Source organism: Pelmatolapia mariae, linkage group LG17, assembly GCF_036321145.2.
Source record: "Pelmatolapia mariae isolate MD_Pm_ZW linkage group LG17, Pm_UMD_F_2, whole genome shotgun sequence".
NCBI classification, from domain to species: domain Eukaryota; kingdom Metazoa; phylum Chordata; class Actinopteri; order Cichliformes; family Cichlidae; genus Pelmatolapia; species Pelmatolapia mariae.
Window position 1 is genome coordinate 23,914,660 of NC_086242.1, and position 125,341 is coordinate 24,040,000.

A 125,341-nucleotide genomic window follows, 5' to 3' on the forward strand; every position below is an offset into this window, starting at 1 on the left:
CACCACATTAATTACACATTTTCTTCTTCTACACACAAAACTTTGGTTTACATTAAAGGAGTCAGGCTGAGAGCTGATTGGCTCTCTGACAGGAAATACTGACTAAAAACAGCGTCTCCGAGGATGTGGATGTTTTACTTCTGTGTGTTTGAAATAAGCTCTGAGAGCAGCAGCAGGTGGAACCAACAGGATCTGCTGCTTCAAAGTCCTGCAGCATGTTGGCCTACTTATCCTGCTCATTAATGCTGGGTAAGCCTCTAATGCTCACACACACACACACAGACACACACACACAGTGACGAGGCGCTCTGTTCTCTGGGGACAAAGCAGAACAACAGATCAAGGCTGAAACACAAAAACATGAATGTATGATGACATGAGGATGAAATCAGCAGCAAGGTCGAGAGACATCGGCCGATTGTAGGCCAGCAGAAGAAAGCGAGGTGAGTCTGTGTGAGGATGAAGAGTTGGTAAGAGAAAAAAGTGAAGTGGCAGCTGAAGGGTTAACACAGGCCAACACGCAGCGATCTGAACCAACGACTGTGAAAACTCTTCAGTCTGTTCGTGTGTGTGTGTGGTTGTGTTGTTTTACTGCTTGTGATTTGTGTCATTTTATTGCTCTTACACTTTCGATCAGAGATGTTAAACTCTTTCACATCCTGGGCTTCGTATGGGGGGGGGGGGGGGGGGGGGGGTCAGACTGGTGAAACTGGCATTCCTGTCAGCGTAAAGATGTTTAACTGCACATTTAATCCCGGAGTCATCTGAATATAAGATGAAGAACTCCATCGGCACATTTCAATTTCTCTACATGACAAAGAAATGCTGCTCCAGGTTTCGGTAGCACTGCCCTGTAACAGAAAGTTTTTTTTCATTTACAGAAAATGTTTGTTCTTTCTTTTCTTTTAGACTGGGAACCCATCATGATAAAAAAGACATTTCTATAGCAGATCGCAAAATAACAGGAACTTTTCTATCACTTTATCTGTTACTTAATTACTGTGGTGTACCATGATTGTGCGTGTGTGAGTGTGCGTGAGTGTGTGCGTGCATGGCGAACATTAAACACTTTGTTCCATCAGGTTTGATCAGGCTTTTCCAGCCTGTGATGGGACCTTGAATCAAACCGAGGTATGAGGGTTATGTTTGAGCAGACAGGGACTGAAGAGAAGGAAGCTGAGCTCGTGGTTGAGGAGACCAATGCAGGAAACTGATTTCAAAGTTCACCAGCAGGAAACCTTCGAGAAGCAGGTTTCATTCATAGTCCTTCATCCTCAGTCTGTTTTTTATGAGACTCTACACATCCTCGTGGCTGCAGGAGCATCCCTGATGTAGATGGAGAGAACACAGCAGAGCCTTTCAAAATAAAACCTGGATAAGGTGCAGTGATGATTTTCAGCTGAACACGTATGAAGTGGTGATGACCTGATAAAGACATATGAGCAGCGGTGTCAGCCTCTGATCATCCACTCACTGATCTGAATTTTAAAAATACCACAGCTTGAGTTTCATCCAGTTTTGACTCCACAGCTGCAGCTGAAGGTCATAAAAAAACATGATCATGTGACATTTTAGTGGACCGAGGCAGAGCTCAGGGCTCATATTTTCAGTTTGGTCACGTCTTGTTTGTTCACCGCTCTGAGGTCAGCTCTGTTTGACCACTGCAGAGTTCCACCTCAGGACCTTTTTGTCACATGTGAACACAGCAGACTACACTGTGACCTCTGAGTTCGTATTTCCAGTTCATAAATAAAATCTGCTCAGATGTTACGTTCACACAGTGGATATGAAAGAAGTGAAATGAATCTGAGAACTCACACAAACAGGCTAACAAATCACCTCACTGGAGCTGAGCCAGATGTTTTATACTATAAGGTGATGAACAACAATATTAGAGAGAAATCCCCAGCAGTTAGACGATGGTGTAGAAACTGAGGTCATTCCATCTCAGTCATAACTTCATATATCAAATATATTTCAAGATATATAGATTTTTTTACATATTCCACGGAGCCACACTTGTTGCCTGACAGCAAGAAGATCCTAAGTTCAATTCTACCAACTGGGGCCTTTCTGTGTGGAGTTTGCATGTACTCTGACTTCCTCCCACAATCCCCGGGTGTACCCTCAGACAGCTGGGATAGGCTCCAGCCCTCCCTACCTGAGAAACTTGGCTGGTTGTGTTGATCATTGGTTGGTTGGTTGGTTGACTTTGTTGATGCTCTTTACCTATACTGCTCACTGACTTTGTGTCACCAGGTGGAGGAGGTCAAAGATGAAGATGTTGAGGTCCTGCAGGCTGCTGCTGTGGCAGGTGGCTCTCAGACTTTCTTATAATGTTGTTATAGGTAAGACAATTTAAAACCTGCTTTTCTCTCATATCAGGCACTTTGCCATCGTCAGTGCCTTTTTGTCCACGGTGGTGCAGCGGTTACTAAGAAGGTTCCCGGTTTGAATCTCAATGTTGGATTAGGGTTTTTTGAGCATGATCTACCAGTGTCTGTGTGGGCTCTGTCGGATATCCTGGCTTCCTTCCAAGTCCTAAGACTCGTTTGGGTAACTGGCAACTGTAAAATAATGGGAATGCGAGATAAATACGGTGCAGCATGATTTGGTTAAATGTGGCTAGTAATCTAAGGTTGGTTTAGGGTTTAAGGTGATGTGATAAAAAGATCCTGAAGTCCTAATCAGCACTAAAAAAGTAACTCTCTACCTTCAGACACTCCTGAGAAGTTTGTCTTTAAATATATCTTTAGATAACAACAGAACTGGATGAATAAAATCGTAATCAGTTATTGATCGTCCTCACTGCCACGGACACATCAGATATCCTCTGCTCCATCCTCAGCGAGCCTATGTCGGGAGGGCTCTGACATCTTCACCTCAGTCAGAGAGAATAGTCCAACAGGTGAATTCATCTCCAGCATCAACATCACTGCAGGTCCACGAGCTAACACCATCCGCCTGTGTCTGTCCGGACGCAACGCCAACTGGTTCTACTTAGAGGGCCGGACCATCAGACTCAACTCCTCAGTGTTCAGAGTCCTCGACCGAGAGGTACACTTGAACACCTCTCACCTGCAGCAGAAATATATCTTAAAACGTCTCACCTCATGCTGGATCTCTGTCTGTCAGGTGGAGGGATCAGTGCTCATCGCAGAGCTAATTTGTTATGAAAATGACATCATACAGGTAGGTCATCTGAGGTCCTGTGCTGAGCGGTAAATACATTTGATGACTCAGAGTCGCTCAGGTGAGTCTGCACCTGTTTCAGGGTAACTACAGGATTTTGGTGGAGATTCTGAATGAAAATGACAACAAACCAAACTTCCTGTTGGAGACAATTCAGCCGTTCACCATCAGTGAGGTACAACCAGAAAAATTACCTTCATCTTAACCAGCCAATGAGCATCCATCACATGTACATCGTTTTAACAGGTGCCTCAGATGTTTCCTCACCTGTGTAAACAGGATTTTTTGTTGTTTTGTGTGTAGCTGACAGCAGTGAACTCGGTGGTTTTCACTGTGAAGGCCGTTGATGCAGATGGGGACGTGATCAGCTACATCATCGACCCGTCATCGGTAAGAATAACGCCCACCACTTGCTGCTTGACCATGAGCTGCAGCTCTTTATTATCTCACCTGTCATCTGTCTGCCTGCAGCAAGATGCCCAGTTCTTCAGGATCGACCTGCCCAATAGTGGAAAGGTAGTTCTGAACAAACCTCTGGACTATGAGACGAGAACTCACCTGCAGCTCATCATGTGGGCCCAGGTAACATTCAGACAGGTGATACATCCAGGTAATCAGGGTGAGGTCAGAGGTTTTATTTTACTGCGAAGTCATCTCAAGCCATTACACTCTAACCAGCAGGAATGAAAAACTATTCAACAAAAAACAAACCCTGTGATATCTGATCGTCAAATTATCACAGAAAAGTGAAAATAATGTCACACCTCTACACACCTGACAGGAATCAAACACTGTGGACAAGTTCAACACATCTGCTGTTCTCACCATCAACATCGAGGATGGTGATGACCAGTATCCTCACTTCTTGCCCTGCACACCTGTGTCTCCAGGTGTGCCTGTCTGCATGAATCCCACCTACACAGCCAACATCACACAGAAACACCAGGTAAATACCCGTGGAACCAGGTGGATGCAATTACTTACAAACTAGCTTCTGAAAACATTACCAGACCGTAAAATGTCAATAAAAACAGCCAGATGTTTCTGGAGATGTTTTTCAGTATCACAAAACGTTTCCAGTCATTTAGATTTTAGCGTCCCAGCATTTAGGGAACAAGTTTTATACCTGTCCACATACCTGCAGGTATTTTTTTGTTTGTTTGTTTGTTTGTTTCAGGACGTGGGTCTGGACTTTTCTCCTGGCCCAATCACAGCAGAGGATGGAGACAAAGGGATCAATGCTCCTCTCACCTACACCATCCTCTCAGGTCAGGCTCACTCACACCCACCATTAGACTCATGTACAAACATGTGTGTACAGGTGTGTTTGCTTCACCCACAGGTGATGATCAGGGCAGGTTCACGATCAACAACACAACAGGTGAGATCAGGTTAACCAGAGCAGCAGATGACCGACGACTGACAACAAACTACATGCTCACAATCATGGTAACGACATACATTCCTGTTTTCTGCTTCATTCACAACAATTGGCCACAGTATGTCTTTTATAATGTCTTCCTTCTCTCACCCCAACGGGTCACGGCTGATGGCTGCCCCTCCCTGAGCCGGGTTCTGCCAGAGGTTTCTTCCTGTTAAAAGGAAGTTTTTCCTTCCCACTGTTGCCAAACTCATATCACTTATCATATGATTGTTGGGTTTTTCTCTCTATGCGTTAGTGTAGGGTCTACCTTACAATATAAAGTGCCTTGAGGCGACTGATGTTGTGATTTGGCGCTGTATTAATAAAATTGAATTGAATTGCATTGAACTGCATTGAATTGAATTGAACTGAATTGAATTGAATTGAATTGAAAACTGTGAGGCATCTACTTTCCCTCTCACCTGTACAGGTGTGCCAGGTGGATGACAGGTTGAAGTACAGTATGGCATCAGTTCTGGTCAGAGTTCTCTATGAGAACGCATTCCCTCCGGCCTTCAACAGAACCACTTACAAAGGTTTCATCATCCAGAGCTCTAGCCCTGCCTCCATCGTCTCCACCTATGGGAACCAGGTGTTGCAGATCCAGGTGTCAGACCGTGACTTCCCTGATGTAAGAACACATGCTACACTACCTGTGTTACTTCCTACATCATATCAGTGAGTCATCTCTACTGTCAAATCACAGGGCAGGAACCCAAATATTCACTATTTGCTCCATCCTCCATCTGGATTGTATCAAGTCACCAAGGAGGGGGTTCTGATCGCCAAGACAAACCAACTGCGCGCCTTTGACAGACAAATCCTACAGGTGAGTTAGACATAGATCAAACCAACTCACCTGTTAAACACCTGTCACCACCGGTATCACGATTAGCTGCCGCTGCTAGCACCAACTCAATGTCTCATTGAGAGAATGGACCCATGGTCTTATAGGTGGAATTTTTCCACCTTGAAATAATATCAGAAGTCTGAATAAGCATTAATGAGGGGTAGAGGCTTGAAGGGCCTGACCTTCACCTGTAAGATGGGAATCAGGTGATTTTCAGTTTGTTAACTTTAGTCCCAGGTTGGTTGGATGTGGTTTGAATAAGCTGAACCTGAGGTTATTTTAAAGGGTGGATCTATCCAGGATGGTTTCTTTGTGTGTATCAGAGTCTGCAGGAGGTCAGTGACCATTACCAGGTCCAGTTTCCTTCACCTCCAATAAAATGATCAGTGTGCTTGGTACAATAATGTTTAACATCAGGAAATTAGATAGTTTCCATCTAACAATGATACATCATATTCTGACTGAAGAAAACAGCTGAGCCTCAAATATGGAGTAAGCAGGAAACTAACAGCCATGTTTGGAAGGTCAGTGACAGTGTAGTGATGTGCTAGCTGATGGTTAACTGCAGAGATGTAGTTACACTAATATAAACTCATGAGCACAGAAAGATGGAGGAGCAAGGTTAAAGTGCTAACAGTAAAGTTCATGTTGAGAGACATCAAATGACAGGAAGAAGATGCTGAAAACAGACCAAGGTCAGCCCAGAGGTCTGAGGTGATCCTCAGCAGGTCAGTCTGTAACTACTACTGCTACCTGGTTTAGATTACTCTGAAAAAGTCCTGAACCTCAGCTTTATATCCACACTGATTCTTCTCAGAGGCCTGCAGCACATTAACTTGTAAAATATGGGTTTAAGAACTTTTAGGTCAAATTACAATAACTCTTGAACATTTGGCGCGATCGAAAATTGCAACAGGTCCAAAAAGCATTAACTCTGTGCTTTTGCAGTGATATTAGAGTATTTATGGTAATCCCAGGCAGGGTGCCACATCCAAATCTCAGCAAATAAAACTGAAAACAACACAGCAAACAGCAAAAGCGTCTCTGCGGAGCTGCTGTGACACCATGCTTAGCAGATTACAGTAATGACCCTAATATCAGTGAAAATCACAGACTCACTGCTTTCAGGAACTATTGGAATTCTTTCAACTGAGCAAATGGTTTGGGGGTTACGGGAGTTGCAGATGTTAAAAAAAGGGTGCAAAACCCCTGTCTGATGGCAGTGACAGGTGTGGCTTTAGATGGTTAAAAAGCAGAGCCTCAACCGATGAGGAGACAATAGGAAGACAGCAAAGTAGTTTTTTTTCACCGCAGTACAATTTTTCAGTTTTAGTATGATTCTACAGAAACAAACTAAGCTGAAGGAAGAAAAGTCTCCCTGTATTCAAAGAATGCTAAAATAAGTTTGTTTGGATTTGTGGGATAACATCTCTGTGAAATAACAAGGCCTCGGGCTGCAGGTGAGACGTCTTTCAGGTGGAAGTGATCCCAACACCAGAATCAGCAGGAGGAGAGAATGAAGATCAGGACTAAAAGCTTCACAGTGTGAATCCCCTTCAGCTCTTTGAACACTTTAATGTTGGTCTAGAAAAACAAACAAACACACCAGTTTTTATTCATTACTCTGGATGATTTTAGGTTTTAACCTTAAGGCTGACCCGTGAACACTGCTCTAATGTCCGCTCTGCAGGTTGTCGCCAGAGATGAAGAGTCAGGAGAAGAAGTGTCAGCTTCAGTGGACATCGAAGTCCTGCAGAGAGGCCAAGCAGGTGAGCATGAAACCTGAGAACACGCGTTAATATGAACATACAAACACACATATTACAAACATGAAGCTGTGACATCACACAAGAGGGGACTGAAGGCGAGCGGTCAAAGGTAACTGATCACTAATTCTTTGATGAGTAGGAAGGACATTAATCTGTTTCCTTTATTAGATAAACACGCACACACATTCACAGCTCACATGATGCTTTCACTGAAATAACTTCTGTGTTTCAGTGCCAAGTGGTGCGTTCAAGGAGCAACAGTTGTTTGGAGACGTGGACAGCACGCTGGCAGGAGGAATCGCTGTGCTTATCCTCATCGTGCTCCTCTCTGCAATTCTGTTTCTGCTACTTTGGACCGTCCGTAGGAGACGCGTGCAGAACCCTGAGGATCACCCCGCCATCGCCTTCGGAAAACATCCCAATGTGGTACGAAGTGAAACCTTTAACATACCTGAGGCAATGTTCCCTCTAAGCTGCGCGCGTGCGCAATTGCGCACTGCTGGCACGGTCTCTGCGCACAGAAAATCTGCGTTGCGCACAAAAAAAAAATCTACCTCATTTGAAATTAAAATTAATACTTTAACAATTCTGTTTTGCAGTGTTAGTCAGTAAGTGACTGGCTGCTCCAGTATGGGATTAGAACGATGCCACCTTATCCCATAGTCCAGCCAATAATGCGATTCACATTCGTATATACGCAGCTAATCAACGTCGTTGACAGGCTATGACAGCGTTCTTATGTGCCGACACCGGTGTTTTAGCTAGCACAGCGGCGTGGCTGATGTGGAGTGAAGCCACGTTAATGACAACGTGTACAACCATTGGAGATGTGAGCAGGACAGACGGAACAATTGATGGAAAAAGTGTGGACTTTATACCAGTTTTTAAATTGTGTTGATAGGCCACGTAAAACCAGAGTTATGATAAAAATATTTGCAATGTTTGGTTTTCTTCCTGAATACTATCGTTGTTTATATTTACTGCGGGAAGAAACATAAGGAAAACGCTCGAAAACACTCTCCGCCTGTGAGCGCTGTCTACACCGGCTCTCTATTACCCTTTACCCGCCCCTGTTGCTTGTCTTGTGTTTCTATGGTGTATTGATAGTCATGTGCTTTTTGTATGCGCTGAGGTGTTTTTTTCCTGTTCTCAAACTGATCTCCCTGTTGGAGCTCAGTCTGGGGGGAGTTCTTTTTTCTCCTCGTCTTTCCTCATGTTGTGTATTTTCCATTGTTATACCTCTCTGACCTGTCTTCCCCATGTGATGTTTGTGTAATGTATGTATGGTCGGAAGAGTAAGATGGCGCTGGCACGGCTGGCAGCCTTAACCCAATTTCCCTCGGGATGAATGAAGTATGATCAATCAATCAATCAATCAATCAATCAATCAATCAAAAACAAAACCAAAAAACCCCACCCTTTCCTATTGGTCGAAAAATGTACCATGGACCAATCAAAAAATGATATGGCAACATGGCATTTAGTTGTTTAGGAAGGGGGAAGTTTTAGGAGTGACGGCGGTTTTAAGATGTGAGAGATTTGCAACGTTTAGCGCAAATCTTGTGTAGTTAGTGTGTAGTGTAGTCAATAGATTTGTTGTGTGTGTCAGAACAATGAGGCGACTGTTGAATGTTACAGGTGTTACAGGAGTGATACATCTCCTGCTGTCAGGCCTGCAGGTATCAGGCTGTTGTTCTCCTTTATCTCATAGTGGACAGAAATTATTTTTTTTGGAGTGGCACAAATAAATTGTGTGGCATCAAATCTGATGCAGAACACCTGATTGTTCTGTAAATAGTTTGAAATGTTTATTAAAAAAAAACAAAACGCCTTGGCTGCATTTTTAGGTAAACAGCTGCAAAAAACTTTGTTTGCATAACTCAGTTACTTTTTTGAAGAAGTAACTATATAATTCAATTGCCCAACATTGGTCATTATATACTGTATTTTGCAGACAGAGAGTTACAGGACTCTCTCCCAGACCACAGACTCATACAAGTCAGAGCTTTATATGTATATATATATATATATATATATATATATATATATATATATACATATATATATATATATATATATACCAAATATACTACACAGGTCATGAACAAGATTTTTTAAAATTTTCATTGTAAGTGGGCTAAAGCAGTTAATTAAAAGTAGTGTAACATAAATGTAAACGCTGTATTTTGATTATTTTAATAAACCATGTAACTTGGATGGATTAGATGCTGGCGTGACCACAGTGCACACGTCTGCTGTTGCTCACAGTGGTCCAAGGGATTGCTCAGGGAGTTTGTGCGTTTGCTCAGACACATGAAAAATTAGTTGGAACATTGCTGAGGAGGTGTTTGAATTTCACACACCAGACAGAGACCATAAAGGTTTAATGTGATGTAATAAAGCCTTATGTGGGAATAATTCATCATCCACCTTTCATGGTTGTGGTGGTGTTAGAGCCTATGACAGCTGGCTCTTTGACCCGTTTTATTAAACCACAGGTTAGAAATCTTTGAATAGTCTTTTATTTGAAATTTCATAAGGAAATAAATGCTGTGTTCATTCTGCTGAACCGCCTGAAACGTGAAGCTATGAGTCAGACTGAGATGTTAAACTGTTGTCTACAGCGTTTCTGCAGCTTCACATTTTCAGACTGCTGTTTCTGAGGTTTGTTCAGCTCACAGGTTCAGATGATAAAATCTGTGGTGTCTCAGATGTTAAACTGAGTCATGTGTGTCATCTCTCTGCAGAGGTTACTGTGGTTTCACACGGTGAGTTTATTCTGAATGTGATGTCACTTCCTGTGGTTTCAGTACTCGTGTCATGTGGTGAACACTAGATCCCGAAGTCCTCGAACACAGCTTTCACTGATGTCATGATTTAACTATTTAACATCTTGGTTCCTCTTTAGCTCCTGTTTATAACAGAACTTTATGCCCAGTCTGACTCAGGTGAGAGACTCTGACCTGTGCTGTGTGATTCTCAGGTGAGCAGCCCACCTGTCTTTGTGGACGAGTCGTCACACGGCAGCAGAGCTTTTACTCGTCAGTCTGGCAGTTTTCATGGCAGACAAGGAGTTTACACCAGGAGGCCATCTCTGCTTCCTCCTCCATCATCATCACAGCTCAGCGAGCCTGGAGAGAGCAGGACCAGACCCCCTCTTCCTCCTCCATCATCATCATCATCACACCTGTTTACTGTTGCAGAGAAACATGAAGGTGGAGCTCACACCTGGGAGGCTCTGAGGTCGCCAGTTGAGTCCACAGGTATTCATGGTGAAGACATACCAGCAGTCAACACTGGGATGCCTCAGAGAGACGAAAACATGAAGACCGATTGATCAGAGGAGATGCCACTGGAGTCCAAACCCTACCAATCAGAAACCAGGAAGAAACGAGTCACATATTCAGCCAATTAGAGAGCAGGAATCCAAACTGTACTTTAGTCATACTCGTGATTCACTTTTTTTTTTCTTCTGGCGGCCTTATTGGGGGGGTTTTGTGTGTTTTTGTGGAGAAAAAAGTTCAAAAATAAAAAACTTTTAATGATGTCAGCCTTTTTATTGTTTCCAGAAGATTAATTAATTTTGTTCCGATAATCAGATCCCGACTTTGATAAATCAGGATTTTACAGACACATTTGTAACTTTGACCACAACCCAGCCATCTGTCCGTCCATCCAGCCATCATCAATCCAGGCATCCATTTGTCTGTCCATCCATCCTTTACCTTACCCTAACCTGTCGCCTGAGGAGTCAGTCTTGTGTTCATGTTTATCAATCAGGACTATTAATCAGTTACTTCTTTTTTTGGTTGTAAAAAAAAAAACACGTGTCATCAGCCCCTACTGCAGCTCTGGAGGTGAAAGCTCAAGCTCTTCACCTTCCTCACTTCTCCCTGGCTCTTCTTCACACTAAAAACAGCTATCATGTTTCCAGTGAGAGATCACGTGACCAGTAGTCCTTGTGACATCATCTTGTTGCAGAAAAAGCATATTAAACACACAAAGAGAAATTTATAAAAACGGATCAGTATTGATTACCTGCACTGATAATGTCTGATAATAGAACACATTTTATTTAATACTTTTTATTGGTATCTGTCATATTTCTGTTGTGTTCTTTATTGTTTTATTTCTGATTACTTCTTTCTGAATGGATATTGATTGTTTGTGATAAACAGGTCAACAAAAACTAAACACTTGTTTTAAGTTTCCGGAAGGAGGAAGGGAGGATCCTGGAGACTACTAAAGAAAACAAAGTCTGTAAAGTTACCTGAAGAGAGGCGTAACTCGCCGGATGCCGCCTGACACACCTTCACAATAAAACATTCAGCGTTTAGAACTGTCAGGATGTGTGTTTGTTGCGGTGTGGTTCTGTCCGGGTTCCTCTCAAACAGATGCATGGTTAGGGTTCCTCGGGGATGGCTATTTAAGTAACTGTGCATCAGTTTGACTCTTTCTGTTTTTTAAATAACTTCTGCGATATGGAGGACCACAAGAGCCACGCGCATCGAAATTTTTATTTCGATGCGCGTGGCTCTTGTGGTCCTCCATACTGCGAAGCCTCTCAAACACTTTTAAAAACTTCATCTTTAAACTAAATAAAAGAGTAAAATAAAAGTGGCTCAATAATTAACTGAAAGGGTTACTAATTAATTATTGATCACTGCATGTTTTAATCACGTTTTGTTAGAAGCTTTTATTTTGTCGACGGCTGATCTGCCACCGGAAGCAGTTTTCCTTCAAGTTAACTTGACGTCATGTGACCGGACTGAGGACGAGTTTGTCTCGGGACTTTTCTCTGGCCCTTCATCGCTCCGCCGCCCTCTGTTTGTTTGTTTTTGTATCTTTGTTTGTTTGTTTGCTGACGTCACCGTCACGCCGCAGAAGAGGAACACAGCGCGCAGACTCTGAACCAGGACGGGACCCGGCCAGGTGAGTCCGTCCGCCCAGCGCGCACACGCAGTCAGGTATCTGTGCTCGTGAAGCCGCGCGGAGTGAAACATTTCAATTAGAAACCAATTCCTCGATAATTATTCACTTATTACAGTTATCAATTCAAAGCTCCGAAGCGTCAGAAGCAGCTCGTGCTCAGGGACCGTTTCCGTGCTCTGAGTGAATCCTCTCCCGCTCCCACAGCTCCCAGTCCTCCCAGCATGAGCGTCCAGCCCCGGCGTGTCCGCCTGAAGCCCTGGCTGCTGGCGCAGGTGAACAGCGGCAGGTACCCCGGCCTGCAGTGGCTCAGCGCAGACCACCGCCTCTTCCAGATCCCCTGGAAACACGCCACGCGCCACACGCCCGTGTCAGACGAGGAGAACACCATCTTCAAGGTCAGGTTAACCCTTCACACCTGACCTCTAACCTCTGATATAGCATCTGCTGTGATCATGTGACACTCAGCTAACAGCTTAAAAGTTTCAAAAAACTTTTTTTTTTACAGAAAATAGTAACGCACACTCGTTTTCATATCTTGGTGAGGACATCTCATTTCATAATGCTTTCCCTAACCCAACCATCAAAAATGAATGCTGAATCCTAACCCACAGCCTAATCCTAAGTATAAGCTAATTGTAACCCTGTCACTAATACCACATGGGGACAGGGATTTTGTCCTCATAGGTAATTGTTGGTCCCCACAAGTATAGTAGCATACCATTTTTTTCTGTCCTCACAAAAATGTCTAAACATGTACACAAATACAAACATACGCAGACGGACACATGCACACAAACACACATACGCACACACACACAGATACAAGGACACACACATACACGGGCACACACACACAAACAAACCAAAGTAAAAACTACAAGCAGGTTCCTGAGCGATACATGTGAAGAGGAAGTAGGCGTTTGACTTCCTCCTTCCAGCGGAGTTTCGTTTCACAGTTTTTGAATAACTTCAGTTTGAACAGAGGTGATGATGTCACTTCCTCCTTCTCTGCTGACTGCTTCCTCTTTTGTGTTTATTGACTTTGAGTAGCCTTGCCTATGATAAACACTGGAAACAAAGGGAAACTGCTGGCACGGCAAAACATCTCTCAGCTTGAGCACAGGTGAGTCCTATCTGTTCACATGTGAGTTTTGCCCTGGTCTGTGTCTCCTAGGCATGGGCTCTGGAGACGGGGAAGTACCAGGAGGGAGTAGATGAACCCGACCCTGCCAAGTGGAAGGCAAATCTGCGCTGTGCTCTGAACAAAAGCCGCGAGTTTCAGCTGAAGTACGACGGCACCAAAGAGACGCCGGTCCAGCCGTACAAGATCTACGAAGTGTGTGAGCACCCCGGGAGCACAGGTGAGCTTTACCATCGCACGACTGTAACCTTCTGATGTCGTGCGATGGTGACAGGAAGTGATGATCCCCGTTTTGTGTTTCAGACGGTGCTGAGGACGATGACGAGGAGGTGAGAATGATCACATGATGTAAACAGTCTGACATGTTTTCACCTGACTGACCGAAACACTTTGATACTTTCAGATGCCCAACCTGATGGACCTCTCCATCAGTAAGTACACCTTCGACTCAGTGTCACCATGGAAACACTGTGGCTGTTGATGTAATGTGATGACGACATGTCTCCTTAGACCCCAGGCTGGGTGACTCCGCCCCCTTTGCCTCCTTCCCGGCTCCCTCAGAGATGAACCAGTTCAGCCTACCCCCTAACGGGACATTTGGACCGCCGCATATCCCAGTGCCTCTGCTTCCTGACATCACCATGACCTCTGACCTCCAGGGTCAGACACACTTCCTCCATAACGGACTTCAGGATCTGAACGCAGCCGCCGCGCAACCAGAGCCGGACCTAATGGAGGCCAGCGGCATGGTGGGCGTCCAGAACCAGGCAGAGCCTCAGAACCACCAGCCCTGCAAGTATGACCTGCTGAGCAGCGTCCCACGTGAGTCCTGACCTCTAACGCAGTTTCCTGTCACAGATTCAGGGCTAAAATGCTACCATACGCGGCGCCGCTCAGACAGTTTACCGTCAAACCAACTCTGATGTCACACTTTAACAATACAGCACCACAAAGCAGAGCTCAGGGTTACCTTCACAGACCCATGAGGGCTGTGCTTTATGACCAAAATCTCATACCCTAATGTACGTCATTTCTTATCCCGATAACGATTTGTTTTGGTGACCTTTACCGTGGTGACTGTTGCTAACCGTCATCTAAGGCAATGAAACAACATTGCAGTAAACATTGTGTTTTGTGACAGCACGAAATAAACGAGTATAACATGATCATCCCATATATTTGGTCAAATCGCACAGCCCTAGTGAACGTTAACAGGTGAGCACTGCAAACTGAAGGTGAATATCACGGCAAATCCTCTGATGGTTCATCTGCACGTCACCTGCCTGCAGAGAAGCAGGTGAGGGCGTGGCAGGGTCTGTGACACCCTTCAGTGTAACCATCAGTGCAGCGTCCTGTTTGCATGTCAGGAGCGGTGCCCCAAATAATCTCATTAATCTTGTTACCATAATAACACATACAAAAAAGTCCCCCCTCTATTGGCACAGTAATGGTCCTGTATCTTGTGTTGCTATAGTAACAGATCTGGACCTGAAGTTCCAGTACCGGGGCCGTACAATGGGCTCCCTGACCGTCAGTAACCCCCAGGGCTGCCGGCTGTACTACGGACACCTGGAACCGACCCCAGAGCAGGTGGACCTGTTCGGACCCGTCAACCTCCAGCAGGTGCTGTTCCCGGGAACGTCAGAGATCCAGAACGAGAAACAGCGATTTTACACCGAGGCCTTGCTGGATGTGATGGACCGCGGCCTGATCCTGGAGATCTGGGAGCAGGACATCTACGCCGTCCGCCTTTGCCAGTGTAAGGTGTTCTGGTCTGGACCGGGCATGCCCGAACACGGCCCGCCCAACCCCATGGAGAGAGAGAAGAAGATCAAGGTCTTCAGCCTCAATGACTTCCTGCAGGGTGAGTTTTGTCTGCGGGTTTGTTGACATGCTGCCTGACATGTTCTAACCGACATGCTTCTGTCCACAGGGCTGATCCTGTTCCAGAAAGGCGAAGCCCCGAACCCGCCGCCCTTTGAGATCTACTTCTGCTTCGGGGAGGACTGGCCTGACAAAAAGCCCAAAGAGAAGAAGCTCATCATGGTGCAGGTGAGGGGGCAGAGCTTAAACTGAGCGGCAGTGCTGACAGTTTTATAACAAGTGCGAAGAAATGAAGAAGCCCTCAGTCCAAACACGTCAGAACCAGAATCTTCATGAGCTCCACCCCTCTACCAATGCTCTCACCTGAAACGGATGGTTAGCTAATTGATGAGTCATTCAGCTCCAAGTTAACCTTCACTACATCACTTACCTCCTCCTGAGCAGCATCAGTACTTCCTATTGGCTGATGTTGCTGTGAAGAACCTGTCTTATTGTATATTAGTACATTACAGCAGATGTGGTAAAAGTACATTCTGTACTTAAGTAGAAGGGCAGATACTTAAAAATACTGCAGTAAACGTTGAAGAACTGATTCAACTTCTTTACTCAAGTAAAAGTAAAAAAGTACATGCTGTAACGTGTACTCAGTAGGTAGGTTAGGATTAGGACATCTCTATCAGCTATTATTATGCAAAGGTAAAAGGACCCTGTGTTATATTAATACACTAATAACATAGTATTAGTAAATGAGAATAAAAACGCTATTCAAATCTAAATTTTAATTCTCATGAATGCACTCAGCTTGAATCTGTGATGTAAACAAAGAATTAAAAAAAGGTATTTTATGTTGCCTACATGGTAGAGGCTGAGTTTGCCTCCACACCTGAACAGGAAAACGTGTTACAGGTAAAGGGGGCTTAGCGTGGGGTGAGTCCCAGCTCACAGTGCAGGCTGTGATCAGCTGACCTGAACGCGGTGTCGGCAGATGTTTCACAGCTGTATCAGTTAGTACAAAGGTGGAATTCAGTGAGTTGATCTCAGCACCACCAGCTTAACTTCATATTAATCTCTGCTGGGCTTTATGTAATCTACATTACATCAACACGCTAACCTGTTTATCTGCACTTCATGCAATGTTTGAATAACACACAGTTAATTTACTTGGTTTGTTATGCAGCACATTTCACAATATGAAAACTCATCATATACAGATGTGATTAAAATGATGACATCACATGTAATCATTAAATCTCCCTGAGCAGGCCTTACCTTTAAATCTACCCTCTGTTCTTCCTCTTCTTTCTTCTTCCTCTACCTCTGACTGAAGTTACCTTTCATTCTTTTCTCTCCCTGAGAAGTCCAGCAGCTAGGCTGTTAGCAAGGAGACTCACAAACAATCTTGCATTTGAAATTAGCTGCCACTTAAAAAGCGTCACTGCCTTCATGCTTCCCCACGCTTGCACCAGCCCACAGACACCACAGATGAAACTGAAGTAACGAGCCTGCAGGTAGTAAAAGTAAAAAAGTGGTCTGAAAAATAAATACTCAAGTAAGGATACCTGGAAATTCTACTTAAGTACAGTAACAAAGTATTTGTACTTTGTTACTTTCCACCTTTGTACTTCAGTATATTTCTTGCTACCTCAGCAGCTCTTTCTGTTTCTGTGCACTTTGTTAAAGAGGTAACAGATACATAAATGCAGATGTGAACATAAATGTGAGGTCGGAGGTCAAATATGACATGATAGTTTTGCTTTCTACATGCTGTTGACACATGGCGCACATGTAAGAATCAAATTTATTCTCCACAGAGCACAGACACGATTCTTTAGTAAAATGTTGAATATCTGTTCTGTAGCCTCTCCTGGTCACCTGTCTGTAGGTGTGCAACTAAACACATGTATGAATAATTCCCTTGAAGCGTGTAGTTTTCCCTCCACACCTGTTCCTCTGTGCATTTCCTGTTTTTAACCCAGTGTTAGGAATAAAGTTTCACTGTGTGGGATGCAGACACACAAGCCAGGTCACCTTTCAACCTCCTGACTGCCTCATGTTCATGGAGCTCCACACACCTGTGGATGTCTCACAGTGGGTTTTTTGTCCTCAGGTGATTCCTGTGGTGGCCCGGATCCTGACAGAGATGTTCTCCGGAGAGCTGAGCTGGTCCACGGACAGCATCCGGCTGCAGATCTCAAACCCCGACGTGAAGGATCAGACGGTGGCACAGTTCAAAGAGTTGCAGAGGCTCCTGCAGAGCCAAAACATCCAGGGGCCCTGGAACCCCACCGGCCCCTGAACCAGGGGCCCTGGACCCGACACAAACACTGCTTACTGCACCTTCCCCGCACAGCAGGAAACCCTGACTGGAGGGAAGGTGCAGCTGTACAGAAACTGAACATTTGAGACAAACGGGTGCAGGTCTGCAGGTGTATTTCCTGTTCTGTTGTCATGCCGACACCTTTCTGGGAGGTTTCTGTGTTCAGATTTCAATAAAGGCCGTTGCAGTATTCTCACACCAGGTGTGTTTTTGTTTTTAGACCAGGTAACAGGTCTAATAGCAGACCTGAGAGGGTCAGACTCTACTTCAGTGTTTACCTGTTCAGGTAAAACCTGAAGCATCAATTTAAATGCACTATATGAGTGAGCCAGTGTTTGATGCCTGAGTGAACCTGCAGGTGTCGGCTTTTGGGCTGCGAGTAAATAAGAATAATAAGTAGTTTCAGTCTTGGAAAAATACACCATATACCTGAACCTTCCTGCTCACCTGACCTGCAGCTCCGGAATCAGTATGACCTGTGTCTGTTTACATCAGTGATAATAACGTTTTTTGTATTTTGAATAAAGACGATGGTTTGAATGACCTCTGATCTCTTTATCTTACACATCTCACCAAACGATGGAAAACATCATCAAGCAAAGGAGATAAGGACTTAGGAAAAGAGATGCTTGGCAATGCAGAGGATCTGACAGATTGGTGAACATCACACCTGATTTGCTGCTGTGTCTGAATTACAAGGTCCTCGCCTCCCCAGGGTTCATGGCTCTGCGTTCAAGCTGGGGATAAATGAAGCACTGGGGCTCCTTTCCTCGGGGCTTGGAGACTTCAGCTCCTGACAGTCAGTTTGAGAATTTCCTGCAAGAAGCCACTCAGACGCTCCCCTGAGGTCTAAGGACAGGAAGAGCACTTCAGTGAGCTCCAGGATGTGGTCCTGAGCAGGTTGAGGTCTGACTCACAGATTTGTTTCTGCGTGACGGTTTAACCGCACTTACATCACACATGTGACGCATTTAAACCGAGCCTTCTGCAGACCAACAGCTCCACATACAGAGAAATTTTTTCCATCTTTTCTGTGCAGTAGCATGAGGCCTGGAACGATGCAAACCACCAGCTCACTCACGCCCTCCGATGACCAATAAAGCTGCTGCACTGCCTTCACGAGTCTGTAACCAACCTTGGAGTGTCTGTGATGGAGGAGCAAAAAGATTTGCTCTGTTTGACTTTGAAGATTTCTGTGATGAAGGTTTCTATTATTTTAGAAAGCCTCCGCGCCCTTCAGAGCCAATTCATCAGGTCACCATGATGATGGAGGAAACATTAACCTCATTCCTTCTAACACCTGCTAACCAGAGCGAGAACCCAAACACCTGGCTACCATGCAGCTGTCTGACCAACTGGCACAGGTAAGTGAGGTGACAGTAATAACAGAGACACTGGATGAGCAGTTTTTTTTTTTTATTTGTTTACAACAAGGCTACATCACCGATGATGTCATGGTGTCAGTCTCTCCGCCTCATTACCCAGAGTTCACTCTGTTTCACTTTGTGGAAGAACAACTAAAATTCAACCAAAGTTAAAAAGGTCAAAGGTGACGCCAAATCCTCCCGCAGCACGCTGCAGCCAAGAGCATCATGGAAAATCTTTTGGCTCCTTTTATGGCACGGACAAAAAAACCAAAAAAAAAAAACCACCACGACCAAAGTCCAAAAATAAATCTCTAAAAACTGTTGACCAGGCACATCCTCCGATTCACGACCGCAGCTTCCTGACCCCGCCCACCTGCCGGACCCAGCCCCGCCCACTCACCACCTGCTGCAGGTGAGGTCAGGTGAGTTCAGGTGAGCTGGGGTGGACTCATTCTGTCCAATCAGTCTTCAATCTGTCAGTCCTTCAGAGTGAGCCGCCCTGTTCACATTCGAAGTCCTTCATCATCTTCATCCCTTTGGATCCTCGTCTGCAGACGCAGATTATTGCCGTCACCTCTGAATGCTCGTCAACAAAAAGATTTACCTGTGGGAAAAAAAAGAAGTCTTAAAACATATCAGAGACGCAAACAAACTGAACACACACCTGAGTGTACTTGAGAACAGGCTCACCTGGCGGTGCGAGAAGGCTGCAGCTATCGGAACAGTCTGGTGAACTCTCTGATGGCCCAGCACACCTGTTTACACTCCTCAGCGCTGCAGAACAACAAATGTGAGGTTATCCACTTGTCACCTATGCAGGTGTTCCACACACTGAACGTTTATCAAAAACATTTAACCAGATCATGAGATCAATTTTCCAGGAAAAAAACTCCTCAGTTGGAAGAGTTTTTTTTACCAGTGCATAGTGTTTTTCATTCACCTGAAACCTCCATATCAGGTCAGGACAAGTCCAGACTCGCTCAATCCGGACTCCAGTTTGTCTGCGTTCCACCGTCAGACGAGCGAGTCTCGACAAAACCTGCCACTCACCTCAGGCACTTTTACCTGAACGCCTCACAGTCAGCCACGCCTGTCCCTGAACACCTCACAGTCAGTAACGCCTGTCCCTGAATGCCTCACAGACAGCAACGCCTGTCCCTGAACACCTCACAGACAGCAACGCCTGTCCCTGAACGCCTCACAGACATAATTGACTCGCCTGAACACAACATGAGCAGTGATGGGAATAAGGGCATTACAAGTAACAGCGTTACAAGTAACAGCGTTACTAACGGCGTTACTAACTGCGCTACTTTTTTCAGTAACGAGTAATCTAACTAATTACTATTTCTATCGTTACAACGCTGTTACTAACAAGAAAATACGGTGCGGTCGCGTTACTATTTTTTAACAAACAGACGTTGAAGCTGTGTTCAGTTTAATCCATCTTATATCAGTTGCACGGAAGTACCTGTCTACGTAAGTAATCTGGGCGCTATGGCTTTAAACAGCGGCACGCGCTCCCGCGGACCGCAATCACAGACGATCACTTTTTGGCACAACACCTGGAGCTAAGGGGGCAAAACAATCGCATGAGTGCTGCGAATAAAGTAGTCGTGGTAAGCCAATCACATGACCACTTCAAGATGACAAAGCAACAAGGTGATATATATACCAGTTTTTAAATTGTGTTGACAGGCCACGTAAAACCAAAGTCATGATAAACAGTATATACGCGGCGTTTTTTCCTCAATAGTTTTGTCACGTTTACTGTCTAAGGACAGCACTAGCAAGCACTCTCTGCTTATGAGCAAAAAATAAAAAAAACAAAACAAAAAACACCCCTGGTGGAAAAATGCACCATGTCGACCAATCAAAAAAAACGATATGGCAACATGACATTTGGTTGTTTTGGAAGAGGGAGAAGTTTTAGGAGTGAGGGCGAGAGAGAGAGAAAGACAGCAGAAAAAGAGAGAGAGCGAGTTTTGAGATGCGAGAGATTTGTGACGTTTAGCGTGTTTGGAGTGTGTAGTTAATGTGCTGTCTTGTGTAGTTAGTGTGTAGTGTTGTGGATAGTTTTGTGCTGTGTGTCAGAACAATGAGGCGACTGCTGTCTCCAGGTAAAAAAAGGAGTGATACACCTGCTGGTGTCAGACCTGCAGGTATCAGGCTGTGTTGTTCTCCTTTATAGTGGACAGAAATTATTTTTTTTGGAGTGGCACAAATAATTTGTGTGGCATCTTATTGAATGCAGAACAGCTGATTGTTCTGTAAATAGTTTGAAATGGTTAAAAAAAAGGGTAAAAAGTAAATGGCTGCAAATAACTTTGCTGTTTGCAAAACTTGTGCATATGATTTTAAAATTGAAAATTTATATTTGCATTTAAAGTTATGAAATATGATTCATTAAAGATGTTTGTGGTTGTTACAGTAAAAAATATCAATTTTTCTACTCAGATTTTATGTTTTTTGTCTGATTTTAGATCAGTGGTGTTAATACAGTATGTCAAAATGAAAACATAACTAAGTTCAGGCACGTGAGGTTGTGCTGCAAAGAATGATACCAAACAAGGCAAAGTAAATAGTTTTTAAAGGTGAAATGTGGAGGGAAAATCAAAAGTAGTTAAAATGGCCAGTTATACCCTGGACCCCAGAGGGTTAAACTTCTTTTTTTTTTTTTAAAGTAAGGCAATAGTTACTTTTCAAGTAATTAATTACTTTTAGAATCTTGTAACTCAGTTACTAACTCCGTTACTTTTTTGAAGAAGTAACTAGTAACTATAATTAATTACTTTTTCAAAGTAACTTGCCCAACACTGAATATGAGTTTCTTTAAGTTGCTTTCAGAGACACATGCTTCACTTACTACCTGACTATTACTTGCCCCTGAGAGACAGACAGTAGAACAGCTTGTGTTATCTCACCTGGTGACCTGTTTATGGAAGTCAGTCAGCTGTTTGTGGGTGACTGTCACGGCGCCGCCTGACGTCTCCTTCGGTAAACCTTTCAGGGCGCTCTCTAACCAGCGGCAGAACGTCTGCAATACAAGGACGCCATCATCAGCACCTAGAGTCACCTGACACCCCGAGCATGCACACAGGTTCGAGATGCCTGACCACGTACTCACCGGCCGGTCGAACACCATGATCTCCCACAGCACCTCGGCGACGTCGGGTAGCGTGTACGGCGGCAGACAGAAGCAGCATGAGTGCATTAGCTGAGTGACGAGCTGCTGGCCGTGCTGCTCCATAGCCTGACCAATCAGACGCTTTCTCACCTCGAAGTCCTCCTCGTGCTGCAGACCCACAGGTGTTAAGGTGAAGCAGACTCCTGTGACATTACTGGCGTTTACAGCACGTTTCCATTGGACTTACATCGTTGGCGACTCCTGTGTGGATGAGGTCTCGGACAAACTTCATCACGCTGCAGTTGGCGTCTCGGTGGTCCAATGAGGTGGCGGCAATGGCGCACTGGATGATGTGAATGATGATGCTGCTGCTGAGCAGTGTGACAGGACTTCGCTGGACGAACCTGAGCAGACGAGGACGGCGGGTGAAAACGGGCAGAGCTACGGAGCATGGCACCACCTGGCTCAAATGGGCGGCGCTTCAGACTCACCTGGTGGCCAGCCTGAAAAGGTCGTCCACAGTGTCGGGGTGATTCCTTAGACCGTTCGGCTGCTCCAACAGCTGGAAGGTCGGCATGCAGAGAGCCTGAGGAGGAGGAAGCCACACCACCATCATTATCACTGACCAGCTCAGTGAGCACATAACAGAAAGGTGGAGCCTCAGTGCCCAGGTGTGCTCACCTGTAGCATGTCGAGTAATCCCTGTCTGCAGCCCTCCTCCATACCGTACTCATCCACCAGGATGCTGCCCAGGTACAGGAAGCAGGAGTGTGGATACACTTGATACACGCCCACCATCTGACAACAACACACACGTGATTGTTTCATTGGAAACAAAACAACACTGCATCATCAGGGATCACAGATTCTCTCCAAACCAATCAGAATTGCTGACACTTTAGTCACAGCGCCCCCTGGAGTCTGGCAAACTGCTTTGTATCGGTTCACAGATGATTATTTTGTGTGACAAGTTTCTACAACACTTGCTTCACTCAAACTTCATTTAATTGATTGCTGATTGACTACATCATGGTGCACATACTCAAAGCTGATTGGAAAAGCTCTAATCAGCTTTTCTGGAAGCTCAGAGTTTATTTTTAAACTCAGAGTTTGTTGAACCTGCTTCCTGCTCCCTGTCGGATATGAGGTCTCACCTGTGTGACAAGCGGCTGCAGTAGGGAGGCGGAGCCTTTCCCGACACAGCGCACAGCGAACCTGAGGCAGCGACAGCAGCGCTCCACGATGCGGTTATCAGCCTGGTGAGTGTTCAGAGTCTCCGACAACACGGGCCAGATCTGCAAGTCACATGACCAAAGGTATCTCTATCACATCTATTCAAATCATTCTATTCAAATCAGACTTCCAGGTAAGCGCAGGTGTGTTACCTCCTGGATGACTTTCTGACATGGGTGAGTCTGTCCATTCTCAACGATCGGGTTTGTGTGTCTGCAGAGAAATGATGCGTCCACCGTCAGCTGTTTCATTAAAGTTATACTGGACGTAAACAAACAGGTGAACTCACCTGAAAATCACGGCCAACCTGTCGAGCCACACCGTCGGATCAGCTGATTTACCGTTCGTGGACTGCTCAGTCAGAAGCTAAAACACAAAGAAGTAAATACATAGGTAAACAAACACACACACACACACACACACACACACACACACACACACACACACACACACACACACACACACACACACACACCCCTCTGACCTTCTTTAGAGCTATGACCTGAACAGCACACAGGTCGCTCAGACACTCTGCGATCTTCTCCAGAGGAAGTCGAGCCAGGACCAGAGCCGTACCTGTACAGGTAATAGTACACTGATGTGATTACACATGAGCATGCTGCATCTACACCACTCATGAGGATAAACCTGGGTCAGAGATTTAAGCCTTGTACCTTCTAAATGTGACCACAAGTATCTGATAATGTCAAGGCAGGTACAGTACAAGTATGTGATGATGTCAGTGCAGGTACCTTTAAGCAGGCCGACGGCAGCCTCTGTGGAAAGGGCAAAGGAGTCCAGTGAGCGAGCGATGTCCAGCAGCCCGTGGAAGTGCTGAGCCATGTGATCTCTGCACACGGAGCAGATGTTGTGGATCGCCTTCGCTGCCGCAGATGCCAGCGGTTTCTCTCGCAGACCTTTCATCAGGTAGTTCAACACAGAGTCTGACAGGAAGTACAAAAGATTAATCAGTATGCCCAGATGCAACTGTGAAGCTACGACATCCTGAAAGGCAAGGAAGTTAAAACATGGCTGACTGCATCATCAGGACACTGCCATTGTTCAGGATCATTCCTCCGTACCAAGGAATCTGGGATTCCTGTCCACGACCTCGCTCATCTCGCCAACCAGCTCGATACTCGTGTATCTCACCGCCATGTGGACACTCTCAGGAAGTAACACAATCTGCTGCAGCACCTCTGTCAGCGTCGGGTTGTTCTCCCTGAAATCCGACATGGAGAACATGTTTACCTGATGAACGTGTCTGAGAGAACTTCCTGTGGCAGTGACGCAGATACTCACGGGTCGACGCTCTTTGCGATGGAAGCCATGATGAAGAGGACGGCCTCTGTGACCTCCCAGGGAGGATTCCCATCTTTCAGCGTGGAGTACAGCTGAGGACAGAAAGTGATGTTAATGAAAGAATAAAGGTGAAACAGATGCCACCTGCCAGCCTGAAAGCACCTGAGGATTAGTTACCTGAGCGAAGCACTCCATGGAGCCAACCAGGAAGATGACATCTTTAACGAGGTCAGACACCCTCATCCGGAACTCGCCAAAGTCGTCCGTGTCCTCCGGGATTCCCTCCTGTGGACGGAGAAAGATTCAGACTAAGATTTCATGACCTGAACACCTGAAGCCAACACAGGTGATGCTACCTGTGGGTGGAGCCAGAGCTGGAAGTCTGACAGATGCTGACATTTTAGTTTGTTTGTGTTCCTGACTTCACATTCAAACTGATTCACTGATTACTGATCACTCACAGTGAACACACCTGTGAGCATTATTCTGGAACATCACCATGGAGACAACGAGGACAGGTAATACAGTCAGGGTTCAACTTACATTAGTGTGTTCAAACTCAGCATCATAAAAACTTTACACAGAAGGATCTGGAGCCAGACTGCAGCATGAAAAGGTTCAGGTTCAGGTTCTTACATGATCTGGATCGAGCTGGCAGTGCCGGGCCAAACAGTGCAGAAGCCTCTGGATGTACGGTCTGAAGATGGCGTGCAAAGTCGGGTCATTGATTTTGTACAGGTGTTCCCCAAGACGGTACCAGAAGTTAAAGGAGATCTCCACCACCTGGACCACAGAGAACAGAATCACACACAGAACCATAATGCAGACCAGACAGGCCGACATCCAAATTAGAACACACAGGAGCTTCATATGCCATGTCATATGCAATGCCATGGGGTGTGTTCGTACCTCGTACTGGGGGTGTCCTGCACAGATCAGCAGCAGCTCCAGGGACCTCAGGTCTCCCATGCCCTGTCCTGGACTCCTGACCGTGGTCTCCAGGAAGGTTTCGCAGAGCTCTGTGAAGATCCTGCAGTAGTTCAGCACTCTGAGGATGAGAATTGAACACACGTGTTACTGACAATATGTAAACAACACATGAATGCCACAATCAGAACTAGAGCTGTCCTCACTTGTCCAGATCTTCTCGGGCTACTGCCATGTGATAGGCCGTCTCTAGCGTCAGGACGCCCTGGAAGAGCTGCAGCGCCAATGCGACGTTGGTGTCCACGTTTTCTATGGCGTAGAGCGCAGAGCACACACAGTCGGAGGACGCCTCGTGGAGGTTGGTAGAGGTTTCATCCCTCTGCTGTGGAGACAGTTTGGGGTAACATAGAAATATTCACATGATTCCAGATAGACGCTCATGTGATCATCAGATCATTGACTTTGACGGCACTCTCACACTTACCAGGACCTGGAAAAGCACCATGAGCAACTGGTTGCTCGCCATGAAGTTGCTGTCGAGGACGCCCAGGTTGAACCAGCTGCCCAGACAGCGAAACACCTTAATAAGCATCTTCTCGTCATTCCCCGCTTTCTCCACGCAGGTTGTCTGAGGACAAATAAAGTCAGAGTCCTGTTTAAATAAAGATTAGTGACATCATCAGTGACATCTCCATTTTTAGAGTGATAACAGTTTCCGCCACATTATCATTATGGTTTTATTACTAGCCACACCCCTACCTTAATGACAACATGCAGCTAATGTGGCTATCATGTGACAGTTAAACAGCCACTGGCCCGGTGAACAGATACGATCAACATTCAGTGGTGTTCAGACAGAAATATTACTGAGCTGTCTGACAGGTGTCTCACCAGCAAGGTAACCACGGTGCTTGAGTAGTACGCCAGGTCCTCGATGATCTCCGTCCTCCGATTCGCTCCGATCCTAAGCGAGCGACTGTGAACTTCCTCTGGGAGCACGGTGAGGATCTCTATGAGGAAGGGCATCGAGCTGATGTCATTGTTGTACCTGAGCAGGGGTGGAGACAGAGGAGCAGGTTAGTCACTGACCAGCTTCAGAGAAAACATTGTGTTAGCCGATTTTGTGAATTCTTACTTTTCTATCAGTGTATGAACACATCCTTTCCAGGACGCCATCTGCAGGGCAAGGTCAGCGATCGCCAAAGCCAGCTAAGGGAAAGGGTGATGAAGGTCTGAGTTACTCAAGTAAGAACTCTCACAAACAAATTTCCTGTTTTTAAACCCTGATGATGTCACTGCAAGTTCAGCTTACTTTTTACAGTTAAACCCCCGCCCTCCGACAAGGTGTGATAACAACCACACAGATGTATTAAAGCAGGTGTTAACCAGCTCAAGCCAACATTAAACATCACAGGTAAGAAATATTTCTCAGGCTGATTCTGTGACAGCACTCATTCCTCTTAACTAAAGCAATAATCAGCTGTCTCCAGGGAAACCCCACTGAGACAACTTTACAGCTGACTCAAGCCGAGTACAAAAGGTGAGGATCAGTCAAGAGTCAATGAAGTCCTATTGACTCCAATCAGATGCTGATACCGGTGGAACAGGTGTAGTTACCTGGGTTACAATGATGGGCGACAGGTCCTTGAGGTTTTGGATGTGCGTCAGCAGCGAGTCTCGCAGTGCATTGTGGGTCTCTGGCGGGAGCTCGTAGAAGCTCGTTTGGATCTTCATCTTCATTGTCTGTGCGGCGAAGTAACACGACTCCACGTCCTGTTTGAGCTGCAGCAGCTGGTCTGACACCTCCCAAGCATACATCTGAGGAGGAAATGATGTCATAGCGAGGAATGGGAGAAGAAAAAAATCGACACTGCATAACATTATGATATTTTATCTATACAGGGACACCAAACAAAAATAAATAAACTAATTAAAATATGAACAAGAGGACTTCAGACTAAATTGAAGGAGGCAACTTTATCAGGTAACTGCTGTATTATCTCAAACAGATTGCACATAATTGCCAACTTGACTCCATTCAGTTGCAGACTGACCCATATTACGGCAACATTTATGGAGGTCTTAGTGAAATGTTGGTGAGCTTAGTAAGAAAATAAATGAAGAGATGATGTTACATTGTTGTATAAAACAGGTACTAACAAAGTTTAACTTTGACAACATAATCTACAGTTTAAAGGTGGTGATTGCGAACATTACTGTAATACTCGCACATTGTAAAATGTTAAAAAAAACAAATCTTCAGTGAATTATTTTCATAAGATTGAATCGTGGGCTGTCTGCTGATTCTGCTCCTTATCATTAACATCTGACCAGAACAACAGCCTCACGTTTCCAGCTAGGTGACACTGCAATGAACCGTTTGATCTGTTGTCCCCAAAAGATCAACCACCTTCTGACTGAACCTGAAGCTCTTCAGGTGTTCTCCTCAGGTGTTCTCCTCAGGTCCACCTGAGAGGCTCGAATTAGTTCTCACGTGACTGAAGCTGGGGCTCCACAAACACCCGACTGAGCATGCTCACTGATCAGCTGACTGCTACAGGGGGAAACTTTCACCTGCATAACTTCAGCCCTCACGCACAGTGGCTGACCTTTTACCCCAGGTCACCTGACTGTGACCATGCTAACATGCTAACAGCTGAATAAAAACAAACAAGCCGGAACCGCAAACAGGAAGTCCAAACACAGGCGGGGAGCGCTTCATTTATTCACCTGCAGCAAGGTGACTCACTCACTCATTCACACACACACTCTCTCACACAAACACACACACACACACACACACAGAGAAAGAAACAAACAGACACACACACGTGCGCAGGCAGGCAAAGTAACATACAGACAGCTAGCAGTTAGCATAGCAGCTAGCTCGGCATGTTTTCCTCCATTCATTTTCTTTAGCTTAGCTGTTATGCTAACGGAAGCGGTGGCTCCTCTGAGACTGCGCACTACACTTCACCTGTGCGTTTTCACACAGGTAAACCCCTGAGATCCGCTTCACACAGATCCCCGAAAACACGAAGCGACCTCCGCCCGCCCGGGCCTCTCCCCCCCGCCCTCTCACCGATCTCTGCAGCTCTCCCAGCCACAGCGAGGCGCGCTCCTTCCCGGCCGGGTCCGGGTCGTGGTACAGGGCCTGGACCGCCTGGTACACCAGCGCCAGGCTCGGTTTGCCGCCCTCCATAGCTCGGGTCAGACACAGGGACGCGGTGAGGCAGACAGCTCGGGGTCCGGGTGCTCGGATCCGGGTTCAGGGTCCTAAACGCTCCGAGAGCCGACCGCCATCTCACAGGCTTTCCGCTGCAACGGCAATCCCGGTCCCACCGGAAACACGGGCACCAAAAGAAGTTCCGCGTTGTCCTCCCGGAAGAAGACTTCTGTGAGAGGGTAATTAAAAAATAAAATGATGAAATAAAATGCAGTATATTATTTATTATAATAAAACAAAACAAGGGACACGATAATAATACGATACAATAAATTACAATGCAGTACAATAAAAAAATGAATTTAAATTTAATGACAACTTATCATAACCATCCATCTTCTGCTTCACACCTGGGTTTGGGTGGTGAGGGCAGTAGCCTGAGCCAAAAAGACCAGACCTCCTTGACCCCAGTCACCTTCACCAGCTCATCCAGGGGGAACATCGAGATGATCCCATTTCAGCTGAGAGATTTTATCTCTGCAGTGAGAGTGGGTCTGCCCTGGGGCATCCCTAAAAACAACCCAGGAGGCATCCTAGTCAGGTGCCCAAACTACCTCAACCGGCTCCTTTTAATGTGGAGGAGTAGCAGCTCTACTCTGAGCCCCTCTCAAAAGACTAAACTCCTCACCCTGTCTGTGACAGAGAGGCCAACCACACTTCAGAAGAATCAGCATCAGAAAAGGGTTTATTGCCAAATGTTGAGCAGATTGAGCAGCCCTACCACCGGGCTCCCCAAGCCAACAGAGCTCCATGGATACTTGGGACACAAAAGTCCTCCACTACAGCAAGGCGATTTACAGAGGGGATCATACACAGAGGAGTACAAATAAAAATAAATCTGTTCACAAACACTTACACTTACAATGTTTGTAATTACTGAATTAACATGCTGAACCTGGATATCGAAGAATCTACACACATTTAAAATCATCACATTTAACCCTGAGTGTGTGTGTGCGTGTGCAGTCACACTGTTTCAGATCAAACAAACCTTAATATCAAAGATAATCTGAGTGAATACAAATACACTTTTGATCATTTCGTTTATTAGCGGAACATGAACAAGTAGCAGGTACAGGGTTATTTTCATCACTGACATCAATGTTAAAGAGTTTTACCAGTGGCAACATCTGCTCAGCTTCATATCTGATATTAATGAAGCTGTTCAGGCTTGCAAGTTACAGACAGATCAACAACAGCTGATGATGTGAGCTAAAGTTCTTATGACTGACATGTTTCTGATGCTTCCAGATTTATTTTTTTTGTAACTAAACCAAACCTGATGCAGGCTGTGGCGACTACTCTCAGGTAGACTGACAAACCTTGGGTTCATTTCTCGCATTCATCTCCCACTTCCTGTGACCTCTGACCCTGACTAATGATGTTAGTATAAATGAAGCCCTATAAGGAAAAGAGGTCCTGGATAAAGAGACGTTCAGGGACCTGATGACGTGCTCTGAGCTCTGATGATCGAGTCGAATTTAACTGCTCTAAAACCCAAAGAAACACGGCTTTAAGTCATCTGTGAACAAAATTTAGGGCATTGATTGATCAATAAGTCATTTTAGTGGGGCATTTTTATTCACAGAAAAAAACTGAGCTGCTTGGAGTTTGATTCAGTTTCAATAATCAGAAGTTTGGAAGTTAAAAACATTTCTGAAGTTATAATTGTAATAACAGGATAATAAATCTGATGAGTAATAGTGTGCCTCAATGCTCCAAAAAGGAATTTTATTAAAAATAATAATTAAACCAAAACAGCTTCTGAGTTTTATTTAAATGTTTATAGTAAAGTAATGATTCACACAATCAAATTACTTCATTGATCAGCAGGTTCTTTTTTATTTAACAGACATTAAGGATGAAAATAAATAATACAGGATACATGAACACCTGAGGCCACTGTGACCTTTAGTGTTACAGCACAGACTCACAACAAACAGAAACCTAACATTAAACAGTGAAAGCAGCAGACATAATCTCCGGTCTTCATACCTGAACCACCAGGAACTTAATCAATAATCCATAGTAGCAAGTAATCAATAGTCAATACATCAATGATTAATCAGTCTGTTAAGGCTGCAAGTCACCTCCAAACTGAGGTCGTATCATACCCATGCTCCATGCAGCTCACAGCCTGGTTATGATACAGCCCCCGCTCTAAAGGTCAGCAATCATTACAGCCACTGATCAATCGATCAGTCAATAAATGTGTCTCCTCGTCAGTCTGGTCCAGGATGAAAATGGGCAACAGAAGTGGAGACGGAGCAGTTTCTTCTTGTCTGCGACGCTCTCCAGACTCTGAGCAGGAGAAGTGATGAAGGTTGGAGGACAGCTCCTTCTTAAAGGCTCGGTGTTCTTCCTCCTCCTCTTCCTCACAGTCTTCCTCACGCTGAACCCCTTTAACCATTTCAGTGGTCGTGAGTCTTCTAATCTGACTGTGTGACGATGTTTTAAGGATTTGGAGGATTGAGGAGGATCATCTGGTCAGGTAAATCTGAAATATCCGGATTACATCGGAAGTCGGGCACACGGAAAAACAAAAGACTCTTATTGGATTTAGATCCGTCAGCCACCTGCTGCTGCTCTTCATCATCAGGCGTCTTCATCGCCCTGCAGTGGGCCTGACAACAGCTTGTGTTTATTACACTAAAAACTTTATAAACCCATCACGAACCATATCACACAGCAGGGACTTACCTCTTCATCTGTAAGAAGGATTTTTAGAGTTGGCAGCAGAGCAACAGTCAGCTCTGTTGCCTCACTAAAAGAGATCCTTGTTTGAATCTGTGACCTGTCCAAGTGTACCTCGCTTCTCACCCACCAACCTCTCCACAACAGTGAGCTGGTTGGCGGGATGCTGATGTTTCTAGTTATTACGTGTAACCAAACTTAAAGAGTACAGATAAATCATTTAGCATAATTAAAGTTTTACTGTCATGTTATTGGCTGTTAATATGATTGCTGTTTTAAGTATGTGTTGAACACTAATAATTTAATTAATGAAATCAATCATTAAATTAAGTTTGTTTGGAAACAGAGGGAAAACTCATCCACTGACCACATGGTTCTAGGTTCAATTCCTTGGAGTTAAAGGGCTAATCCCAGAGCCATTTACCAAAATAATAAATAAATATTTAAATAAGACGTGCATGCGACTGCGGTCACCGTTAAAGCACAAAGTTTTTTTTGAGCAGTGAAGTGAACTTGGGTGGATCCGTGTGTTCACAGAGAAAACCTTCTGTAAGCAGATTAAGGAGTCAGAAGTTCTTAATCCTGAAAGTTTAGAAAAATCCCAGCAGCATAATCTTTGCTGTAAGTGGTTTATGAGCGTACATAAGAGGCTGACACAGCGGCGGCGGCAAAGAGCTCAGGGTCACAATGGGAAAATACTTCCACCTGTACGAGAACATCTCCAAAGTCAGTCCTTTTGAGGGGCCCCAGTATTACCTGGCCCCTGTCTGGGCCTTTTACCTGCAGGCCGCCTTTATGGGTTTTGTCCTTTTTGCTGGCACACCTTTAAACTTCATTGTTCTCGTGGCAACAATGAAGTACAAGAAGCTCAGAGTCCCACTCAACTTCATTCTTGTCAACATCTCCTTCTCCGGCTTCATCTTCGTCACCTTCTCCGTCAGTCAGGTGTTCTTAGCCTCCATGCGAGGTTACTACTTCCTGGGTCACACGCTGTGTGCTCTGGAGTCTGCTGTGGGCTCCGTGGCAGGTAAACCACCCGATCCATCGGCAGGATGTGTACAGTTGTGTGCAGGTGCAATGGTGTGTTTCTCCCTCCTCCTCAGGTCTGGTGACCGCCTGGTCTTTGGCAGTGCTTTCCTTTGAGAGGTACCTGGTCATTTGTAAACCGTTCGGAGCCTTTAAGTTTGGCTCAAATCACGCTCTGGCTGCAGTGGCCTTCACCTGGTTCATGGGCGTCGGCTGCGCCTGCCCACCTTTCTTTGGCTGGAGCAGGTACTGTAGGAACCAGGTGATTCTGGCCGTGTGTGTCCTGCACAGGTGAGCTGACTGTCTGTGTTGGTAGGTACATCCCTGAAGGTCTGGGCTGCTCCTGTGGACCCGACTGGTATACTCACAATGAGGAGTACAACACGACCAGCTACACACACTTCCTCATGGTCACCTGCTTCATCATTCCTCTCACCATCATCATCTTCTGCTACTCCCAGCTGCTGGGTGCTCTGAGAGCGGTGAGTCAATCAATCAATCAATCAATCACTCACTCACTCACTCACTCACTCACTCACCCAATCAATCAGCCAGCACTAAGTGATTAACTGAGTCTCTGCTGGTTGTGTGTTTGGAGCTTGAGAACTTCACTCCATTAAAGCTTAGACTTGCTGTTTCCTCTGCAGGTTGCAGCCCAGCAGGCTGAGTCGGCCTCCACCCAGAAGGCGGAGAAGGAGGTGTCAAGAATGATCATCGTTATGGTGGGGTCCTTCGTCACCTGCTACGGCCCGTACGCCCTGGCAGCTCTTTACTTTGCCTACTCCACAGATGAAAACAAAGACTATCGACTTGTCACCATCCCGGCGTTTTTCTCTAAGAGCTCCTGCGTCTACAACCCGCTCATCTACGTCTTCATGAACAAACAGGTGAGCACACTCAGATAACACAGTGCAGAATGCAGTGTTTAGTTTTTCGCAGCTTTTCTCTGACAGTTTGAGTTGTCCCTGCCGCTGAAGTGATGATGAGTTCTTCTGTTCTGTTCTCAGTTTAATGGCTGCATCATGGAGATGGTGTTTGGAAAGAAAATGGACGAATCCTCCGAAGTTTCCACAAAGACTGAAGTGTCCACAGCTTCTTAATGCTTACACCAAAGTGACACAAAGGACTTTTAAGAGGGCGTGACTGAGCTGAAGAGGACTTTCACAGGTCAGAGTTTGGAGGACGAATGTTTCCTGTATACTCATCGTTATGTAAATACAGTTTATACGTACACACAATCAGCTGATATCTATGTTCCTGTAGAACATACGTGTTTAGATAAAAGGCAAAAATAAACATTAAAAACAGTGAAGTGTCTTTCTTTAGACTTTCTGAATAAAACGTTCACGAAACCAAACTCTGAGTTTCACTTTTTTTTTTTATTGATAAACAGGTAAAAATGTGACATAAAACTCAGACTTTGTCTGTAGATTTTTTTAAGCTTTAAGGCATCTTTAAATCTTTATAAAAACATTTGTTATTTGCTCCAAAGTGGCAACGCTCTGAAGTACGAAGCGTAAAACGTTTACGTGAGATTTTTTTCCGAATGACCAACACAGCTACGACAGTAAGGCGCTCTCACCTGAACTCACATGAGCACTCCTTTTAGTCCACCTGTGTCCCAATGACATAATTTTCTTCAACGCTAAATGAAATAAAAGTGGATTTTAGTGAAATGGCGGGTCAGTGTTTTACGCTTCTGTACTGCAGAAACTCGTGAGGAGCAAAAACACATACGAAAAATAAAAAAGTCTGACCTAACAACCTGGCAGTAACTGTTGAACATCAAAACTGTTTTTTCTTCTTTGGCTCTAAAAATAAATTATCTCCATAAAGTTTCCACCAAAATCCAGAAGCAGTTTGTTCCAGCGACGCTTCAATCATGTGACCTTCTAGAACTCGTCGTGTCGCAGTAGCGCCTCTCCAAAGTCTGTCACCTGACTTCCGACAAACACCTCATGCTTGTCCAGAATCTCTTTCTTGCTCAGTTTTCCATCCTGAAGACACAAACATCAGCTGTTACACATGCAAGCAGGTAAACAGAAAGCTGCGAGGGGCGCTTTTGGTTCAGCCTCACCTGGTTGGCATCAGACTCATGCAGCAGATGTCGGGCTTCGGCCTCGGCATGGTCATAGTCAGAGGGAAGGATCCAGTCCATCGTCTCCTCTTTGTCCATCTTCCCATCCTTGTTTTTGTCTCTGAACTCCGAGAACTGCTGACGCTCTGTCGCCACCCACTCAGGCTCCTCCTCGCCGTCCTCAGACATGTACATGTCACCTACGACAATTCAATTCAGTTTGTTTATATAGCACAAATCACAACAACATTTTCCTCAAGGCAATACAATAATACAGAGAAACTCCAACAATCATACGATGCCCTATGAGCAAGCACTTTGGTGACAGTGGGAAGGAAAAACTCCCTTTTAAAAGGAAGAAACCTGCGGCAGAACCAGGCTCAGGGTAGGGCAATTGGACGTGACAGGAAGTGACCAAACTTAGAAGAGGAACTTAAATCTGTTATCTGTTTGGTTACAGTCTGTTCACACACGCACACACACACACACTTCCACGTAACAAGCACTCTGATTGGCTAATCATAAAAAGGAAAGCTGCAGCGCACAGAATAAATTCAGCTGCAGGTAAATTTTGTGGTATTCAGCAGCGAGCTCGTCACAGTGCTGCCCCCTGCTGCCTGACATCACAAAAAGCATGCATAGGCTCCAAGGTCCATTTTCATCATGAGACCATCACTGCCTAGTCCGTCTGTCAGGAGAAGGTAAAGGCCTGACCTCCTGATCAGCTGCTCCCTGTTTCCTCTAATGCTCCACCTGATCGATAAAACCTCACCGATATACTCCTTCAGGTCAATAAACCCGTCTCCATTCTTGTCGATGTCTTCGATCGTTTCCTGTGACAAAAAAAGAAAGTTAAATATTTGAAACGAAACAGTGGGTCACATAACCCCACGACATCAGTCTCACCTGCACCACGACGTCCTTCATGTACTCGTGTTCTTCGGGATGAAGAAAAGCGGTAAACTCCTGTTTGTCTGCGATGAGGTCTCCATTCCTGTCTGCGACCCGGAACCTCCGCTCGTCCCTCGACATCATGTGGGTGTAGTTGTACTCTGGTTCCTTTGGAGGGTCATCTGGAGCCAAGCAATGAGAGACCTGATCAGATTGGTTACAGCACAATAACATTTATCAAAGAAGACCTAATAACCTCAGACGGAGTCCTGACCCAGATAACTGCCGTATGTCACGTTCCTGTACTCGTCCCAGCTGATGCGGCCGTCGCCGTTCAAGTCGAAGTCTTTCCACTGATGCTCCACGCTGTCATAGATGTGCTTCCTCTGAGCATTTTTGATCCAGGCCTTCAGCTCCTCCTCAGAGACGAAACCATCGCGGTTAGTGTCAATTTTATCCACGATGATGCTGCAGAGACACGAATTACCAGAGCGCAAAGCCAAAAACAACATCTTAATGAGAGGCAACAAAAATAAAGACTGGACTTGAGAAATATCTAACCTAACTGAACCCAAACTGAGCTCACAGGTCCAGGAAATACACTGGACTTTATTTTAATTGTATTGAGTTTTCTGTGAACACAGCCGAGCTGAGTATGTGAGTTGAAAATGTAAAGTTTCTCCTGCGTCTGCAGCAGCTGGAGGTGGAGACGATTCGACCAGTGAGGACGTCTATTTCCTCACGGTCAGCATGACGCAGCTACAGGAAGTGATTATCTGAATTTCTCATTATGCTCTGTGGTCCCTGCACAGCGCTCAGCCACAGTCTGCTCGGGCTGTACTTCAATGTGGAGAGCCGAGGCCGGCCTGCTTCTCTTCATCACTCAGAAAAACCAGGCGAAGCTTCAGATGACCTGAACTCACCCGAGTCTGCGTCGGCTCTCCTCTGGAGGAAGTTGCTCGAAGGTTTTGGCCTCCTTTTGTCCCAAAAACGCTTCGTGGTCGTAGTCGAAGTTTTTCTGGTCGTCATGCTCAAGCGCGCTCAGAGGCTCCTCGTGATGGACCCGACTTTTCCTCTCTGTGGGCTTACTGCTGCTGCTAACCACCACAGCAAGGATGAGGAACACAAGCACTGGACGCACCATCCTGACACACACTGTGACACACATACAAAGACACAGACACACACACGCACGCACGCGTTTTAAGCTTTAAATTCCTCTTTGAATATTTTCACTCACAGTCAGCTTCTCTCGCAAACGTCAGTCACATGATAATAAACTCTGGTTTTACAAACATCACAGTTTCTGTTTAACGTTGATATTCATAAAACTGCAAATTGCCTCAAACTTGCTACAGCTGTTGGAGCATCAGCTCACCTGCTCTCCTCTCACCTGTGCGCGTGCCCTTACACCTGGCGACCGCTGCTCTGCTCGTTCCTCACACCGAGCCCCGCTGTCTGCGACCCCGCGGAGCCGCCTCTGGTCCTCCGCAGCCAATCAGAGCCCGCCTCAGACTTTTCCCTCGACCTGATTGGTCCACCTCAGTTATATGTCATGCTCCCCTCGATGATGTCAGAGGGTTGCTGTCCGCGGACTCTTTTCTCATTGGTTCTTCTTCACGAGAGTAAAGAAGGAAGCACGCATGCCACGTCCACAGACCCGCGCGCTGACATGCAGGGTGAGGTTTAAAAAAGATAACTTCATTTCCTGCAGATTCTTAACTGCAACTTTAACACGTGACCCCCACTGTGGTCATCCCCAATAAAACTTTATCTATAATCTCACCTACAAACAGCAACATTTAAATAAAGTACTAATAGTAAAAATGTCTTATGACCTGTTTGTCGCTGACTTTTTAATTTATGTGATTTTTTTTATTTGGCTCATTAAAATCAAACATTTGTTCTTTGACCACAGTCCATTTCTGACATAGCATCCTTTTTTTCCAAGTTTAGTATGAAAATGATGAGCTGTGATCTGATATTGTAAGTTGTTTTAAACTTAAGCAAAGTGCAGCAGTAATAGGTGAGCAGGCCCTCTGTGAGAGACTGTAATCAAAAGGTGGTGCTGTGTTGCGTTTAAAAACGCCCTCCATTGGAGTTCACAGTGAATGGTAAAATCCAATGGCAGACTCAGAGCTTCAGGGTGGAGCTGAAGCATGCAAACATCATCCCACGAATCTCTGGAGAGAAACACGATTCGCTTCTGCACAAAGATTTTCTTAAGTCTGGCACCCACATGGAGTCGTCTCGTTATTTAGTGTTTGCAGTGGGTCTGGGGTCTGCTTGTTCTTGCTTTTCTGTACTGCAGATTCTTCTATAATCAGCAGACTGCAGCCAGGTCTGAGGAGAGGCACACACCACCAACTGGACTGAAGGTCACCCATCAAAGCCCTCATTAAGACCCTAACCCTGACCCATCTCAACTTCTATCACCACCTCGTGGCCGTGCCCAGGCACTGCACTCTGGATGAACCCCATGTCTGAAATTTCTTCCAGCCTGCAGTAAACTGCTCGCTATTGTCAAACCACCTTGGAGCAACACAATCATTATACTTCCCCTTTCACTGTCATTTCACAACATTACAACAGTGTTGCAGAATTAGCCACTAACCCTTCATCTTATCAGCCCTGCAACAAGGAGACACACAGCTCTGTGCTGATTCTGCGCTGGATCAGAGAGCTGGTTTTCCTGGAATGCCAAACTTTATCCACACATCTTAAAACAATGTCAGTGTCTTGGAATAAAGCACTCCACAGCAAAAGTAAATTGTGATGGCTTTACTGATCCATCACCATGCCCTCAACACTGCCATCTTCCGCACTGCTCAGAGGATAAATGGTAAATGGCCTGTATTTGTATAGCGCTTTACTAGTCCCTAAGGACCCCCAAAGTGCTTTACACATCCAGTCATCCACCCATTCACACACTGGTGATGCTACATTGTACAATGTAGCTGTGGCTACATTGTAGCCACAGCCACCCTGGGGCACACTGACAGAGGCAAAGCTGCCGTACACTGGGCCCTCTGACCACCACCAGTAGGCAACGGGTGAAGTGTCTTGCCCAAGGACACAACGACCGAGACTGTCCGAGCTGGGGCTCGAACCGGCAACCTTCCGATTACAAGGCGAACTCCCAACTCTTGAGCCACGATCGCCCAAATCTCTCGAATCGAGAAAGAGCTATCAATCTGTCAATCCTTTCCGTGTCCGGGCCGGCTGAGGTTTCCCGTGTTGTGTCAAATTAAACCACAGGCTCCACTCCTCTAAATCCACTAAATCAATAGAACCACCCCATGTTTTCAGCTGTGGGATTGTTCCCAAGCTTCACTGTTGAGTAACTTGGAAGGGGAACTAACTCATCTTACCTCACCTTTTACCTCCATATACATCACAATTAGACCTTTGGCATATACTTAAACAAAATCAAAAGCTCAACAATGATTAGAATGAGTCCAAATAATTTAAAGTAAAAAGTCATTTCTGGAAACCTGAGATTCTGAACTTTATGTACATGAAGATTACATCACATTTTTTTCTCTTTCATAGGTAATTATTATTTTTTAACTACCCAACAGCAAGGAGACGCTGGAGTTATTATATGTTAATAATGGAGCAGAGATCTAAACCCTTATTGATGCTGCTGAGACAGGTGTAGTGGTGTTCTTTAGGTGATGCTGCTAAATGACTCTCTACACATGTAGTCCAACCAATGTTCTAAATCCAAAACATGCTACATTTTACATTTTAGAAACATGCTACATTTTAGAAATTGATTTTTTTTAAAGGAATTTGACACAAACAATCATTTTTTTAATTGTGATATCAAAATAAAACAATAACAATCACTAATACTTCCCGTCGTTTTTCAGAGTGCATGGCAAGAACGGGACCAAAATGGAGGATTTTGTAAATTCTCACTGTTATTTACAGTGGGAATGTGAACAATACTGAAAGACTTTCCACAGACGTGGCTTCTGTAAATGTGCTCCTGACTCCCGCTCAGTTTTTGTGGTCAGTGGTGTGACAGGTAAACAACTCCAACACTCAATATTTACAAACGCTCCACTGTAAAAACGCTCAGTCACTGGGTTAATAATTAACAGCACCTCAAATGTGCCAATGAACCAAGTTTCCTACTTCTTAGATTTGGTCCTCAGAGGTACATTTTTGGTGGAGAGCCAGACCTTCTGATCAGCCTGATATGTGGGAGTTGAAACATGACAATCTGCCAAATGTTTATTTTGTTCCACTGACCTGAGGATCTGGATCTCCAGAGGTGGCGACAACGACGCATGTGATGCTGGATTGAAGGGAAGGGAGTTCCCCTTCCGAGACAGACAGCAACGGGGATTGGTATCCCAGGGAGGCCTCGAAGGGAGACACTCCAGTGGCTGAAGATGTCATTGAGTTGTGGGCGTTCTCCACCCACACCAGCTGTGAACTCCAGGTGGAGTAATTTGAAGAAGCCACACGGCGAAGACCTATCCAAGAACCTCCAGTTCTTGGAACCGCAGCCTTCCACAATCACAGCCACCTGGGACTAGGGATGGTGAGGGGGACGAGGGTTCAGATGGGTGCATTTTGAACAAAATCATCTCCAAATTGCAGTAACCAAGAATGTGAGTAGAGGAGGAATGTTGTCCCATGCTCAGGGACTTTGCTGACATCTATAATCATGTCTTAGCACTGGAAAAGAACTGCCAAGGTAAAATTGAAAATCTTGCGAGATTATTACAAAATTTGTGAGGAACAAAGTTCAGGAATATCTGCTGAAGCTCACCAAGGCCAAGCTAACAACAAAGGCATAGCTGAAGAATGTGTGTGTGTCTTTAAATACATGTCATCAAAATTCAATATCCTTTCAGTGCCAGCCGTCTTTAATACTGGTAAGCTGTAAGCTCAGTGAAGTTTGTATAATGCTGGTTATTAGTTTTAGGGGGCAAACACTTTTTCACCCTCTGCCATGTAGGTTTGGATTTTTTTCCCGTTAATCATAAACACCTTCATTTAAAAACTGCATTTTGTGTTTACTTATGTTGTGTTTGTCTTATATTTAGAATTCTTTGATGATCTGAAATAGTTAAGTTTGACAAACATGCAAAAAATAGGAAATCAGGAAGGGGGCAAAAACTTTCATACCACTGTAGTGATGTGTCATGAGCTATACAGGGTGGGCCATTTATATGGATACACCGTAATAACATGGGAATGGTTGGTGATATTAAAGTCCTGTTTGTGGCACATTAGTATATGTGAGGGGGCAAACTCCTCAAGATGGGTGGTGACCATGGTGGCTGTTTAGAAGTCAGCCATCTTGGATACAACTTTTGTTTTTTCAATAGGAAGAGGGCCATGTGACACATCAAACTTATTGGTAATGTCACAAGAAAAACAATGGTGTGCTTGGTTTCAACGTAACTTTATTCTTTCATGAGTTATTTACAAGTTTCTGACCACTTATAAAATGTGTTCAATGTGCTGCCCATTGTGTTGGATTGTCAATGCAACCCTCTTCTCCCACTCTTCACACACTGATAGCAACACCGCAGGAGAAATGCCAGCACAGGCATCCAGTATCCGTAGTTTCAGGTGCTGCACATCTCGTATCTTCACACCATAGACAATTGCCTTCAGATGACCCCAAAGATAAAAGTCTAAGGGGGTCAGATCGGGAGACCTTGGGGGCCATTCAACTGGCCCACGACGACCAATCCACTTTCCAGGAAACTGTTCATCTAGTAATGCTCGGACCTGGCACCCATAATGTGGTGGTGCACCATCTTGCTGGAAAAACTCAGGGAACGTGCCAGCTTCAGTGCACAAAGAGGGAAACACATCATCATGTAGCAATTTCAAATATCCAGTGGCCTTGAGGTTTCCATTGATGAAGAATGGACCCACTATCGTTGTACCCCATATACCACACCAAACCATCACTTTTGTTGTTCCAACAGTCTTGGAGGGATCCATCCAATGTGGGTTAGTGTCAGACCAATAGCGGTGGTTTTGTTTGTTAACTTCACCATTCACATAGAAGTTTGCCTCATCACTGAACAAAATCTTCTGCGTGAACTGAGGGTCCTGTTCCAATTTTTGTTTTGCCCATTCTGCAAATTCTGTGCGCCGATCTGGGTCATCCTCGTTGAGATGCTGCAGTAGCTGGAGCTTGTAAGGGTGCCATTTGTGAGTAGCTAATATCCGCCGAAGGGATGTTCGACTAATGCCACTCTCCAGTGACATGCGGCGAGTGCTACGCTGTGGGATCTTGCTGAATGAAGCTAGGACAGCCACTGATGTTTCTTCATTAGTGACAGTTTTCTTGCGTCCACATTTTGGCAAATCCAACACTGAACCAGTTTCACGAAACTTAGCAAGCAGTTTGCTAACTGTAGCATGGGAGATGGGTGGTCTCGTAGGGTGTCTTGCATTGAAATCTGCTGCAATGACCCGGTTACTGCGTTCACCAGATATCAACACAATTTTGATCCGCTCCTCACGTGTTAACCTCTTCGACATGTAAATGGCTGTGAACAAAGAGAAACTTGTAAATAACTCATGAAAGAATAAAGTTACGTTGAAACCAAGCACACCATTGTTTTTCTTGTGACATTACCAATAAGTTTGATGTGTCACATGGCCCTCTTCCTATTGAAAAAACAAAAGTTGTATCCAAGATGGCCGACTTCTAAATGGCCACCATGGTCACCGCCCATCTTGAGGAGTTTGCCCCCTCACATATACTAATGTGCCACAAACAGGACTTTAATATCACCAACCATTCCCATGTTATTACGGTGTATCCATATAAATGGCCCACCCTGTAATGACAATAATGTAACATCTGCAGCCACAGCTGCGTGAAGAGGTGAATGTTTTTCTGTCAGGACCCTTCATGATCATACTGGATAATCAAAGAGTTCAATGTCTCATCATGAGAAAACAACGATCTCATCAGAGGCTCAGACACAGCTCAACAGCGCCAGTGACAACATACCTGTGATGAACTGATTGTTGAACAACTGGAGGTTTTCTCGGGTTCAAAGCAGAACCAGCTCCAGCCTCCAGAAGTCCAACATGGAGTTGCTGTCTCCAGTATGGATGTTATCCAGTCATGTAGTTCAGCAGGAAGTTCACACTGGATGCAGTTGTGCATACCTTCATCTATGATGACATAACATAAGGTAATCTTTATCATAGGAGCCTGAACTGGAAAATTGATGAATCAACATAACAAATTGAATGTGATAGGAATGTGATTCTGCTTTCTCTGACTTGTATGGTGTTTAATCCCTGTATCATTAGGATGTTACAAAAATGTACACAATCCATTAATTTTACACATTTTATTGGTGCAATTTGTCTCACTGTGCCTACTTCCTGTGGAAAATAAGGAAAGGTCTTGTGAGATGCCCAAATTGCAATATCCTGTACAATATGTTGTAAGTGGAAAAAAATGGATGAAAATGGATTTAAAACACATCTTAAAACCCATATTTAGTTCTTGGCGTATGACACAGTATGACCCTGATTTTATTGTTTTAAATTTAATTCTAATTATCATTTTATATTTTATTTTTTATTTCAATTTTTATTCAATGTATCATTTTGGGGCATGTCAAGTGTACAGCACTTTGTTTTCAGCTCGGAGTTGTTCTGAAAGTGCTATGTAAATAAATTGTTTGCTTGCTTGCTCGTATGTAAATAGGACTGTGTAGGGCCATTTCTCAGGGCAATTTTCAATTATGTTTCTGAATCACATCTGATATTGTAAATTTGTGTTCATGAGGTCCCTGAATGCAGCAGACAGGGGAGTGACCAATCAGGTCCCTCTTAATACAAAGATCGTTGACCCATGTAATTTCCATGACTGTAGAAAATAGTGATGGTAAATTTGATTCTTTTTACTGAATCGAGTTTGAATGAGTCACTCACCAAAGTGAATAGGGTTTTTTGAGTCATTTGAGTCACTGAGTCAGTTGACCAGAGAGTGCAAAAAATGTACATTTTCACTCAAACTTAATTTGTTTCTCTTTTCATGTATATCCTACTGCTAAGATGAGTGATTCTAAAAGAAAACTATTTTATAGAGCAAAAAAGAGAGCCTACGCTCTATCTGCTATTCCCGAACAGAGATACGCAAGTTTCTCCGTGACTGCAGCTGCCAGTCAAAGCTCTTATGATGACGTTACACCCCAATTTAACATCACCGCGGTAGGAATTAGAATCAAACATGGGAAAGGAGACCCCTTGGACATAAATCAGCGTGATGAGAACTATTGATAACAAAAGAAAGAATCTTTGGAAAAAATTTATCTGAGGAGAATTAATTTATTTTAGTCTGACCCCAGTCCCATCCGCTAACATGGAGGAGGCGGGTTTATGACCTATGACCTATACTGCTGCCAGACACCGGGGGGCGATAGAGTCGTTTTGGCTTCATTTTTGGGCTGTCGTCTGTGTTTTCTACAGTCATTGTGTAATTTTCTCTGATTGGCTGTGGAGACTGAAAAGCCTAAGCATGTGATCAAACACACATGTGTGATCTTCAACAAATCTGCACCTGTCACATACAGACTGAAATCAAGCCAGCCTGATGACGGTTTGATTACAAACCGAAACATTGCACCTTTGGCTTGCATATAAATGGTTTTGTAATTAATTGAGTCAGTTAAGATTAAAAGTGCTTATTTCTCACATAAAAAAATAAGTGCGTATGATTTGCTAGCATATAGCCATTTAGCATTAACTAGCAAAGTTAATAGTGTTTACACTACAAAGTTAAGGCTACAGGCTGGGCCTCAAACATGCCTGCGTGATCTGAAGACGAGCTCTGGACCGTGATGGAGCAAAGTAGAGGCCAGAAGAGAGACTGTGATCGGACGGACAGAGCATACAGACGGAAACCGTCCGCCAAAACAGCTTCCCGTCCCGGGATGGGCGGCAAACCCACACCTTAGAGGGGGAAGATATGAAAGTGAGAGGGACTTTCACTAACAATGGAAGCGGAACCGTGGTAGAACCACCAGTTGCTGACCGCCACACTGCCCAGCACTGCTGCGGCAGGACCGGGGATTTGAACGAAGGTCAGGCCGAAAAGGATGGTATGTAAAGCCAGACCTTTGATGCAAATTCAGTCAGATGATCCTGACTTTTCTGCTAAAGTCTGCATCATTCATAAACTAAGTAAATCAGTGCATAAACTGAAAAATGTCTCACTATCCTCCTCCTTTGAGCAAAATTTAGTGACGGTTATTAAGCCAGCTATGAAAACACAAGCTCTGATCGAGGAGAATTTGACCCACACAGCCATATTAATCCTTTATACTCAGAATATAGTGGATGGAGTATAAAAAATTTGTAGTTTTCCATACAGGGCTTGAGGGCTCCCTTTGAGATAGCATTGTCCTGGGCCAAAAAGAATCTGGGCCGCCGTCTCAAGCCGGAGTCCCTGGACCAGGCCCAAGCAGTCATCATAGCCAAGCTGGCAGACCTGATGCCAGCCACCAGGCCATCTGAACAACAGGGCACAACCAGTGAACTTGAGCAACATCCACAGATGAGTGGGGAAATGTAGAACTCCTCACTGAAGCAAACTTCCCTTCATATGTGATCCACCACACCACAGGGCAACGCCAACTAGATAATAACCACCACTGCACATGTTCACGCCCCGCCTGCAATGTGTACGTCATCCAAAAACACACCCTCAACTATGACTGATCCCATCGTGGGGGACTGGTCACCCTTTGTAGACAGAGAGGAGGGGAGTGAGAACAGTCTGATGAACACCCCTCCTACTAACTTACAGGAGACAGACCCCGGCCAATCAGCGCCAAGGGACCAGAGGATGAAAAGAACTCCCGTCTGGGAGCGGAAGGCCCCTGGCGGAGAGGGATCACCTCCCCCTGCCCAGCCACCCCAACCTCTTGTGGAGCTGAGTAGCAATGTGGTGGATCTCGCAAAGACAGAATCGAACCCCTCAGAAACCAGTGGAGGCAAAACAACCAAAGTATCCATACCACACTGTAGCACACTACAGACTGACCCCCATAAACCTAAACATACTGAGGTCCAGTGTGCAGACCCGCCTCCAAACAAAAACAGCAGAGGATTCTCCTCCTGCTTCACCACCCTCACCAAAACCTTCATCTGAGACTCCAATGTTGCCAGACTCCCACCTTTTGCAAAAAAGGGAGTGCAGATTGACAGCTTTGCAGGAGCAAAATGGTGCCACGCAGAAGCCGTGCTGGAGAAAGCAACCTGCGACATGATGGTGGATAAATTTGTCTTTGGCCAGAACAACAGGTCACAGAAGGATAAAAAAAATGCCTGAGCTGAAAGGGGCACTGAAGACAGCCCACAAAGGGCTACAATAAAAATCTATGGTTCCAATGTAAATATGATCCAACAATACCATAGAAGGGTCAAATTGGCTATTTATTATGGGAATAAAAACGATTCGGAACTTCAGCCTTTTACCCTAAAATCTGACTGGTCTCGCCACATAAGTCAGCACCCGCCCCAGGTATTCACCCTGGATTATTTCCAAAACTATTTGTGAATAAGTTGCATCAAACCTAACGTAACTACAGCAGAAACAAATGCTTTAAAAGAATCAAGGAAAACAAATTATTCTAAAACCAGCAGACAAGGCGAGTGCTGTAGTGATTTTGGACAAAGAGGAGGAGGGAGGCTACAGGCAGCTGAATGACAAAACATACTACTTCAAGTTAAAGAAACCAGTTTATTTAGACACAATACCAATAGTTGAAAAGGTAATTAATAACTTGTATCAGAAGAAGCACAAGAAGTATTTATTGAGCCAAGGACAGGGCTCTTCTATAACTAGAAGCCCCCATTGAATCCTTTCTGTTTACAGTTGACATTGATAGCCTCTATACAAATATAGACATTAAAGAAGGGATAAATGCAGTAAGGAGAATTTTTCAGAAATTCTCACCATAGAAGACAAATTATTACTGGAACTGCTAGAAGTCATCCTAATGAAAAATGATTGTGAATTCAACAGGGACTTCTATTTGCAAATAAAAGGGGTGGTGATGGTGAAAAGTTTGCCCCTGCATACGCCATACATCATGGCAGAGTGGGAGACCTCTGTCTTAGAAAAATATGAGAAAAAACCGTTACATTATTATCGGTTTCCTGATGATATTTGGGGAATATGGCAACATTCTGAACAAGATTTTGATGTGTTTCTAAGGACTCTGAACAACCATAATGCCTCGATTAAGCTTAAATCCACTATTAAAAAAACCTCAATTGATTTCTTGTATACAACCACATTTAAGGGGCCAAATTTTCTAAATAACCATGGACTGGATGTAAAAGTATTTTTCAAACCCACAGATACACATGCCCTCTTGTTTAAGACAAGCTTTCATCCAAAGCATACATTTGCTGGACTAATTACGTCCCAATTATTGAGATTTCATAGGATCTGAACTCAGCAGACTGATTTCAGGAAAGCTACTAAAATTCGATTCTCGGCATTGTCCACAAGAGGGTACTGTCACTTTTTCTTAAGGAAGTGTTTCAAATCCTTTTTACAGACCAGGCCCATTGATGTCTCTCCTCTTCTCCCAGTGGTTACCACGTTTGCCCCATCCCCACAAGATGAATTAGGAACCACTTTCAGAAACTTGTTCAGGACACCCAAATGTTTTGAGATTATAAATTAATTGCAGCCTTTAGGAGAAATAAAAACCTGAGGGATTATCTTATAAAGGCCAAAATCACATCACTCTCCGAGGCTAGACCCAGACCTCAGAGGCAAATTTTTCAGCACCGTAAACGGTTGCACAGTTTTTAAAATGACAGTGTTTTCCTCTCACAATGTAAGTGTAATCAGCGTTCTAAGAACTATGTATATTCAATAACTTGTAAGAAGTGTGGAACACAATATGTAGGAGTGTCATGGTACTGGGTTTTATTGAAGTTTAAGTTTTATTCTTGGATTGGTTGTTCTTCGTGGTTTTGGTTCTCTTTATTGTTTTTGCCTTTGCCTTCCCCGAGTTCCATGTTTCATGTCTAGTCACCCTTGTCTCCATGTTCCCTCTGTCTCCCCAGTCAGTCATGTCTCCACGTCCCAGTGTCTAGTGTGCGTCTTTGTGAATGTCTCTTGGCTGTTTTACTTTGGCACTCTTGCGTCCCCTGCTGAATGTTTTCAGTTTTGCTATGTTTTGTTTGTTATTATGTTTTGTTCCTCGTATCTAGTATTTGAGTTTTCACAGCACAATTAAGGCTGCCTCTTTCAGTTAAACTTGTGATTAGGCAACTTCTCTCGGGGTTTCATATTCCCGGTTCACTGATATGATCTTTAGCATAATCCAGTCTCTTTTTTTCTGTACTTCTTGCTTGTTTTGCAGGGAGGAGAGAATAGACTTTACTGCATTATTTGTGTAATTTTTGCCCCACACAAAAATTAAGTAAAATGAATACAAATGGGTTCATACTTACCTGAGTATTCTTACCTTCTGCTTTTTATTGCTCCATTTTAAGTACTTGATCCATAAGTAATAGAGGTGAATTCAGTTTGAGAACTGTTCATTATCATTATGGGAGAGGGAGGGGTAGTGTGTTGCATGCAAACACGTCTTTATTTGTAAATAGAGATAAGTTCACTATCATATGTACAGAAATAACAGTAAATAATTTGTCTGGAGGAAGAACAGTGAATATCTGAGGGGGGTTCCCTTTAATTACACATTTATACAAGGCGTGTGATACGCGACAGCACACGGACCCCTGTATGCCAGTGGAACCTGTCAAAAATTGGTCAAATGCAACAATGAAGGAAGATGCACCTTTAGTGGATTTTATTTTTATTTTATCTGTGGTAAGTTTATCAAAGATTCACACATTTTCTCTCTGAGATTACTTACATTAAATAAATGCATTTTGAAGTTTTATTCTTCCTGCAGTGCTAGCACAAGTCCTGATGACATCTAACTTTTCCATAGCTCTTTATCTAATCAGATAAATACGTGTTTTACAACAGGATTTCATTTGCATTCAATATGAAAATATACAAGAACTTTTCTTATTACTTTTTTCGTAAAAGGAATAAAATATTCAGACACTCGAGTGTAGAAAAACATCTTTTTCTCAGACGCTGTAAACCAGATGACAGGGAGAGCTCACTCTCACTCCCACTCACAAAAACCACAATCAAAAACTAATTTCTTCTAGATTTCTTTCCTCCCCTCCATCACATTGTCTTATGCTACACACTGACTGAACTCGACAAAGAAATCAAATCTATTACTTACCAACCAACAAGAGACCATTGCAATGCATGTAAAACAACAACAACAAACAGTTACAAACATCAGACAGATCACTTCTCAATTCTACCAATAAATTCATAAACAGAAAGATGGGAAAAAAATAAAATACAAATTTAAAAAACAACGTGTTGTTGATACAGACATTAGCGTCTACATCCTCTTGTTTTGTTAGTTCTTCATTGGAGTACAAGTGGTTTGTCATCAGAATCTATCTCAGTGTGTTCATTGGATATACTGCATTTCTCAACAAGTCCCTGCTTATTTACTTCCAAGGACACACTGTCCAGCCATCAGGAAAAAAAGGGGGATGGTATGGAGAGATGGGAAGAACAAAAAAGAGGCTACATCTAAAACCACACTGTGTCGCTGTTTATCAGTCATGAAAAATCCAGCACCAGTGAGGTAAAAGGCCATTTTTCTATTTCTTCATTTGTGTTTTGCACAGGACATTTTTTAAACAACAAAACATCACAGTTCAGAAAATAATAAAACACACTCCTCCCCTTTAACTGACCATGACCCTAAAGATTTATCCATTAGACATATTGAACAAGAGTCTTTGGCAGAAACAAAAGGCCATTGACTAGAAAAGTTAGAACTATAGATCGGCTTCCCTATCATTTTCTTCTTAACACTGATAATGTGAGACAGAAATCAGCCACTTTATTCCACTTTACTCTTTTCTATACAACTGATATCTTGATGCATGCTCAATCATCCAGGTAAAGAAATCTCAAAAAGTTGATTCTGTTCATCTGGACGTAGCGTTTTCAGTGAGAGAGAGAAATTTTTCGTCACTCATCAAGTGACTTCTTCAGTCTCAGCTCACTGCAGGTTTTCCCAACCTTATAAACAGTACATTTGCATAATGACTGAAACTAGCACCACTGGTGAAGAATGGGCTGTGAGGTCAGCTTTTGATAATTAATATGATCAAAGACCATCCATCATTGGCCGTGAGACCATGACTGAAGGAAGCATTTCTCCCTCTGAAAACGCTACATCCAGATGAACAAAATCAAGTTCTTGGGGTTTATAACTGAGAGCGTGATTACAGAGAACTTTTATTACATTATTGAAAAAGTATGAATTTCTGAACTAATTATGTTGTTAATTCAGATTAACACTTTTACAAAAGTGACTACTTACTATGAAATACAATAGTTAACACAATTTCACACCTGTGAAGGTATATTGTCTTGTAGATACATGTAATAGTTTGATTTGTTAGTTAGTGAAGCTACTTTAAATTACTTTACCTGTGACACAATGTTAGCTTGTTCTGTGAGTTTATGAAACTTCATAGAGTATATAAAAGGAGTACATATACTGTCAAGTCAAGTGTTGGTTTAAGTAATTATCATCTTGGTTTGTGAAACCAAAGTTATCAATTTGAATGAGAGATTGAGCTGAAGAGCACACAATAGTTCTAAATGAGATCCTGTTTTAACTGGTAGTGACAAAGCATAACATGCTTTTTCTTTTGACTCTAAATTGGACTACAGTTTATTTGACAAACATAATGTGTTACTGAAGGCAACTTAAAGGTAGTGACTGACTAATAACCTAATTGGGAAAATATTTATTGAGACCATATACACATCTCATTTCTTTCGGTTAATGGTGTTACACCGTGCTAGCCATGAAAAAGAATGAAGGTTCAAGGCACTTCCACATTGGCCTATGTTTTCATACATGGGAGCTTTGTAAACTTTTAATAAAGTCTACGCTTACCTCACGTTGTCTGCTTGCTTTCAGCAGCCATAGACCAAGGTCATGCTAAGTCAAACATACATTCAAGTGACCTCAAGATTATAAGAATCAGAAACTGTACAGACAAAGGTCTAAACCCAACCCCAACAAAATCCTAACAGTGTATGTCAGCATTTGTCTGTGTAAGTGTGTAAGATGCTGTAGTAAAAACAACACAAGTATTCTAACAAGATATAATTCCTTAGGTCCTATTGATCTCACTATTCAAACTTTGTTGCTGAAAAAAATACTTTAAAGGCTTTTGTGGGATAATCATCTACTTGTACAATATCTCGTGCAACTTTATGCAAAATATATAAGATATACAAGACAAGAAAAAACAAAAATATAACGTACATAAGTATTTGGTGAATACTTTGTTGAATCACTTTTGGCAGCAATTACAGCCTCAGGGTTTTTTTAGTATGATGCTCCAAGCTTGACATACCTACTTACAATTTCTCCCATTCTTCTTTGCTGAACCTTTCAAGCTCCATCAGGTTGGATGTGGAGAACTGGTGAACAGCCATTTTCAGATCCTTTCAGATATTCAGTCAGCTTCAAGTCTAGCCTCTGGTTCAGGACATTCACAAATTGGTCCCAAAGCCACTCCCACTCCTTTGTTATCTGGGCTGTGTGCTTAGAGTCTTGATCCTTTAGGTTCAAAGTGCTCTAAAGCAGGTTATCATCAAAGATTTCCATTTAGATTCCTGTATTAATCTTTCCCTTAACCCTAAACTAGGCCTTACAGTTTTCCACCCTGACTCCTGCTGGCAAAAAACATCCTGACAGTATGATGCTGCCACCACCATGCTTCACTGTAGTAATTATATTGGCCAGGCGATGAGCAGTTCCAGGTTTACATAAGACATGACACTTTGCATTCAAGCCAAAGATTTCAATCTTTGTTTCATCAGAGCAGAGAATTTTGTTTCTCATGCTCTGAGAGTCACCTGGATAGTGCCTTTTGGCAATAATACTGTTCAGATTGGCTGAGCAGCCAGCTCTGGGAAGAGTCCTGGTGACCTTCAATGCTGCAGAAGTTTTTCTGTACCCTTCCCTGATCTGTTTGTCAATACAATCCTGTCTCGGAGATCTACAGACAATTCTTTGGACCTCATGGCTTAGCCTGGTTTGTCTATTAGTTCACAGTGCATGTCAGTTTACATTCACTGAAAACTATGGGACTATATACAAGTATGTATGTAAATAAACTACCAGTCAAACGTTTAGACACATCTTCACATTTAATGTTTTTTCTTTATTATCATGTTTATTTACTTTGTAGATTCTCATTGAAGGCATCAAAACTTATCAGTGAACACATATGAAATTATGTAGTAAACAAAAAAGTGTGAAATAACTCAAAACATGTTTTATATTTTAGATTCTTAAAAATAACCACTCTTCATGAGGAAGTCACCTGAAATGGTTTTCCAACAGTCTTGAAGGAGTTCACAGAGATGCTGAGCACTTGTTGGCCCCTTTGCCTTCACTCTGTGGTCCATCTCATCACAAACCATCTCAACTGCGTTTAGGTCAGGTGACTGCGGAGGCCAGGCCATCCGGCGCAGCACTCCATCACTCTCCTTCTTGGTCAGATAGCCCTTACACAGCCTGGAGGTGTGTTTGGGGTCATTGTCATGTTGAAAAATAAATGATGGTCCAACTAAGCGAAAACTGGATGGGATGGTATGTCACTGGAGGATGCTGTGGTAGCCATACTGGTTCAGTGTGCCTTCAATTTTGAATAAATCCTCAACCAGCAAAGCACTCCTACACCACTACACCTCCCCCTCCATGCTTCACGGTGGGAACCATGCATGTAGAGACCATCTGTTCACCTTTTCTGCATTGCACAAAGACAGGGAGAGTGGAACCAAACATCTCAAATTAGGACTCATCAGACCAAAGCAGAGATTTCCACTGGTCTAATGTCCATTCCTTGTATTGGCCCAAACAAATCTCTTTTGCTTGGTGCTTTTCCTTAGTAGCGATTTCTTAGCAGCTATTTGACCATAAAGGCCAGATTCATGCAGTCTCCTCTGAACAGTTGATGTAGAGATGTGTCTGGTACTCGAACTCTGTGTGGCATTTATCTGGGCGCTAATCTGAGGTGCTGTTAACTTGTGATTTTTGAAGCTGGTGACTCGGATATATTTATCCTCAGCAGCAGAGCTGACTCTTGGTCTTCCTTTCCTGAGGCGGTCCTCATGTGAGCCAGTTTCATCATAATGCTTGATGGTTTTTGTGACTGCACTTGGGAACACATTCAAAGTTTACATAATTTTCCAGACTGACGGACTGTCAGTTCTTAAAGTAATGATGAACTGTTGTTTCTCTTTACTTATTTGATGGGTCCTTGCCATAATATGAATTCTAACAGTTGTCAAATTAGGGCTGTCAGCTCTGTGCCAACCTGACTTCTGCACAACACAACTGATGGTCCATTTCATTTCAACCATTTCAGGTCATTGCAGCCCTGTCAGCAAAGCAAATGGTAGCTACTTTCAAAATTCTAAAACATAAGATATGTATAAAGTTATTTATCCTTTTTTCGTTGCTGCATAATTCCATATATCTTGACTCATATAATAGATGTCTTCAGCATGTATTTGCAAAAATAAAGAAAAACCATTAAATGACAAGGTGTGTCCAAACTTTTGACTGGTAGTGTATATATGTCTTTAATAGATTTGTTGTAATATATTGTAAGGTAAAGACCCTAGAATAACAATAACCAACTCCAGAATAAACCCAACAATCAGTCAACTGCCTATGAGCAAGCACCTGGGAACTACAAATAAGCCCACAGTCTGAGAGTGAAGTGCTTTGCTGGGGTGATACAGTCCTGTAAAGATCTTTAAAATAAGATGGGGCCTAATTATACAAGACCTTGTATGTGATGAGAAGGATTTTAAATTTGATTCTGGATTTAACAGGGAGCCAATGAAGAGCAGCCAGTATGGGCGAAATATCCTCTCTTTCTAGTCCCTGTCAGTACTCTTGCTGTAGCATTTTGGATCAACTAAAAGCTCCTCAGGGAGTTTTTAGGAAAGCACTTCTGTGCTGATAATAACGAATTACAGTAGTCCAACACAGAAGTGATAAACGTGACTTTCAGCATCACTCTGAGAAAGGATGTTTCTAATTTTAGATATGTACCACTAGTCTAGTAATTTCTTGAGCATTTTATTTTGGAAATGTGCCATACTGTACCTGCAGTTGTACATTTTAACACAGAAATTAAAATGTGTAAATCTGTTACATAATATGTTTAATTTTGTTACCAACAAGTGCAGAAACCAACAGCTGCCCAGAACAGTAGAAAAAAAAAATACAATGACATTTTGGTTGATTTTAAGGTAACTGTTATTTTGCTCATATACGTTCCTGAAAATGAGTCCCTATCTAATGTTACTTCACAGTAAGTTTTCATAATAAATGTCCACTTTTTTTGAAAGATAAAACTAAGTTACAGTTACAGTAAAGTTATGGCAGAAAGCTGCCCCTCCCTATATCTAGCTTTTGCAAGATTGATCTTCTGCTTTAAAGGGATTCTGTCTTCCCTGCTGTCACATAGTGCTGCTCACAGGGAAGGTAAAATTGCGTACTGTCCCAACAAAAAAATGTAATTGCATTAAATATAACAAGCCAATACTTCATAGTGTAGTTATCAACACTTAAACAATTTCTTTTACAGTTTGTAGTTAGTAATTGTCTGGGTCATTGTTGCAAATACACTAATAATTTACAGCTAAGTTAATAGCTTGGTTTTTGGGAGTTTACTGGGAAAATAAGGGGCCTGTCTGTAACCTGTATAATCCCTAAATACCAGTTACCAGAGTTTAATTACAGGTGAAAGTATTCATTTAAATAATTGTCACATTGTTTCGCAGCTATCGCAAAAGAAAGTTACCTATATTGCCAAGATTTTTATCCAGTGACTTGTCTAAAATCCTTCAATTATCAATTTTAGCTTGAAACCACTTGCACAGCAAGATATTAAGATATTTAGTGCCAGGAACTTTATTCTTTTGATCTTTACACATGGGTTTCAGTGGAAGAAACCTTGCAACACAAGTGACTTCTCCAGTCTGAGCTAACTGTAGGCTTCCCCAACCTTTAAACAGTGCAGTTACATGGCAAAAACAAGTACCACCATTAATATGCAAACTGCCATTACCACTGATCAAAGCAGATGAGTACTACCACAGAGTTGGGAAATTGCTGCAATCACAGCGTTTTAATATGGTGAAAGACATACTCTTATATCCCCTCCTTGGTTCAGCAATGGTTGTTTCGTTTTTGGTGTATTATGTTTTAGAGTTTGATTTCACAGTGGTGAAAAAAAATAAAGAAAGAAAGAAAGAAGAAGAAAAGCTGTCCAATCCTAACAAACACCAGTTCATCAGTGGTTTTTGTTTGGTCGGCATGTTGCCAGCTTTGACAAATGCTCCACTGGGACAACCACATTTAATTCAATTCAGTTATATTTTATTCCATAGCACCAAATCACAAAAAACAAATCTATGCAGGGTCTCTTTGTTATGATGTTCTTCAGCTTCCCTGGCCACTGTGTGTATGGGAAAATGTTTGCTCTGTTGTACTGTCCTGATGACACCCACATTGTGGTCATGCGGATAGACAAAGTCAAATTTGTACTACTGATCGGTATGCATGGGTATGAATTAGTACTTTCACAGTCTGACAATGATTGCCTGTAATATTTTTATATCTAGACTGATGAACTTGATGTGTTTGTCCACCAGATTGTCATTTATATCTGGACCAAAGGCTCAGTGATGTTCCAGGATAGGATACCAGAGATTTTCTCCATTTCATTCATATAAAAGTTAGGCACAATAGGCAAAACCCAGGAACCGATAGCTTCTAGATGAGAACAGCATGAATAGTCACAGATGAGACAGCAGAAGTCTGAGCTACTTGCTACGCGGCGGAAACGGACAGATGTATGCTAAATTCACACCAAGCACTTTGACTAGTGGGTGAAGAATGTATCTGACAGACAACTCTCTCAAGCAGGGAAAGCCATTCTTAAGAAAGAGTTGAGCTTTCATGGCAAGACAAATCCAGCTAGTGAAACTAATAACTGGGATAAAATATGCATCGTGAAACAATTTTTGTGGTTGGCAACTTCAGATGAAAGTTGCAGCCTGCCTCAGAAGTGCAAAGCCCCCAACATCCAATACAAGCATGAAGAAGAGGAAGACACACGTGTTATTCCGTAAAGACAGAATCACCATTGTGGCAACAAGGGTAGGTGCACAGTTTCATTAAACTAGACAGACTAGGATGAGCACATCCTGGACAAAGAGGAAGACTTGAGCAGGTAGTCAAGGACATTGAAAAGTGAAAAGTGAGCGACCATTGCTCAACTGAGGAAGAGACCTAAGAGTACATCTTTCACCATCTTGTATTGCTCTCTTTGCAGCCTTTTCCTAGCTAGCTGTGATTGATACTTATGCCACTGATCAATGGTTGATTATGAAACTGAGGTCATGGCTCATTGTAAGGCAATATTGCTAGTTTTGGTCATTATGACCTTGTATTTACTTGGACTATTGACCATGCACCAGGACAAGATCTCTAGTGTCTTAAGCAGGATATAAATCTCAGTCAATGTCTAAAACTCAGGAAGCGGCTGTTGGATGTAAATACAATAAATCATCCTCACAGTTTTAAAAATAAAGCATTATGCACCAATATTCAGAGATTGAACCTGGAAATGTTAACACGAGATCCTTTAAAGTCTTGACTTGAGGATCTGTAACACAATTTTATATGACAGCTTGACAGAAACAAAAGAAGAGCAGGGATGATCCCAGAAATTCCACACAGAGTTGATATGCAGCCTCAAGCTCCCCCCACCACTGTTCTTGCCTCCTCTGATTGTTGGAGCCTTTGAGTATTATTGAGGTAAAGGCCAAAGTTCAGTAAGAGGAAGCTACATTAGTTTCCTTCATCAAGTTTTCTTCAGAGTGGTAGTGGTGGTGGGGCGGTGCTTGGTCTGACTCAGAGAGCTGCTATGAGTAGGAGATGAGGAGTATGAGAAGGAGGATGAGCAACATGGCAGACGGCAAAGCAAGGCTGCAGCCACCGGTGGTATCATCAGTCAGGAAGGGCTCCGCAGAGTCGTACACTGAATCATCTGAAAATGAGTTAACATCAGAACAACATTAATTAATATGAGCTGCAAGTAAACATATCACAAAATTTTTTAATTTATTCACAGACCTCCATCCATCCAATTTTTGTACATCAGGGTGGGGATGGGGCTTGTCCAGTCTAGCTGTTTTACAATTACTCTTTCAATCATTTTTAGATAAAAGAAATGTTAGAGATTAGCCTATAATTAGCTTAGAGAAGCTAGGTGAAGTGATAGCTTTTTAAGTAAGGGGTTAATTACTGCCACATTAAAGGCCTGTCATGTTCAGCCCATTGATAGCAAAAGACTGATTATATTTAAGATCAAAGCCTTAATTAGGACGTCTTTCAGTGGTTTTGTAGGGCTGGAGTGTAACAGACACACTGATGGTTTGGATAAAGTAAATACTGAAAAAAATAAATCAGTAGTTTTGAAAGTTACTGTATATAATAATATATATATGAGATGGCCCTGATTTTTTTCTCTAATAATTACATTTTTGTGAAGAAATTCATAAAGTCATTACTAGTTCAGATCAAAGGAATGTTTGGCTCATCAGAGCTCTCACTGTGAAGAGAAACCCGGGGCTCTTATTTTTTTTCCACTGATGAATGGTAAGATGTCGTAGTTTTATGGAGGGCATTTTCAAAAACAGAGAAATAAATGCTTTTTCCAAATCAAGATTTTCCTAATTAGTGAGATGGCCTTTCCTCTCCACCTTTCAGATTATTTGCTTTAAGATGCACATTTGAGTTATACCAGGTAGTTAAGCACTTCCTTGTTTGGTTTCGGCTCTATCTGCCTTGGTGTTGGTAGAGTATCACTTTCTGTTCCTGTTACAAGGCACAGTGGTGTTTTTGTGTAGCTTATCTGTGTGGCTACACAGATAAGTTTGATTAAAAACTTATACATAAGGTCTTATTTCATAGTGTAATCTTCATGTGCAATATCCAAAGTGCTCACTCTATTGATTCACTCACTAATTATATTCACAGTATTTACTCAGTGTGCCTCTTCACCTGTCCCTCCTGCACTTTCCTGCTCATTGTGTCAGATATTTCGTTACTTCTCTGCCCCCTTTAGTTACAATGATACTTGTAATAAATGTAGCCTGTTTGCAGCTCTGGAGGCCAGGATCAATAAGTTGGAGAGCAGGCTTTGCACCCTTGAAAAACCCGTAGCTAGCCAGGCCCCTGTAGCTGGTCCAGTCCGACGTAGCGTAGCCCCTGTTACACCCCTCCCCCCCCCCACAATTTCAAGCACTTTAAATTGTTTCACATCTTGAGCTTTAGAGGAAAGAATAGCAGCTTAGTGAGTTTGTGTACACGTTGCATTTTAAATATGAAACTTGAGTTCGGTTAATATTCCACTGAGTTCAAGTAGTACTTCAGTAATATTTTCTAATAACTCACAAAGGTGTGTTGTGATTGTAATTGAGAAATCTCTTTACTTTCATAGTCAAATCAGGGAGAAGAGGTGTAAAATTATACAAAAATATGAAATAGAAAAAAGGAAAGAAACTTACTTGTTGGCTTGACGTAGATTTTTAGCTTCAGACAAGGCTTCCTACCCAAGTTTGGATGCGGTGATGCTACAAAGGAAACACAGGCCATAGAAAATCATGGACAATTTATGGTCATGAGGTAAACTACAAACATTTTACCCCAGATTTGGTTAGTAAGAAGACTGCTCCAAATCCCCCAAGGGCTTCTCCAGTCATAGGTCATGAAAAAGTTTTTGGTCAATCTCGTTGGCATGTGCAGATTCTAAATACTTTTCATATTTTAACTTTGAAGTACTTGTTTCCAAAAGGAACCTGCTTTGTTTAGATGTTTATTTGCAAACTTCTCATGCTGAATTCTTCAATGACAATAGAGAAAAGGTTTTCTTAAGATGACCTTTCCATGATATTCTGGTCACATTTGTAAGTGTTGCAGCACTGCAGAGCAGAGCACCACCATTCCAGAGTATATTAATTCATTTTTAATGCTTTTCTGTTGTCATTCTGGGTTTTATTTGGCTTTTGAGCAATCCCATAAGCAGAAGCAATAGATGACATGTAAACATTGTTCTGAGATTGTTGAACTATTTTTCAAAGTGCTTGTGTGGATTATTTATTTGCATTGTTGTAACGCTGGCCAGTGGTGGAAATTGGATCCGCTGAGTTTTCCTAATGTTGAATATAGAGAAGTCATAGACCTAATGGTACCCCAATGCACAAGGTATGGGATCATGACAGAAGTTATATGACCTCAAATCTATTAGTGTGACAACAACCGCATGGAGGGATTTTGCTTTTTTCAATCTGAAAACGAAACTTTTTTTTTTTTTTTTTTTCCTGGTATGTCGGCTGGTTATCGAGCAAAATGAAACACAAACGTAAGGCTCCAGTTAGCTAATGTTAGCTAACATCAAATGCTGTAATAATCAAATTAGTTATAATCAAATATAATGTCAGTTAAGATTGTTTGTATAGTTTTAAACCTAAATTAACAGACCATTACAAACTTTCACCAATGTCTGTAGTAAGTGGTGGCGCAATTACACAAGTTAATGTAACATGGGGGAAAAAACTAGCTTATTGAAATTTGTCTGCTGCCACAACATAAAGGAAATTTATTTTTTTCCCCCAAAAAATGTATTTTTATTACTATTAGTGTGGCTGCACTGTTGGAAGTGTGTCAGCAGTAGCATTACTAGCATGTTGCCTCAGCCACTACAAAGTAGAGGTGGGCAGATCAATCCAAACATTGATAGTATCGACACCAGCACTGGCAATTAAGAATAACCCCACTGTATCTCTAGACTCTGAGACATCCATCTTATCCAGCTAAAGGAAATGTTGGCCTAGATTGTTACATGTTCCTGAGCTTTTGTTTAATGAAGAGCTAAAATGCAGACTTTGCTTGGGCCGAGTCTCACTTTACTACTTTGACATGAAACATTTTAGTAATTTTACTATTGTAAATTCACTGTTGCACCTTATCTTGCTTGAGATCAGTAGTATGTTTTTAGTACTGTTATCTTACAGTTCAATTAATTGTGTCATATGCTTACTGTGTTAAATGTAATTCCAGTTTTTAATTGTGCAATACTGAGAAAATACAGATAATTGGTTAAAGAAGTATGTTTTTGTTTATTTCGTGTTTAGAACTGATAATTTAGATATGTTTAGTTAAAGTATAAGGATGTACAAAATGCATTTATCATTGGCAGATGTCTGTTTGTAGACCAACAAATATTTAGTGTATAAATAAGTGTAATTTGAGATTACCAAGACAAATTCATATATTTCAATCATGTTCAAACAGCGGTTTAACAGATAATACATTTAATAGATATTAAAATGAAATAATTATAACTAAAAACACTCAACATAAAATGCACTGTTGTGCTATATTAACATGAGATAACTGTAAAGATTTCACAATAATGAAAAATAAAAATAACATAAAAATCATGTTATGTTATCAGTTGTAAAGTTATAAAACAGAAAGTTAATGTTGACTAAACATAATTTCATTTTGTGCAACTGATCTACATATTTCTTTCATTTTAATACAACAGGTTATTTTTTTAGTATACAGCCTAGAAGTTTATGCTGTTGTTTAAATTTCTATTGCTTCATTAATCTGCCCCAATACTATAGGGTTCTATAGTATTAAAAATGGTCTTAAGTCACTTTTTGAAATATGAATTTTCTATTAATAAAACAAATGATTTCAGCCAGTAAGTGAGCATTGCACACATATGAATGCAAGTTTCCAAGTTAGCAGTAGCAGTTAAATGACCACTCCTCAATCTTGTTCCAGATATAGCTTCTGGCTTAAACTAATATGGCAGTTAGTCATCTGCACTTGAGCTTCAGGGTATAAACTGATAGCTGGTCAGTCTCCTTCAGCATTTTTGTATATTTAGCAGCATAAGTGAGTTTAGACTTTTTTGGGGCTGCTCAAGCACTCCTGAATTTTATCACAGAACCCTTACAAATAACTGCAGTAGCTGCAGTAGTACTAATGCATTTTAGTAAAATTTTCTAACATTGTCTTCTAATCGCCTAAATAAAAACCATAAAGAGGAATCAAGAGGTAATTTTATGACACAAATCAGTAATCCCGATTTAAAACACTTTAACTTAAACATAGAAAACATGCAGACTGCTCTGATAACGCAGGGACGTGGCTGTGACTTGCAAAATGTCTCCTTATTTTTATTTGTTCTTTAAATAGTGTCAACAATGTAAGCAAATGTAGCCTAAATCACTAGAGATTATTAGCTAAGTTTAGTTTTCTGAGCCGTTAGTCTGCTGGCATATCTCTAATTGCCAGCAAAGGAGCTACTTTATTATTTCAGTTTGTTAAACATTTTAATTTTTTATTCCGGTCAAATTGGGCTTCAGTGTTTATTAAACAATTCAAAAATAGGACAAGATGGTAATAATACCATAAACTCTGAAGTTCTTCTGCACAAGATTACTGTTCAGTGAGTTGCCTGCAGGTATTAGGGACACATCATCTGTTTTGATCTTTAGCATCACCGTTCCAGTACAGCTCCAGTTCCAAGTAACAAGTCGAAAGGATGTTACCTGTCAATGTCCAGCAAAAGTCTGTATTCATTTCAAATATTGCTATAAATTGATGTGAATTAGTTTGCCTTCTATAGGTTTGTAAATTCTGTATCACTGGTACATTTAACATTTGCGTCTAAGCACAAAGTCTGAAAGAGGAGGACAGAGAATGAGAGAGCAGGATGAAGACAGCACGTAGTAAAGGTCAGCAAAAAATTATAACACTGGAGCTTCTGTTTTGCCCATTTCCAGAGCGATCGTACAAGAGCAGGAAGAACCAGGTGAATAAATGGGCAGGTAGTGAAGTTAGCTGGAAAACAATAGTTATTTTTTACCAAATAAGTTAACATGCACTTGTGTGCTTTCCAGCAGCACACTTAAAAATATCAGTGGATGTTCTAAAGACCATATACATTGATATGAATAGTAGCCTTTGACAGGATTCAGATCACTCTAAACATGACGTAAACAGGATAGTTGCAACTGCGTTGATGTCACAGACTACAAATCTATTCTCCATTCGTGAAGTTTGGGATACATGGTGATGCTCTGTACAGAGTTTGCACATTAAAATGTTATTTGTATGAATTAAAAGCAGCTCTCTTACCAGTTTGCTTCATGTCAAGGTGTATGGAGTGGCAGTGTGATTTTTCACTATTGTAACTGAATAATGCTAATTTAAGTGCTTAATGATTTGTTCGACTGCTTCCAAATGATTAAGAGACTGAAAAAGTGCTGTGCAAGTTGTTCTTTAGTTTGAAAAATTCTGGTCAACATGATTGAGCCTTTTATCAGGATTGAAAGCTAAAGTGTCCACCATAAAACTCGTGCATTATATTGACGTCTGTGATTATTCATTATGAATTATTCTTAGACACTGCAATAGGTCAGTAAGTCTAGTATCCAACTTTATTTTAAATAACAAAAAATGCTTCTGTTGTTTAAGTTTTTGGCTTAGTTTTAATTCACTTTAATAATATTGCACAATCTTTGTGCTCCTTTGGGGTTGGTTAAAATCTCAAAGGTTCCTCTATGGAGGGCAAACTCAGATATCAAAACATTTTGTAAGAATTGGGCCGACATTCTACTCAATGTAGCAACCAGTCTGTTACATGACTGAGAGTGGATGTATGATTCTTTGTGTGACAGTAAGGAAAGTCTGTTGATTCTTCCTGTCACTGATAGTAAATCATTCCAGCTGATCTGACCTGCAAAAATAATAATTCAGACTCCAAAATAGTTTCAAATTGGCAAGTTCAAGCAGGAATCAATCTACCTTGCACAGCGAACCTGACCCTAATAACACAGTAAGTAGTAATATTCAGTTTAGCAATATAAAACAGACAGTATGTACACTGCTATGTACTCACAGATATAGTAGTACTCATGTCCTGGCCTGAACTCGAAGCCCAGGCTAAAGGGTGTAAAGAGCTGAAACTTCTCAGAGAACTTGAGTGGCCCATTGGGGCTCTGTGGTCTGTTACATTCCCAGCGTTTAAAACCTTTTCTGTGGTGGTCGCAGGACATGTATCCGTCATAGTTCACCATGTACAACACATAATGCTCCATGTGCACGGCTGACTCCGCCGCCTCGTAGTGAGGACAGTAGATATCCAGGTAGTCATTGATTGCCACCTCCACTGTGTAATCACCCTGAAAAAACCTGAGGAAGAGAATACATTTGGTCATTTCTTTTTTATTTAAGAAGATAAGAACACAGAATCCAGAATACATGTTTATGTGACATGAATAATACATGACTTATAGAGCTGTAACGGTGAAACTACAACCTGCAAGCCTCATTTAAGCGTTCAGTTAGAAGTTAGCAAACTTTATTTGTTTATTTACTGATTTAATCAACTTTTGGAGATTGTAAAATGCAAGCCCACAAAACAATCTGAACATTCTTTTAGATGTTCAGTATTAAATAGTTACAAATTTTTGTTCCATACACACATAAAAAACATTGAAATGGTTGTCTAAATCAGGCTCAGTAAACTGTGAGTTATAGTTAAGTGATTTTTTTTGGTAAAATTTGCCATAAACAAGCCAACAAACAAAACAGACCACTCTTTTTAAGTCTTTACGTTTTCAAACTTTAATCTGTAACACAATGGGGACAGTCTGAACATTTCAAAATCAGCGTATTTAGGGACAGTATTTTGAATACTCAAAATACTTTTACTGAGGATTTAAAAGTAAAGTTTTAATAAATGTATCAAAACATTTTGTTATTAAACAGTGAGTAAACAAGTTTTTTTAATTAATAAATTTTTTACAAAAAACTGTAATATTTCATTTTTAAATGAAACATTTTGTTAAACAAATAACAAACCAATTAATTTGCTAATCATTCACGCTTCATTATTTCAGTATCCAATATAAAAACTTGAAAAAAACCCCAAAAAACATCCAGGTTTAGGTCCCTATCCGTGTCCTGGGAGACACCCAAGGCACTCTCAACCACGCCGAGAGATAAGAATGAGACAGAACTCCTAGGATATGTGGACTGCATGTTGCTTGAAAGTGAGGAGACAAAGTTTTTATTTAAATTTGGGCCAACATTACAAAAAAACTGAAGTGGGAGAACTTCATCAGAAAGAACAAGAGTGACATTGAATGTCAAAGAATAAAGGTAACTTTATCCATATTGTGCTTAGGGACGGAAATTTTTAAAAAAGTTATTTCAATCCTTATTTGAGAACACTTGTGTAGATTATTTTGGAGGAGAAATGATGTTGTTGACTGTATCAAAGAGAGCCTTAGGATTCATTTTCCCTACTGCAAGTAGTTTAGAGAAGTACAAGGCTCAATGCATTTTTTGCCATGCCATTAAAGATAGACAAGAGACAAGCGAAGTGTGTGTGTGGTTTTTTTTCGTGGTTTTTCAAAGGTGATCAGTTTTATGGCAAATCCACCAAAAACTGTTGCTGGATTCAGTGATGCAAGGAGGAGATTTAATTCTTCCGCCTTGTCTATTCTGTCTACATTATACATGCTCCCCTAGGGCATATGATACATTTTCACTGCTATGCAGATGACTCCTAAATTTATCTATCCATGAGGCCAGATAAAAACAGCAACTAGTTAAACTGCAGGAATGTCTTAAAGACATAAAGACCTGGATAACCTCTAACTTTCTGCTTTTAAATTATGATAAAACTGAGACTATTGTACTCTGCCCCAAAAATCTTAGAAATGTAGTTTCTGGCCAGATGCTTACCGTGGATAGCATTACCCTGGCCTCCAGTAACACTGTGAGGAATCTTGGACTTGTTTTTGACCAGGATATGTCCTTTATATACACATATTAAACAAATATGTAAGACTGCTTTCTTGAATTTGTCAACATCTCAAAAATGAGAGACATCCTGTCTTAAAGTGACACTGAAAAACTAGCTCATGCATTTATTACTTCTAGGCTGGACTACTGTAGTTCATTATTATCAGGATGTCCTAAAAACTTCCTGAAAAGCCTTCAGTTGATCTTAGTTTTGCATTTCAGGCTACAGGCTTTTCTTGCTTTTAGTGAATGGGATCTATGCAGACTGAAGGAAAGTCTAGAGACACTGCTTCTTCTTTATCACTAAAAGAAACTAATGATTCAATGTAGAGCTACTGTGCTGCAACCCCCCCCCCCCCCAAGCCGTCACAAATCACGTATTGATGATCACAGAGCACGATATCTTGTATTATTGTGGAGCTTGCAATATAAAGTGCGTTGAGGGAACTGTTGCTGTGATTTAGTGCTATATAAAAAATTGAACTGAACTGAAATGATTCATTACCACAAACACAACTGCTTTTTTAATCTTTTACTTGTGTGGTTTATTTAAATGCAGACACACAATGGAGACAGAACAAAAGTAAATAGCAGAATAAGCTGTTTGGCATTGGCAAAGAAGATTTGGCAATTTTTTCAAAGGTGCAATCCACACACTCAACTCTGCTGTTCAACCCCAAAATGCATTTTCTTAACAAATGTGCCACCATTTAAGGTGAAATACGCAGACTTTTCAATGGCAAAAATCTCTTACCTAGGGACTACATTTCACAAACCTGTAACACATGGCATTATAATTATTTAAGGCACTTTAGGGGGCCACTTCAGAGTTCAATGACTTAAGTTGAATCATAGCACTGATTATTCCAATATCACCTGAAAGTAGCAACAAAATGTAATCCTGATTAAATTTGGGAGGCGCATAAAAGCAGCTATTGTTGCAGAGAGGAAGGCAACTTTCCTCTGCCTCACCCTCTTTGTCTTTTCTAACACTATTAGCAAAGTGCAGCTTAACTCATTTAGCTGAAGGATCAGGTGACGCTAACAGCTCACAGAGCAGGAAATTCATTCGCCGAACTGTGCCCCTGCAGCTCTCACATCATCACTTATCTCTCTAATGGAGTAAGGTTCTTGGTCTGTCCCAGTGTGATCACTGGGGTCACTACCACAATCATCAGCATTATCTTAAAAGCCACAATGATTAGTGGATTAATTGGTTCGAAAACCAATAGAAAAATCATCAGAAATTATTGGGAAAAAAAAAACATTACAGCAACTTTAAGAATAGTGGGGGAAAATGGCTGGTTTTCTTGCCAGATGTCTTTGTAAAGTCAACCTTTACAACTTGATATTTCTAACTCTGACAGTTTTGTTTTATAAGTTCCATAATTACAAAATGAACAAGAGCAGGCAGTCTGAGACTGCTTAACTCTCAAATCAGGATCCAGAATATTTTGTGATGAGAGATGTGATGTGATTTTTTTCTTCAAGATGATGATTTTTTAGAAATTACTTCATCTCAATATGCAAGACAAAAGAATATAGAAATTGTCACGTAAATGAATCCAAAACCTTTTATCCCAACTAATCCCACTAGAATTTAACTAAACAGCAATTCTGTTTGGTTGGATCCCTAATTATTACCAAAGCTGTAAAGATTAATCAGTCGTTCCCAGCAGATCCTAGCATAGATTGCTGTCATTACTTTGTCATTACAGGGAAACGTGTGTGCAATTGTGAGGAATTGTTGAAATCCTTTTTCTCTTATTTATTAGTTAGGAGCATAGGTTAGAGATTTGTCTCTTTTTTTGCCTTTTATTTTAGGTTAGGTGAGAATAAGGAACACAAGACGTTTGTTTGTTGTTTTGGCACTGGTCAATGCTGAAGCCAATAAACTGCTTCATAGCATCTTTATTTGTTTGGTGTTGCTGGCCTCATGTCTGTTTTATATCGAGGTTATGTAATAATGAATTACTGTGCAGTAAATATGTGTGTAATGACCATCAGGAAGGGAATTTGTAAAGTAGTCCACCTGGATAGAGAAAGAAACGTCTCTTGTGTCGTGAGGTATTCAACCAGCTTCTTTCCCCAGATGAACTAATTTCAGGTCATAATAAATAATAATGTACTGATGTTTATATAGCAGTTTTCAATTTTTACTGACCACATAAAGCACTTTAGAGCAATATTTTTTAATTAAAAGTTGGAACAACGTTGTCGACCGGTAAAGGACTTGAGCATGTCTCTGGTCGAGATTCTAAACCGTGAATTCCAATCCCTGAGGGAATCTTTAGAATTCAGCCAGCAGCAGGTGGAAATGTCGCTGAAAACGCCTTGCTACAGACTCGGTCAAGTGTCTAAGGGAGAAAGTCACCCAGCTCAGTTAAGAAAATAAAAAATTAAAAAGAGACTGCCATCGATCTTCAGACCGGTAGCATGAGAGATAACCTGGTGTTTTCAGGTATCCCAGAGTCTGCTGGAGAGGACGCAGAAGTTACTGTAAGACCCACCCGAAACTACCGGAGGACACCGTGAAGAACATGGGCCTGGTGCCTGGAAGCCGCGTCCTTTTGTGGCCAAATTCGGTAACATTTCAGCAGAAGGAGCCGTTGGCGAGTTACAGCAGGGAGCTACAAGGAATGGACTTTAGTGTAAACGACCAGTTTCCCAGAGAGATCATGGAGCGACACAAAGTCCTGTTCCCAGCAGCTCCATTCAGAAGGGCTCCCATGCTCTCGTTGCCATGGACCTGCTCTGCATGAACGGACAGCTCTACCGTGACCCCAGAACCACTCCCTGGTGGTATTAACGCCACTCCAGATCTCTCCTCCTCTTCCATTAACATCTATGTAGCTTATCCATGTCATTTCGCTAATTTAACGCAATGTCATAACAGATAAAACACAGTCAATCTCAGCAGTGTAACAGTATAGATTACTATGTTCTTGTTTGCTTTCAAGTTTTCCCTTCCATCCCTCCTGCATGCGCTTTTGCATGTTTTTCTTTCTTCTCCCTTCTCTTACTGCACCGATTGGCTGTTTTCCTAGTCAGTTACACACAGAACACCCTTGACCTTTACACGTCTGCACGGCATGATCAGGTACATTTGCACTCAGTGTCAGCACATCCACTACGGCCTCACGGCACACATAGACATGCGGGAGACCTCAAGTTTGGGCTAAATTAAGAAATGGACAGGCTCAATACAGCAGGAACTCAGTGCAATTGGCAGTCCGCAAATATAGTTAAACAATACATGAGCGAATGGCGCATGCCGTTCTCTTCACCCCAACCATAGGCAATATACTTTCTTCTCACATATCCATCACTCTTACTCGTCTGGATTTTTTCGTAGTCAGCAGCTCACTGTTGAGTGACATTTCAGACACTGAGATACACTCAATAGCTGTCAGCGATCATGTGTCTTTAACTTTAGTAAATAAGAAGGTCACTCCGCCAAGTAAAAACTGGAAATTTAATAGATCATTGCTTAAAAATGAAGATTTTATTAAATATTTTAAAAAATAGTGGGCTTTATATTTAGACTGTAATGACCTGCCTGGAGCATCAGCATCTGTTCTCTGGGAAGCAGGAAAAGCTGTGATAAGATGGAAAAATAATTTCATTCACATCACAGAAGAAGAAAAGAGAAAACAAACATATTCAGGAATTAGAAGAAATAATCAAATCATAGAAGAAGACGATGTGTCCTCCCGGGAACAGGAAATGCTGAACAAAATACATAAAATAAAACTAGAATTAAATGACATTATCAATAAATAAATAAAAAAAAACCTCAATCTTAGTACAAAGACTTCAGTTGTAAAAGTTTGAACATGGTAACAAATCAGGTCAATATCTAGCCAACCAGTTAAAAATAAATAAAGAAAAAATGACTTTAGGCGCTGTTAAAGACTTATCTGGGACACATTATATGACCCTGAAAGAATAAACATCACCTTCAGGGACTTTTAAAAAACTTTATATTTACTACAGATGAACCCATCTAAAGACAAAATTGATCTGTTTCTTGATAACAGACAAATAAATAAATTATCAGAAAGTCAAGCAATAGCACTGGCCACACCGCTGACATCAGGTGAAATCCACGAAGTCCTGAAAAGTATGCCCAATCATAAGGCTCCAGGTCCAGATGGATTCTAGCAGGATCCTACAAAGAATTCTGGACAATTCTGGCACCAGTATTCCACAGAATGCTGCAGGAAATCAAGGAAAATGGCACCACATTTGAATTCTAACATTAGTCTCCTTCTAAAATCATGCAAAGACCCCATATTTCACCACCAGCTACTGTCCAATATTCATTATAAGAACCCTGACCAGACTGGTTTCATAAAAAGGAGGCACTAATCAACAAATACACACAGATTTCTTAATCTGATAAACTATTCATGTTCAAAAACACTGAAGCTACAATATTGTTTCTAGATGCAGAAAAAGCATTTGATAGAGGGAACTGGAAATTTTTATTTGCTACTTTACACAAATTTGGTTTTGGAAACGCTTCCATAAACTGGTTAAAAATATTAAATAATATTATAAGTTGTTTGCTTTCCTGGTAGATGGACCTGGTCTGTCTGAGTGTACCGTAGACTTTTACCAACAAAAATAGAGGCTCGCTTTTCATTTATTTATCCTGCCTCCATGTGCCTGTATTTGTCTACTCATCTTAGAATTTATGATGCCGGCATTTGTAACATAATAATAGGAGTGTGGAGGTGTGAATGAAGCAATGCTATGGTGTCATTATTATAGTTGATTAAAATAAAATTCTTACAGTTAATTTACATGTGAAAAAAAGTTGCTGATGAAACAAAATTGAAAGCTGGATACAAATGTCTGAGATTTATTGGCTACTTGTATTCATGAAATAAAAAAAGTCTTGAAGTTATTAAATGTTATATATTTAATAACATAATTCAATAAACCAAGCATGCATGTGTGTGCAATAGTTTTTTCATTTGAGAATCAAATTTTGTGATGTTTTCATGTGATTAAATTGAAGAAAGTGGAAACAGACCCAAAGCAGGTGATGCAGAAAGTGATCCAGGGTTAAATCACAGATTCAGGCATATTTAGTCAGTTTAACTTTCCTGGTATTTTCTTTGATATATATTGCCAAAAATATTCACCCATCCAAATAATTCAGGTGTTCTAATCATTTCTGTGGCCACAGGTGTATAACATCAAGCACCTAGGCATGCAGACTGCTTCCATAAACATTTATGAAAGAATGGGTTTGAATGGAATGAGTGGTCCTGTGATAGGATGCCACCAGTCATGAAATTTCCTCACTACTAAATATTCCACAGTCAGCTGTTAGCAGAATTATTACATAGTGGATGTGACTGGGAATGACAATAACTTTCTGCAGAATCAATTGCTATAAATCTCCAAACCATATATATATATATATATATATATATATATATATATATATATATATATATATATATATATATATATAAAACCTGACATGTTTATGGCTCTGTTTAGCTTCTGGTTTAATTACTTTTTACAAACATATTAAACATATTAATAATCTGAATAATTAATGATCAAAATTTTCAGTAACTTTGACATTAGACAACAGCTTCAAGATTTTCTCCTTTTTATTACCAATATTTGTGAGATCATATTTCAAATCCAAAATATATTAAGAGTTACAAAATTAATTTTTAAGTTTGAAAGCTGACTAGATAGTATTTAGAATAATTTGAAATAAAGTATTTGAAAAATTGTAATATTTAAAATAATTCTAAATACTGTATGTAGGAACTTTTATTTAAAATAAACTATTTGAAAAATTATTTTATTTTAACTGAGATTTTAGCTCAAATAAATCTCTTCCTTTGAGGTTTTAGACATTCAAGTTATTCCCTTAAAAATCTGAACGTAAGCTCTCCATTTTTTTTTCCAAGTATTGAAAAAATAACATTTAATAATAATAAAAAAGTTTAGACTGTTAATGTAATAATTCATTTCATTATTTCAAATTTTGTTTTTATTTACTTTTATTAATTGCGAGGACTCTTATTAAGTAACAGTCGGTCATGAAGTCCATAAAATTTATTTCATTTTTTCGCTCACTGGAATTAGGGTCGCATAAACGTAACTAATTTATTGCACTTTTATTTGATTAACTTAGACTTTTCGAACACAAACAGATGAAATATTTTGAAGCTATCAATTTGGGTAATTCCGAAAAACATTCTCACTGTTTTCACACAAAAAGTAAATGACCACAGCCCTCTGTGCATAAATCGAACCTGAGATCTGATGAGGAGTGACAGTCGTCCAGTTTTCCTTCATCTCTGGGATTTTGGGGAATGATGGTGCTATTGTTGAATGCAGAGTGTGATTGGTGGAGCATGTCAACTGCTGACAGCTGGCACAAAGACAGTGGGTGGGAGAGGTTGTTCATGGTGGACCATTGCCCAGCCATTTTCTCAAGCCCAAACCCAATTTTTCCACAGGTTAGAAACAAAAAATCCTGTCTGGCTGAGCCTGAATGTCAGATAAACAAAATGAAATCTGAACAATACATTAAATGCAACATTTAGAATCTGATATTTTATTAATTTATTTTCATTAGTTTTATTAGTGTATTTATTGCTTTCTGGTTTTAGTAGCTTTTAAAAAGTGTAATTTATTTTATAGTACCCTCACTTTTTCAAGAGTTTTTAAAATAATAATAATTTAAAGAAGTCTGGTTTTACTCTTTGACCTGTGATTATGTGCGTCTTTGTAGAAAGAAAAAAGGAACTGTTCCATATTTTCTTACTTTTCTCACTATTATCTTACTTTTTCTTGTTTAAATGTTAAAATATATAAATCATCAATTGTCAAAGTATGTGTCAATAAATTGTGTGGGCTTAACAGAAGTACATCTTTTATATAGTTTCAACAACTTTGGTAATTATAGTTTAAAATAGTAAATAGTAAAATTTAAAAATAACATTTTTACATATAATGAAATAAATATTTTGTAGTTTCCTTAATGTGTGTGTGTGTGTGTGTGTGTGTGTGTTTCTGTCTTTATTAAAACCATCAGTTTTTACACAACAAAACAACAAAAAAGGCGTAAAAACATTATGTGCCAATTTTTATCATAACCTTTTTTTAACATTTATTCTTTAGTAATATATAACAATATTGGTCCTGAAACCTTTTATTGATTATTATGATTATCTTTCTGGAAGACAGGTACAAATTCTGTACCTTAGCAAAATTACAAAATTACAATTACTCTTTCAGATTGTTTTTGATCGGTTTCACTTTTGGGCTGCAAACAAGGTTAATTTTATTTGTTTTCATGTAACTATTGACTTGGCTCACATCAGATATTTAATATTTATTTAAACTGCCACACTTTTTTCGTTTTTTTTTTTTGTCTCGGCCTGTGGATTGTCTTGATTTCAAAGGGCTGTAACGCCAGATAACACTGGGTGATCTGGGCTTGGCATCTTTCATGCGGTCGAGCCACTGCAGTGGGGCATGATCTGAGCAGAGGGTGAATGAATGTTTCAGGAGGTAATAGTGAAGGGAGTCGACCGCCCACCGGATTGCCAGGCATTCTTTCTCCACTGTGCTCTATTTGCTCTATCGCTCCGTCAGTTACCAGCTAATGTACAGCATAGGGTGATCGACCCCCCCTTACCTGCCAGGAAAAAACGGCCCCCAGCCCTCTGTTCGAGGCATCTGTCTGCAGGATAAAAGGGAGGGAAAAGTTAGGAGTGTGGAGCAGCAGCTCCCAGCAGAGGGCCTTTTTCACCCACACAAACACCGCCTGGGATTTCTCTGTCCATTGGACCAGATTTGGGGCACCCTTTTGGGTGAGGTCAGTCAAGGGAATCTGGCAGTAGCCTTTGATTAAATCCAGTTTCGTAAAAAACTGTCCTGTGCCCAACCACTCCAGGAGTTCATTAATCCAAGGCATGGGGTAGGCATCAAACTGTGACACCTCATTCACCTTGCATTAGTTGACACAGAACTGTATAGATCCATCTGTCTTAACTACATGAACTATGGGGCTACACCACATGATGTGGTTCATTTCTATCACCCCCATTTTCAGCATTTTGGTCAATTCTCTCTGAAAAAAATGGTCTTTTATGTCCAGGTAGCCTCTAGGGCAGTGAACTACCCACCAGGCCAGGCTGGCTTTCAAAATGGTGCTCTGTGAGAGTTGTACAGCTGGGCAAAACGCTGTTGCAATGCAGCAACATCCGCTCTCTGGGCCTGTGTGAGATGGTTATCACAATTGAGGGAGGCAGGAATGGTGGAATTTGGCACCTCCAGCCCCAACTTATCTCTCTCCTTAACCAGGCTCACCAGAGAAGGGGTTTTAGCCTCTTGCAATGCTTTTAGGAGGTTGAGGTGATAAATCTCGCCGTATGACCACAAAGGGTCCTTGCCATTTGGCAAGTAATTTTGAGCCTGTACAAGTGAGTAATACAAACACTTTATGTCCCAGTGGAAATTGCCCGAGTCTAGCCCATCTGTTGTACAGGAGTGCTGACGTTCCTGGGCCTGGAGCAAATTCTAACATGACAACTTCCCCAATGTGTGAAGCTTTGCTCTCAGGTCCAGGATGTAGTGAATCTCATTTTTTGGACCTTTGTCCCAGTTTTCCTTAATTAGGTCCAACAGGTGGTAGAAGCTGATCCAAACCGATTTAATGCCCAATAATTCCTTCAGCTCTTTAAGTGTGCGAGACAATGTGCCCTGGTCAGTTAGTCTCTTTCGGGATACCGACTCGAGGGATGACCTAAAACAGTGCCTGCGCCACACTCTTTGCAGAAATGTTGCACAGCAGCACTCCTTCGGGATATTGTGTTGCATAATCCACCAGAACTAATACGAAGTGATATGGCCCAATGAGGTCCATGCCAATGTGCTCAAACGGACATTATACTTTCCAGAGTTTTATCATATCCCATATGCCCTGCCATCAGGTTATAATGAGCCACCTGAAAAATCATTTCCCAGGCCCATCATGCTGTCTCTCTGGGCAGCCCTTCCACGAACTGCGCTAGGACCACCAGAGCCAGCATCCGTGCACATCCTTCCAACGGTGCGGGCCACAGTCACCTCGCTGCCATGTTGTGCAGCTTCTGGCTTCCAGCTTCCAGTGCAGTGTTATATTTTTAAGGCTGGCGTGTTTTGTAATGTTAAGTTGGTGGGACCCAAAGTGATATTTTTTTTCATGAGGCCCCAAGTCTCTGGTGGCACCCCTGTATGTTACCAGCCACAATATTGTGTATCTTTCTTTCTACCTTTGTGTTTTGGAGGCAAACTCAAGTTTGTCCACTTCTTTATACATTTGATTTCATAAAGTCCATTGCAATAGTTTCTGCAGTCTCCCTCCCAGAATTTAGTGATATCTGTGAGTCCTTTTATTATAGCTAGGATTATTAGTCCATATATTTAGGTGTTTATTATTCTCTCTGATCCATTTAAAAATACAGCAAAAAACCTAGCCTGAAACAGGCAACCCCTTAAAGGGAGCAGCCAGAAGACAAAGAAAAAAAATTAAGAAGCAAATGAACAGTTAAGGTCCAATATTCATTGAAAAGTAATAAAGTAAAGTAAATAATTTTACTTTTTACTGTAAAACTATTTAAATATGTATAAATTATCTGAGCCAGTTTACTTCATCATCATCATCTCACATGTCCCTAGATTATGCTAAAATTTAGTGATCGAAGTGCATTATGAAAATAAAAGCTAATAAGTCTTAACTCAAGCAATTTACGAAAAGCTGTGCATAATAATTTAACCCTTTATTGACCAAGCATCATTTAGGCTGCCTGGACATATTTGGTAATTTTGGCTGTAAAAGGGCCAAAAATCATATTATAAGTGAATTATTTTGCCCCTTTTTTCAGAATAACCTCAGCTTTCAATATCTGGCAGTCATTTTACATTATTGTACTGCTGTGACAATGGAACAACAGTTAAAAGTGGAAAAAAATAAAAATCCGACTCTGTTTTTTCAGATTTATAGCTAAGTGGAAACTGATATTCAACAGGAACAAAATGTAACACAACATCAACTTTAAATATGAACTAAATATGTACAATAAAGTTTTTGGGCCTAGGTCACTCAGTTTTTTAAATATCCAGGCCTTTTGGGGGCGTTGCCACTTCTCCACACCCGTCACTCTGCTCCGTGAGTCATCAATTCTTACATGTGATTGGACCGTCGCAGCTCGTGCTTCCTAATGATGCACCGTAAAGTTTCATAAAGCTCATTTTCTTGTCTTTTAGTCACCATTTGAAATGTCTCTCTTGCCCAAATGGTCGAGGAGTTACTCTAGTGCAAAGCGCACCTAAGTGGAATTGGCTTTTCTTTTTCCAGAGCAGTAGCTTGCTAGTTAGTGCTACCGTAATACACCAAATATCCCTGTAAAGCGCAGCTTCTCTTCTTTCAGTAACCGGGTGAATTTTTTCTCTTGCTCAAATGGTCGATGAGTTACGGTAGTTCGAAGCGCACATAGTCAAACCTAGGCGGAGTCAAGTTTTCCTTCTGTGTTGAGATAGCAGTAGCTTGTGAACCCTTTGTGCTACCGTAATACACCAAATATCTCTGTAAAGCGCAGCTTCTCTTTTCAAAACCGTTCCCATTTTCCCAGTTACAGTTGTTTAAAGAGCACTTGTAAAGCGGGCCCATGGTAACCAGTACTGTTGATGGTTCAAGGCTGTAAGTGCAGTGCCAAAAGTCTTTGTCCTAAAACATTTCTTATAAATGCTGCCTCTGCAAACACAGTTCTTCAAACTACTAATGACTACCAAGGGGGCCAGCAAACACCTCGTCAGCTCCTCAATGGGTCCTCCACGGTCACTTGCCATGGTCTTATCATCACCCCAACACAGCCTGGATTATATTGCCCAGTGGCTGCTGGGAGTTCTGCTAATCTGACTACTCATTAACATTTAACAAAAATTCTGCCAGGGGACACAATAACAGAGAATTAATTCTGAGACGCTAGAGATCATCTCTTTCTGCACTGCATCTTGATTGGTTGAAGCCACCATTGTCATTGTTTGGCCCACTGACTGGCCCATCTAATGCAGCATTTCTTCTGCTGCATCAAATGAGCTGAACCTGCCATTTAGAGTACAGGAACAAACTTGACTTACTAGATAGTTGAAGTCCAGTGTGATGTTTTTGCAGTCTGTTGATGATTTAAGGTGCCATCTGCTGCACATGGAGGTGTTTGCTCATTGTGTTTTATCAGGTCCAAAGTCAACCCCGTTGTTTACTGGGACATTTTAGAGCTCTTCATGATTCCATCCAGTGACTAGCTGTATGCAGGTGCCGATTTCCATTTCCACCAGCACCTACTCACAGTGTCAAAAGTACAACCAAATGATTTGCTGAATATCTTATAGGGAGAAGAATTTAAATCATCCATCCAACCCACCTGACCTAAGACAATTTAGTTTTTGGATCATATTTAATAGACCACAGATGTGTGAGGTTGTAAATATTTTCCTAACAAATTTAAATACACAAGAACCAAGTTGGTAGGATAGCCAACAGGAAACCAGTGATTTGTGGAATTATTTTTGTGACACTGCACAGTCATAACTTTATATTTTTGTATTATCTCAATTTTTTCTGGGTGGTGCACTAGAAAATCCCTGTGCACTCAACTCACATCCAGTTACAGAAGGGCCTGTGCTGTTTGTTTAGCTTATAAAGTTTTTGTGAAGATTATTCGATCACTTTGCAAATGGTTAGAGTGATGTACTGTTTTTGGATTTTATGATGTTTTCATAAAGCTGAGCTTGTTTAAAACTTTCCACACTTAGCTGTAACAGCAGCTAAAAACAGCAGGTAATTTATTCAGCATCCAACTGGGGTGCAATGATTAGCTGGACAAAACCCTTAAATCGGTTTGTGTTGCCAGGTTCTCTGACTGGAGACAATTGGTGTCTTCGAAAAGTACCTCTTATGTTTGGAATTTTAATTTGTATGTATTTTGCTTTCAGGAGAAGAATTTAAATCACTTATCTAAATGTGATTTGAAAGGTTTCTGCCATGCAATTTACTGAAAATGGAAAGAAATCAGAACTGAAGAAGAAGTAGAAGAACTGTTTTTAGGAGGGGAAGATCAGATAAATTGAGTAATCGGTACTTTGGATGAGTCAAAGCTTTGAGCACAGTGTCAAAACTCTCTTCCTAAAACTTTACTCCCCTCCTTGTCACAGATCTGCAAATACCTGTTTATGCCACACACTAGTTTGTTCTTGTTTCTGTGCCAAAACCGCCCCTTCTCTATTTTCATTTGCCAACCTCTCTCAAAAGGCAACTTGAGCATCTGCCAGGTCCAGAAGCCACCACCAATATTCAATGAGGCATTCCCTAAACTGCATCCTCTGGCCTAACTTGTTGACTCATTATCAAAAAACATCTGTCATTCATATTTGGGTTTGATATCCTTGCCAGTGAATTGTATTTAGTCTGAAACATCTGTAAATTGACTGGATTTCATAGACAATCTGGCATTCATAATAAAGTCTGAAGATTAGATAGATTACAGGAGTTTCGCAGAAGAAAACAAAACAGGTCAGTGGAAGAAGGTTGCAAAATGACTTGTTTTATTTAAATGAAAAAAAAAAAAGAAAAAAAAGCTTTTTCACAATATTCACATTTTTAAAAATATGCTAGTATTTCTGAATCTGTTTCTCTTCTGTTTTATTCATAAAAGAAGCTCTGGCACTCCTTGCTTGTTTCAGGTCTTCACTACTTATGTTTGCACCCATTTAAGCTATTCACTGGAACTGAACAACTTGAATTGCAATAAATAACTGGAGAAATTGGGGCGTTCTAGAACTTTTGAATGGTAGCATATGTGTTAGGAGCATACCAGGTGGGTTCTTATCCACTGGGGCAGTTTATCATAACAGACATAAAACTAAGGGTGGGTTTTGATAATCGATTTTCCAATTAAAATCGATTTTAGCTTGAATAAAGCGATATCGATTCATTAAATCCTGAATTGATTTTCAAATATAAATGTATTTTGCCAGAAACACCAGAATCTCAGGTTAAACCTCACGATTTCAACAACCAATAAACAGTTAAAACAGTAAATGAGAGCAGGTAAACGGATTCCGCAAAAAACACGTAAACACAAAGCGCCAACCCGACGCATCGTAATCTGTGAGATTTCGGTTTTTTTTTTCAACTGACGGGACGTACACAGACACGCCGTCGGGGCTCAAAGCCGACAGCTCACAGATTCTATTGCTGCAGGTTTCATCACCCTCCAACCAAAACTGACTGAATCAGCAGCAAAAGAAGATCAAAACTACGCTTCACATAAACATCGTCATTAATTCCCTTACTTTTGCTGTTTTGCTTCCACCACAATAAAAATCACATTTCCTGCACAGCTCTCTCTCTCTCTTTTAGTGTGTACTTCCAGAACAGTTTCCCATCTCAAATCTCAGTTTTTGGCATTATTCGTTTGCTTATTACCCACCATTGTTTACAGCGCATTCGGCCGCTGTTTTATTTATTTTTAAATAACTTCCGACAAGAAAGCCTAATTTTTGATGTTCAATAGCGAAGATATGTAAACGTTTTGAAATTATGCTGAATTGCAAAACGCTTAGCTGTGTCTCTAATAAAACCACTGAAACTGCCCTGCTTCACTTCAGCAGCATCGGGTACTGTTCATATGTTGAGTCATTGTTTTCTTCCATTTTTGTTCTACTGCAGAATATTTTTCAGGCAGTTATCTGCTATAAAAAGCCAGGCAAGGAAAATCTCCAATATGTTTTTCTGTGTTTTATCCTCAGTTACTTTGACACAAAGGCATCTGCTGTGATGCTCACATCTCTGATGAAGTCTCACAAGTGTCAGTACTGATAAATGATCAGAATTATAATATTTCTGACTCTCTGAGTCGTGGATAGAATCAAATGGGGACCTTGTGAATCGGAATTGAATAGATTCTAGAAATCAGTGACGATACCCAGCCCTACATAAAACATGCATAGGAAGTTCAGAAAGAGAACCAGGGGCAGGAAGGACCACAGGTCACTTATTTAGCCAGCCTAACCACTGAATAAGCACAGGCAATAGAAACAGGTAAATCTGATTGTATAGAATGTCCAACTCTGGGGAGTGTGACATTTAGATTAAACAAAACCAATGATGCAGTTGGGTTGGTTTGTGTAATTGACGTGTTTGGGACGAACCCAAATCCGAGGGAGGGACCTGCAATCGAGCGCACTGACATGCCTAGCTAGGTTGTGGTGTACAAAGGGTTAGGGTGAGGGTTTGGGGAAACACTCACAGTGGGTTTGGTGCAAGCAAAGAGAAGTAGTGGATTAGAGGGGTCATTTGATCCCGCAGTCTATATAGATTCTATTGGAGTACCCAGTGGGATGCCTGATGAGTTTAAAGCAAGAAATCATATAGCTGCCGGGTTTGAATCTCTTTTCTGGTGGGTAACAATCAACAAAAACATAGATTGCTGATTATAGTACGAGTAATTAAGCCAGAGATTCTTAAATTGACCTGAAGGGGCTCTTTGAGCTGTTCCAGGCCACCTCACTGATGGCGTGGCAAAATAGAATGGCTTTAGACATGCTTTCAGCTGAAAGGGGGGGCTTTTGTAAAATGTTTGAGGATTACTGTTGCACATACATTCCAAATAACACTGCACCCAATGGAAGCATAACAAAAGCTCTTGCCGGTCTGGCCTTGTTGTCGGAAGAATTGGCAGAGAATTCTGGGAGAAACGACTGATTGGATGCAGAGTTATTTTGGAAAGTATAAGGAGTTAGTCATGATTATAATGATTTCTATGGCTTGCTTTGCTGGTTTATTAGTGTGCTGTGGATGCTGCTGTATACCCTGCATTAGAACTAATTTATTAATTGATAATCATGAATTGATTAATCATTACAGCACTAACTAAAGAAAATTCTCCACCCCCAGTGTGTGTGTGTTTGTGTGTGAGAGGAGATATTCAGGCAGCGATAGGAGAAGGCAGGTTTCCATCCCTAGGTGAAGCTGCACCCAAGATGGAGGAGAAGAAGAGCGCCAAGAAGTTGGGACAAGCCTGAGCGCCTATAAGCGGGGCTAAGTCTAAACCATGGCCGTCCCCAACTGCTTTTTGTCCAATCAGATAATAGCACATTTTTCATATTTAAGAATGCGAACGGCTAAGTTAGGACACACTCTTCCCAAGGTTGGCTGCAGGTTACTGAAAAGCAGGTACCCTCTATAATATCAAAACCAACCTGGATTACTTACAGGAAGGCACGGGTTCTTTTGTCATGAGTTTAGAGGGTAAGGAGCGAGCATCCAAATGCAGGATGCAAAGGGAAGCAGAAAAATACAAAACTGAAAAGTATAAACTGAGAAAGGAAACATAAAAACTGGACAACATACTAGCACAAAAACAGTGGGATGAGGAGAACAGAGAAAGGACAAGGGGAGGCAGTGATAATGTATATACACAGAAGGGTAATTTTGGGAAGTGGAGACAGCTGGGGAGAATGAAACAGTTCAAGTAAAGCACAGGGTACGACATAAAGGCAGCAAGACTAAAAGCAAAGCACAAAAACACTGACTTTCTAGGTAAAAGAGTGAGTGTGTAAACTAAACAGGGAAGACAGACACACGAATGAATGAACTTAATACAATGGACTTGACACAGGAGGAAGGAACACTGGGTTAGGAATTAAACTCTACAGTAATTTGAAAGTTCGAGCAAGACTGAAGACTAAAATGGCAAATACAAGAAGTAATATAAGCATTACGCAAACCTGGAAAATCATAGACTATTTAAATAAACAAAATTAGAAAGTCCAAAAACTCATATGTCTGTTTTGCCTGGCTTTAGAGACAGCCAATGAGTTGTCAATCACCAGGTTGACCCTTCACCCCGACTTCCCTGGGTGGACTCTCAACAGCTGTTCATCTGCTCCTTTCTTGTCATTGTGTCCTCTTTTCATTCAGTAAGAGAAGGTCTGAGCTGCTCAACCATTTCCATAATCTCCATTAAACACTTCAAATCGGTGCTTTAAGAGCGCTGCCATCTGCATAATCCCATTAACTCTGGAGCTGCAGCACCACAGCCAAGACAACGCCACTGCAGCCAGTAGGAGCTCCAGCTCAGGTGGAAGGAAAAAATAGAATAGAAAAGGCAGATTTAGTTAGTGTCAGGTTTTTGAATGAATAAAAGACAAGCAAAGGAGAAGCCTGACAGTTTAAGGCGGCAATGGAGGCTGAGCCAAATCTGCTCAAAGGAGACAAAATAAAAATCTTTTTAATCGGAAAACCTCATCCTGATGTAAATCCGTTGGTGCTCCCCCTCTGTCTAGGGAAAAGTCCACTTACACAGTTTCCTATCTCTGATTTCCACCTACTCTGATGAATGAGAAGGAAAAACAGATTCAGTTTCTGATGACAAGAAAAATAGGTCAGATTTAAATTCGGACTAAAATCTGGGTGTTTCACAGCTGTGCTGACACTCATTAAAAAAACAAAAAACAAAAAACCTGTCTGATCAAACAACTCCGCTGGAGTCCGAGCAAATCTGAAAAGGAAAAAAAACAAAACAAAAAAAACCTGACCTTTCAAAAAAGCCAAAATAAGTTTAAAGTTTTCTCCAAAAGACAGCAGAGGAACAGAGAGCAAAGATCCTGGAGAGGCCTGAGCGCCCAGAAACAAACAAAATAAACCATCTATCACAGATCAAAAGGTTAACGAAAAGTCGCAAAGTGGTTTAGTGATTAATAAACCACAGAGGCATCCAGAGGAAACACTAATGAACCACACTGAGCAAAAATAACTAGTTCTTTTTGCAGCTTTATTTTCTTAAGGTTAACAGAGGTCAATAATACGTCAAGTACAGCCTGTCTTTTTTTAATATATAGTCATATATATGTATGTAGATGCACAGCAGGAATACTAAGTGTTCCTGCTGTGCATCTAGAAGCAGACACTATATTCAAATTTTTACATTAACTGGTTTCATAAAGCACCTTAAAACATCTGCTGGTGTGAACTGGCAGTTTGTGTATAACACTGAATTGAAATAAATAAATAAATATTCTCTTAAATCAATACAAAACTGCCTCCGTTGATACTTTATAACTTTGTCACAAAAATCTATTAATATCCTTATTACAATAAATAAAACAGATATTACGCTGAGTCATGAAGTAAACCGTACAAAACAATATATATGGCAGCAGGACGGCTATGTGGGGATTAGTGCTAATTCATGATAAAAAGAGCCTCAGTTTGAATCCACTGGGTGGCTGGAGATTTTCTGTGTGTAGTTTGAACCCACACAGACATCGGCAGGACATGCAAAGGCATGCATGGGGTGAGGTTAATTGGCAATATATACAAATGGTGGTGGTGGGTGTGTATGTATGTGTGTGTGTGTGTGTGGGGGGGGGGGGGGGGGGGTTACAGCCAATACCCCTATCTCCTCCCTATCAGCCTATCGCAGCAGGTTTACCATCAGACAAAGTCAACAAACCATGCATTTAATTTTTGCAGCACGTGGCAGACACCAGCTCTCATGCATAGCAATTTAATAAGATGGTGCAACAACTCACCTCTGTAGGTATAGAGTATTTCTAGCATTTTGTTATATATACTTTGACACAATTTTCACTCTGATCACGGTCATCCTGCCCATGCAGTGTCATCTCCACTGTAATGGGATTACAAGTCAGATTCTCATTTGACATTTCTTTATTTGTGCCATAGACCGTTTCAAGACATAGTGCTAAAAACCAGAGAGAGAAGATAAAATTTTCTCCCTGCCTTGATTCTGGTCAAAATCTTCATCATCACCTCAGTACATACATCTGTTATTGCAGATGGCTGTTACTCTGTTACTCTGCTCTCTTCTACCATGGTTGATGGTTGAAGCAGTGGTTGTTTTTGTAAAGATGATGCTGTGCATTATGGCCAAACATCCCCACTTTGGTATCATCTGTTCTAGGGACACTGGACCTCATTTACTAACAGTATGTAAACAAAAATGTTTTGTATAAATTGTGTATACAAACATTTCACACAAAATTCCCTGATTTAATCAGTATTTTTGTACCTGAATTTGTTCATACTTTAGTAACAAATTTAAAGGCCTCTCTGACCATTAGTACAAACAAATGTAAGTCGGGCTGCCTTAGGAAATTAAAAACACAAGTACATAAAATGAATAGGCCTACTCCTACTACAGCTACCACTACTATTGTTGTTGTTGCTGTTATTATTATAATTATTATTATTATTATATATTATTGCCTTTATTAAATTGTCATTATTTACGGTTTTCCAAAACACCATAAACCAAAAGATGCTCAGAATTTACACAAAAATGCATGTAAGGAAAAAGAAATACTATCACTACGAGAGAGGCCAGCCACCGTGAGAAGAAAGCTAATTTGTGCTGCTTGTATGTGTAATAGGGCTGCAACGACTCATCTAGTATTTAGAATAATTCAATTACAAAAAATTCTCGACATAAAATGATGGCTTTGATGCTTCATTTAATGCACGGTTCTGTCACCATGAAAACACAAACCTGAACGTTTCAGCCGAAACATTGTTTAGACCCACACAGTTTTAAACAAAAACTGTGTTAAGAGAAGAGCAGCAGTGATGATGAGGCTAGCACAGTTTAACATGGAGCCGGATTCGGTTTAGACACTGCAAAGAGCGAAGAGGCGATGCCGTTACCAAGATGTTGAGCAAGACGGAGAGCTTTGGATGCTAAAAGAGCAGCGCTGTTCCTGTAACCACCATTAAAACCTTTAATGGAAACCCATACAAACAAACAAACAAACAAACACCCCCCCCCCCCCCCCCCCAAAAAAAACACAGAGTTGTTCATCAAACCACCTGATCAACAAAACTGCGCAGCTCCATCCACCACCAATTGTTTTACACAGCAAAAAAAATCTGCAGTAGCCCTTCAGAATCATGAAAATATGCAGATGAACCGTTAACTGTTAACAGCCATACATGAAAGCATACCTGCAGCAAGCAGGGACGAGTCTACAGGGGGGCACGAGGTGTGCTACACCTTATTTATTTCAACCTTTTCATAACTTCTTGACGCATGCTCAATCTTCCAGCTAAGTAAATCCCAAAAAGTTGAGTCTGTTCATCTGGACTTAGCGTTTTCAGTGGGAGAAACATTGAGTCACTCATCCAAATCTCAGCTGACTGCAAGTTTCCCCAACCTTTTAAGCATACATTTGCATAATGACTGACACTACCACCACTGGCGATCAATGGGCTGTGAGGTCAAAAGGGAAAGACCATGTCAGAATCGAGGAGGGGGCCGAAGGTTACATCTTTCACCATCTTACAATGCTGTGATAGCAGCCATTCCCCAACTCTCTGTGAACAGTACCCATGGCCATTGATCAGTGGTCATGACAATTTGGATATAAATGATCAAGAAACTGACATCACTTTTAGCAGTCTCTTTTCATCATGAGTGACTTGGAAAATTCAGTCAGTCTTGAATATTTTTGGATTTGTTTTATAATCTTGCACACTAATACATAACTACATAACTTTCCCAAATCTCTGTGATATTAAAGTAATAACTAACAACAGACCAGTCACCAGCAGAAAGCCAATAAGCAGACTGGCGACCTGCAAACCTTTACAAACTCACACTTCTTAATGTCAGTTTTTTCTTGTTAAAAGGGAGTTTTTCCTTCCTACTGTCACCAAAGTGCATGCTCATACAGGGTCATATGATTGTTGGGGTTTTCTCTGTTTTCTTTGTGTTACTGCAGGGTCTCACCTTACAATATAAAGGGTCTTGACTTTTCAAGTCAAGTCAAGTTTTATAGTCAACAGAAGAATATACACTCAAGTATATAGTAGGATGAAATATCATCCTCCTGTATCAAATGTGAGAAATGTAAATGAAAAATGAGAAATGTAAATATGCATATATAAATATACAGAAATAAGAAACTAAGAATAAGTATAACAATGTTGCACTTGAATAAAAATAGAATAAGAAATGGAAAAGAATGAGAATAAATAAATACAATAGTTTTGTTTTATAGACAATACACAACTACAAACTTTTGTTGTGATTTGATGTTATATAAATAAAATTGAAAAAAAAAAAGTTCAATTACCTCATTCTCACCCCAAAATTCTAAAGATCTGCAAAAAATTATTAATCAGTTAAAGCCTGGTCATAATGGGATTTGAATAAAGAGGTACAAAACTGTTCAAACATGCATCTCACCGTTTTAGAACTTATTTAGTAAATATTACTCTGTTTCTCCCTGATGTACTGTAATCACACCACTACTCAAGAAAAATAACTTAGACCCCTTGTTAATTAATATTTATAAAACAATTCCTAATCTTTCATTCCTCAAAAATTATTAGAAAAAAAAACATGTTTACAAACAAATGAAAGAACATCTTTGATCCCACAGTCTTTATGATAAGTACCAATCAGGATTTAGAACTGGCCATAGCACAGAAAGAGCTTTTACTCAAGTCCTTAAGATCAACATTGACTCGCAGAGTTTTCAGTTTTAGTTCTTCTTGGTCTCACTGCACTCAACACTTTTGATCAAGACATTCATCGTAAGCTTAGTGACTCAGCTGGTTTAACCAGTGTTAGGAAGGTTACTTTTAAAATGTATTCCACTACAGATTACAGAATACAAAATACATTTTGGGGCATGTAACGTATTCCGTTACGTTACTCAGTGAGAGTAATGTATTCTGAATACTTTGGATTACTTAATATATTATCATGCTTTGTACAATTACATGAATGCACTATTGCTGTGTGATTTATTACTTTTACTGAAGGTTATTCGCCATACCAATACCAACTAGATTTTTAAATCTTAATATAAAGTGAGTAACAGTAGGGTGGACATTAGGTAAGGCTGCACTTTTTGCAGCGATCTCACATAGAAAACTATTCCACGCGGATATAAAACAGATCCACGGCTCCGAACCGTAAAGGCATAAAACCGTAAAGAGACCTCTGGCTAATACGTCGGGTTCCGTGTCGGGCTCATAGCCGAAAACTAGCTTTACTTTGTTGTCTGGGTCAACTTTGTACATATATATTATATATTTACATGCTTCCATCTCCCGTTTCTGGTTGGTGACATCTCTTACTTTTCGACTCTTTTTCTCCCTCCCTTGCGCTCACAGACACATAACGGGTATGGCAGTCCATTCTCCCTGCAGCACTCTGCCTAATGCCTTCATATTAAATCATTTTTGTGAATAATTTTTTAAAAATATTTCTTCACGTCATTATGCGGGCCGCAAGTAGAGGTGACATGGGCCGCGAGATTGAGACACAGACATGACCGCCTGTTAATGCGTGTTTTGTTTGGGTTTCCACTGGCATGGACACCAAAAATATAGAGTTCATAGCCTTATGAAACAGGAAAATACCGCCGTGTAATCCATTCATTTCAACAAAGTAACTGTATTCTGAATACCACCTTTTAAAACGGTAACTGTAACGGAATACAGTTACTCATGTTTTGTATTTTAAATACGTAACGGTGGTACATGTATTCCATTACTCCCCAACACTGGGTTTAACAGGTGAGGTTTGGTCCATTCCTGTTTATCCTTGCCATCCTCCTAATCGGTACTGTTATAAAGAATTATATCCTACCAGACCTGCAGATCTTTGACCTGTCCTGTTCTTTGGAACAAGCTGCTTGCTGACCTGAGATCAATCTGTGCATAGATTCAAAAACAGAGTCAAAGCCATTATATTTACCTAAGCTTACACTTAAAAGGTTCTGTTTAATAATTCTTTTTTTGGTTGCCTTCACTGCCTCAAAGCATTGTAAACCTGCATAGGTTTTTATGATTTTATCTTCTGTGTTTGGCAAATTGAGTTTATATATAATGTAATGTGCTATATAACTAATATTCCCATTGGCACAGAATGATCTCAACTTGTTTGGAAATAGCATTGTAACCTTTCCCGGACTGATAGGCAACAACAATTCCCTAATTTAAGGTTATTGTTGATGTCTTTCTTCCTGACATTGTGTTAAACACTTGAATGCTCCAGACCAGCAAACTGCCAGATCTTCTGCTGATAATCAGTTATTCAGGTGTATTTGATTAGCAGGACCTGGCTGCAATTTACCCTTCTGTAGGTCAGCTTTTCATTAACATTTCTCACATTAATGTCTGCTCTAGTTTATTTCTAATGCATGTATGGAAGTGTGTAGGTTGTGATAAATCTAAGACCTTGTGGTTGACTATGTGTCTGTATGCTGGAACATGTATACTTATCTTTACAATGTGGCTTTCATTCAAAATGCGAATCACTTTGTAAATGTCTCTTTTTGTGATCAACTCTTATGGAAGCAGTAAGTGTTTGGAGAGTTTTTCCTACACACTGCTTCAGCATGTTGACCTAATTTGTATTAAGAAATAAAGGTAATGGTTTAATATGTCATGTTTTGTAGTTCATCTGAGGTTATATTTACCTAATTTTATTTCATTTAAACCTACTTAGGACCAGATTATTTTATTATGTCCTGATACATAATTTAAAGAGAGTGAACTTTCTTTTTATCACTTTCATTTGACTGCATGCTGAGTTTTCAGTGTCATGAAGGTGAAGGCAACTCTTTTTCTACCTGCAGTGATACAGATGCTGCATAGGGCCATTGTGCGGAACAGAGAGCTGAGCATAAAAGTGAAGCTGTTGATTTACCTCTCTGTTTGAGACAGGGTGAGGAGTACAGTCATTCAGGAGGCACTCAGAATAGAGCCACAGATCCTCCACATCTCGGTGACGCAGGTTCGGGCATTTGACCCAAAACATGCTGAAGAGAATTACATCTCTCAGATGGCCTGGAAATGCCTCGGTGCTCCCTGGATGAACTGGGAGGGAGGTCTGGGCTTCTTTGCTTAGGCTGCTGCCTCTATGACAGGACCCCATATAAGTGGCAGAGGATGGACCAACAGAACAGACAAGTAAACTTTAACTTTCTATTAAAGAAATACATTTTGTGTCACAGAAAATGTATAAATGTTTTTATACATGATCTAAATAGGTCTTCAACATTGGTGGAATTGCAATTAATGGAGCTCATATAAGGTTGAGAAAGTTGATAATTACTCTTGTGATACTCATTACTTATGACTGGGGTTTTAGGTTCTGTCAAGTCGGACAACACAAAGAAAGCCTGGCCATGTTGAACTCGTTTCATAGAATATACGCCCCGAGTCCCGATGACATGTAGAAAACACAGCCAAACACTCTCACACACACTCTCTCTCTCTCACACACACACACACACACGCACGCGCGCACACGCGCACACACGCACACACACACACTCAGAATGTTTCCTGCTCTGATTGGTCTGCTTTCAATGATTCATGAGTCATCTCTGAGCAGGAATTCCAGATCATTCATAATGAATAACAGCAAACATTAAAGAAGGTTTCTGCTCTGTCTCGAACTCACAAAGCTCTGAAGAAATACTAAAATAACACAAATAGTGACCTGAGAGACCAAAGAACATGTTGCAAGAAAACACTGGGAGAAAAGAAAGGAGAGCTCAGACTGTTTGGCTGCAACCAATTAAACCAATTTGTTTGACTGAGTAAACTGGACAGTGAGTAGACCAATAGATAAAACTACATAGAACCAATCAAAACTAGTTACACTGATTCTACTACACAGAACCAGTGTGTAGTGGTAGCTATTGCTAGCATTGGTTGAGAACGTTTTTTTCCCTTCTTTTTCTAGTGTATATATTAAATAGAAAATACAGAAAAATAGCTTTTATAATAGTGTTTTTTGAATAGTGTTTTTTTTATTGTCAAAAATCTTAACTAAAACCAAGATTAGCATTTCAGTTTCTCTTTTTTAAATTAGCATCTGCTCTGTTAAAATGATAGCTAACATGCAACTAACATTTTCTGTATCAAATATCACTGGAGAGAGTCCACTGTGGATCATGCTTGTGACAACTCATGGAAAGAAAAAATAAATAATGGGACACAGCAAGGGAGTGCAGCAAGAAATATGGTTGACAGAGATATACCTCGAGAGATAGACTACTTATGAACTATTCATAAAATTGTCTGTGTAGGTTCTCAGTCATCCAGGTCACGGTAGTTTAAGGAGCTTGGAAAAAGCGACTGGACTTCTTTAATTTAAAGGAGTACAGCCACTTTCTTTCCAAGCTCCTTAGACTATTCATAAAATCAGTCCAACAATTGATCATGTCCTCAATTACAGCATATAAACTTGTTATTGTGGTTACATAGCCTTAGAAAAGAGGACAACTCAACAATGCATCATTTGTTTACTCTGATATGTAAACACAGCACTAACACTGATTATAACTACACAGAATCAGTTGAGTCCAGCTAGCTGCGTGCATGAACACGCATCGACAAAAAGACACATAAGAGTGAAACAACATAAAACCATCCTACTGATATAAAAACACATTGTTGTGATCGCTTCCTCAGATCACCTGCTCTAAAATAGGTTAATTTAACCTAGTTACCATGTTGATTTCCCCTGGTTAAAATCGGTGTCATGTGTGCACAGATCATTTCTGTATCAGAGCACACATAGGCTAAAATACAGTAAAGCAAAGCTTTGATTTATGGGAATATTTGGGACTGTACCTCTCTTGGTGTGATGACCAGGATGCTCATTCTTAGGAAGACTAATAAAAATCCTGAATTTCCTCCATAGTTTGTGTTATTGTGATCTGAACATCTAGGTCATAGAAAAGCTTTTGTATTTAAAACATCCTTAAATGGGTCACTGGGCTTATATTACATTGGCTGAAACCCTGATGTTAATTTGTATTTATTGTTTGCAACATGGAGAAGGACTTGAAATAAGAAGGAAATGAAAAAAGATTTATTTTAGGGGGTTAAAAACTATACAAAATTTAAAGTTTAAATAAATAATACAATTCAGATTTTTTTTTTAGAGGATATTGTTCAAATGTTCCAGTTAATTACCATTTTGAGATGTTGTAAAGTGAATTAAAGTCATTTGGGGATAATACAAATGATTTGCAAGAGTAGTGAACAGATTTAAAAAACTGTCTTGTGGAGGTAATTTGCAGTTTGTGGTAGAGGTTACAGTAATGGGCAAAGGTGTAGCACAGACAGTTGTCTTTATGCTCACCATTAAGTTAGTTTGATCAATTTGTCGTCAAGTGGAATTTAAGCTTTAGGTGCTCTTCAGTATCCCTTCTAAAACTCCACCTTCATGCTGTAAGTAAGATAAGATAACATTACAGATCTTGAATAATTCATTTGGCAAAATCCATAAACAGTAGCACATTAGCTGATTTCAACCTGCCCAAAAACAGAATACAAGGCAATTTGGGAGTAATTTTGAGGCAAGCCATTTTTCCCCACTGCACTGCTACACATGATGTAGGGGATTCCCTTAAGTAATTCCCCTAATTTTTAACTTGTAATTGTGACTTCTTACTTAAGTTTCAGTTCTTCTGACTTTCTGCCAGAGTTCCTTCTAAAATGTAAATATAGCAACTGAATCCTGAAGCTAAATGAAATATGCTTATTTGTAAAACTTTTTTCAAGTTGTTTGCGGCAATGCTAAATGGTGTCAGTGGAAAATAATAAAAATGAAGAGTTGGAGGAGGCTGGATCCAGACTGGCCAGAGATAAACTCAAAGGCATTAATTAATGTTCAAGACAGCTAAAAGATATAGAAGGAGAAGGATGGAAAGTTATACATGAAAATTAAGAGAAATTCTGTGTAAAAAAACCCCAACAAAAACTGATTTAGATATCTCCCCATCCCCCAACCTACCGCCTTCATTCTACCCACCCTGCTGTTAAAATTCAAATGCTCCTCATTAAAATCCACCTTCGGATCCATGTCAAACAGAGATCAAGAAAGTAAAATATATCTGCTCTATGCTGGTTCCCACTGTTGCAGAGGCTTTCGATTACAGTGCTTTCTGAATTGAATGTAGTCCTTTAAAAAGTCGGAAATTAAAATCGATGTTTGAGCTTTTAATGTGAAATAGAAAAGAACCATACTTGGAAATCATGTTCCTCAATGTGAAAGTCAATAAATTTGAAAAGTGACAATTTGCTAAAATGGTAAATGGACAGGTTCTTATAAAGTGCTTTTCTACTCTAAGCACTCAAAGCGCTTTTTACAACTTCCCTGGTTCACCCATTCACACGAGTACTTTTTCTATGTGCTTTCTATCTAACATCCAGACATTTATGCTCTGATGGATACATCTTGCACTAGGATATATGACATAAGGATATATATATATTTAAAAAAAAAAACCTCCTTACTCGCACTGCGGGCAGTCGTTATCATTTAAGCTCAGGTCCTGTACCAGAGGCCTGGGAGATTACTGGAGTCACTGACCTAGGTTGGGGTTTCTGTGTTTCACCCTACACATCTTCACAGCATCTTCCCTCAGCCCCTGGTACTTCTCGAGCTTGTCGTTTTCCCTTTTCCTGATGTTGCTATCACTTGGTATAGCTACATCTATCAATATGTCTTCCTCTACTTGTCCACCATGACTATGTTTGGTTGGTTAGCCATCACAAGTTTGTCTGTCTGTATCTGAAAGTCACACAGGATCTTAGCTTGGTCATTGTCAACCACCCTAGGGGGCGGGTCCCGTTTTGATTTACTTTCCCCAAGTGGACCATTATGGTTTTTGCCATACTGGTCCCCTTAATAATCATAGTTTATTAGATTTTTATTAGGTTTTTTCAGTTATTACAACCAGAATAGACAGGACTGGGGACTGTAAAGAGAAAGAAAAATGAAGGGAAACAGTAGGGAAACCACAGCAACAACCAACATATGCAAAAGTAACAGTAAATAATAAATATTAAATGTTACTGAGTAGCACACAGTACTAATAATACATGACATGTGCATCATGCACAGATGCACTTGTTTGTACACCTGTGTGAACACTTGTGTGCACACCTGTGTCTGTGAGCGCGCTTGCGTTTAGAAGGTTTCTCCATGTAAATAACTCATAGTGGGTGGACCATAGCCTCCCAGGACATGAAGCAGGCATGGTAGACACCCAGCTCCCAGACATCTGAGAGCCCCCGGATGGTTACCCAGCAGCCATGGTGCAGAGGGCAGAGGGGGCCGCAGCAACGAGCCCACAGGCTCCACCGGCAACCAGCTATGCTAGATCAGAACCACATCTACACGATCACACACATAGGCACTCAGCATCAGCACATCCACTACAGCCTCACAGCACATACAGACATATAGGACACATGCGCAAAAGCGCATACACGCTTCCTCTTTAACTATACTTACATAATTTAAGAATACATTAAATTATGTATACTAAACAAAAAGTTCTGTATTGTAAGTGTATATGGCCCCTCATTCTTTCACGCTTTTTTAGTGACTCTCTGAAGACCTAGACTGCTCACTTTGAACTGGATGAAGAAATCGACAAGCTCAATACAGCAGGAACTCAGTGCAATTGGCAGTCCACAAATATAGTTAAACAGCACATGAGCGATTTCGGACTTTGCGACGCGTGGCGTTCCCTTCATCGAAACCGTAAGGACCTTGGGACTTCCAGGTCAAACTCAGAACAAATGTTCCTGTATTCTATGCCAGCCACTTGGTTGTATTACTCCATGGATGCCCTGCCAGCTAGTATCTTGTGCCCCACTATTATATTGTGGACCATAATATTCTATTAGAGCGATTAGAGCATGCTGTAGGTATTACAGGTACTGCACTGCAGTGGTTTGATTCATATCTATCTAATAGGCTCCAATTTGTTCATGTAAATGGAGTACATGTTCCACAGGGTTCTGTGCTAGGACAAATTGTGTTTATATTATACATGCTTTCCTTAGGCAGTATCATCAGAAGGCACAGCATACATTTTCATTGGTATGCAGATGACACACAACTTTATCCATCCATGAAGCCAGATAACACACACCAGTTAGTTATACTGCAGGAATGTCTTGAAGATATAAAGACCTGGATGTCAGGATATGTCCTGCAATGCACATATTAAAAAAAATATGTAGGACTGCTTTCTTACATTTGCACAACATCTCTAAAATCAGAAATATCTTGTCTCAGAGTGACGCTGAAAAACTAGTTCATGCACTTATTACCTCTAGGCTGGACTACTGTTATTATCAGGATGTCCCAAAACTCCCTGAAAAGCCTCCAGTTAATCCAAAATGCTGCAGCACGAGTACTGACAGGGACTGGAAAGAGAGTGCATTTGGCTTCCCTTCATTATCAAACTATATCGTAAATATATTCTATCCTATATAAAAAGAATATTTGATTTTCAAAGATAAATGTGAAAACAACACACTTGACTGTTTGTTCAACAGATATTGCATTATTTTTGATCAAGCAAAATTTAACTCAATTTTCAATTCAGTTTTATTTAGTGCAAAATCACAACAACAGTCAGCTTATGACTCTTTAGACTGTAAGATAAACCCTTACAATAATACTGGGAGAAACCTCCTTTAAATGGCAAGAAGCCTTCAGCAGAACCAGGCTCAGGGCAGAGCAGCTATCTACCACGACCAGTTCGGGGGGGAAGGGAAAGAAACAAGACAAAAGACATGCAGTGAAAGAGAGCCAGAGAATTTTTAAATCAACGTTTCCCCCTATTTAAATTCACTGGTCACTTGATTTTACACTAAGTGATCACACTGGTTTTACACAGTTTTCTTTGCAACCTCTGCAACAGTCATGACCAGAAAGACAGATCTAATCAGAGCTCAATAATGAAAAAAAAAAAAATACTGACAAGGTTTTAATATGCATCTTACAGCTCCAAACAGGAGGTAGTGTTTGGAGCCGTCCTAGATATATCGAGAAAATTTCTCAATACATTTTTTTCTTACATTTTTAATACATTTGGAGCAAGCTTTTGATTAATTTGTACTTAATTTGTGCTGCTGCTTTTTAAAACAAAAACATATCCTAATATCTGGCTTTGACTGCAGGGTGATGGATATTACTCCAGAAGAAAAAAAAACCAAGAGCTCACCCTCGGGCCAAATTAGGGTGAGCTCTGATGAGAAGGATTTTAAATTTGATACTAGATTTTACAGGGAGCGATTTCTGTCATTACTCTTGCTGAGTCATTTTGAATCAACTAAAGGCTTTTCAAGGAGTTTTTACGACAGCCTGATGATAATGAATTACAATAGTCCAGCCCAGGGGCGATTCTAGGATCAGAGCTTTGGGGGTGCTTAGCACCCAGAGAGCTGCCCAGCCAGGCAAGATAAACTTTACTCGTCACGATGAGACTTCTTCCTTGTCTCTGTCAGTCCCTGCATCCTTAAATGTCTCCAGTTGTCCCGAGTTCCCTCTGACTGTCTCCTTGGTGCATTTAAACCCCTGTTCCTCCCTGTCCTCGTCGTCTGTTGTCTCCGTCTCCGTTATCAGTCATCATAATTTTACCATCTCTGTGCAAGTCTGAAAATTTCTTTATTAAATCATAAGATTCTTAAATTCATCAAGTCTCTCTCTGCCTGGGTCCTCGTCACAAAACATGACATCACTGTTTTGTACATTTTAACGCAATCCCCACATTTGTGAAAGAAAAGAAAAGCACTTTTTTAAAAAGTCTGTAACAAAACCATCAAATCTGATAAAGGTTATTTAAAACGCTGCAAAAGAAGAATGGATTGGAATAAAAAAAATTACATATGGTAACCTTAATTACTGGGGGAGAATGATGAATGATGGTCATAGTGAGTAAGAAGTAAACTGAGTGCATTTATTGGACAGAGATTCACTTTTAATATGTATGTATAATACAATAGATACATAAAAATACACTCCAAAAATAGAGTGCTTGAAATGTACAAATGTACAAAATATTGATAAAAAAAATTATAAAAATGGAGGCAACTTTGTCTATGGTACAATGTATACAATGTATGAAAAGATCTTTACTGCAGACACTACTATGGCTCTGCAGATTTGATTAGCAAATTACTGTTGGTGGTCAACTCTCAAGCAGTTTAACAGTTTCTGTTTTGCCTGGCACTATTCCCTGTCTGTAGAGCTGGGCGATATAAGATTTTTTCATATCACGATATGTTTTTTTCATTTCAGGCGATAACGATATATATCACGATATAAGCCAAATAACTATATTTGTAAGATTTAAATGTGCCGTTGCTCACAAGTAAAATGTGAAATAATCAGCAGCTTGTTTTGATTTAAATATTTATTTCCCATAATAAGTTCAACAGGGTAGATGTACTTAAGGAACATGAGACTTTTTCAGATAAATAGGCAAATATTGCAAACTACACAAAAGGCAGCGTTTAAGTTTCAAAATAGAACAAACAAAACAGACTACTAAATTGTCAATTCCACTTAGAAACAAAATATTAATTCTAAAAATAAATCTTAGTTTGTTTTACAGAAGAACAGACAAAATTGACTAACTTTTGACAATATCAAATAAACTGAGAACTAAAAGGAAATTCTCAATCTCTCCTTGTTGTAAAGCTTAGCTTTTCAAACAGTTTTAAAATAAAGATGCTAACAGAACATTCTTAACAATAAACTTTAGTCTGACAAAAGCCGAATGACGAATTAGCGCTTTCAGTCAGAGATTGAGCATGCACCGGTTTATTGTATTTCCAGACTTGCTTTCGGCACAATTTACAGTGCGATTTTGTGCAAATGAAAAAAGCAGTTCTACTATTTGTTTAATATGCACACTGAAGATATATTTTGGTCAAAAACAACTCCAAGATTTCTCACAGTGTTACTGGAGGCCAACATAATGCCATCAAGAGTAATTATCAGGTTTTACACCATGTTTCTAAGATTTTTAGGGCCAAGTACAATAACCTCAGTTTTATCTGAATTTAGAAGCAAGAAATTACAGGTCATCCTGTTCTTTATGTCTTTAAGACATTACTGCAGTTTAACTAGTTGGTGTGTGTTATCTGGCTCCATGGATGGATAAAGTTGTGTGTCATCTGCATATCGGTGAAATTGTATGCTATACCTTCTAATGATTCTGCCCAAGGGAAGCATGTATAATGTTAACAGAACTGGTCATAGCATTGAACCCTGTGAAACTCCATTATTAACCTTAGTGTAAATAGGGGGTCCTCTTTACACACTAACAAATTGCCATCTATTAGACAGATATAATTTGAATCACATCAGTGCAGTACCGTTAATACCCACAGCATGCTCTAATCTCTGTAATAAAATATTTTGGTTAACAGTGTGGAATGTTGCACTAATGTCTTACAGGGCAAAGACAGACAGGTCCACTGTCAGAGGTTGTAAGACCACTTGTAACCTTGGAAAAGATCTTCTGTATATAATTGATACTTCAGGAAAACCTAATGAGTTTCTATCAGTTCTCCTCAGTTGGATTGATTTAATTTTATATTATTTTAAAGAAAAAGTGATTTCATATCAGGTCAGTCGAGACTTTGACCTGATAAAAAGAAAAGGTCATAGAATCCTAAAAATCCAGTAATATAGTTCAGAGTTTATGTTTAACCAAGCTCAACCATAACTCGATAACATCCTCATCCCCTTTTTTGTCTTTGTTCTAGATAAATCAATATGAACTTACTTATGCATTTTACGATGGATCTGAAGATGAAAATGTAGTCATGTCTTTGTTTTGTCTCAGTTTCTATTCCCATGTTCATTTCTCTGCATTTTGTCCCTTTTTCTCTCCAGTCTGTCATCACCATATCCTTCAGTCCCAGTGTGTGTCCTAAGTGTGTCCACTCTGCCCTAATCACCTCCTCTATATATTAATGTCTCAGGGTGCATTCCAAAAGTACATCCTATTTCTTTAGGACCATATTTACTAACTATTTCAGATTTACATAATAGAACAGTTTGTAACAATGCAGCTCTCACCTGGATAAGTCTTGCACAGCACCTGAGTCCTGATCCTCACAACCCTTCACAGTGCTCAGTGACTTCTATCAGAAGACTTAAGCATATTCATTCTCCTCCAGCTTCCTGTCCTTTATCTGAATTGCTGTGTAGTTTTTAGAAATTAACACTTGCATGAAACCGGAGTTTGCGCTGCATTATTTTGGTTAGCACGACTGCAGCGCTCTCCCTCATGCTTCTCCTGGAGTCTACTGATTTTTGAGCTACATAGGCTATGTTCACACTGCAGGTCTTAATGCTCAATCAAATCCGATTTTTTTGTCTGCTTGTTCACACTACAAATAAAATGTGACAGGAAACGCGCTCTAGTGTGAACCCTCAAAGCGGTCCGCATGCGCAAAAGAAGACGTCACACACAACGCGCTCTGTTTAGACCCAGACCAAACAGTATTGTTTGACTGATAGCCCTTAATATAAAGACTTGTTTCGGACTTTACGTTTCCCAATTTTGCTTTAAGTTATAAAGTTATTTACATATGGCCTAATAATGATCCTTATTGCTGTTTTAGAGAGGAGTGGTGCTTCAAAGGATAGTTGCAGATTTCAGTCAGAATATGCAGATTATACAGTACAATTAAAATGTTCACGTTTCTCCAACGTTGTCTTCCCAACAGTTTCACTAACATCTACACGGGATGGCCAGGAAGCGTCCTCGGGCGCTTCTCCGGTGCTGATAATTGGCGTCTGTCTTGTAGTCAGTGACGTAAAAGACGGATTTAATGCGACATGACCATTCAAACAGCAGTTGCTTTCTAAAACATCAGATATGTATCGGATTCAGTACCACATACGAAAGTGACCTAGGTCGGATTTGAAAATATCAGATTTGTGTTGTTCACACTGTCATACCATGATCGGATACGGGTCGCATAGGGTCAAAAAAGTCGGATTTGATGCGCTTTCGCCTGCAGTGTGAACGTAGCCTAATTCACACTCTCTCTTTACTGAAGTGAACTGGCTGCATTTTTGCAAACAAATTAAAATGCATTGTTAGTAAAGTACAATTATAAATAAATATAAATTATATAAATATAATAAAGTGAAATTACAGCATCACAATCACAATATCAAATCTAGCCTATAAAATAGCCTACAAAATGTAAGCCATCTAAATCCACTTCTTATATTTTACTGCTGTGATCCAGTGCAACTCCTTTCCTCCTCCCTGTTTAGGATTTCTATGACTGCAGTAATAGAAATCACTTATCCCAGCTGTCCTGAAGTACAAATTAATCTTAAAGACTGGAACACAGCAACTATTACTAATGAACATTGATTTTACTGCACCTTTACATTTTTTATCAGTTAATATAGATCATAATCTTGAGCTCATATAGCATTCATACATTCTTCATGCAAGGCAAACAACAAGATGCAGTTTTTATTCCAGCAGTGTGTTGTTCAGAATTCAGCTGTGAGTTTAACAAACTTTTGTTAAAAATTCTAAATATGTCAACAGGTTATGGCACGAATAGAAATAGAAAAATAGAAAATGCAGTTACAATTAAAAATTTACTTGATCAATGCAACTTTGTTTATTATGTCGATTGTTTTCACGTATGGTCACATGGTCTGTTGCAATGAATTATGGGACGGCGTGTTGTCCTTCTCTTTCATAAAGGATGGTCCAGTGTATCCTATGCTAAAGGAAGCACTGAAGCACCTTTCCTTAGCATTTGGATAACTGGAAGAGCTCTTATTATGGCTGGCACACAGATACATCTGGGTCATGTCTCTCAGTGAGGAACCTTCCTAAGCAAAACTGACTATTAAAGCGCACCCTCAGCCTTCCTCGTCAGTCGCATGTCCTTCCCTCACACTGTGTGTTCCCGTGTTTTACTTGTAATTTTCTTTTACTTTTCCCCTGGCCTGAATTTTTTGAGTCAGCAAAATAAGCAATAAAACCGCCTACTTTAGTTAATCCTTTTGTCTCTTAGTTGTGCTATTGGGTCATATCATACTTGCAACATAGCCAAACCTGACATGGAGATAAATACAAATGAAAGCTATTGAAATAACTTGAATTCTCAACTGACGTTTTGAAGGAGGATTTATTTTTTACTTTATCAAAATCAAATGTAGTTTTATTTTTGAATTTATGAGCATCTGCCAGGCTAGGGAAAATTATTTGAACTATTTATTTGGAAATATTTAGAGAAATTCTTCAGCTCAAAAATATTTTGTACTATTGGATTTACAGAAACAATTTCTGCATTACACAAATGCCAGATTTTCTCTCTTTGGAGTAGTCATTCATGTTTCATTTGATTTTATAGAAATATTTTTTAAGATTAATTTTAATGGTAGTAGTGATTAGATTTTCCTATCCAACAGATATCAAGCGGCGGCCTGTTCTGTTCCACTAACATGAAACACAGTGCAATATAAAAGTAGATAATCCTCAACGAGCCGAATGAGAGACTGATGCCAAGGAATTCTCCCTTCAGTAAAAAATAATCCTATGCTACCTGATGATTTTTCATTTATTTAAAATAAGAACTTTTTTGGTATCCTGACTGGTAAAAACACAAGATTGGATTTTTTTCTCTTGTAAATGCTCATACACAAAGACAGAATGTGTAAATCATGTTACAGGATAGGACTCTCATCCACCGAGTCATCCGCCAGAAACAGAGATGAAACTCATCTGCTTCTTAAAAAAATTTTCTACAACCCATTTGCTGTTAAGTAATGATGCAATTAAAGCCAAAATCTTCAGTTTTGGTTGCTTGTCTCCAGATCTGAACCTGATCCACTGTTTTTCTGCTGCTTTTCAGTGTAAATTTAATCAGCAACAGTGAAAGGTTGCAGCTCTTCACCCACAACCTTGTTTCTTTTTTTCCCAAGCCAGGACTTCAAAGTTTCTCTGGTGCGTCTGTGTGTGTGTGTGTGTGTGTGTGTGTGTGTGTGTGTGTGTGTGTGTGTGTGTGTGTGTGTGCGCGCGCGCACAGATCCTATGAAATATGGGTCAGACATTAAAATGCATGAGCTGGGAGCAGAAAGCATGATGAAGTGCTGAGACACAAAGAGGATAGAATGTAAAAATAACTGGAGGAGCAGTTGACAGAAGCCTCTCCCTGCTGACGCCACACTACCATGCCATTGGTCCACACAACCAACCAACCAAAAGAGAGAAAAAAAAAACTGAGGCATGTTTCCTGCTGCATGGACAGTTGGCAACGCTCTCATCACTGCTGACAGACCTCAACATTAACCTGGAAGAAGTATGCCAATTTCCTGGCATACAAAACAAACGACAATGTTTTTATTATTAGGGCTCCAAACACCAGGCTTTAATCTTTCATGTTGCAAAGGTCTAGTTAGACCCCGATGTAGGATGGGTCTAACTAGACCTTTGCAGAGAAGTGTCCACTGATGAAATTAAAAACTGAGTGTAACTAAAATGTTTAAGTACAACAAATGATTTTTGAGGTAAAATACACATCTGTCTGACAAACAGCAACACAACCCCAACCTTTACTGAAGATGAAAAAGTACCTATAAAGCGCCAAATGAGACCCATTGTACTGACACCATCTCATTAAGCGACATCACTTTAGACTGCACCGTGGCTTCAATACTGACCTTTTCAGTGTATTTACATTACTTTTTCTTCACGGAAGCCACTTTTTTCATTTAATTTGAATTAGCAAAGCACTTTGCAAAGATAGAAGTCTAAACAAAGCTGTACTATCAATTTGTCAGTCTCTGTTGTAACATTAAATGTTTCTGCAAGCTGAAACGCAGAAGACCAGACTTAAAGCTTAAGCATCCTAGACTCTGAATGGTGAACAAGGAACAGAATCCAGCACCTTGATGTGAGTGATGATTTCGAACAATTTAAATTCAGCATTTACATTTGTAATGTTTGGCATGTGATTAGTCTTAAATATATGTTAAATAAAATCTTCTGTCAAATTTTAAAATATTTTACAATTACAGTCTCCATTTCGGAGCCTTGATTTATGCAGAGAACAGAATAAGAAGCTTGGTACCTTTGGTAGCATATTGAATATGTCCACATATTCCAGTATTCTGAAGTTTTGGGATTTTATTTTGTTAATTCTAAACCTTTTTAAACCTACACTAATTTTCTAGTGTTCCAAGCAACATGACCCCCACCTATGTGTCCGGCTGAATTTTGAGGGAATTGTCAAAAACTGAAAACCAAAACATGATCTGCAGATTCCCCGGTTCTATTTTACTGAATTTGTAAAATATGCTGAGCTTACTACTGATTAAGAATGGAGTTTGGGAAAGTTTGCAGTTTTACTCATTATGGAAAATATATTTCTGCCGCCGTCCCCCTCCTGGACACTGGGGGGTTAGGGGAGACAAGGAGAGGAAAAGGGGCTGAGCCCAGATTTAAGTGACAAAAGAAAATGGCTGCTGCAGAAATAAATTTCTGTTTCTCTGAACAAAACCTCCCCTTTCTCCTCCACCAGGCAGAGAGGAGGACCAACAGGCAACAAACTGGAAAAATCTATGTAGTTTTTCTACTAAAGCACAAAAAGCCATTTAATTAGGTGAGACATTGACAAGTGAAAAGGTGATGACGAAGTTGTTAGACATAGTGGGACATAGTCCCAGATATCCACATGTAAACATTTACAAATAAAAAAGCTTCTCCTCCTGTGACTTCTTAGACACTTCTGGTCAAAAAGTCCAAAAAAAGAACAAAACAAAAAAATCCAAACATGTTCTTGACCTTGATGGAAAACCTAACATGAAAAAAAATATGAGGGAGTATTCATGTGAATTAAGGAAAGGAGAACCTTGGTGCTCAGATAATCTATGCCTTTTTTACTCTAATTGAGCACTGAAAGTGCTTTCCACTAGGGGTGGGCGGTATAAACGGTAAACGGTAGAAACTATATAAATTTGGCCAACGGTAGAGATTTTCACTATACCGCTCTACCGCGATAGCGCATGTTGATGGTGTCATCAAGCTGCGCCTGTTTTGGTGGTAGTTTGGTCCGTATATAGCATCCTGCCATGCAATTGCATTTGTCCCTAACCACCAGAAACCCTCATGTTAACTTTTATCAAGTGGAAAAAAGTTAGCGTTCATCCTTCAGCTTCACTGTGCTAATGTTATGCTAATGTAGCTGTTTTGCTAGCGATCACGTAGGACATAATTATATACCAGCTAGTCCGACTTCAGTAACCCTACAAAAGTCACTGCTGTTTAATTTCTCAGTCAGAACATGCTATATCATGTTTAGGTGGAAACTAGTGAGTTAACTTCCTGCTAACTTCCAACTCCGTTGAATTTAATAAATCCTGTTTTCATGGATGCCTGGATGTTAAACTTAATTGTTACACCTGGTAAAGCAGCAACGCTGATCATTTTATTAAAGATGAAAGAATTTAGACAGTTTTTAACTCTCAGTGATGCCGCAGTGTTCGTTTGACTTTGGAACCTGAAGCGGACGGAGTTTTGGACCCAGATTACTCCGCAAGGCTCTTGACTACGGGAGATGTAATGCTCCGGCAATCCATCAAGCGGTGCGCCTTCATAGCTTACCAGAGTCGTACTAAAACATTTTTGACAGATTTCTACGCACCGTTTACTACATAAAATTGGTTCGAGGTCAGTAAGCACAACCAGAATTCATACATAAGGCACACTGTCGATTTTTGAGAAAATTAAAGGATTTTAAGTGTGCCTTATAGTGTGTAAAATACGTTATACAGAAGAAAATATATCGGGATATATATCGTTACCACACATGCTTCAAATTATACCGTGATATGGATTTTAGGCCATATCGCCTATTCACATCAGTATGAGGAGAGAGTGTGGTTACAGAAAACTGCAGCAAATCTACACAAAATGATTCAGTGAGCTGAGAACACAACAGACTAAAAATTACAACTATTAAGTCAGGTTGAACTAGCATCTAAAGTTTCATAGCAGTTATATTCTATGTTTAACAAGAGGAGCTTGTCTCTCGCCTTATCCAGCAACAACGTTAATGGATTAATCTTGAGATTATTCATTTTTCCTCTTTCAACATATCTTAATTTATAATACTGATTGTACTAAACACCTCATATTAATAATAATTGCCTTTATTTATAATATTTTTTATAATAATAAACATAGGCAGCATGGGTGTTATTGATGAGCTTTGGGGATCCTGGTGACTGCACCTCATCAGCTGAATACTGTTGTTGAAAAAGCGTGTACTGATACATTTTTACAACTTTACATTTGTTAAAGAAATGTTTAAAGACCAACATTGCCAATAAGTTACTGCAGCTCAAGTTAATGGTTCAGTATTTTAGTGCTTCTACAGCAATCAAGGTAACTAGCATGATTGACAATGACATTATTTTTGGAGCTTATGATCCTTCACAGGTCAGACTTTCAGAAGTACCCCTCATGTCATATAGACACTATTTAAACACAAGTAGGTGGCCACAGTTCTTGTTCTCTCTCCACGTGAAACTATACGACAGTCACCTCTCTGTAACTGAGGAGGTAGAGCAGGTCATCTACTAATAGGAAGGTTGGTGGTTCGATCCCTGCATGCCAAATATCCTTGGAAAAGATACTAACTCCAAGTTGCTTTATGCATCTGTAGTTACTATAGCTTTTCACATCATCCTTGTTCTGAAACTCTATAGCAGTACATTCGTCAGGGATCCTCTCACTCTCCTGGACTGTCTTAATCTAGTTAAAAAGCCAACTGCCCTCTTTCCTAGAGCTCTTCACATCACAGGTATGTCATCTGGACCAACTGTCTTTCCACTCCTCTTCTAGCTGCCCTCACTTACTAATTCCATAGTGAGTGTATGGTTGTAATTATGCAAACTGTATCATGATGCCATTTAAAGCAGGTTCTTTATTCTTAAATTTGTTATGTAGCCTGTAAAGGTTGAACAGTGTACAGGTTTATTCAAGAAGGTCACATATGTGGGTTTTTTGGGGTTTTTTGTGATCTGAGCCCCCCCCGTCAGAGTTGGTCGCCCATTCACTCCACATGCTCCATTTCTGATTCTGAACTTAGGCCTCTGTCACACAGGCATAGAGGCCAATTGGCGACTGCCTGGCAACTGTTGCTTGCCAAAGGAAAATGAACATTCCCTTGGCTTGTTGTGAGTGGTTAAAAAAAATAGTCGCTTGGTCAGCTAGAGGACATATCTTCATGATAATACATGAAATGACTCCAAGATTCCTCAGTGTTACTGGAGGTCAAAGTAATCTCACTTAAAGTCAGTATCTAGTTAGATACCATGTTTAAGGCCCAAGTACAATAATCTCAGTTTTTTCTGAATTTAGAAGCAGGGAATTTGAGGTCATCCAGGTCTTAAGGTAGATAATAAATGTGACGTCGTCAGACTACATGCCACCAACTGACTAATCAGTAGCGTCACTTGATGAGTCATGAGAGCTGAAGTGAAATGACATTTTTGAAACCCGGCATTGAGGGAAATGGCTACAAAAAGCCCACAGTTGTCCCCAAGTCTGACAAAAAGTCACAGACTGAGCAGCAGGTATGTCGTCGCCTCGATGTTCACTTTTGTTTTAGCGTTCGTGTCGCATACTAATTACACCACGGGACGTTCGGCAAATGTTATTTGATGAAAAAAGTTTACTTATCAGTTGACAAAAAAGTATTTGATTATTTCGATCGGTTTTTAGCCAGTAAAGACTGAATATTGTAGTATTCCAGCCTCTCAGATGACACAATTTCCTGTTTTTCTTTGTTCTCCTGTCTTTGTGTCATGTAATTGTAAACTGAATATTTGTGATTTTGGAATTGTGAATGGATGAAAAGACATCAACAAGGTTGCACTGGACATTTGTTTTGATATTTTAATTTACAAAAAATTAATTGAAAGAAAAACCAAAAAGGAGATTAATAACGTGAACTGTTAGTAAATTACTAGTACAAATGTTAGCACACATATTCCTCTGATTACCTTAGCAAATGAATGTCAGATTTTCTGTAAGAACAGAAAATATGACTTAATCTTCTAAAAAACTAAAAGTTTGATAACGAATGATATTTGGAGATGAAAACACTTCGTTATTAATGACCAAAAGAGCCAAGAGAGGAAATGATGAGGAATATTTTCTTATTTTTTCCTATAAAATTGTGGAAATTTCTCAAACATTTTCAGATTCTTGCCCCCAAGATGTGGAACTTTTGGGGATGTCTTTTCAAAAAACTGAACAAAAGCCTTGATGTCATTTTTGGCTCAGCAGAGCTGCGATTCCCCAAAACATGCCAGAGTATCAACTCTGTAAAATTTCAATCATATCTGGAACATGTGGGAAAAGTGCACATATTTGTACATGTCATAAATTCCCTTCTACAAAGAAAGAAGTGAAGGCGTTTTGTTCTGTAATTTTCCATCATCACTGAAATCTTTCTCTGCAGTGTGAACACGCCATATTGTCATTGGCCAACCTTGTCTCCCAGGTATCATGTTTACTGTTACACCTCAACTGTTTAAGTGATATTTAGATCAAAGTTAAATTCACAGAACTGTATGCTTTGAGAGCTTTCAAATTAAAGGAATCACTTAAAATATTTTGGTATTCAAGTGAAAGCATAAATTATAATAAACTGGCCAAACTGGAATATTACTCCTCAGTTATTAGAGGAATACTATAAGGACACTAAAGCACAGATCATGCACTTGGAAACCTGAGATATGGTCCTCCAGATGCAAACAGCATGTGCATATGGAAACGTGTTATGAGGCTGGAATCTAAGAGCTTTTCCTGCTACAGGCTCTCTTTGAGAACTGAAATGTGAGACATGTTTCCTCTTCAATAACATTTCTGTTCAGCATCTCTTAAACTCTTCATTTTTTAATTTACAAAAGTAAAATCTGAACATTTTGCTTTCTCTTACACCTCAAAATGAAAATAATAAATCCCTAAAATATTACAATGATTTGCGAACACTGCACGTTGCTATTGGTTTGTTCAGATACCATTTAGCCAATCAGAAGACAGAATGGACAGTCATCAATGCTCTGCTGCCAGGCACATGTCTTGAAAATGTTACTGAAAAACAACTTGAGAAATGATTCCACAGTTAGTCAAATCAGGGTCAGTTTTACCACTCTGGACATTTAACACATTCATTTAGGATCTCTGTTTCTTTTCTTTGTCTGTATTTTGTGGTAGCTGCAGTTATTTCTAACATTAGGGTTATGTGACCTTTCTCAGAGAAAGACATTTCACTGTCTGCAACTTTCATTTTAAGTTATTCAGTCCATATATTTTTTTCAAAACTTTAAATTATATAACAAATTTACTTTGCCAAATGTAATTTTTGTACAACCATCAGTGCAAAGCACATTAAGATTTGAGTTCACATGTAATTTCGTGTGTGAAAGCAAAAACATCAAAGGAGCTGAAAACAGAAACTGTGATTATTTAGACTTGTATTTAGATCAAAATTGTTTTTGACACAGGCAGACTTTTATAATACCCCTATCATTACTCACATCTTTAAAACAAAATTGTTAAATACTGACCAAAATTTCAGTTGTTTGGTTATCATGTTTACTGTAATCCAGTATTTGGATTACAAGGTGTCAACTTTAACTTGTCAACCGCAAAGCTGCAGTGGATTCTCTTGTTTCTCTTCTCTTGTTTTTCATTGAGGAATGACTGATTGAAAAAAAGTTATACTGACAACAATTATCATGAATCATGCTGTTAATAAATGTCAGAAAATGTTTAAAACATTTCATATGTTCAGATATTTTGTCCAACCAACTGCTGAAAAGCGAAAGAGGTCTAAGAGGTCCGTATAATCCTGCAGAAGAAAAGATCACCATTAACAAAACAGCTGCTGATTACTCAGCAGAACACAGAACACATCTTGTTATTGCAGATTCAAATGGTTTGATTCCCCTGTAAACTAAAAATTGAAAAAACAAAAACAAGGAAATTTAGAGACCCCTTGAACCGAGAATAGCTTTCACTGGCATTTTTTTTTACGTTTTTTCTTTGATTTTGCTGACATTGCGGCAACAGAATTTATATTAAGGTCCATGGACAGTCGTTTAAACTAGAAATTACAAGTGCACATTCTACAAAATTCCTTTAGTTTATCAGCTCAGCATACACGAATTATTTGATATATATTTTATGTAGCTCATTTGGCATTGTGCTCTCTGTCAGAAGACTAGGAGAATGGATGTTGGATGATGCTAGTATGGATGTTGAAAGCGCACCTGCGGTTTATTTATTAAAAATCTTGATCTCGTGAACAGTCTCATTTGTTTGAGACAAATTTTACGATTCTAACCGTTTTTGCTCCCTTTTGACAAACGTTTCTGTTACAGCCCTAGAAAGTTTTCAGATGCGAATAAAGGACACACTTTCTGGCTGTGTGACCTCGGACAGTTCATGCAGCCCTGCCATTTTGCTGCTACTCGCTTTCATTAACAAAGCTAACATTTGGTATAAATAAGCGTTTTGTTTTGTTTGTTTGTTTTTACAAACTATGTCCACCGAATGCGCAAAGGATCATTATAATATTGAGTCCCATTTATTTTCCCTCCTTTAATGATGATTTCTGGTACTTCCCGTGTTCTACTCAATACCCACTCTGTGTAAAAGCCCAGTCTGGGTCTTACCTAGGGTTGGAGCTGTTCCAGTAGACCGCGTACCGGTCGGAGTTGATGCGATCAGTGGTAACAGCGGAACAGATTTGGAGTAGCAGACCGAGCAACATCAGCGGCGGCCGCCCCGAGCGCTCCATGTGCAGCGGCGCTGCACGCTGCGCCCCAGCGAACATCCGCGTCTCTTCTTTGAGCTCTGAGCGCACTGTGACCCGCAGAGAGAATTCCCCGAACCAGGGTTTTCAAGGAAAAGCAAAGAGAATTTGTGCACTTTATATCCACGTAAGATCAATACTCAATATTCACTGGCTTCATACTCCCGCTCTCAAAGCTTTAACTGAATTTATTTCCAAGAAAACAAACTGATAATAATCCATTTCATATTGATATGCGACGACATCAACTGCCTCTTGTTTGAGGAAGAAAAAAAATGTCCACGGCTAAAGCTTGACCGCAAAAGCCGTTAAACTGTCCCAAATTCGGGTCCAGTGGGACAAACTGTCCCAAAGTTTCATTTTCACTCAAACAGAACCAAATGAGCATCACACCAGGGCAGCGTGCACACAGCCAATCAGTCCATATACGTCTTGCTCTCCAGCTTTCTGCCTGGAACTCAGTCCCACTTTATTGCGCAGTGCACAAGTCTGGAGAGTCTGCTCACTCCCCGGAGTTCTCATTAAGGATTCATGCCTTTTTTGCGTCTTTTATGTAATGCTGAATACTTTTACAGTCTGCTGCTATCTAACAAACTTTGAAATATGACAGAGAAGCTGCTCATCCACTGCGCCCTTTGCAAATACCTCACTAGTTTTCTAGGTTTGTTTGGAGCTGCTTTAAGTTAAAGACCGCGCCGCCAATCCGCAGTATAACTGGACCCGCTCTTTCTCGTCAAAGCAAACTTTTCGAGGTAAGCGCTCTTCTTTCGCTCTCTCCACAGTGAGCCGTGTCGAACGGTTTGGACCAAACACAAAAAGAACAAAGAAGCGAAAATTTAGACGAACCAGCAGGAGGAACGTTCGGTTTGGCTACCGGGGCTCAACTACTAACTGTTATTCGGAATGACTCCCAGAGGGCGGAGCTTCTGCTTCACAGCGATCTCCTACTCACAGCTCACTCTTTCATTGGTTCGGTTATAAAATGCTGCACTGATATCTGAGACAGTGTTTGAACATGATGCTCTAAAAAACTATTAAAGATAAAAATCTGATGTATGACCAAAGTCAGTGGCATTTGTTTTCTGTAACTGCTTAAAAACATGCATACATTGTGGACATGTGCCCTAGCTCACCTGTGAATGGCTCAAGTGATGGCAAGGCTTTCTCTGGAGGGTCAGAAGATCCAGGAGAGAGCAGCCAAATGGAGGGAACTGAAGAAGCAGGCCAAGTGAAAGTGGCTGACAGAGTGGTGGGAACAGCCGAGGCTGACAGCGCTGGGACAGTTCCCGGGCGCGGCGTGAGGCATTGAGGGGAAAGGGTCCAAAATAAAACCATTTCAGTTATTTCTAATATTTTTTCAAGGAGAAATTTCATACTTCTCATGAACGCTGTTTCCTCTGCTGCTACTCAGGATCATTACTCACCTCCTGGATTATTGTCGCCGCTCTTCAGTGCCTTCCCATGCTCACCTGCCTGTCCACCCACCACCAGCTGCCTCATGGGTTCAAGGTTTTCTGGCATCCTCCCCTTCCCCACTAGCTTGGATCTCAAGTAAGGTTTTCTCGTGATAATCCTCTGGATAATATTATCTAACTCATCTCCTGGATTCTCTGCCCAGTCTAACTTGTAATCTCCTCTCACAGATCTCTCCTGGTCTCTTGTTACCATCCTCCGCTCCTCATGTCTGTCTCTCTCCATTTTAATTGGATTCAGTTGAGCTCAGCCTTGTGTTTTAGTAAAATTTGTTTCTATGTTTACTTTTCTTTAAAGTGAGTAGAGCTCACCTAAGTTAATTCATGTTCAAGTTCTCGAAGTGAATGAAGAATCTCAAACTGCACTCCACTGCTCTCTGTCCTGCCTGTGTCTGGCACTTGAGTCCTACACATGCTGTTTGCTAAAACTTGACTATATAATCTATCCATCTGTCAGCAGACCTGGTCAGAACAGCACTGGATAAGCAGGGGTGCCTTTTAAGAGAACACACAGCTGCCCTGCAATTCGTTGGAGCCCAAGCTGTGTTCATGACTCACAGGCTCGACTGTGTTGCTCAGGTAGTTGAATCGATTAAGTCAAAATTATCCACTGTCCTCTCCCCTGCTGCAGCCCCTGCCTCTCCTGCCAAAGCTCAGAGGGGCGGTGCCGGCTGCCCTGACTTTTATGGGGGCTGCTTTCTGTGATACTGTGTCCCCTATGTTGAAAGCATTTTCAGGAGAGGACTGTTGTTGCGGAGGGTTTCTGCTTTGACATGGGGAGAAGCTTATTTACTGTCTCGGCCAATTCCTGTGTGTTCCTACGAATTGTTTATTAAGGAGCTTAAGGGGACTTTTGTTGCCGAACATGCCAGTTCTTTCAGCTTCCTCATAAACTTTTGCTTTAGCTCTTGTAGCATTCAATTTTTTAACCTCTTCCAAGCGTTCGATCTCTCTGCACTGCTTTTCCATTGCTTGCTGCCTTTCCAAGTTTTCATGTTCCAATTATTGTAGTTCAGCAGCTTCCCTTTCTTGCTCCTCCATGACTGCTAATATTTCTTGAAATGCAGCTACTTCAACCTCTGCTTCCATTGCTTCGATTGTTTGTGAGTATGACTGACCTGAACCACTTTTAGACCTTCGTGATTTTGACCTTGCTTTAATACTTTCAGATCCTAAGCACAGCCCAACATCGGGCCTTTGGCTGTTTTTCAGCTCTTTTAACAATGAATAAGGAAAGTGATGTACATGCATCTATTTTGTGCCTTGCATCTGCAGCAGGGGTTTGTATTTGGTGTATTTGTTCATAAATGGTTTGTACATCTTTGCAGGTGACATTTGCGTTGTTAATCAGGTCATTCAATTCGTTCTCTGAAACTTCTTTTCTTAATATTACTTTGCTCAATCTTGCTTCATATCTCCATTTTCCAAAAACAACTGCATATCTGTATTGGAGGTTTTCAAGTTTCTTCTCTTGAAGCTTTTTACCCTTTTCAGTTAGTTCTTACTCTTTCGCTTTTACAAACGGTCTGCCGTTTTGTAAGTTGCTCAGCATCATTTTCTTCTGCTTCAGTAAGTGGAACAGCACAGTGCTCTTCATGATCGTTGTCAACCATCTTGTTAGTCTAGTTAAATGTCAGTCAATGCATTATGTTTAAATTTCAAAATACTTCTTTAAATTTGTAACTTATTATATGTAACTAAAGTATTACTTTGGGATTATTGTTACTGTATACTGTATACTGTAATGAGCTTCACTCTTAATACAGATGTACTTTAACTTAACCTCCTAGGGCCTGCCGTCCACATATGTGGACATCACATTTTTGGTTATTCTGACCAAAATACTCAATTTTGCTCTACATGGGCTGATATCCACTTACGAGGACATTATACTGCTACTGTTCTATCAAAATTTTAAATGAATATCCTCATTTGTGTCTCATATTTGTCTTAAAAACAAAAATAAGGTAAAAAAAAAAATCTGGAAATTCTTTGTTTTTACATTCATCGGGCCCCAATATGCCCAAATATCAAAGAGAAATTAGAAATGCATGTCGTGGAAGAGTTCGGGCCTTAGGAGGTTAAAGAACTTTGTAAACTTCACATATAGTTTGACCTTAAGCAAACACACAAAACTCTTTCCTAAACTACAAAGCATCACTTTGAAACACAGTAGAAATTAAGTAACCTTTGACAAATGTGTTATAGAAACTTATTCTTATACTTCATTGTATGGATTTTACCCAGCATGTCACGCAGCCGACTCACAACAGAGGACACACTCTGGACCTGGTCATCACCCATGGGCTGTCCACCAGTGTGTCCTCTGTTGTTGACTTGGCTGTCTCTGACCACTACTGTGTGTTTTTTAACATCACCGGTTTTATTCAGCGGGAGACCTCGGTGCGAACTGTGAGGAGGCGCTATCTAACCTCTGAAGTGGCTGCAAATTTTACCAGGGTTTTAGACGAATGCCCCCCTGTGATTTTACCTGCACCCTGTGATTTTATTTTTAATCATTTTAACCTCAAACTGAAGAAAAGCCTTGACTCCGTTGCTCCACTCACCACCAAAAAGATTAACGTAAACCGTGTATCACCCTGGAGAAACGAAGAAGTCAAAAAACTCAAAAGAAATTGCAGGGCAGCAGAAAGGAGATGGAGGAAAAATAAAAATGCAATCAACCATCAAATACTTTGCAAGCAACTTAAAATTTACAATAATACACTAAGGAATTCAAGAAATTCATACTTCGCCAAAATAATCAGTAATAACAAAAATAATCCCACACTGTAAAAAAAAAACTGTCAAATGTACGGTAAAATACCGGCAGCTGTGGTTGCCAGGAATATACCGTGAAAAAAATGTTGAATCTGTAAAAGACAATACGGTATACTGGTTTTGTAACCCTAAATTTTAAGGTAGACAACGTATTATTTTACCAAAATCATGATAGAAAAAACCAAATATATTTGTCAGTTATACAGCAATTTAATGTAAAAAATGCAACTTTCCATAGCTTTTTACGGATATTTGCAGTAAAAAAAAGTTATAATACAATAATATTTACAGTAATTTGTTGTTAATTTAACAGTAATAGGATAGACCCTATTATTGTAAATAACTGTAAAAATAACAGAAATATGTTAAACCTTATTAAAACCTTTGACAGTAAAAAACACAGTGAAATTGTATAACAAATTACAGCATTTTATTTTGACCAGATACATTTTACGGTAAATTCCTGGCAACCACAGCTGCCGGTATTTTACCGCTAAAAATACAGTACAATATGAGGAACATAAATGGTTTACCGTACATTTTACATTTGCAACCGCTAAATATAGAAAAACCTAAAGATGCTTATATATAACCAAGGTAGTGAATATTACTGATAAACAATGAGAAAATATGACATACCATTTGAAAACAGACTAAACATATCATTTTCTCTATTCCTACAAAACAGCATAGATCTTGAGAATACAGCATGTGTGTGGCTGGTAATCCATGGAGGAATGAATAAACATGAAACAAAATATTACCTGCCCCTGACCTATCAACAGTAATGAGTCACTGGGTCCTGCCTTGGTGAAGGAAAGGACTCAGTGGAGTTTCTAATGCGCATGGTGTCGAAGATACAAGCTCTGCAGGAGTACTTCAATGTCCATCAGGAGTTCACTTTGGACTGGCAGGATCCCCTCTGCAGCAAAAAATGGACAAAGTTTGATCAGTGCTTGAGCAAAATGCACAGAAATGAACAAAACGTGCTGCCAAAAACAGATCTAATGATAAATGATTTCTTAAGTGTAAAATATACAGTTCTTAAAGGATAGCTATTGTCAAAATGCAACCTGGGCTGTTTTTTTTTTTACTGTAAATGAGACAAACATATATCTAAAAGCATAATTACGACAAACAAGCCATTTTTGAGATTGACCGTGATTTTGTTTTGTGGTCAATAGCCAGTGAATGGGAATACTAGGGGGCCGGGGCATAAATTTGAGCGCATCAAAATCTGATTCTGATGCGTCGGGTCCGCTCTGTGTTTACGTCTTTGTGTGGAATCCGTTAATGAATTGATATCGCTTTATTCAAGCTACTCACCTCTCACTTCCACCTGCACTTTCAACTGGACCACGGCCAATCAGAGAGGTCTCGCCCCTGACTATCTCTGATTGGTTTAGTCCGCGATAGGGCATAATGTGTGTCTGTTGTTGACCACATGGAGAGTTGCAGGGATTTCTTTTTTTTTGTTACCTGAAAATATTTTTTTTTAGTCGCACCACTGAAAAATTTGGTCGCACTCTAGAGCCCTGCTACTTATGTAAAAGTGATACATAGACAACGTAGCCCTAGTCACAATCATAATTTGTTGGAAAACGTATTTAAGTTTCCTATTGATTTATCATAGAACTTGAAGTTAATGGCTGAATGCATGGTGATGAGACCTATCATTCAATCTACATTTTATAGCGTATGAAACTGCTCACCTGGACATGAACCTGAGCTCGGCCGATTAAGATTAGTGTCTCCTGTCCATCTTTCTTTAGCAAAACTTGAATAATACCACTGCTTACCTCTTATTGAATCTTTGGGTGCAGACTTAATTGAAGAGCCTCCTATAAACAGGCAGGGTGTGATGTTTAGGGAAACCAAAGAATACAGGTGCCATCATTTCTGCCAGAAGACTCATGGGGTGCAACGAAGCTTTCATTGTGGACTGGCTAGATACCTTCTGCATTCAGAAAGAAAACAAGAAGGGCATACACCATAAACAATAATAACTGACAAAAATAATGAGACAAGAAATTAAAGTAACAAAATAAGTGCAAATCAAGTTTCCCTGTGTTGCAGTGTAGCTGAATGTTTTTCAACAATTTGATTTACGGTAAAACACATACCAAATATTTCCAGCCAAGGTTTGTTTCAATCTTCAGCATGTTTTTCCTGCCATTGTCTTGAAACTGTTTCATCAGTCCCTCTCATTTGATGCTGTTTACAAAAACAAAACAGCAATATTGTAAAGGGAAAAAGGAAAATGAATTTAACGGAAAAAAAGAAAAAAAGATTATGACCTGAAATCTCACCATTTCCTGAGAGTCACAGGTCCTTTGAGTATCCTTATGGTTTCTGCTCAAATTCAGTGTCTGAAAAGGGCAGGAACAAAACAAACTTTTTTAATCATAATAAAGACAAAATAAGATTTAGAGACAGACAAAGAAATGTGTAAAATATTTACATTTATATTTAAATATTTACACCGAAAGAAACAACGTGGCTCATTCCCATGCAGTTTACAATGAAGCACGTAGCCCCTTGATGACTGAACTACCTTACCACAGAAATTACAGGTTAACATAACTCCATGTACTTTGGTAATTCCTCCCTAGCAAATTAAGCACGCCAAACACAGAAACTAATCCAGAGCAATGCTTCCCTCGCGACAGTAATGCTAACTCAACTCACAAATGCTAACTAAATTCACAACCTCACTCATAAAAAACGAACTGCTAAAATTATCTATAAACGCTGGGCTGGTGGATTTTTATAACAGAGATAACTTGAAGTTGCATGTACTCACCTCACCTCGAACTAATTGTAAGCTGCCAGGATGTCTACAAATTCCGAAGATGCTGTGGTCCAAGCAGCAATAAATGGCGCTAATATACGAGTTCAAAACTGTGTCCGTTAGCCAACTTGAGTCTCCTGCATGAAAAAAAGAGCGGTTGGCACACAGCTCAGCAGCGCGCTGCGCTATTGGTCATTTTCAGGTGACGTCATCCCGCAATGTAATGTCGCTCTTTGTTTCTTTAGGAGGAGGTTCGAATTTGATCAGAAGTCACGTCTGCAGACCGCTGCAGCCACGTCTTGCCTTGCTTCCCCTTTTTTTGGTGAAATGGTTCGCTCATACTGCACAATGTTGCTACCAGAATTTTTTTTTCTGTACACAGTTTACCAGCAGTTTAGCTACCAATCAACAGCGATCACACAAACTCAAAATTTAAGGCGGACCCACTTAAGGTGGTCTGATAATATGGCGTGAAACACAACAACATCAAGTTGTTTTAAAATAATAATTAAAAAAGATTATTGAAATCAATTTTATTCACAACCATGAACTTTATTTTTAACATCTTCTTTTGCTGTTGATTTTTTTAATCAGAAGGTTAACAATGATATACTGCAGGCCTAACTTTTAATCTGTATATCAGTATCTGAATTTTAAAATAAAAAAAAATACTATCAATTTTATTGTCTTTCACTGCTGATATTTGCTTCTTTTTTTTTTTTTTAAATGGTATTTACTGGTTGTATTATTACAGTGGACCCTATTTTTTTAACATCTTGCTTCTGTGAAAATGAATGTTTTTGTTTGCTTAAAAATCTACAGCTTTATACTGTGAATTCCAATGTGCACAACCCCAAAAGATGTAGTTTTACTCAAATAATACCGTAAAATCTAAGTTTTTCAGACATTTTCAACATTACAATATTTAATTGTAAAATGTATGCATGTTTATTTGTTTTCACAGACAATATTTATAATTTCAACATTTTATTACAGTAAAAAACAAAGTTTTATCCAGTCTCACAATTAACGGTTATTCAATCTATTTAATACAGTAAAAGGAAGTTTTTGGTTTTATGCTCCATTACCGTTGGAATTTGACGGTGTTTTGCTGTATATTTTACTGACTTTTTTTACAGTGCAAGGTCCTCTTCTCCACCATAGATCACTTATTTAACCCTGATTTTAACAGCTCCCAAAGACCCCCCACAGACTCACTCTGCGAGCAGTTTGCAGACCACTTCAGGGGAAAAATCAACACCATCAGATGTGATATTTTATCTTCTCGTGTTATGATTTTAAACACATCTGAGGGCTCGATTGTACCTGAGGAGACACTGGACGGCTTTGTCCTGGTTAATGCTGAGAACCTTAAGAAAGTTTTCTCCACAGTGAGACCCACCACATGTCTTTTAGATCCAATCCCCTCTTCACTTTTTAAAACACTTTATGGGTTTTTTGAAGCTGAGCTTTTATATATGATGAATTGCTCTCTTCAGTTGGGTGTCTTCCCTGCTGCCTTTAAAACGGCGGTGGTGAGGCCCCTTCTGAAGAAGAGCAATTTGGATTGTAATGATTTTATTAACTACAGACCTGTATCCAACTTACCATTTTTAAGTAAAATTTTAGAAAAACTTGTTTTTACTCAGATTAATGATTTTTTGAATGATAAACAGATCCTAGAGATATTTCAGTCTGGATTTCGGGTGAACCACAGCACAGAGACCGCTCTCCTAAAGGTTTTAAATGATCTTAGATGTAACTGGGACTCCCAAAAGCTCTCAGTCCTGGTGCTACTGGATCTAAGCGCAGCCTTTGATACAGTAGACCACGCTATACTTTTAAACAGACTGAAACACATGGTGGGCCTCTCTGGTGCTGTACACAACTGGTTCACTTCCTATCTCTCAGACAGAACTTTTATGGTGTGTATGGATACATGCTCCTCTAAGATCCATAAAATGACATGTGGTGTGCCTCAAGGGTCGGTTTTAGGCCCTGTACTTTTTAATTTGTATATGCTCCCTCTTGGCGGTGTCATCAGGAGGCATGGAGTGAACTTCCACAGTTACGCTGATGATACTCAGCTGTACATCTCCGTGTCTCCTGATGACACCAGAACAATGGATGCCCTTTTTAACTGTATTCTAGATATAAAATCTTGGATGGCAGAAAACTTTTTACAGCTTAACCAGGACAAAACTGAAGTTTTAATCATCGGTCCTGAGGCTCAGAGAGAGAAACTCTTGTCTAAATTACAGGCATTTTCACTATGCCCTTCACTACAAGTGAAAAACCTGGGTGTTATTCTTGACTCTGAGCTTGGTTTTATCCCTCATATTAATCATGTAACCAAAATTGGATTTTATCATCTAAAAAATATAGCCAGAGTCCGCCCTATTCTCTCTCGGGCCAACACGGAGATGCTGATGCATGCTTTTATTACCAGTCGCATTGATTACTGTAATGCCCTGCTCTCTGGTCTCCCCAAAAAGAATATTTCACCTTTGCAACTTTTGCAAAACTCTGCAGCTCGTGTGCTGACGAAGACCAGAGGGCGGGCCCACATTACACCGGTTTTACAATCGCTGCATTGGCTCCCCGTGTGTTTCAGGATCGATTTTAAAGTTCTTTTATTGGTTTTTAAATGTCTTAATGGTCTTGGGCCTTCTTATCTTTCAGATCTGCTTTTACCATATGAACCCCTCATGGACCCTGAGGTCCTCTGGTACTGGCCTTTTGATTGTCCCTAAAGTCAGGACACATACTCACGTAGAGGCAGCTTTTCAGTGGTGTGGTCCTCGACTGTGGAACAGCCTGCCGGAGGAGCTCAGGGCCGCAGAGAACATTCACGTTTTTAAAAACAGACTCAAGACCCACCTTTTTAATTTAGCTTTTAACTAATGTTTATTTATTTTATGCTTATTTATTCTATCCTGTTATTCTATTTATATTATTAATTTAGTTTTTATCTAATATTTATTGATTTTATTCTTATTCATTTTTAATTTTTTTTCTTACTCTGTTTATACTTATATTTATATTGTATCCCACTCTTATTTATTTTATCTTTTTATCCTGTTTATATTCTTATTAGGTCATATCTCCAGTGTTTCCTCGGAGGGGGCTCTCTGCACCGGGGCTGTGATCGACCGTGGCTGCTGGGGCTCTGTGGGTCCTCTCAGCCTGGTTGGGGGGCTTCTTTGCCTCCCTCCTGCTGTGTGCCCAGCCTGGAGGCTGCGGTCTGTGACCGGCTCCCGGTGCAGACGGCTCCCTGTGATAGTTTTTCCTCACTTGGCTAATGCGTACCCAGCCCAATTTTACTCTTTAAGTGTGTGTGTGTGTGTGTGTGTGTGTGTGTGTGTGTGTGTGTGTGTGTGGGGTGGGGGGGGGGAAGAGAGAATGTGTGTATCCATGACCGTTTATGTTAATGAGAGTGTGGGGAGTGAGTGGGAGGGTGGGGTGGGCTGCTTTTAACCATGTAAAGCACTTTGTGCTACAGTTTTTTTGTATGAAAAGTGCTTTATAAATAAAGATTGATTGATTGATTGATTATTGTGGATCTTTAAACTTGAATTTAACCACTCTTATTCTACTTTAAACACTGCCCTTTGTTAATTTTCACATTAATCCAGTTACCCAACGTTGCTGCTGCTGTGCTTGGCTGTTTGTGAACAGTGAGCTTGTGTGATGGCGCCCTCTTGCGTCGCACCGCTGTACTGTCACTCACTGCTGCTGCCACCAGCAGCTTCTCACCAGCGCGGGCTAGGGCGAGTTTTTACTGTATCTCCAAAATGACAACACAGCACTGCTTCTTCAAGAAGGGCGCTTTGCTTTTATTTGTTTATTTTTAACACTGTGAAAACTACAAACATAAAACGCAAATGCTTTAGGCACTTCAGTCTTTTAAAAGTAACCTCTCACTGTGGAGATCCTAGAGGAATAACCGTATAGTCTTGTGCATTTGAAATTAACGTATAAAATAATTAGAACACCATAGATTATAAATTTGCACAATATTACAAGACAATTATAACAAATACCTTGTACAGCTAGTGGATGAACTAGACTGTTGCAGATGTCTCGCTGAAATCCTTTGCATGTTTTTCAAACACAGGCCTCACAGTCTCTTAAAAATCACACCAATGTCATCAGTTAATGTGTTGTCAAATTTGTCTACTTATGTGGTGTGAATCCCCAAAACATTAATGCCAATGGTAATGCATCTACCCATGTCCTTGTAGTGTAGTGGCATACGCATTTTGGCATTTCTTCTTTTCAGGGTTTGGTTTGCTTTCTACAATGGCCTGAGATGCCGGATGATATACTGCCCCAAATCGGTCTGTTATGCCTAGGGCTCTCTCAACCTTTGATAGATGCTTATTATTGAAATGTGATACATTACCTGTTGATTCTTGGTGCTCCATATCTGGGTATTGATTCATTCCTCAGCCACTTTATTACAGTCTTTGCATCTTCTTTCTCGCAGGGAATCGCTTCCACCCATTCGGTGAATCTGTCCGCCATTACCAGTAGATATTGGTATCCCTTTGTTCTGTGTTCGCATGTCAGTAAAATCAGTGGCAATGTCCTTGAATGGGGCATCTGGGACTGAAAACTTTCCCATGGAACACCTGTTTCGAGTTGTGGTTATTACAGGTGACACACTCAGCTTCGTGGTTACCCACAATGTGCTACCACAACTCCTCCATATTTCTTTGAGTTAGCTTTTTATTGACATGCACTTGCTTGATTAAAAGCTGACAGTTGTGCTGGTGCCACTATTCTTCCTCATGACCTCCATTTTTTTCTGCCTGGTCAGCTGCTTCATTTCCTTTAGTGAAGGAAATGAAGCTGAGTTTCATTGGTGTCTCTTGCATTTCATGACAGCCACCTTCTTTGGAAGAAGGACTGCTTGGATCAGTTCTTCCAGTTGTTCCTTGGCAAGTGGCTAATTTTTGTCATGTTTCTTTATTCTACCATGAATTATTCTTCATATTGATGTAGACATGCAGGCATGGTGTTTTAAACAAAACCTCACCACTTATTTATCTGCATATTGGACAAGCAGTTGGATCAGTTAAATATGTTTTTAGAGAGAATATGTAAATGTAAAAACTTAAAGTTTAACCATGTGTCTTGGTTTACAATTGGCTTTATCTGTTTTTTACTATGTCATTTACCATAAGCAGTTGTTGACTGCAAAATCTATGCCTGCCAGCCATCTGTAATTTCTTATGTGTTGTAAAATATTTTTACAGTGAAGTTCTGGCAACCACAGCTGCAAGTATTTTATTGTAAATTCAACAGGTTTTTTTTTAAACACTGTTCTTAAGCATGTTGACATGTTTGTATTACCTGAGATGAAAAAATACAGAGTAATTTGCCCCTCTACTTGCATTTGCACATACACATCTGTGCATGTACACGATAATGCACAAAAAGTAACTGATGTCAAAGCAGTGAAAGCAGAGACAGGGGCAACTTCTAACACACCGGGGTCTTTTCAGTCTCTTGTTAAAGAGGACAGGTTTATTTATAATAGGCATATGCTAGCAGACATAAAATGCAGCTCCCCTCTCACTTTGCCTTTGTTCCAGCTTTCAACAGGAAACACACCCACAAAAATGATAGAGCAGCAAGTTCAATAGCTGTTGGTCTAGCTGACTTCTAGAGACACTCACAAGATGGCAGTAATGTAAAATATCAATGTCAGTCAGCACTATGAGATTGATGTCTTTCTTTAGAATTCTCCGGGAAGGCATTTGCTTGTGGTCAGGGAATGAGTATCCCCTGGTTAATTCTCATATCTGATCCTATTGCGGACAATAATTTAGAAAATGGATTTAAAGAGCAATTTGCAGGTTGACAACCTCAGTGAATAAATGAATAGAAAAATGAAGGAATATCTAAATCTACCAATCAAAAATTCAGTCAGTTTTCTGCTGAAAAATCAAACACTGTCTGATTCCAGCTTGCCAGTCCAGTGTACTACTGGTGCACCAAATGAATCCAGTGACGTCGCATTTTGTACTGGCACAAGATGGTGCTATACACGCACTAAAAACTTTCACTTAATACATGTAGGGTTTATTTTCACTCCCTCAACTCCCTTGTTCATTTCAGCATTCAGAACCAAAGTGAAAATGTTTTTCATTTCTACATTCGTTTTAAAAATATGAATGTAGTTGTGACCTGAACCAAAGATCCCACTCAAGCTTATTGACAGCTGGCTTTTAAAAATACAGAAATTAAAGTTATTAGCAATGTCCTACCAGATTATAAAAACTCATACTCGTAATAAGAGAGGAGAAGACAAAGAAACTAGAGAGCACCAACAACCAGTTGAGCTTGGTACGGAGTGGCAACCCTCCACCCTCCATGACAATGTCCCACAGGAGTCAAGACACAGCAAACCTCAGACTCAGCCATATACACTACACACAGACACAATCTTGTATATATATGTATGTAATCATATATGTATTTATACAGTAGACATGGAGCTGAAAAGAATAACATGCATAAAGATTTTTGCACATATATTTAAAAATATATATAGTTGTACAGATAAGACTTAATATTCATTTCCCATATTATTTCATCATTATCCTCCTAGGACCTGGCGACATCACCTTTTGGGTTAATTAGACCAAAATACTAAATTTTGCTCTACAAGGGCCTGATATCCACTTACAAGGACATTATACTGCAACTGTTCTATCACAGTTTTAAATGAATATTCTCATATGTGGCTCTCATTTTTCTTAGAAACAAAAATTAGGTAAAAAAAATAATCTGGTAATTCTTTGTTTTTACATTCATCAGGTCCCAATCAGCCCAAATATCAAAGAGAAATTAAGAATGCATGCCGTGGAAGAGTTTGGGTCTTACGAGGTTAAACCAGGGCACTATCATACACTGGGGGACTTCCATTGATGACACATACATGCTGGTTAAGCATGATTCCGCTGCACCCACAAAGTGTTGTTATATTTGTGTGGTTTTTTTTTTTTTATATTTTATCTGCTGATGTAGTTTGTGGTGTGACTTCCACAGAAGAGATATAATTAAATGAAATTGACTGCTGATCCACTTCCTTCTTGGAAATGAGTGTTATGTTACATAAAAACAACAAGACCTAACAACCAACCTGTCACAGCTTTGTTCTTTTCCGCAGAAGAGAATTCCAGTGAACTGTTAACATGGCATCTGATTGGTTTCCAAACAAGTAATACATGTTCAGTCATGTAAGGTCTTTTTTTCACAGCCACCTTAAGCTTCTGGTTGTTGTGGGTCTTTCTACATTGTGTTTTTTTTATTTAATAAATAATAGCATAGTCTATTGGGGTGACAACAAGACACTTGGCCATCGAAGGATATCCCGTTTCCCTGCTGTGAGAAACTCTTGGTTTGTTTTTGCAAAATGCTTTAGGTCATTATCCATCTGCACCATCCAGTGACTTTTTCAGCATTTGGCTCAACCTGAGCAGTGAGTATATGTCTGTGTGCTTCCAAATTCACTCTTCTAGTAACAGTCACATCATCAATAAATACTACTGACCTGGTTCTACTGGCAGCCATACATGCAACCATGTTTTAAGGATTATGTTTTTCATTTCAGATACTGAGTTGTTTTTCTCCCAGTCTTAGCTCAAGCTGCACAAAGATTGTTTTCCACGACTGGGCCGATTCTTACATACATGGAAAACTTCTGTATTTACATAAATGATTGTAGACAATGATACGCTTACCTGCTCAAGATTGTTCTTGACTTGGTCAGATGTTAAATTGTTTTTCTTAACCATGAAAATAATTATTTAATCATATGCTTCAGGTGTCTTTCAGGCCTTTCTGGTGTTATTCACCAAGCCACTGAATTCACTTTTTTAAAAATGTACTGTTGATATAGCCACTCTTAAAGTTTTCAGACACCTTATGACTGAGATGCAGTATGAATACATAAATTACATAAAATACAAAATACAAAGAGTGAGTTCTTTGGTTTTGAGTCTCTCTCTTAAACAACAGCAAGGTTACTGCTCAATTGCCCATAGGTGGGTTAATTGCAGGTTTACACAGGAGGACCAATGGAGCATGACAATAGCCTCATGGTCTATTACGAAAATCTGTCATTCTTGGATGGGTGTCTAGCAGAGTAGAGGAGGACTTATAGGTTGAGTGTGGTCGTCATCTTATTACAGTGCAAAATAGCTTTCTGCTTATCTATCTATCTATCTATATCTATATATATATATATATATATATATATATATACATATATACATATATGTATATATATATATATACATATATACATATATATATATATATATATATATACATATATATATATATACATATATATATATACATATATATATATATACATATATATATATATATTGGTTTTTGTCTTGTCTTCTCTCCCTAGACCGGTAGCTGAACAACTAATTTTTTAGTGGGGGGGGGTTGTTTTGTTTTTTCTTGTGCAGATGGAAGAAAGCAGTGTTAAATGTTTGTTCAGTCTACACCCTGAAGGTCGTACCGTGGTCTAAAATTACTTCAATTTATATCCACTCAAATAAACACCATAAGAACACTTTTTATTATCCATATGAGATATATATATAGCATATATAAGTCTATCAACAAGTCAGTCAATCATAAATTTAACATAATCTAAGTAACAATTTTTACTAATTTTGTTTAGGTACATTTTATTACATATTTTTAGTAAATAGTACCTTTAAAAAAAAAGAAAAAAAAGCTATGAAATGCTAAAAGAAATGAAAAGTCTACCCAACTCTTCTCAGTACATTACATAATCAATTATTCATAGAAATAAAGTAATTCTAATTCTTGTTTGTAAGTAGATAATTGTTAATTTACATATAATATTTATTATTAACTGATCAGTTCAACCCTCATTTATTCAGATAAGTTTAGCTTTATCCCACAACTTATTTTCAGACACAGGAAACAATCATCATGTCAACATCAAAAACACAAGTTACAAAATAATTTCATTTCTTCTGTACGAGGTAAAGGTGTGTAGAACAGACGTGGGTAAACCTTATCATTACATGAACACCTACATATCAACACAGGTAGTTGATCCAAATATTGATAGTAATGCTGGTATTGGTACTGGATTGACACTAGCATGATAAGAGTGGTACACTGTCCTCCCCTATATAAGCTGCATTTATAGGTTAAAATGATCAGTATTGGTATCAACAATGCTAGTATGCACTAACACTAGTATGGAAGACTTCAAATGTTAATTTGAAGTCTTCATTTTTTGCTTTTTGAAAACAAAAACAAAAAGCATAGTCTTAATACCATTAATGACTCCCAGTTTGAACAACTGGGACTCAAAACAGTTCCAATCAGGCCAGGAGCTGCATGTTCTCTTTAAATTGCTGTCTGTCTAAGTGGTGTACAAAGGATGATGTGGGCTTTATAGATATTTGGAAAAACTTTCTGGGGAAAACTGGGTCTTCAAGCACAGGCCAAGAAACGTGGGTGGCAGCAATCTCCCACTCCAGCTTATTAATCAACCAAAGACCCAGACAGAGTTTCAATTAACTTCAAAGCCTAATGGTTAGACTTGTCCACCCTGATTAAAAACCTAACAAATACAATAATTATTTGTCTATTATCCACGTGGCCCTTACTCAGAGCTTCTATCTGATTTCTTAGACGTTTTATCTGATTTGGTGCTCAGCTCAGATAAGATACAAATAGGGTGCACAAACATTCACTCAGATACTGAAAATGAGGATTTAATCTATTATGAGACACTACTGGCTTATCTCTAAATGTAAAAGAAAACACCCACCACTTCAATCACACTCTAGATCTTGCTCTGACATGTGGTATAAAAACTGAACATTTAACAGTATTCCCTGAAACCCACTTCTGTCTATTTCCTAATAACACTTAAATTTACAGTAACAGATTACATAACAGTGGGCAATACATTCACCCATCACAGTAAATGTCTTTCTGAAAGTGCTATAACTAAGTTTAAGGATATAATTTCTCCACTGCTAGAGTGGCGAGTGCTGAGCATCTCTGTGAACTTCAAGACTGTTGGAAAACCATTTCAGGTGACGACCTCATGAAGCTCATCAAGACAATGTCACAAGTGTGCAAAGCAGTAATCAAAGCAAAGGGTATTTTGGCTATTTTGAAGAATCAAAAATATAAAACATGTTTTTCACACTTGTTTTGTTTACTACATAATTGCATGTGTGTTCATTCATAGTTTTGATGCCTTCAGTGAGAATCTACAATGTAAATAGTCATGAAAATAAAGAAAAATCATTAAATGAGATCATGTGTCCAAACTTTTGTGTGGTTGTGTAACTAAACATCACATTAATTCAGTCAACACAACTATAAAGCTGGTAACGTGACACAGAAACATATTGTGGGTTCTGCAATTAATCATAAGGATTAATAATTAATTAATTAATAATACAGTGTGCTTGCTTTTTTTTTTTAAATTTCTAACATATGCATTTATTTATAATGTTTTATATACATACACAAATATTTTACAGTCTTTTTGCCATTATAGTTCATTTATAAAATACATGGCACTTTTATTGATAATGTGGTCTAGCAGAAGTAAGTGTTTTATAATTTAGCTACAGTAAAGTATATTTCTACATAAATCATGACTTCATTGTTTTCAAATAATGTTGTAAAACTACCATAACCACACAAAATTTAAAGGTTCTCTAGTCTTCTGTGAAAGACATCGTCTTTGTTTGAGTGGCATATGTAATTTCTCATGGTAATGTACAACAGGTTTCTTTAAACTATAGAGGCAATGTTGTAAAAGCTCGAGTGGGGAGGGAGCTTAGTTAAGCACAGAGGACAAAGGAAGAGGATCAGGGACGTAACAGAGAAGGCCTAACCTGAAAAACCAGACAGACACACCTCACAGTCCTTACACCCTGTGTTTTCATGTTTGTTGTAGAACCATTCTGGTTCCATTAAAAATTTCCCAACATTACTTGATGACTTACTGAGAAATCCAGCATGTGGTTGTTTCTGGCTATGCACTTAATTACACATTATTTTATTCAGTCAGTCGTTTTCTTTTTATTTCATTT

At 40.3% G+C, this 125,341-nt stretch overlaps 6 protein-coding genes across 8 annotated transcripts; 3 read left to right on the forward strand and 3 right to left on the reverse strand.

Moving 5' to 3' along the window:
* Nucleotides 1-264: 264 nt before the first annotated feature.
* On the forward strand, nucleotides 265-10,779 carry cdhr5-rs (cadherin-related family member 5, related sequence). Of its 2 annotated transcripts, XM_063501096.1 has the most exons (16): nucleotides 265-443; nucleotides 2,260-2,348; nucleotides 2,849-3,057; nucleotides 3,136-3,192; nucleotides 3,275-3,367; nucleotides 3,496-3,582; nucleotides 3,664-3,774; nucleotides 3,974-4,138; nucleotides 4,370-4,460; nucleotides 4,535-4,641; nucleotides 5,046-5,246; nucleotides 5,322-5,444; nucleotides 7,156-7,234; nucleotides 7,467-7,660; nucleotides 9,982-10,002; nucleotides 10,218-10,779. In XM_063501096.1, exons 2-16 carry the CDS (start codon nucleotides 2,276-2,278, stop codon nucleotides 10,569-10,571), a joined length of 1,965 nt encoding a protein of 654 aa, XP_063357166.1. In that variant the 5' UTR covers nucleotides 265-443; nucleotides 2,260-2,275; the 3' UTR covers nucleotides 10,572-10,779. The 2 variants fall into 2 exon arrangements, with proteins under 2 accessions (XP_063357166.1, XP_063357167.1); XM_063501097.1 differs by lacking the exon at nucleotides 9,982-10,002.
* Nucleotides 10,780-11,969: 1,190 nt separating this feature from the next.
* On the forward strand, nucleotides 11,970-17,991 carry irf5 (interferon regulatory factor 5). The gene is made up of 9 exons (XM_063460130.1): nucleotides 11,970-12,166; nucleotides 12,371-12,561; nucleotides 13,341-13,527; nucleotides 13,611-13,636; nucleotides 13,711-13,738; nucleotides 13,818-14,129; nucleotides 14,782-15,171; nucleotides 15,241-15,359; nucleotides 17,239-17,991. Exons 2-9 carry the CDS (start codon nucleotides 12,388-12,390, stop codon nucleotides 17,425-17,427), a joined length of 1,425 nt encoding a protein of 474 aa, XP_063316200.1. The 5' UTR covers nucleotides 11,970-12,166; nucleotides 12,371-12,387; the 3' UTR covers nucleotides 17,428-17,991.
* Nucleotides 17,992-18,854: 863 nt separating this feature from the next.
* Nucleotides 18,855-28,762, reverse strand: tnpo3 (transportin 3). Its single transcript, XM_063460322.1, has 23 exons — nucleotides 28,487-28,762; nucleotides 27,022-27,222; nucleotides 26,540-26,613; nucleotides 26,296-26,452; nucleotides 25,889-26,032; nucleotides 25,611-25,786; nucleotides 25,387-25,525; nucleotides 25,114-25,260; nucleotides 24,655-24,762; nucleotides 24,478-24,569; nucleotides 24,258-24,397; nucleotides 23,928-24,119; nucleotides 23,660-23,751; nucleotides 23,465-23,541; nucleotides 23,328-23,388; nucleotides 23,097-23,237; nucleotides 22,624-22,740; nucleotides 22,434-22,528; nucleotides 22,190-22,346; nucleotides 21,943-22,110; nucleotides 21,740-21,852; nucleotides 19,506-19,589; nucleotides 18,855-19,419 (listed from the first exon to the last, which is right to left on the reverse strand). Exons 1-22 carry the CDS (start codon nucleotides 28,604-28,606, stop codon nucleotides 19,529-19,531), a joined length of 2,772 nt encoding a protein of 923 aa, XP_063316392.1. The 5' UTR covers nucleotides 28,607-28,762; the 3' UTR covers nucleotides 18,855-19,419; nucleotides 19,506-19,528.
* Nucleotides 28,763-32,011: 3,249 nt separating this feature from the next.
* Nucleotides 32,012-33,634, forward strand: opn1sw1 (opsin 1 (cone pigments), short-wave-sensitive 1). The gene is made up of 5 exons (XM_063460806.1): nucleotides 32,012-32,351; nucleotides 32,428-32,596; nucleotides 32,667-32,832; nucleotides 32,998-33,237; nucleotides 33,358-33,634. Exons 1-5 carry the CDS (start codon nucleotides 32,012-32,014, stop codon nucleotides 33,448-33,450), a joined length of 1,008 nt encoding a protein of 335 aa, XP_063316876.1. The 3' UTR covers nucleotides 33,451-33,634.
* A 112-nt stretch (nucleotides 33,635-33,746) lies between these two features.
* On the reverse strand, nucleotides 33,747-36,802 carry calua (calumenin a). 2 transcript variants are annotated; one of them, XM_063460807.1, is made up of 7 exons: nucleotides 36,712-36,802; nucleotides 36,242-36,473; nucleotides 35,593-35,786; nucleotides 35,334-35,500; nucleotides 35,200-35,260; nucleotides 34,428-34,627; nucleotides 33,747-34,347 (listed from the first exon to the last, which is right to left on the reverse strand). In XM_063460807.1, the coding sequence occupies exons 2-7, from the start codon at nucleotides 36,460-36,462 to the stop codon at nucleotides 34,243-34,245; spliced, it is 948 nt and encodes a 315-aa protein (XP_063316877.1). In that variant the 5' UTR covers nucleotides 36,463-36,473; nucleotides 36,712-36,802; the 3' UTR covers nucleotides 33,747-34,242. The 2 variants fall into 2 exon arrangements, with proteins under 2 accessions (XP_063316877.1, XP_063316878.1); XM_063460808.1 differs by having other exon boundaries at nucleotides 36,697-36,791.
* Nucleotides 36,803-56,133: 19,331 nt separating this feature from the next.
* On the reverse strand, nucleotides 56,134-107,156 carry LOC134646657 (ephrin-A2-like). The gene is made up of 4 exons (XM_063500522.2): nucleotides 107,029-107,156; nucleotides 62,490-62,782; nucleotides 58,078-58,143; nucleotides 56,134-56,555 (listed from the first exon to the last, which is right to left on the reverse strand). The coding sequence occupies exons 1-4, from the start codon at nucleotides 107,151-107,153 to the stop codon at nucleotides 56,431-56,433; spliced, it is 609 nt and encodes a 202-aa protein (XP_063356592.2). The 5' UTR covers nucleotides 107,154-107,156; the 3' UTR covers nucleotides 56,134-56,430.
* Nucleotides 107,157-125,341: the final 18,185 nt, after the last annotated feature.

Bases quoted from the DNA above. Each gene is read 5' to 3' on its own strand.
- cdhr5-rs (XM_063501096.1), top strand. From the start codon at position 2,276: ATGAAGATGTTGAGGTCCTGCAGGCTGCTGCTGTGGCAGGTGGCTCTC. The intron at 5,445-7,155 runs GTGAGTTAGACA...TCCGCTCTGCAG, and splicing joins TTGACAGACAAATCCTACAG to GTTGTCGCCAGAGATGAAGA. The intron at 10,003-10,217 runs GTGAGTTTATTC...TGTGATTCTCAG, and splicing joins GGTTACTGTGGTTTCACACG to GTGAGCAGCCCACCTGTCTT.
- irf5 (XM_063460130.1), top strand. From the start codon at position 12,388: ATGAGCGTCCAGCCCCGGCGTGTCCGCCTGAAGCCCTGGCTGCTGGCG. The intron at 12,562-13,340 runs GTCAGGTTAACC...TGTGTCTCCTAG, and splicing joins AGGAGAACACCATCTTCAAG to GCATGGGCTCTGGAGACGGG. The intron at 13,637-13,710 runs GTGAGAATGATC...TGATACTTTCAG, and splicing joins CTGAGGACGATGACGAGGAG to ATGCCCAACCTGATGGACCT.
- tnpo3 (XM_063460322.1), bottom strand. From the start codon at position 28,606: ATGGAGGGCGGCAAACCGAGCCTGGCGCTGGTGTACCAGGCGGTCCAG. The intron at 22,347-22,433 runs GTGAGTCTGAAG...TCGTCTGCTCAG, and splicing joins CTTTTCAGGCTGGCCACCAG to GTTCGTCCAGCGAAGTCCTG. The intron at 22,111-22,189 runs GTAAGTCCAATG...GTGGGTCTGCAG, and splicing joins ACACAGGAGTCGCCAACGAT to CACGAGGAGGACTTCGAGGT.
- opn1sw1 (XM_063460806.1), top strand. From the start codon at position 32,012: ATGGGAAAATACTTCCACCTGTACGAGAACATCTCCAAAGTCAGTCCT. The intron at 32,597-32,666 runs GTACTGTAGGAA...CTGTGTTGGTAG, and splicing joins CCTTTCTTTGGCTGGAGCAG to GTACATCCCTGAAGGTCTGG. The intron at 33,238-33,357 runs GTGAGCACACTC...TTCTGTTCTCAG, and splicing joins ACGTCTTCATGAACAAACAG to TTTAATGGCTGCATCATGGA.
- calua (XM_063460807.1), bottom strand. From the start codon at position 36,462: ATGGTGCGTCCAGTGCTTGTGTTCCTCATCCTTGCTGTGGTGGTTAGC. The intron at 35,261-35,333 runs GTGAGACTGATG...TTTTTGTCACAG, and splicing joins TGAAGGACGTCGTGGTGCAG to GAAACGATCGAAGACATCGA. The intron at 34,628-35,199 runs GTGAGGTTTTAT...GAATTGTCGTAG, and splicing joins TGACCTGAAGGAGTATATCG to GTGACATGTACATGTCTGAG.
- LOC134646657 (XM_063500522.2), bottom strand. From the start codon at position 107,153: ATGGAGCGCTCGGGGCGGCCGCCGCTGATGTTGCTCGGTCTGCTACTC. The intron at 62,783-107,028 runs GTAAGACCCAGA...TCTCTTCCTCAG, and splicing joins TGGAACAGCTCCAACCCTAG to GTTTTTTCAGGGTGATTACA. The intron at 58,144-62,489 runs GTGAGTACATAG...TTTCCTTTGTAG, and splicing joins ACATGAGTACTACTATATCT to CATCACCGCATCCAAACTTG.